General features: G+C 43.0%; 2 protein-coding genes, 1 long non-coding RNA gene and 2 pseudogenes across 3 annotated transcripts; 2 read left to right on the top strand and 3 right to left on the bottom strand.

The window, feature by feature from the left end:
- Positions 1–15618: 15618 nt before the first annotated feature.
- Positions 15619–16581, top strand: LOC115643563 (olfactory receptor 11A1-like). Its single transcript, XM_030547588.1, has one exon. It carries the CDS (start codon positions 15619–15621, stop codon positions 16579–16581), a length of 963 nt encoding a protein of 320 aa, XP_030403448.1.
- Positions 16582–34659: 18078 nt separating this feature from the next.
- LOC115643570 lies at positions 34660–35646 on the bottom strand (annotated as a pseudogene).
- Positions 35647–42253: 6607 nt separating this feature from the next.
- On the bottom strand, positions 42254–43187 carry LOC115643561 (annotated as a pseudogene).
- Positions 43188–67091: 23904 nt separating this feature from the next.
- On the top strand, positions 67092–123448 carry LOC115643560 (cytosolic phospholipase A2 gamma-like). The gene is made up of 15 exons (XM_030547587.1): positions 67092–67206; positions 77041–77147; positions 84885–85001; positions 90045–90187; positions 91352–91550; positions 94909–95026; positions 95900–96040; positions 100651–100704; positions 103003–103068; positions 109397–109435; positions 111004–111132; positions 112964–113059; positions 115609–115763; positions 116801–116969; positions 123282–123448. The coding sequence occupies exons 1-15, from the start codon at positions 67092–67094 to the stop codon at positions 123446–123448; spliced, it is 1815 nt and encodes a 604-aa protein (XP_030403447.1).
- An 8075-nt stretch (positions 123449–131523) lies between these two features.
- Positions 131524–138650, bottom strand: LOC115643571. Its single transcript, XR_003998350.1, has 4 exons — positions 138640–138650; positions 134841–134846; positions 132582–132652; positions 131524–131551 (listed from the first exon to the last, which is right to left on the bottom strand). It is a non-coding gene; the product is annotated as an uncharacterized LOC115643571 (long non-coding RNA).
- Positions 138651–144179: the final 5529 nt, after the last annotated feature.

Genomic DNA, 144179 nt, shown 5'->3' with positions numbered 1-144179 from the left:
TGGTTATTGTGAGATATAGTTGTTTTATTGTGAGGGTCCCAACTATGGGAGAGTTTCTCTCTGCTCCACTTTGGTGTTCTCTTTCTCTAAGACTTTTGTCCTCCTCAACTGTAGAACAGCTATCAGACTGGGAGTGGAATGGCTCTGCTGTGCCCAGGAAAGTCTTATTTATGGACCTATCTATCTCCCTTTGTTCCTGCAGTTCAGCCACTCTGCTCTCCAGAACCCATACGTGGTGTCTGAGAGTCATAAGATCTTTATACCTGTAAGGGTGTTGGGACTCACCACCATAGCACCTCCTGCTGATCATCCTTGGGAATTAGCTCAGTTTAGTGGAGCCCCCTCTCCTGGTGGTGTCCCCCACGTTGTTTTGCCCTTGGTTGGCATCTGAACCCACGTCGCTTCCCACTCAGCACCCTCTTCGAGCCATTGCCCTCTGGCAGTGTCCTTTAGTCCATCCTCACCTCCTTTGCTGGTATAGGGGTGTCAATCAGCTGTCTCTCTGCGCCCCAGCCAATGTGACCAATTGTACCCCTCAAGTCAAACCCCTCTTGGCAGGGGGTTGGTGCCACTCTAGACAGCCGCTCCCATCAACCAGGTGTAAGGCAAGGGGAAAGGGGGTGGACCCAGGCCCACCCACTACTCTGGGTCCCAACCCAGGGACTCTCTAGTGGCAGCCATCCCGGTCTCCTTCTCTCCCTCTGTCTGTCCCCATCTCTGAGCCACTTCCCTTTCAGCCCCTCGCACTGGCTATGTCCTTTCCCTCAGAGCCTGCAGCCTCGCAGACACCGGGCTGGAGTTCCTTTCTGCTCTCCGGGGTCTGCCCAGCACTGCACTGTCCCAGGCACTAGTCTCCCAGCTCTGGAGACAGACTTTCCTCTCTCAAAAGCCTGGGAAAGACTGCCTGCTCCCTTCCTGGGCAGCCTTTTTATAGGGCTGATCCTGGCCCTGATTGGCTGTCTCTGATCTGGGCCATGATTGTCTCCCAATAAGCACTTTTCCTATTTGTTTTTTATCTGTGCAGGCCCACTGGCCTGCTGCAGCTTAAATCCTCCGGGAGTGGGGCATCCACAATACCGAATGCATATCTACTCCACCTGCCCACAAGGCAGGTATTGGTACATGCTGCATTCAGTGCAATGAACTGGATAGCTCCTACTCTGCTGATGGACTTCTACATGCATTATTTTTATTTTTGCAGCTTTTTTGTTGGGCATTGTTTCTCTGTGATTTTCGGACGGATGGGATGGGGAGGGTTTATTGCACTAAGTTTAGAGAATGCTAATCACGTGTATGTAGCTCTCCCACTCCCTTTCTAAACTCCCTCACAAACCTCCCCTCTCAGCTGCTCCTGGTCGCTAGCTCCTCTGATCACTTAGAGCTGGCTTTTTAAACCCCTGTTCCCCCTGAGTAGCTTCACCCCTTGGTTAAGGGTTTATGGATGCTGAAGTATTTAGGATTCAAAGTCTCATAAGGAAGACTGCAGACTGGTCTATCAGGCCCCTATGCTCAGTAAACAGATTCTCCCCCACCCCCCGCCACACACACACACCCAAAAAAAAGAAAAGAAAAGAAAATGAAAAAAAAAACAACAAACCACAGTATAATGTCAGTCAAGTAGCAAGCAAAGAACACATAAAAAACCTCACAGATAACAAACTCACCACTTTAGATTAACAAATATCTCTGTAGGTTTCTTTATTGGTCCAGCTTCAAATATTGGTCAAACCTATTTTCACACATAACATCCTGGACGAGTTCCCTTCTTAACACAGACACTGGATTGTTATGAGTGGATCGCGCCTCTAAATCCCTCCTGCTGCTGAGGCACTTGGATATGGGTAATGGACAGTCAAAGTTCCTAGACATGGATATCTCCGCACTCTCATTGTTTCTCTGGGTGTGAGACATTCAGTCTTGATGACTCCTAATAGCATTTTCACTGCTACTGAGGCATGGCTTCCCCAGGACCCATTCCATATTTCCTACTACAAAAGAGTTGATCCCATCTGGAATGATGGTTCTGAATAGAAATGACATTTATAAAATCAAAATGTAATTATAAAACAGACGAAGACATGTTCCTCAAATATCAGAGGGGTAGCCATGTTAGTCTGGATCTGTAAAAGCAGCAAAACGTCCTGTGACTCCTTATAGACTAACAGACGTTTAGGAGCATGAGTTTTCGTGGGTGAATAGCCGAGGAAGGAATGGCACACCTCCTGAATCTGATTATCCATCCTATGATCTCTCACACAGTATCTCAAAACCAAATATTCAAAGGAACTGAGGGTTCATTCTGCAGATGTAGATGCATGGAAAGTTTTTAAAAAAGTTGGCCTTGGGTACTTTGGAAAATATTACCCACAAATGTTAGGCATTGAATAGCTCTCAGAAAGAAGGTTCCAAATCCTTGCCAATAAAGAAATCTAATCTCTGATTCCCGTTAGGAGACATTCAAGAAATATCTCACTATAATATGGGGTGGAGGGAAAGGAAATGTCTAAAAAATGTTGTGTGTAGTTAAACAAAAAAATGATGCATTTCTGCGGTGATTCAGGTGGAAATATGACATTAAGGCACATTTACACTTCATAGAGTGTATTGAAATGTGTGCAGATTCTCATAACAGTATGTTAACACTGAAAATTTATACAACACTCATTTACATAAATATTAAAATGCTGTACAGTGTCTTCAGTATCATATCTCTGTTTTACACAAGAGCATGTGAGCCCATATAGACAGCTCTTGTTTCCTAAATTTCAAGTCACATTAAGAAAGCAGGAAGTGGTATGATCATCATCGATTACATGAGGGAGGGAAGAGAGGCATAGTGATAGGAAGTGATAAACCCAAGGTCAGGGAGAGGATGATCCAGGTAGAAAACCCACCTCTCTGGAATCAAATTCTAGTGTCTACTCCATTATATTATGGTGGATTCTGCCATGTAAATATGGTTTAAAAAATGTATCAGCCCAGCAACAGGATTTTTCTGAGTTTTCCTTATGAAACCAATGGACTTTTTTAAAAACATTTACCCCGAAGGCCTCCACCATCTGGAGTTTTGGCTCTATCGTTGGGATGACTGCCAGAAGGGAGAAACCAGTATTGAAGATATGACAGTTTTATAATGCACATTAGATTCTCAATTGCATAATTTCTTTTATTTTCCCTAGATGAAGCTGATGACAAACATACACAAGGGAAATTAAACAATCATCATAGAATTCATCCTCCTGGGACTTGGGGCTCTCCCTGAACTTCCTATTCTTCTCTTCCTGCTGTTTCCCATGATTGCGACCATGACTAGGAACATCCTAATTGTTACACGAGTAGTGGCTGATCAGTTCCTTCACACCCCTGTATATTTCTTCCTGGAGAACTTGTCCTGATTGGAGACCTGCTACAGTTCCACCATCCTGCCCAAGGTGCTGGCCAGTATCCTGCATGGAGACAGAACCATTTCTATCACTGGATGAATCACTCAGTTATATGTCTTTGGTTCTCTGACAGGCACAGAATGTTTTCTCTTATCAGTGATGTCTTATGATTGGTATTTAATGATATGCAAACTTCTGTATTATGCAGCACTTAAGAATGGCAGGTTGTGCCTTCAGCTAGTGGTTGGGTTGTGGACAGGTGGATTTATGTCTGTTTACATCTTTATATGTATGTTGTCACAATTAATGTTCTATCAGTCCAATGAAATTGACCATTTCTATTGTGATTTTCATCCCGTAATAAAACTCTCCTGCACTGATATCCACAAGGTAGAAGTTGCTGATTTAATATCTTCCTCCATATTCATCCTACCTCCATTTCTGTTGACATTGACATTCTATGTTTGTATCATCTCCATCATCCTGAGAATCCCTTCCACCACTGGGAGGCAAAAGGCTTTTTCCACCTGCTCCTCTCACCTCATTGTGGTGACAATTTTCTGAGGGACATTGATCCTGCAGTATCTGCTATTGGAATCTGATGCACTGAGGAACCTGAATAAAGTGCTCTCTGTCTTTTATATCCTGACCCATTTGTTGATCCCCATCATCTGCAGCCTGAGAAACAAGGCGGTAAAGGAAGATTTGAGAAAACCTCTCCTTAGATCTTTTGTGTTTTGCAAGAATTGAAATTTTTAAGCTTATATATATATGAGTCAATCATGGGGTCATGATCTTGCAAATTCTGACTTACATGAGTAGTTCATACTCATCTTTGTGTGCCTGCTGAACTCATGACTGTTAGAATCAGAACTTTCTTTATGCAAGTGTCAAGTCTGTGTGTTATTTACCTGTGGGCTTCTGACTTATTTTGGAGGAAAATTAGAAGAGTGAGCTGTACACCTAGACTTTTACTGCATTCTCACACCCAGACTCAAGTCTGAAGAACACTGCATCCTCCTTGAATTGGGATTATTCTCCTTTGAGTGTGAATGAATTTGCAAGTAAATATTTTAATGATTTCAGGAGAATAAAATAATTAAAATAAGATACTTAAGAAATTTAGCTTTTGTCATCTATAGTTTTGTCCCAAGTAATCTTAAAACTGTACTAAAACATACTCTTCACACTTTCTTTAATGTTAGAACTCATTTAAAATATTTGTGTAGGTTACATTTGAAAACATTAGGTGTTAATGAAACTCTAGATTAAGAAAAATGTCAAATAACCAAATTAGGAATACATTTTACTCATGGTCAGGTTAGTAGCTCAGGTTACTTTCTACTGGTACCCTGGTGACATCAGATGAAAATCAACCAATCTCCAGTTGTCATCTCCTGCTCATTTGAATGTTTCAATTCTATTACATGAAATGACTGCACAAAGAAAGTAGATGAACCGGTGTGGCAAGAGATCTCATTGATATTGCCGTACTCATCAGTGTTATTGAATTTTCCATGGCCACAAGCTACCTTCATCACAGGGTTGGTGAGATTCTGCTACTCTATTCCAGGATCAGCCAAGGGAAAGATTTCTGAGTCAGAAAGAAGCAGTTTCCTCCTCTGGGCTCTCTCTTGCTCCCTGGCAGGAGTAATTTTCTTCTGGCAGGTCATGGTACTGGAAACTAAAATTGTACTGCCAAAATTGTCTATTTTTGTCTTTTCAGTTTGGTGTCATCTCCAAATTTTATAACAATTATTATATAAGATGCATGTGTATGGTCCAAGAAAGATATTATATGAAATGGAGGTATCATATTAATTCCAGAATAACCAGTAACAAAAACTCTGGCTGATAAGCTGATTTATAGTAATAACATCTGTACATGTAAATTAGTGGCAGGCTGCTATACATACTTAGTCCAGACCAAGAGATGGAAAAATGATTTTCTGCATGTAAATGGTGTATATTTACACCATGGAAACACATTCACAAAGTTGTCTGATGTGTTACTGATCCTCCAAAGAGGAGAGAAGGAAGCCAGCATGCTCGGAGCATGCATGGAAATTCCAATTGTCCTCAGCTACGAGACAAATTTCTAGAACTGAGAGATGTCAAACCTGTGCTATAAATCTTTTTATACTGAGTTTGAGGGAGAGTGGGTTAGGACATAGGATTAAAATGTAATTTCCTGTGTATTCTTGGGCTTCATTGTAACCCATGTGTGTTGCTCAATTAACTTCACCAGTTGTTTGCCTCAGTAAGAATTCAGTGATTCCCTCAATGTGTGGCACTGACTTTTCCAAGGATTTGGGGGTTGCCACATGGCTGCCATGGAGAGCATGTATTAGAGAGGCTTTTTCCAGGCTGTGATAGAAATAAGGAGGAGTGATGGCTGATAGGTGCAATCCCTATCATTCGATGTGATAGATGGAAAAGTTCAGGGTGTGCTGAAGAAAAAAGAACAGCTCCACTCATATCCCACCCCAGGGTGCTCTTCTTCCTGATGGCCACAACGCTCCACATGCTCTGAACTATTCATGCATTTTGATGGGAGGATCACACTCCAGGAAGGGCTCAGAGATGAAGAGGGAATGAAGATACTCAGCATTCAGAAGGAGGAAGAAAGAGAGTAAACAGTTGCCTTCTCTCCTGCCTGGAGAAAGAGTAAGGGAGATACTGAAATGTTGAAAAGAAAAAAGGAATAGGAAAGAGGCAATGAAGATCTAACTCCATCAAAGAAACTGAAGATACAGAAGGAAGGAATGTGCTCCCAAAGGTGAAATAAGACTGATGAAAGGTCACCTATAACCATCATGCCCAGGCTGGCTCTCTTTTTACAATGTCTACACTCTGATGCTTCATCAGCATGTCCACATCAGATTACTGCATTGGGGCACCACTCTACAGCACAGTAACTGCAAAGCAATGCCTTAGGAACCACTGTGATGGGTTGGATCACAGAACCCCCCTTGGGAACTGCCAACTAATGTGCCAAGACTACTTCTTCCCCTGCTTTCCCTGCCAGCTTGGGACTCCAGCATCCTGTCTTGCTGATCCAGACAAGCCACTCTGCTCCAACACAGAGCCAGAGTCTGAACCACATGCCCCCAAGGCTGCAGACTTAACCTGAAAGCAGCTTACAGAAGTGTTCTTGGTTTTAACATTCAGGTGCCCAACTCCCAGTGGGGTCTTAACCCCAAATAAATCTGTTTGCTGAATGACCTTTTATAAATTGTTCGCTCTCTATAGCACTGATAGAGAGATATGCACACCTGTTTGTTCCCCACCCAGGTATTAATACATACTCTGGGTTAATTAATAAGATAAAAGTGATTTTATTAAACACAGAAAGTGGGATTTAAATGGTTCCAAGTAGTAACAGACAGAACAAAGTGAATTCCCAAGTAAAATAAAATAAATCATACCAGTGTATGTCTAATACTGTATTAAAACTGAATACCGATAAAATCGCACCCTCAGAGATATTCAGTAAGTTTCTTTCACAGACTGGATGCCTTCCTAGTTTAGGCACAGTCCGTTCTCCTGGTACAGCCCTTGTTCCAGCTCAGGTGGTAGCTAGAGAATTTCTCATGATGGCTCCTCTTTCCTCTTTGTTCTGTTCCACCTACTTACATGGCTTTTGCATAAGGCTGGAATCTTTTGTCCCTCCCTGGGATCCCACCCCTCCTTCTAAATGGAAAAGCACCATCTTAAAGATGGATTCTAATTCAAGTGACATGATCACATGTCACTGTAAGACTTCACTACCCACTTGCCAGCATACAGGTAAACAAGAAGATTTACCAGTAAAACAGAGCCATCAACAGACAAGTCTCCTGATTAATGGGAACCATCAACATTCCAAACCAGCATTAGTGGCCCACACTTTGCATAACTACAATAGGCCCATAGAGTTAGGTTTCATATTTCTAGTTTCAGATACCAGAGTGGTACATTTATACAAATAGAATGATCACTCTCAGTAGATTATAAGCTTTGTATTGATACTTTACAAGAGACCTTTTGCATGAAGCATATTTCATTTACATTATATTCACACTCATTAGCATATTTTTTATAAAATCATATAGAGTGTGTCACAGCCACTACCGTATCGAGGCTTTCTGCTGTTTTGTCTGATAACCAGTCAACTCAGTCTCAGCTTTTCTAACTCCCACAGATTGAAGCTGTCCATTCTAAACCCATCCCTCTATTGGATGGAGAAGAAAACCCTGTGTTGTTCCAGAAGACTGACCTCTTCACTGTTTGTTACTAAGGGTGCATAAGGTTGCCTGGCAACACCACTCTAGATTCTCTTTGGGAACAATTCCCATGTGGTCTCCAAAACACAAGACAAGTGAAATGGTGCTGTGAAAGTGATAATCTGTATCTCTCCAGGTGCATTATGCAAGAATTTATATAGGGACATTCAAACAATAGAAGAAGAAGAAGAAGACAACTCTTTTTTGGTGTCATTCTCCTCTCACTTACTCCAGTTTTCGAGCAGTACATCTGTCTTGGATTAAGTTCAGTTATTCCTGATTTATACTGGGGTGAGTGAGAGGGGAATTATTTCTCAATTAATTCCATAAAAAGCTTAAATCTTCATTTTATTTTCCATATTAACTAAGTTATTGTAATTCACTTTTAATTGTGCACATTTCTCTATTCATATTGTATTGATGTTCCCCACAAAATAAAAGTTTAGGGGAAATAGAAAGAAGAAAAAAAGAAGAGAAGAAAGGTAAAGGATCTGAATGGGAGGGAAGCAGAGGGGGGAAGGCGGGCAAGGATGGGAATGGAAAGTGTCATCTCAGTTTCCATCCATTACTGATTAATCAAAACCTTTATTAAGTTAGACCAAATTGTTCAAAATTGGTATGAGATCTTTCTTCTAAATGTTACCTGCTCTTTAGATGCCCTGTCAGCCAGGTTGCTCTGGCAGGGTTCTATCTCTAGAGGCAATCGGCTTAGTCCTTCGCTAGGAACTGAAAAGCTCTGCTGTGAGACAAGAGTAATTTGTGCATATGGGTGTGTGCATCTCTGTGTGTGTATGTGTCACTATTCCTAAGTCTTTGTCTGAATTCTGAAATGTTGGGTTCTAGCTGTATGCTTGATTTTTTTAAGGTGCTGGGTTCTTGAATAGGGGCTGGGCATTAATTGTGTGCCACATTATGTCTGTATTCATGTTGAATCGATGAAGAATATTTTCACATATACCAAGTTTTTACATCATGTTACCAAATTTCACCCCTGTCTGTGCTTTCTGACATCAGCAAGGTGGTTACAAAAAAGGTGAGGTTCACATAACCAACCATGACAGCTGTACTCTTAGCAGCAAATCTTTCCTGGTTATCAGAAGGGTTGTGTCTTGTAGGTGATTTTAGAAATCAGCAAATCTTTCAGTGGGTCTGTTCTCATCCTTAAGAACATTAAAATGGCCATACTGTATTAGACCAATGGACTATCTAGCCCAGGGACATTTTTCCCAACAGTGGCAAGTGGCAGAACTTTCAGAGGAAATTAACAGAAAAGAGAAATCAAAAAATGATCCACCCACTGTTGCTCATTTCCAGCTTCTGGCAAACAGAGGCTATGGACACTATCCCTTCCCACCCTGGCAAATAGCCATTGATGGAGCTGTCCTCCATGAAAATGTCTAATTCGTTTTTGAACCCTGTTATTACAGAATCAGAGACTCATAGAAGATTAGTGCCGGAATAGACCTCAGAAGGTCATCTAGTCCAACCCCTTGCTCAAAGCAGGACCAAGACCAACTAAATCATCCCAGCCGGGGCTGTGTCAAGCCTGGCCTTAAAAACCTCTAAATGCATGAGGGGGGCTACACACTCTTCCCAGTACCCCTCCCTTCGCTAATTCCCTAGTGACAGATGACGTGACCCAGGACAGTCAGTGAGACAGTAGTTCCGCACTACCCCTAGCAGCTCGGTGTGCCAACCGATACAGGTCACAGGTAGACAGAAAGTTGGCTAGATCATAGGGCTCAATGGGTAATGACCAATGGCTCCATGTCTAGCTGGTAGCCAGTATCAAGCGGAGTGCCCCAAGGGCCGGTCCTTGGGCTGGTTTTGTTCAATATATTCATTAATGATCTGGAGGATGACATGGATTGCACCCTCCCCAAGTTTGCAGATGACACTAAACTGGGGAGGAGTGATAGATAAGCAGGAATCAACAGTGTGCTCTTGTTGCCATGAAGGCTAGCAGCATCTTGGACTGTATAAATAGAGGTATTGCCAGCAGATTGAAGGACATGATCATTCCCCTCTATTCGGCACTGGTGAGGCCTCCTCTGGAGTACTTCATCCAGTTTTGGGTCCCACACTTCAAGAAAGATATGGAAAAATTGGAAGTAGTCCAGCGGAGGGCAACAAAAATGATTAAGGGGCTGGAGCACATGATGTATGAGGAGAGGCTGAGGGAACTGGGTTTATTTAATCTGCACAAGAGAAGGATGAGGAGGGATTTGATAGCTGCTTTTAACTACCTGAAAGGGGGTTCCAAAGAGGATGGATCTAGACTGTTCTCAGTGGTAGCAGATGACAAAACAAGGGGTAATGGTCTCAATTTGCAGTGAGGAAGGTCTAGGTTGGATATTAGGAAAAAAAATTTCGCTAGGAGGGTGGTGAGGCACTGGAAAGGGTTACCTAGGCATGTGAGGTCCCTTCCAACCCTGATATTCTATGACTCTATGATGCCTGTTAATTTCACTGAGTAACTCCTGGTTCTTATGTTAAGTGAAAGAATATGTAAGACTTCCTTATTTACTTTCTCCACACCATTCATGATTTTATAGACCTCTATCATATCCCCCCTTAGTGCTTTCTTTTAAAGTTGAAAAGTCCTTTTTAATCTCTCCTTATATGGAAATTCTTTCTAATCATTTTGGTTTCCCTTCACTTTTTTCTTCCTCAATTCTAAAATATCTTTTTTTAAATGGGGTAAGCAGAACTGCATTCAGTATTCAAGATATAGGCATGCCATGGATTTGTATAGAGGCAATATCATATTTTCTGTCTTAGTATCTACCCTTTTCTTAATTATTCTGAACATTCTTTACTCTTTTTTGATTGCAGCTGCACATTGAGTGGATGTTTTCAGAGAACTATCCACAATGACTCCAAGATCTCTTTCTTGAGTGGTAACATGTAATTTAGTCCCCATCATTGGTATGTATATTTGGGATTATATTTTCCAGTGTGCATTACTTTGTATTTATCAACATTCAATTTCTTCTGCCCTTTTGGTGCCCAGTCACCCAGTTTTGTCCTTTTGTAACTCTTCACAGTCTGCTTTGGACTTAACTATCTTGAATAATGTTGTATCATCTGCAAATTTTGCCACCTTAATTTTTACCCCTTTTTTCAGATCATTTATGAATATATTAAACAGCCCTGGTCTCAGTAGAGACCCCAGGAGACATCGCTATTTACCTCTCTCCATTCTGAAAACTGACCATTTATTCTTACCCTTTTTTCTCTATCTTTTAACCAGTAACTGATGTATGAGAGGACCTTCCTGTTTGTCCCAAGGATGCTTTCTTTACTTAAGCTCCTTTGGTGAGGGAACTTGTCAAAGGCTTTCTGAAAGTCTAAGTACACTAAATCCACCGGATCACCCTTGTTCACATGCTTGTTGACCTCCACAAAGAATTCTAGTAGATCGGTGAGATATGATGTCCCTTTAAAAAGCCATATTGACTCTTCCCCAACAAATCATGTTCATATATATGTGTCTGACAATTCTCTTTACCATAATTTCAACCTATTTCCCTGGTTCTGAAGTTTGATTTACCAGTGGGTAATTGACAGGATCTCTTCTGGAGCCTTTTTTAAAAAAAAAATAAGTGTCAGATTATCTGTTTTCTAGTCACCTGGTGAAGGAGCTGATTTAAATGATACCACAGAGAGTCATTTTGTAATTTCATATTGGAATTCCTTCCAAGCTCCCGGATTAATATAATCTAGTTCTGTTGATTTACTAATGTTTAATGTATCAATATCCAAAACCTCTCCTATTGACACCCCAATCTGTAACGGTTCCTCAGATTTGTCACCTAAAAAGGATGGCTTATGCATGAGGAATCTCCCTCACATTCTCTACAGTGAGGACTGAAGAAAACAATTCATTTAATGTCTCCACAATGGCCATATTTTTCTTGAATGCTCCTTTAGCACTTCCATCATCCAGTGGCCCAACTGATTGTTTGGTAAGCTTCCTGACTCTTAGGCATTTAAACATATTTTTGCTCTTATATTTTGGTTAATTTGCTCTTTAGATTCATTTCTTTTCTTTTCTTTTCTTTTCTTTTCTTTTCTTTTCTTTTCTTTTCTTTTCTTTTCTTTTTGGGAGAGACTATGGGAGTGGCTTCCTAATTATATTTTTACACTTGTCTTGCTAGAGTTAGTGCTCCTTTCTATTTTCCTCAGTAGGATTTAACTTCCAAATTTAATAGGTTATCTTTTTGCCTCTAACAATATGTTTCACTTTTTTGTTTAGCCATGGTAGCATGTTTTGATCCTCTCACTATTTTTTTTAATTTGGGGTAAATGTTTAATTTAAGCCTTTATTCTGATGTTTTTAAAAAAGTTTCCGTGAAGTTGTCAGGAATTTCACTTTGAGGACTGTTCCTTTTAATTTTCAATTAACTGGCTTCCTCATTTCCATGCAGTCCCCTTTCTAAACTTAAATGCTACTGTGGTGGGCTTCTTTGACTTTTGCCACCACACAAGGCTGTTAAATTTATTAATGTAGGTCACTATTACCAAGCGCTTCAGCTACAGTTACCTCTTGGACCAGATCCTCTGCTCCACTTAGGAGTGAATCATGAATTGCCTCTCCTCTTGTGGGTTCCAGGACTAACAGATCCAAGAAGCAGTCATTTACGGTATCAAGAAATTTTATCACTTCATCCTGTCCTTAGATGACATGTACCCAGTCAATATGGGGATAGTTGAACTACCTTATTATTATTATTATTAAGGGTTTTTTTTAAATTTTAATCTCCCTGAGCATTTCACAATCACCATCACTATTATCATCCTTGTCAGGCGGTCAGTAATATATCCCTACTGCTATATTCTTATTATTAGAGCATGGAACTACTATCCATAGAGACTCTATGGTACAGTTTGGTTCCTTTAAGATTGTTACTTTATTTGATTCTAGACTTTCTTTCACATATAGTGCCACTCCCCCATCAAAATGCCCTACTCTGTTGTTCCTATATATTTTGAATACTGGTATTATAGTGTCCCACTGATTATCATCATTCCACCAAATTTCTGTGATATACCTGTTGGCTTTCCCAAACCCTTAGTTTAAAAGCTCCTCTACAGCTTTTTAAAATTTTAAATGCCAGCAATCTGGTTCTATTTTGGTTTAGGTGGAGCCCATCCTTCTGTAAAGGTGCCTCCCACAAAATATTCTCCATTTCCTAATAAAACTAACCCCCTCCTTTCTATACTGTTGTTTAATCCATGCATTGAGATCCTGCAGTTCCATTGTGCAATTAGCCCTGAATGTGTAACTGGAAGCATATCAAAGAATGCTCCCATGAAGGTCCCTGATTTTAATCTCTTACCTAGTTGTCTAAAGTTGGTCTCCAGGACCTCTCTCTTATCTTTTCCTATGTCACTGGTACCTACATGTACCATGACCACTAACTCCTCCCCAGCACTACACATAAGTCTATCTAGAGGTCTTCAGAGATCTGCAACCTTCGCACCTAGCAAGCAATTCACCATGCGGGTTCTCCCAGTCATCGCAAACTGTGCTATCTATGTTTTTAACCAAAGAATTCCCCATTACTGTTACCTGACTCTTTCTAGTAACAGTGGATCCTTCCCTAGGACAGGTATTCTCAGTGCAAGAGGATACTACCATGACATCATCTGGAGAGAAGGTCTCAACTATGGAACAGTTTCTTTCTGTTCCACTTTGGTGTTCCCTTTCCCTGGGACTTTCATCCTCCTCAACAGCACAGAAGCTATCAGCCTGGGATTTGGGACTGTTCTACTGTGCCCCGGAAAGTCTTCTCTGTGTCCCTTTTCTGTCTTTCTTAGCCCCTCCAGCTCAGACACTCTGGTCTCCAGAGCCTGTACTTGGTCTCTGAGGGCCAGGAAGTCCTTGCACAAAATGTGCACATATGCCACCTGCCCACAAGGCAGGTAATCACACATGCTGCATTATATGAAATTAACTGGATAGCTCCTACTCTGCTGTTGGACCTCTGCCTACATTCTCTTTTTCCTTTTTCAGCTATTTTTGTTGGATATTGTTTCTTTGTGGATTTTTTGGAAGCAACGAGGCAGGGGAGGTTTATTGCCCTATGTTTAAAGAATGTTAATGAGGTATATCTAGCTCTTCTGCTCCCTCTCTAAACTCCCTCAGAAAACTCTCATTAGCTGCTTCTGGTCGTGAATTTGTCCAGTCACTTAGGAGTTGGCTTTCTAAACCCCTGTTCTGAGTAGCCCTGCCCCCTGCTTATGGCTTAATGGGTGCTAAAGGGCTTAGGGATCAAAGCCTTATTAAAGAGTTCTCAGCCTTGGGTTTGGGAAAGGCCACTAGGCTCAGCACATGGCTTCCCCAAAAAGACCACACTATAACTTCAGTCAAGCAGCAAGCACACAACAAACAAACAGACAAACTCATCACTTTAGATTAATGAATGTCCCTATAGGTTTATTTGTTGGGACAATTTCAATTATTAGTCAAGAGGAAAACCTAGCTTCAAACAGAACATCCTGGACCAGTTCCCTTCTCAAAACAGACACTGGATTATTATGATTGGATCAAAACTCTAATCCCATGTGTTGCTGAGGCACTTGGATATGGGTAATGGATGGTCAATGTTCCTAGATACGGATCTCGACGGTCCCACTGTTCCATGACATTCAGTGTTGATGTCCCTTGATAGCATTGTCACTGCAACTGAGGTATGGCTTCCCGATGACCCATTCCATATTTCCTTTTCTGAAAGAGTTGATCTGATCTAGAATGATAATTTCAATTATTAAGAAAAATTATAAAATATTAAAAAGACAAGGACATGTTCCCCAAAATATCACAACAACCTTAGCCAAGGAAGCACTGGCAGACCTCCTTAATCTAATGATCTATCCTACGTTCTTTCACATGGTAGCTCATGGCCAGATGTTCAAAAGGGACAGAAAGTCCAATGTGCAGTTGTAGGTGCATGGAAAAATTTAAAAAACTGGCCTTGGGCACTTTGGGAAATATTACCCATAAATGTTAGGCGCTGAATAGCTCTCAAAAAGAAGGTGGCAAATCCTTGCAAAGAAAGAAATCTACTATCTGATTACCTTGAGAACAGATTTGGGAGAGAGCTCTCTGTCATGTGGGGCTGGGGGAAAGGAAATATCTAAAAACTTTGTGTTTTTAAACAATAAATTTATGCCAAATCTGCAGAGATTGAGGTGGAAATATGACACTGAGGCATGTTTAGTTTCTTTTCGAAGAATGTATTGAAAGTTATACATGTTTTCACAGCAGTTTGCTAACACTGAGAAATTATAAGGCAAACTCACTGATGAAACTATTAAACTTTGTACAGTGTCTTCAGAATCATATTTCAATTTTACACAAGATCCTGTAGGCATATGTAGACCACTCTTGTTGGCTAAATTTCAGGTCACATTATGAAAACAGTAAGAAGTAACATCAATTATCACATAAAGGAGGGAAGAGAGGCACAGTGAGAGGAAGTGATGAACTGATGGTCAAGGAGTGGTGGAGTCAATTATAAAACCCATGTCTCTGGAGTCAAACTATTTTGTTACTCCATTGGAATATGGTGGACTCTGAAGTGTAAATATGGGTAAATGAATTATCAGCCCAGCAATAGGATTTTTCTAAGGTTTCCATATAAAACCAATGGAGTGACATTTAATTCCTCATAATTTACATTGATAATCTCAGACACTGTGCCTATAGAAATAAACAAACATGGTCAGGCAGCTGAAGGTGAGATGTTTTCAAGAGATTCGAGGAAGTAGTTACATTTCCAATATCAATTAACTTTGGCATTTTTTTCAAATTTGTACCCCAGCTATCTTCACTCTCTGGAATCTTGACTCAACTGTTGGGATGGCTACCAGCAGGGAGAAAATGGAATAGAAAATATGACTGTTTGTAATGGAAGTGATGTTGTCAATTGCATAATTTCTTTTATCTCCCCTAGATAAAGCTGATGACAAACACCCATGAGGGGAATCAATCAACCATCACAAAATTCATCCTCCTGGGATTTGGGGATCTCCCACAACTTCATATTCTTCTCTTCCTGCTGTTCCTAGTGATTTATATTGTGACCGTGGCTGGGAACATCCTCATCATTGTACTTGTTGTGACTGATCAGCACCTTCACACCCCCATGTACTTCTTCCTGGGGAATCTGTCCTGCTTGGAGACCTGCTGCACCTCTACCATACTGCCCAGGGTGCTGGCCAGTCAACTGACTGGGGACAGGTCTATTTCTGTTATGGGCTGCATCACTCAATTTTATTTGTTTGGTTCTCTGGCAGGGACAGAGTGTTTGCTTTTATCTGTGATGTCCTATGATCGGTATTTAGCAATATGCAAACCTCTACATTATGCAACACGTATGAATGGCAGGTTGTGCCTCCAGCTAGTGGTTGGGTTGTGGATAGGTGGATTTATGTCTGTTTCCATCTTTATATTCATGTTGTCACAATTAACATTCTGTGGCCCCAATGAAATTGACCATTTCTTTTGTGATTTTCATCCAATAACAAAACTCTCCTGCACTGACACCCACACAGTAGAAGTTACTGGTTTAATATCTTGTGCTATGTTCACATTGCCTCCATTTGTATTGACAGTGACATCCTATGTTTGTATCATCTCCAACATCATGAGAATCCCTTCCACCGCTGGAAGGCAAAAGGCTTTTTCCACCTGCTCCTCTCACCTCATCGTGGTGACAATTTACTATGGGACATTGATAGTAGTGTATCTGCTATCAGACTCTGATGCACTGAGGGACCTGAACAAAGTGTTCTCTGTCTTCTACAGAGTCCTGTCCCCTTTGGTTAACCCCATCATATATAGCCTGAGAAACAAGGAGGTAAAGAAAGCCTTGAGAAAAGCTCTCCTTAGATCTTTTGTCTTTCTCAGGAATTCAAATTTTTGAGCTAATATATATGTGATATTGCATTCCATATCATTTTATGAAAATATTCTAATGTGTGAATATAATGTAACTTGAGTATGCTGCATGGAAAAGGTCTCTTTTAAGATATAATTACAAAGTTTATAATCCACTGAATGTGCTCATTCTATTGTATGATTGCATCATTCTTGTATCTGACACTAGAATATGAAATATAACACTGAGGGCCTATTGTAATTATGCAAAGTATGGTCCATTAATGGTGGTTTGGAATCTTGATGTCCCATCAACTGCAATTGTTTGTAAATGGCTCTGTTTACATGCAAACCTTCCTGTGAGTCAGGCCTGGAAGAATGGAGGCTTGGGATCTGATAGGACATGTGGCTACGTCACCTGGTATTGGAATTCATCTTAATCCTGGTGCTTTTCCATTTAGAAGGAGGGGTGAGGACCTAGAGACAAAAGATTCCTGCCTTGGGTCAAAGCTATGTAATGGGGAGAAACAGATGAAAGGAGGTTCCAGTCATGAGAAATCCCCTAAGTTACAACCAGAGCTGGAGCTAACAAGAACTGTACAAGGGAAAGGATTGGTTTGAGACTAGGAAGGAGTTCAGTCTGTGAAAGAAGCATATTGGAACATCTCTGAGAGTGGAATTTTATCTGTAATCAGTATCTTAATGCATTGGGCTTAGACTTGCGTGTTTTGTTTTATTTTGTTTGGTAACTTACTTTGTTCTGTCTGTTATTACTTGAAACCAATTAAATCCTACATTTTATTCTTATTAAATTCACTTTTGCTTATTAATTAATCCAGAGTAAATAATTAATACCTGGATGTGCATATCTCTCTGTCAGTGTTATAGAAGGTGGACAATTTTTGTATAAGTTTTACACAGAGTAAAACAGATTTATTTGGGGTTTGAGGTCCCATTGGGATCTGGGTGTATGGGTACTAGACACAAAAGCACATCTTAAGCTGTTTTCAGTTAAGGCTGCAGCTTTCCAGTGCGCGGTTCAGATACTGGGTCTGTGCTGGAGCAGAGTGGTGTGTCTGACTCAACAAAGTAGGGTTCTGGTGGCCCAAACTCGCAAAGAAAATAGGTTCAGATATAGTCTCAGTTCATCAGATGACAGTCCCAATGGGGTCTCTGTGACTGAACATGTCACAATATACATAAGCCAGTCATGGGTTATGATCTTCCATATTCTGACTCATGTAAACTAGGGGTTACAGTGGACGAGAAGCTGGATATGAATCAACAGTGTGCCCTTGTGGCCAAGAAGGCAAATGGCATTTTGGGCTGTATTGCTAGCAGGTCAAAGGACATGATCATTCCCCTCTATTTGGCATGGATGAGGCCTGGTCTGGAGTCCTGTGTCCAGTTTTGGGCCTCACAGTACAAGAAGGATGTGGAAAAGTTGAAAAGAGTCCAGTGGAGGGCAACAAAAATTATTAGGTGGATAGAGCACATAACTTATGAAGAGAGACTGAGGGAACTATGATTGTTTAGTCTACAAAAGAGAAGAATGATGGGGGATTTGATAGCTGCTTTCTGCTACTTGAAAGGCAGTAACAAAGAGGTTGGAGTTTGGCTGTTCTCAGTGGTACCAGATGACAGAACAAGGAGCAATGGTCTCAAGTTACAGAGGAGGAGGTTTAGGTTGGATATTAGGAAAACAAATGTCACTAGGACAGTGGTGAAGCACTGGAATGGGTTACTTAGGGAGGTGGTGGAATCTCCCTCCTTAGAGGTCTTTAAAATCAGGCTTGAGAAAGCCCTGGTTGGGATGATTTATTTGGGTTTGTCCTGCTTTGAGCAAGGGGTTGGACTAGGTGACCTCCAGAGGGCCGTTCCAACCCTGATACATTATGATTCTGTGATTCTACGTCAGTAACCCATACACATTTTTGTGTGATTGCTGAACTCATTACTGTCAGAATCAGAACTTCCTGTATCCAAGTGTTAGAATAATAGAATCATAGAATATCAGGGTTAGAAAGGACCTCAGGAGGCCAACCCCATGCTCAAAGCAGAACCAGTTCCCATCTAAATCATATCAGCCAGGGCTTTGTCAAGCCTGACTGTAAAAACCTCTAAGTAAGGAGATTTCACTACCTCCCTAGGTAACCCATTCCAGTGTTTCACCACCGTCCTAGAGAACAAAGTTTTTTTCTTAATATCCAACCTAAATCTCCACCACTGCAACTTGAGACCTTTATTCCTTGTTCTGTCATCTGGTACCACTGAGAATAGTCTAGATCCATCCTCTTCATGTAGTTGAAAGCAGCTATCAAATCCCCCATCATTCTTCTCTTCTGCAGACTAAACAATCCCAGTTCCCTCAGCCTCTCCTCCCAAGTCATGTGCTCCAGATACCTAATCATTTTTGTTGCCCTCTCCTGGACTTAAAGGAATAATATCTGTACATGTAAATTAGTATCAGGCTGCTATATATGCTTGGTCCAGACTCTAGAGGGAGACAGAATTTTATGCACATCAATGGGGTATATTTACACTGTGGCACCACATTCACGAAGCTGTCTGAAGTCTTCTTGATCCACCAAAAGAGCAGAGATGGGAGCCAGCATGGCTGCAGCATGCATAGACATTCCACTTGCCCTCAGCCGTGGGACAAGTTTCTAGAGCTGAGGGATGTCAAACCTGTGCTATACATCTTTACATGTTAAGTCTCAGGGAGACTGGATTAGGGCATAGAGTCAAATTTCAGTTGTCTGTGAGTCCTTGGGCCTCATTGTGACTCATGGAAGTTGCTCAAATATCTTTCCTGGAAGTTTGCCTCAGTAAGAATTCAGTGTGTCCCTTAATATGTGGCCTTGGCTTTTCCAAGGATTTGGGGGTTGCCGTATGTGGCTGTCACGGAGAGCATGTATTGGAGACGCTCTTTCCAGGCTGTGGTAGAATGAAGGAAGAGTGATGTATGGATGGCAAAGAGGAGAAATCACTATTATTGAATGTGACAGATGGGAAAGTTCAGGGTGTGCTGGAGAAACAGAAAAGCTCCACTTCGATTCCACCCACACCCGTGTTCTTCCTGATGGCAACAGTGCACAACACACTTTGAACTATTCGTGCATTGTGGTAGGCGGATCACACCCCAGGTAGAAGGATCTTGGAGATTAATCCTGGGGATTTGCACTGCTTTGAGCAGGGGGATGGACTAGATCAGGGGTTGGCAACTTTTCAGAAGCAGTGTGTTGAGTCTTCATTTATTGACTGTAATTTAAGGTTTCGCATGCCGGTAATACATTTTAACCTTTTTATAAGGTCTCTTTCTATAAGTCTATATTATATAACTAAACTATTGTATATAAAGTAAACAATGTTTTCAAAATGTTTAAGAAGCGTCATTTAAAATTAAATTAAAATGCTAATCTTATGCTGCCAGCCTGCTCAGCTCGCTGCCAGCCTGGGGTTCTGTTAATCTAGGCCAGCAGCGGGCTGAGCAGGGCCAGCAACCGGGACCCCAGACCTGGATGGGGAGGTTTCAGAGGTCAGGGCAGAAGGCTGGGATGGGAGTTCAGGGATGAGGGCTGGGTGTGTGTGGGGGGTGTAGGACAGAAGGCTGGGTGTGGGGGGGTCAAGGGTCAGGGCAGAGGATTGGGGGGTGCATGGCAGAAGGATGTGGGGGGGTTCAGGGCAGAGGGATGGGGCTGTGGCAATGCAGAGCAGAAGGTTGGGTATGTGCTGGGGTGGGTGGGGTTCAGGGAAGAGGGCTGGGGGGTTTAGGGCAGAAAGCTGAGTGTGGGGGGGGTCAGGGCAGAAGGCTGGGGGTGTGGGGGTGCAGGGCAGAAAGCTGGGTGTGGGGGGGTCAAGGGTCAGCAGAGGGTTGGGGTTATGGGGGCTGCAGGGCAGACTGCTGAGTGTGGGGAGTTGCAGGGCAGAAGGCTGGTTGTGGGGGTCAAGAGTCAGGGCAGAGGGCTGGGGGTTATGGGGGCTGCAGGGCAGAATGCTGAGTGTGTGGGGGGACAGGGCAGAGGGCTGGGGGGCGTGGGAGGTGTAAGACAGAAGACAGTTGGGGGAGGATTAGGGCAGAGGGCTGGGATGCTTGGCTCGTAGGGATGCTCCCAGCCACCTGCCCTGAGCGGCACATGGCAGGGGGCTGGAAGGCATATGCCTGTTCCCCCAAGGCTCCGTCCCTACCTCTCTCTATTTCCTCTAGGGGACTGCTGGCATGCTGTTGCTCTTCCCCCCTCCCCGCTAGGGCCATCAGATGATTGGCACAGGGAAAGAGAGGGGGTGGGGCAGGAAAGAACCTCTCTGGGGGAAGAAGCGGGGGAGGGGAAAGCTTGGCTTTTGGAGAACCAAGCTTCTGCCTCCTGCCCCCCCCAGGGCAGAATGGTGGGCAAGGGGGCTGAGTGGGGCTGAGGCCAGGACTGTGGCAGGCAGTTGGGTGCTGCTCAAAATCGGCTCCCGTGCCATGTTTGGCAGGCTTGCTGCAGGTGCTGACCCCTGGACTAGATGATCTCCTGAGGTCCCTTCCAACCCTGATATTTTATGAAGAGGAAATGAAGATATGCAGCATTCAGGAGGAGGAAGAGAGAGAGGTAATATTTATCTTCTCTCATGCGTACAGAAAAGGTTAAGGAGAGCATGAAATGTTGAAGGAAAGAAGGAATAGGAAAGAGGTAATGAAGGTCTGACTTCATCCGAGACATGGGAGATATAGGAGGAATGAATGTGCTTCCAAGGTGGAAATAGGGCTGATGGAGGGTCACCTATTACTAGGGTTCCCCAGGCTGGCTGACCTTTTACAACATCTGCATTCTACATAAGAACATAAGAATGGCCATAATGGATGAGATCAAAGGTCCATCTAGCCAGTGTCCTGTCTCTGACAGTAGCCAATACCTGGTGCCCCAGCAGGAATGAACAGAACAGGAAATCATCAAGTGATCCATCCCCTGTCACCCAGTCCCAGCTTCTGGCAAAGAGAGGTTAAGGACACTTCAGAGCTTGGTTTTGCATCGCTATCAACCTGGCTAATAGCCATTGATGGACCTGTCCTCCACTAATATATCTAGCTCTTTTTTGAACCCTGTTATATTCTTGGCCTTCACAAAATCCTCTGACAGAGACTTCTTCAGGTTGACTGTGTAGTGTGTGAACAAATACTTCCTTTAATTTTGTTTTAAACCTGCAATCTATTAATTTCATTTGGTGATCCCTAGTTCTTGTGTTATGGGAAGTACTATATAACACTCCCAAAAGAGATTCCAGAAGACTGGAAAAGGGCAAATATAGTGCCCATCTATAAAAAGGGAAATAAAAACAACCCAGGAAACTACAGACCAGTTAGTTTAACTTCTGTGCCAGAGAAGATAATTGCAAAAGTAATTAAGGAAATCATCTGCAAACACTTGGAAGGTGGTAAGGTGATAGGGAATAGCCAGCATGGATTTGTAAAAAAAACATCATGTCAAACCAATCTGAATAGCTTTCTTTGATAGAATAACAAGTCTTGTGGATAAGGGAGAAGCGGTGGATGTGGTATACCTACCTAGACCTTAGTGAGACCCTTGGTATAGTCTCACATGATATTCTTATCAATAAATTAGGCAAATACAACTTAGATGGGGCTACTATAAGATGGGTGCATAAATGCTGGATAACCATACTCAGAGACTAGTTATTAATGGTTTCCAATCCTGCTGGAAAGATATAACAAGTGGGGTTCCACAGGGGTCTGTTTTGGGACTGTCTCTGTTCAATATCTTCATCAACGACTTAGATATTGACATAGAAAGTATACTTACTAAGTTTGCAGATGATGCCAAACTGAGAGGGATTGCAACTGCTTTGGAGGACAGAGTCATAATTCAAAATGATCTGGACAAATTGGAGAAATGGTCTGAGGTAAACAGGATGAAGTTTAACAATGATAAATGCAAAGTGCTCCTCTTAGGAAGGAACAATCAGTTTCACACATACAGAATGGGAAGAGACTGTCTAGGAAGGAGTACAGCAGAAAGGGATCTAGGGGTTATAGTGTACCACAAGCTAAATATGAGTCAAGAGTGTGATGCTGTTGCAAAAAAATGCAAACATGATTCTGGGATGCATTAATATGTGTGTTGTGAGCAAGAGACAAGAAGTCATTCTTCCGCTCTACTCTGCGCTGCTTAGGCCTCAACTGCTGTATTGTCTCCAGTGGTGTAGCCAGGCTTTCGGCTTAGGGGGAGCACAAAACATAAAAAAGGGCCCCCCCCTTGGTTCCCTCTCTGGCCATGTCCCCTTGGCTCCCCCCCCTCTGGCCACGCCCCCAGACCGTACTCCCCTCGGTTCACCTACCCTCCTGCGCTTCCGCGTCAACCGGCTGCCCCGCAGCTCCTCTAGCTGTGTGGTGGGTAGCGCCAGCCGGCAGGCTCAGCTTCTGAGCCAGCCTGCTGCCCAGCAGCACCTCTGGCCATGCGGTGGGTAGTATCGGCCGGCAGGTGCAGTTCCTCTGGCCGTGCAGTGGGCAGCGCGGCCGGCAGATGCTGCTTCTGCGCCGGGCTGCTGCCCTGCAGCTCCTCTGGCCATGCGGCCGGCAGGTGCCACTTCTGCACCAGCCGGCCTGAGCAGAAGCAGCTGCTTCCGCTGAAACCCACCAGCTACGCTACTGATTGTGTCCAATTCTAGGCACAGCATTTCAAGGAAGATGTGGAGAAATTGGAGAGGGTTAAGAGAAGAGCAATAAGAATGATGAAAGGTCTTCAGAACATGTTCTATGAAGGAAGGCTGAAAGAATTGAGTTTGTTTAGTTTGGAAAAGAGAAGACTGAGAGGGGACATGATAGCAGTTTTCAGGTATCTAAAAAGGTGTCATAAGGAGGAGGGAGAAAACTTGTTCACCTTTGCCTCTAAGGATAGAACAAGAAGCAATGGGCTTAAACTGCAGCAAAGGAGGTTTAGGTTGGGCATTAGGAAAAAGTTCCTAATTGTCAGGGTGGTTAAACACTGGAATAAATTGCCTAGGGAAGTTGTGGAATCTCCATCGCTGGAGATATTTAAGAGTAGGTTAGATAAATGTCTATTAAGGATGGTCTGGACATTATTTGGTCCTGCCATGAGGGCAGGGGACTGGACTCAATGACCTCTCAAGAACCCTTCCAGTCCTAGAATCTATTTACATTCTCCACACTAGTCATGATTTTATAGACCTCTATCATATTCCCCCTTTGTTGTCTCTTTTCCAAGCTGAAAAGTCCCAATTTGATTAACTGCTGCTCATTCTGCATGTCCTCATCGCATAACAGCACCATGGCACCACTCTACATCTCAGTCACTGCAAAGCCATGCCTTTGCAAACAGATTCATATCAGGACTCTCTGCTGCTTTGTCTCATGACTAGTCAGTTCAGTCTCAGCTTTTCCAGTCACCACAGATTGAAACTGTCCACTAATTGAAGCTGGGAGGAAGGATAGATCAGTGGTTAGAGCATTGATTTATTAAATCAAGGCTTGTGAGTTCAGTCTTTGAGGGGACCATTTGGGGAACTGGGATAGAAATGTGGGGATCAGTCCTGCTTTGAGCAGTGGTTGGACTAGATGACCTCTTGAGATCCCTTCTGACTCTATGATTCTAAACTCATACCTCTAATGGACACAGCAGACAATTTTGTGTTGTTCTGGAAGGCCAACCTTTTCTTCATTTGTTTCCAAGGTGGCTCAGGTTGCCTGGCAATGTCACAGTAGATTTTATTTGGGAATAATTCCCATGTGGGCACCAAAGCATATAGACATGATTGCATCACAGCACATGGGGAATGATGCTTTTAAAGTGATAATCTGTGTCTGTGCAGCTACAGTAGGTAGGACTTTATATAGGGACATAGTACAACAGAAGAAGAAGACACCTCTCCTTTGATATCATTCTTCTCTCACTTTTCCCACTTTTCAAGCAGGGCATCTCTCTTGGCTTCGGTGCAGCCATTCCTGATTTACACTGGGGTAAATGGGGGAGGAATTGTTTTCCTATCAACTCCTTAAAATGCTTAAATCTTCATTCATTTTCCATGTTAACTCAGTCATTGTAATGCACTTTTAAGTGTGCACATTTCTCTATTGATATTTTATTGATGTTCCCCATGAAACAAAAATATAGGCAAAATGGAAAGAAGAAGAAAGGAAGAAAAGAAAGATAAAGGATCTTGATGGGAGGGAAGCAGAGGGAGGAAGGCAGGCAGGGAGGGGATGGAGAGTGTCATCTCCGTTTCCATCCATTAATGATTAATCAAAGCCTTTAATAAGTTAAGTTTAATTATGGAAAATTTGTGTGAGATCCTTCTTATTCTAAATGTCACCTGTTCTTTAGCTGCCCCGTCAGCCAGGTTGTTTGGGCAGGATTCTATCCCTGGAAGGGATAGTTATTTATTTTCCATGTTAACTCAGTCATAGATCAATAGATGACGGGTGGGGGGGTTGACATTTATTTTCTATGTTAACTCAGTCATTGTAACGTCCTTCTAAATTAGCACATTTCTTTATATTTATTGAATGGTTTATGATGTATTGACTCCCCCCACAAAACAAAACTAGAATGGAAAGAAGACAAAAAAGAGCAGAAAGTTAAAGGATTTGGATGGGAGGCAAAAAGTGGGAGGTAGGTGGACATGGAGGGGAAAGGATGCTGATATCTCAGTTTTCCTCCACTAATCAAAGGCTTTTAAAAGTTAGAACTATTTCTTCCACATTTGTCTGAGGACCTTCTTCTTCCAAATGTTACCTACTCTTTAGCTACCCTTTCAGCCAGGTCACTGTGACAGACTTCTATCACTGCAGGCAGTTGGCTTATTCATTCGCAAGTAGCTGGAAGCCTGTGCTGTCACACCAGGGTAATTTGGAAACTCATGTTTATTAAAGAACTCCCCAAATGGATAAGAACTTAAAAACTGGCCAACAACAGACCATGAATCCCAATGATAATGGAACCTGAAGATCTGATGAAGAGAAAGAGCTCTGAACCATTCTTGTAACTCTTTGCATCATGTGATACAGACTCACTAGACAGTCTGGTGTTCAGAGTGACGTTTGGGGTTATTGTGTGTGCTGGTGAAGCTGTGTATTTGTTTGTGTTGATTTATTTGTAGAATGTGTTGTCCTGGAACATTTGTGTTGATTTTTGTGTGTGGTAAAGAAGGGATTTGTGTTTTGGTAGTGAACTATGTGTGATTACATTTATCTTGTATTCTGGTTGAGTTGCAGTGTGAGTGGTTGTGATGATTTGTGCATAGGTTCTGTTATGCTGGCAGATTTGAGTTGATTTGTGTGGATGTGTGCTGCAGTAAGAGGCTCTGTGTGCTTTGGGTTATTGTGTGAGAAAGTTTTTTTATTGTGAGGATGGTTGTGCAGATTTGTCAGCCTTCTTGATGTCATTCATTATAAGCTCACATCCCCTATTAAGTAGTTGATCTGCTCTTTCATTTCTTTTTATATTGCTGCTAATGTACTTATAATTTCTCTTCCTATTGCCTTTTATGTCCTTGCTAGGTGCAAGTCATTTTGCACCTGAGCCTTTCAGATTGTGCCCCTACATCCTTGTTGTATACTTCTCTAGTCATCCTTATCTATTTGTCCATGTGTCCACCTTTTGTACAGCTCCAGAATGAAACACAGTCACAATACTGGAATCTTTTTACTATGAATTGTCACCAAGTCAATCAGAGAGAAAGGTTAGAATTTCAATGTATTCAACCTGCTTCCCCCATTTTTTTCCATTGGAAATTTCTCTCTATGGCAATTCAGTGAACATGTCCCATTGAAATGACTTTCAGCCTTTCACAATCCTCAGCTTCTGCATTCAGTCAAAATTCTACAATGGGCTAATTATCTTCTGGGTGGCCCTAGGTTTGCATTTCATGTTCCCACTGTATGTGAGTCAAAATTACTGGATTGTCCTGACTAGGGCATGCACTTCTCTATAACTGTGTGCATGGGGTTGTGTTCCTCTGTGTGTGTGCGAGTAGCTATTCCAAAGTCTTGTCTGAATTCTGAAATATTGGGTTCTAGCTGTAGGCTTGATTTTTTAAGGCACTGGGTTCATGAATAGGAAATGAGCACTAACTGGAGTGAGTACTGTGTACTTAGAACTTCTTAGGAATGTGTATTTTTACAATGTCAGCCCTGTTTTTTCTAGATTTTGTAAGCTGGTCCTGCCTTATACCAGGTCTCTCATACAGGGGCTTATGTCTCAGGCTCTCTTCCTACTACATACTTCTACTCTTTGTTTTCTGTTTTTTAACCAGTTAGTGATCCATGAGAGGAACTTCTTTCTTATCCCATTACAGCTTACTTTGTTTAAGAGCCTTTGATGAGGAAACTTGTCAAAGACTTTCTGAAAGTCTAAGAACACTATAACCACTGGATCACTCTTGTTAACATGCTTGATGACCTCCTCAAAGAATTCTTATAAATTGGTGAGGCACGATTTCCTTTTAAAAAAGCCATGTTGACTCTTCCCCAGCAAATCATGTTCATATATGTGTCTGACAATTCTGTTCTTTATCATAATTTCAACCATTTGCTTGGTACTGAAGTTTGGCTTACCAGCCTGTAAATGCCAGGATCTCTTCTGGAGACTTTTTACAAAAAATAGGCATCACATTAGCTATCCTCCAGACATCTGGTGCAGAAGCTGATTTAAATGATACCACATTTAATAATTCTGCAGTTTCACATTGGCATTCCTTCTGACCTCTTGGTGATTTGTTTATGGTGACTTATTACTGTTTACTTTATCAATTTGTTCCAAAACCTCCTCAAATTACACCTCAATCTGGGACAATTCCTTAGATTTGTAACCTAAAAAGAGTGGCTCAGGTGGGCATCTTCCTCCTCCTCTACCATGAAGACCGAAGAAAGGAAGTGATTTAGTTTATCCATATGGCCTTATCTTCCTTCAGCGCAGCTAGCCCAGTATCTTCTGACAGTGGCCAGAGCCAGGTGCCCGAGAGGGAATTAACAGAATGGGTAATCATCAAATTATCCATCCCTCTGTCACCCATTCCTAGCTTCTGGCAAACAGAGACTAGGGACACCATCCCTGTTCATCCTGGCTAGAAGCCATTGATGGACCTATCTTCCATGAATGTATCTAGTTATTTTTTGCACCCATTAGTGGTTAATTAAAAGCTTTTAAAAGTTAGAGCTATTTCTTCCAAATTTGTCTGAGATCCTTCTTCTTCCAAATGTTACCTGCTCTTTAGCTGCCCTGACAGCCAGGTCACTTTGCCAGGCTTCTAGCCTTCGAGGCAATTGGATTAGTCCTTCACTACGAGTTGAAAGCCTGTGCTGCCACACAACAGTAATTTGGAATTAAAAAAAAACACAAAATGGCAGAGAACTTAAAAACTGGCCAACAACAGACCATGAATCTCAGTGTTAATGGAAACTAACAGAGCTCTGAACCATTCTTGTAGCTCTTTGCGTCATGTGATACAGACTCAATAGACAGTCTGGTGTTCAGAGTGATGTTTATGCTTATTGTGTGTTCTGGTGAAGCTCTGTATTTGTTTGTGTTGATTTCTGTGTGGATTGTATTGTACTGGGACATTTGTGTTGATTTGTGTGGGTGGTAAATAAGGGATTTATAGACTCATAGACTGATAGACTTTAAGGTCAGAAGGGACCATTATGATCATTTAGTTTGACTTCCTGCACAATGCAGGCCACACAATCTCACCCATCCATTTCTATTAGAAACCCCTAACCTATGTCTGAGTTATTGAAGTCCTCAAATTGTGGTTTGAAGACCTCAAGCTGCAGAGAATCCTCCAGCAAGTGATCCGTGCCCCATTCTACAGAGTAAGGCAAAAAACCTCCAGGGCCTCTGCCAATCTGCCCTGGAGGAAAATTCTTTTCTGACACCAAATATGGCAATCAGTTAAACTCTGAGCATGTGGGCAAGACTCACCAGCCAGCACCCAGGAAAGAATTCTCTGTAGTAACTCAGATCCCACCCCATCTAACATCCCATCACAGACCACTGGGCATGCTTACCTGCTGATAATCAAAGATCAATTGCAAAATTAATTGCCAAAATTAGGCTATCTCATCATATCATCCCCTCCATAAAGTTATCAAGCTTAATCTTCAAGCCAGATATGTCTTTTGCCCCCACTATTCCTCTTGGAAGGCTGTTCCAGAACTTACTCCTCTAATGGTTAGAAACCTTCGTCAATTTATGTTCTGGTTAGGGATTATGTGTGACTGGATTTACTGGGTTGCTTATAACACTCGATAATACATCCCAGAGTGATGTTCACTTTTTTTGCAATTTATATATTATTTATTGCAAAAAAAAGCGAACATCATTCTGGGATGTATTAGCAGGACTGGTGTAAGCAAGATATAAGAAGTAATTCTTCTCTATTCTTCTCTGATTAGGCATCAGTTGGAGTATTGTGTCCTGTTCTAGGTGCCACATTTCAGGAAAGTTATAGGCACACTGTAGAAAGGTCAGAGAAGAGCAACAAAAATGATTAAAGGTCTAGAAAACATGGCCTATGAAGGAAGACTGAAAAAATGGGTTTGTTTAGTCTGAAAAAGAGAAGACTAAGAGGGGACATGATAATAATTTTCAAGTACATAAAAGGTTGTTACAAGGAGGAGGGAGAAAAATAGTTCTTAACCTCTGATGATAGGACAAGAAGCAATGGATTTAAACAGCAACAAGGGCGGTTTAGATTGGACATTAGGAAAAGCCGCCTAACTGTCAAAGAGGTTAAACACGGGAATAAATTGATTAAGGAGATTGCTTAATCTCCCTTATTGGACATTTTGAAGAGCAAGTTATAGAAACACCTGTCAGGTGTGGTCTAGATAATACTTATTCCTGCCACGAGTGCAGAAGGTTGGGCTAGATGACCTCTCAAGGTCCCTTTCAGTTCTATGATTTCAAGTCACTTTAAGAAAACCGTAAGTGATATCATCATCAGCTATTTTGTAATGGCGGGAACAAAGCCTCAGAGAAAGGAGTTGTAAGCCAAAGGTCAGGGAAAGAAAGAGAAAGGAATAAAACTCAGATTTCTGCAATCAGATTCTACTGTCCACTCCACTGGAATCTGGTGGACTCTGCAGTGGAAATATGGGTAAAAAAGGTATGAGAGCAGCAACAGTGTTTATCTGAGGTTTTCACATGAAGCCAATGGAATGAATAGAATTCCTTCAATTTACAATGATAATATCAGACCTTGTGGCTGATGTAACAAAGAAGCGTGTTCAGGAAGCTGAAGGTGAGATGTATTCAACCACAGAGATACTAGGCAGCAGTATCATTTCCAATGTCAATTAACATAGGCCCTTTTGAAATTTTACCCAGCATACCTCTGCTATATGGAGTCTCGATTCAACCACTGGGACAGTGTGACAGTCCACTCCCCTAGGGTCAAGGCAGTGTGGCCTGTCGGTCACTGTCTGTAAAGCAGCCCTTCGGTGTGGGGCAGCGCGGTCTAGCGGCTGGAGTCTATGGAGCAGCCCTTCGGTGCATGGCATCGGGGCCTAGTGGTCAGAATCTATGGAGCCACCCTTTGGTGCAGGGCAGTGTGGCCTAGTGGCCGGAGCCTATAGAGGCACATGTCAGTGTAGGGTAGTGTGAGCTAGTGGCAAAGACTATAAAGTAGCCCTTCAATGCAGGGCAGAGTGGCCTAGGGGCCAAGGGCTATAGAGCCTCCCTTTGGTGCAGGGCAGAGTGGTCTAGCAGCCAGAGTCTCTACGGAATCCCATATTCTTCTGAGCCCCCAATCTAGGTAATGATTGGTCACTGTTCCTTGATCGCTGTCTCTGAGCAAACTCCCACTGCTTCACCCTGGGGTGAGCCATATTGGTGGCCCTTGATGACTTTGGTTGACAAAAAGGTGTGAGGATATTTAACATCAGTCACTCCATCAGGGGCTCATTCACTGGCACATCTGCCAGAGTGATATATACCATCATGTGCCAGCAATGCCCCTCTACCATGTATATTGGCCAAACCGGGCAGTCTCTATGCAAAGGAATAAATGGACACAAATCTGACATCAGGAATCATAACATTCAAAAACCAGTAGGAGAACACTTCAATCTCTCTGGTCACTCAGTAACAGACTTAAAGGTGGCAATTTTGCAACAGAAAAGCTTCAAAAACAGACTCTGATGAGAAACTGCTGAAATTGAACTAATATGCAAACTAGATACCATTAACTTTGGCTTGAACAGAGACAGGAACTGGCTGGGTCATTACACAAATTGACTCTATTTCTCCATGTTAAGTATCCTCACACCTTTTTGTCAACTGTCTGAAATGGGCCATCTTGATTATCACTCCATTTTCACATTTCCTCCATTTCTGTTGATTCTGGCATCCTGTTTGTATCATCTCCATGATCCTGCAAATCCCTTCCATCACCGGGATGCAAAAGGCCTTTTCCACCTGCTCCTCTCACCTCATTGCGGTGACAATTTTCTATGGGACTATAGTCACTGTGTCTCTGTTATCAGATTCTGATGCACTGAGGGACCTGAACAAAGTGTTCTCTGTCTTTTATGGTGTCCACACCCCATTGGTCAATCCCCTCATATACAGCCTGAGAAACCAGGAGGCGAGGGAAGCCTTAAGAAAAGCTGTTATTAGATTTTTTTCTTTCACAAGAATACAGATATTTTAAACTAATAGCTATTTCTATCCATATCCATAGAAGGACAAGACAAATCCTTAAAAATACCTCTCCCACCCCACTTTAAGGTCTGATGATTGTGGTGTATCAAGAACATGATCTGCCTGACCTTGGATTACTCATTCTTTGAGTGTGAGTGATGTTGAAAGTCAATATCTTAATGCATTAATGAGAATTAGATAATTTAAAAAGTACTCTGCTTGAAATTTAGCATTTGCCTTCTCCTTGTTTTCTCCTGAGTGATTTTAAAACTGGAATAAAACATACCCTTCCCACGATCCATAATATTAATCCTCATTTAACATCAGAGTAGGCTACATGTGAAGATATTAGGTTTTAATGAAGATTTTTTTTTTAGAAAAGTTGTGTCTAATCATTAGATTGAAAATAAATTATACACATGGCCAAGGGAATAGCTCAGGACTCTTTTAAATTGGACCCTGGTGACATCAGAGGTAAATCAACCAATCCCCCCTCCTCATCTCCTGCTAATGTGAATGGTGCAGTTCTGTTACCTGAAGAGACTGATTAAGGGAAGGTAAATGTGCAGGGGGGCCAAGAGCTCTCATTCATGCCTTGACCATTGTGAGTGTTATTCAGGGTTCCATGGCCACCAGCTACCCACTCTCGTGCTTCATCAAAGAGGTGGTGGGTCTCTGCTACATAGCCAAGGGAAAGATTTATGACTCAAGAAGACAGTTCCCTCCTCTCTGCTCCCTCCTTCCTACCTGGCTGCAGTAATTTGCTGCTGACCAGGTCACTGGGACTGGAAACTAACATTCTGCCATTTCTTGATCCTTCCCACCCACAGCATGTCAAATTTGTCCACATCTTTCTTAAAGTGTGGTGCCCGAATCTGGACACAATAGTTGTCATCACGGGGCCCTGGGGACTTAAACTGACTGGTTGGTGTGCCATCAGATAGCTAGCTAGCTAGCTAGATAGATAGATAATTTGCCATCATGTGCCCGCATTGCCCCTCAGCCATGTACATTGGCCAAACCAGACAGTCTCTACATAAAAGAATAAATAGACATAAATCAGACATCAGGAATGGTAATGTACAAAAACCAGTAGGAGAACACTTCAATCTTCCTGGACATTTTATAACAGATTTTAAAGTCATTATTCTTGAACAAAAACCTTCAGAAACAGACTTCAAAGAGAAACTGCAGAACTAAAATTCATTTTCAAATTTAACGCCATTAATTTGGGCTTGAATAGGGATTGGGAGTGGCTGGCTCACTACAAAAGCATCTTTACCTCTTCTGGAATTGATACCTCCTCATCAATTATTGGGAATTGACTACATCCACCATGATCAAATGGGCCCTGTCAACACTGGTTCTCCACTTGTGAACTAACTCCTTTTGCTTCATGTGTCAGTATAATAATGGCTGCAACTGAAATTATCTCTCCATGTATCTGAAGAAATGAAGTTTTTACCCACAAAAGCTTATGCCCAAATAAATCTGTTAATCTTTAAGGTGCCACCGGATTCCTTGTTGATTTTGGTTGGAGTGAGAATCCCTCACTTATGCTGGTGTAAATTATGAGTAAATCCAGTGAAGTCATCATATGTACACTGCTGTAAAACTGCAATAAGTGAGAGGAGAACCAGACTCTGTGATGTCTGGCAGGGAGGGGATGGAAGAATTGCTTCTTCCCGACCTCATGGGCAATTGCCTCGCACCATGAGGGTTCCTTACCTAGATAATGTGTTTATAGGGTATTGTTCTCCTCCTGTTTACACTGCTGTTGATTTGATTCTGTCCACATTAATTCTACTGACTGGAAAGGAAGCCACTCATGTGCTGCCTACTTTAAATTCTTCTCCAGGCACCCTGCTGCTGCCTATCATAATATTTACAGACAGCCTCATACAGTGAGAGCAAATCAAAACTGTCCCGGTGATTTTACACTGATGTAGACCCACTAAAGTCAAAGCCATTAAACAGGAAGCTGTTGTATCATGATCAGTAAACACAAAGTCCAGTCTGAATCTTAATGTATTAACCTTCTCATAGTCACATGAGGGTATAGCTGTTATGATCTTAGTTTTGAAGAACAGGAAGGTTATTCTGATTTTGCATTTCTAGGAACACATCAGAGTGTGAATGCCAATTTCACACAGAGTCAATGAGAGAGATTCTGTGCTCAATAATATACAAATAAAACTCATTATGACAAACAAGCCCATGTTTATTAGTATTTCCAACCCAGCAGAAAGACATTAAAAGGAACAAGAAGTGAAGGAGGAGAAGTGTGAAGTGGAATCACTACAGAAATCTAGAACAAAGATGATCCCAGTGATTATTGGAGCCCTTGGCTAGGAACTAGCTGCTCAAGAACACATTGGGGGTGCAAGACATCATGATCAGTGACCTCCTGAAGACAGACACAGTGAAAATGTTAAGGGGAGTCAAAGGAGAGCAAGAGCTAAAGCACAGGAATTCTGCAGAGGGTTTAACAAAATTCCAGACTACCCAGACCTATGGAGTTGATTTGTGGTCAGCATTTATTGGTGACTCATGGGGATACATTTAGACAGTCTTTCTCCTTTTTAAGCTTAAAGATCTTGTATGTTGTGAAGGCTATTTGTTTAAGGAAAATCCCCATGATTTAATACTGAAGGATAATAAGAATAATAAAAATAAAGTTTAAATTGAAACATTATTATTATTACTACATTTTAACATAACATCTTATAATATTTATATAATTTAAACCACCATTAGTAGCATAAAAAAAACCATTTTATTTCAAAATTAATCTGAGAGAGAGAGAGGTCCTAAATTTTATTGACACATGCTGCTGTTCTAAACCCCAGTGATTCCAAGACTGGAGAGATAAAGAGCAATTAGGGTAACCTAAAAAAAACACCATATATTATTTTTAAATCAACCAGACAAACAGGTCAATATCAGTCTTCAAAAAGTATTAGTGGATGCTGCTGATACAACTCCAGTGAAAGACAACTTCTGAGAGAGGATGAAATCCACCCCTTGGTAAAGGGTCTACATAAAGGCTATAGGCCACTTCTTTTACACTTCACTGCTGAAAACAGGGCCTCGGTGGGGAAATGAATGACACATATGTGTTAGGTAGACCCTCCACACTGTGAGGAAATTCACCATTTCCAACCCCCTGCCACTCCCATAGATGTCAGTGGGTAATAAATGGAGTTGACTGCAGTAGGAACTGGATGGGTTCTGGCCCATTAGCTCACATTTCCCCAGGCAGATCTAGGGTCCATCCATCCCAGAGTGAGGAATTGCTTGGCCCTGCTGCCCTTATTTGTACAGATAGCTCTTCCTGACAGTGGGGGTCCCATTGTATTTAACAGAACTGCCCTACTGGGTAAGAGCTGTCTGTACAAGCTGTGATTTACAGTCTCATACAATGAGATGAGCTCCCATTATCTTGACTTTATTGCAGTGTGCAATAACTATATACAAAATAGTTTGCTATTTGTTATGAAATTCATAGCCTCATTAGCAGCTTTCCTCAGGGTCTCCTTCACTTCTCTATTTCTCAGGCTGTAGATGAGTGGATTGGCCAGGGGAGTCAGGACTGTGTAGAAGAGAGAGAACACTTTGTTCAGGTCTCTCAGTGTGTCGGTGTCTGGTAGCAGACAGACAATGATCAGGGTCCCATAGAAGATGGTCACTACTATGAGGTGAGAGGAGCAGGTGGAAAAGGCCTTTTGCCTCCCGGCAGTGGAAGGGATTCTGTGGATGGTGGTGATGATGCACACATAGGATGCCACGGTTAATAGAAAGGGAGGTAGTGTTAATATGAAGGTGAACAGGAAGATCACAAGAGTCATCAGGCAGGTGTCACTGCAGGACAGTTTTACTAATGGGGCGTAATCACAAAAGAAATGGTCAATTTCATTGGGGCCACAATAAATAATTTGTGATATCCAAGATGTCGTGATAGTGCAAGCCACAAACCCACTTACCCACGACCCAGCTGCCAGGCGGAAGGAGACACTACCATTCATAAGGGCTGCATAATACAGAGGTTTGCATATCGCTAAATACCGATCATAAGACATCGCTTATAAGAGGAAACATTCCACAGATACCATAGAACCAAAAAAATACAGTTGTGTGATGCACTCCATAAATGAAATAGTCCTGTCCCCAGTCAGGAGACCAGCCAGCATCCTGGGCAGGATGGTGGAGCTGTAGCAGGTCTCCAAGCAGGACAAGTTCCCCAGGAAGAAGTACATGGGGGTGTGGAGGTGCTGATCAGCCACAACTAGCGCAATGATAAGGATGTTCCCAGCCATGGTCACAATGTAGATCACCAGGAACAGCAGGAAGAGAGGGATCTGCAGTTCATGGAGATTCCCAAATCCCAGTAGAATGAATTCTGTGATTGATATTTGATTTCTCCAGTCTCCAATCCATTTCTCCAGGTCTTCCATGGGCTCTATCAAGAAATTTAATTAAAAATATATAAGCTGTGGAATATGACATGAAAAGGGCAATTTGAGGATTTGTGGTGTCATTGTAATTTTGTTGATGGTTAAATGCAGTCATGGATGAGTTTTTCAGCATCTCTGCTTTTCTAGGCATCTGACTTTTGACCTGTCAATACCATGAACATAGATACAGTAACCCCAACCCTCTAGCCAGGCTCGTACCTCAATTTTCCACCATTTTGCTATCTCTTTCCATGTAGTCTAATGCCATGGGTGAAATCTAGGAGTCAAAAAAGCTGGGTTCTATTCCTGAAATAATGTGACCTTGAGAAACCATGTAGTTCTGTACCTCAGTTTTCACAGCTATAAAATGAGGACGAAAGTGGTATGTCATCTACTAATAAACATAAGTACTTAACATCTTCATAGTGCTCTGAGATCACTGACAGCTTTCTGTACGTACTCACAGGTAAAGCCCAACACACATGGAACTGATTTTTATACCAAGGTCCAGGTCAGTAAACAACAGTATACAAGTATTTAGTTAAGCATTGAAATATTCATTTTAATGCTTGCTTTTTTCTTGTTCAGATCTGAAAAAAAAATTTGTTGCACTCAGCTCAAACTATAAACTCATGTGCGATATGATTTCTTTTATCTTCTGTAACTGAGAAAGCACTCTGAGAAACAAATTATTGAATATGCAAAGGTAGATAGATATTCAGATAAACCAGAAAAAGTGAGTGTGTGTTGAGGGGTGGGCAGTGAGGAATGTTTGAAAAGATTTGCATCCTAACTTTACCTAACATTAATCTAGAGGACTGTTTATGCAGTGAGCAAATGCGGAGACACAAATCCACATAAATCTTCACAGATACCAGCCACCTCCATTCTGACTAGTCCTGAATAAATCCAGGGTGTTCTACAATCTAAAACTGTCTGGTCAGGGCATGTCTCACAGAAAGACAATGGTTCTGCTATATGTTTTTCACTACAGTGGCTGCTCGAAAACTCCCAACAGAACATTTGCACTATAATTTCTAAAACCAAATGTTTTGGGCTGACAAGGTTCTAAATCCACAAATTTAAAAACAAACTGAAAATTATTCAACCAAAATCTGATTTTAAAATAGTTTTAGGAGTGGTAGTTTTCCAATTAAATTCTGATTTTTTTAAGTGAAATCAGACACATCTTTTGAAAATTATTGTCTTCTTGAAAACCAAATTCTTCATCAAATAAATGCTGATGGATTTTTTTTCTACCAGCTCTAATAGGCACTGTAATGTAAGGGGAAAATCCTTATTAGATGGAAGCGAAATGGCATGAACATACATAATCTTACATTATCTTTTACCTTCTGGAAATCTAATAAGAGAGTTTGTCTTTCCTTCAAAACTGGTATAAGAAAAACTTGAGATCGCTGAGGTGACCTCTTTAAGCAACCTTTCAGAGACCCAGGATACAAGTTCAACAGTCTGTTTCTGATCCCCAAATTCTTTCTACAAGCCACTCCCCAACAAAAATTCTGATCACTGGCATGTCAGAGTTGGCTTGGATCTGCTACCAAAAGGCAAATGTCTGCCCTCGTTCATTATATGAGAGAGAAAAATCTCCCTAGAGAATAATGCTGATGAGAATTTTCAAATGCTGTGAAAGCATAATTAATAATATAATTATTTTTAGTCTTTACATCCAATAGGTATAACAGAGGGGAAAACTGGGAAAATGTTGAAGACAGAAAAGTTTTTATCCTCAAAGGAAGTCTCTCTGTTTACCAATCCTATGGAACACAAGTGTTGCCACACTTGATGTGATCAGTCATCCACCTTCCTCGCTATCATGTCTCTGACAGTGACCAGTACCAATTGCTTTTGATGAAGGTGCAATAAACCTTGTGGAAGAGAGTTGTGCAACAAAATGCCTACATGGAAACCCCTGGTAACCTCTTTTCTTAGGTTTCCCTATCTGTAAGGTGGGGATAATAGCATTTATTAATGACACTATTGGGTGTGGTGAGTTGCAGTGAGGATCGACCAGTTAATATTTGTCCAGGACAGGTAACTGAATCCAATGAATTTTGAACTCTGTGGAGAAAATAATCATATCAGGATATACCCAGAGTAGCACATGAAGTCAAATGCCCAGGTCCCCAGATAGTGATTTCAGTGAACCATCAGAGTTATATCATCTGAGGATTTAGCTCAATGGGATATAAAGCAAGAGTAAATCCACTGAAGTCTAAAGAGCTCAACATTTGAATAGCTTTCTGTATAGATAGATTTTCATATCACTTACCCCTCATGGACAGGTATGGTGGGTCTAGGTCTCCTCTCACTCGCCCCAGTATATAACAGCAGTAATCCCATTACAGTCAAGGGGACTGATTCTTCGGAGGCTCACTTTGGTGTTAATCCAGAGTGACTACACTGAGGTCAATGGGTCATATTCTCCTGTCACTCATCCGGTAGTAAAGGAGGAGTAACACCACCGAAAGCCATGAAGCTTGATGCTCCACCCACACAGCACATTTTGAATTAGAAATAACTAATGAAATCAGTGGGCCCAAATTTTATTCTCACTTATGCTCGTGCAACAAAAGAGAAACTCAAGTGAAGGCATGACAGTTCCATTAATATATGAAAAATGTTCACAGAACAAGATGTTAACTCTCCCCTTTACACACTTACACATACACCAAAAAAACCCTCACAACTGATATGTGAACTTCAAAGGATTTCTACATTCTGGAATCTAAATTATACATTTCCATTTGTTGACCCTAAACTGAATGTTTTGCGTAGACTTGGGTTGGTAGACATTGTCTTCTGTGTCTCTCGGAGTTGCTGCTGTATCCCATGGGAACTGCAGTTCCAAGTCCCACATGTTTTCATTCTCCTCCATGGGCCTTCCTATCTGGCCACACTACATCTCCCATGGTGCACAGCAGTCTCTCCCTGTGGCGGAACTGCTGCAGTGTATAATGGACATGTGTGGAGAGGGAAATCCATAACTTAACCCTTTGTTCAATGCTTAACAGACATGTGGCCTGGTTCTTTGCTCACTCATCACCTTTTAGGAAGGGCTGAGCATCAGAGCCGGTAGAGGGAAAAAAAAACTTCCATCAAAACATTTTTCTGTGAATAAGAGGAAACATTTTCCCCCGCAGGACATTTTGTCCGAATGTTACTTTGTTTTTCCAGGCAGCTCCAGTTAGCACCTGGCATGACTGGATCATCTACTCAGTGTTGCTTTTCAGTTAGATCAAATTTTGCTTTTTTTTTTTTAATTGTAATGAGGAAACTATCTCCATCTGTCTGTTTGCAGTAGTTTAGTAGCCGTGTTTGTCCCAGAGTATGAGAGATACAAGATGGATGAGGCAATATATTTTTTGGACCAACTTCTGCCGGTGGAAGGGACAAGCTTTTGAGCTTCACAGGGCTCTTCTTCAGGTCTGAGGAAGGAAAGAAGAGTGTCTGAACTAAATACAAGTTAGGACAGATTTTTAAGCATAACAGGTTTACACATGCTGTGGGAGGCCATTTAATATTAAGTGGGAAACTAAGGATTAGCAGGCAGAGAGATGTGTTGCAAATTGTTGCAATGAGCCATAAAACCAGTGTCTCTGTGGAGTCCATGATTTACAGATTTATGAATATTGATCATTGTAGCAGTGGAGATATGGCTGCCAGGTTTGCATCTGCTCTTCTCGAGGAATCTGATGCTGCATTGAGTTGGTGAGTCCTGGTCTGTGGTGAACATGCTTCTGATGATGATTTGGAGAGGCTGGGGGGTTGTTTGAAGGCCATAACAATTGCTCACTTTGTTTTAAGTGGTCTCCCAAAAATATGTTTACCCCTTATGCTTAACAGTCTGTCCCAACTCATATCAGGCACCAGAAATGACATCAGGGAACCTGTCTCTCCTGTGCTTTCATAGACGCCCCCCTCCTCACTCCACTAAGCCAAGAAAACATTGGAGGAGGACATCATCTCAGTCAAATGCATAGGGAAGAAGATCAAGGCCATGGATGAGGGAATGCAGTAGGCAGGAACATGGAGACTGGGACTGTGGTGTCTGGGAATAGAAACTGGTCCTGGGAGTTGTGGCAAAGTTGGGCCCGGAATGTTGGAGGTGGTGAAGAGAGACTGAAATGATTTTGGAAAGAAGACTGGATCTGAGAGCTGAAGGGAGAGACTGGGGTTGTTAGCTGGGTAAGGAAGACTGGTTGAAAATAGGAACTGGGATTGGGACCTGATGAAGGGCAGGAAACAGGTAGATCAGATGACATGAATGAGGATGTAGGGGCGTGGGACTGACTAGACAAGGAGTCTGGGACTAGGAGCCAGTGGGGAAGAGGGATAGTGTTCAGTGAGGAGGGAAAACACATCTGATGAGCCTCTGGGATTCAGGGAGAAAACGTGGACTGACTGGCCTAAGAGACTGGGACAAGAGGCCAGAAAGTGAGGAGCCTAGAACATGAAGCCTGGTGGTGGTGGATGATATCAGAGGAGAAGCCCAGAAGGGAGAAGATCTATTTGTAGTAGTAATAGCAGTCACGTACAAATTAAAGAAATATTCACATATGTTACGTACAAACTCGTTTACTGTGTACACAGGGATCGTTCATCTGGGAATTTATAACAAGGGGCAAACACACTGCTCTACATACACTCATGGAAGTTTCACTGATGCTATGAAATGCAGAAGCATGTTATAAATTAATTTAATTTGCAGCACTGGCTCCCTCACCTGCAGACTGGACCCTTGTCCATCTCTTCTAGAGGGTTTTATGTGCAGAAGTTGGGATTTGTAATGGAGTCAAAGAGCAAACAGCATTACCTTAAAGCATCCTAGAGGAGCTCCAGAGATTAATGAATGCACAGCATGTTAATGTGCTTTAGAATTCCCACCTGCCATACTGCAACACCACCACCCAGCCCACGTAGACAAGCCTTCAGTGAGCCTACTCAATTTCCTTAGGCTCCATGGAAAATCCCGTGCATAATCTTTATTCACATGCAGAGTCTGGTGACTTCACTGGGGCACATGCATAAATAAGGAAGAACCACAGACCAATCTCCTTGTATTTTATTTTACCGTAAACATGTTAGCTTGAATATCTGGATTCTGAGAAACCCATGATATTACTGATAGCTTTCTTCAGGGCATCCTTGACCTCTCTGTGTCCCAGGTTGTAGATAAGTGGGTTGACCAGAGCAGTCAAGACAATGTAAAAGACAGAGAACACTGTGTATAGGGCTCTTGGTGCATTGGTATCTGTTAGCATATAGACACTTATTAAGGTCCCACAGTAAATTGTAATCACAGTGAGGTGAGAGGAGCAGGTGGAAAAGGCCATTTGTTTCCCGGTACTGGACAGGATTCTCAGGATGTTCTTGATGATGCAAACATAGGATGTCAGGGTTAATACAAACGGAACCAGGGAAAAAGCTAAGGAGCATATGAAAGCCACCACCTTCAACCCACTGAGTTCAGTGCAGCTGACCACAAAAGAATCGTAAAAGAAACTGTTGATTTCATTTTCGCTGAGGAAAGTCAATTCTGACAGCAATATTATCACTATGGTGCTAGCCAGAAACTCACTCATCCAAGACCCAGCTGCTAAATGTAGACATAACCTACTATTCATGATGGCTGCATAAAATAACGATTTACATATGGCTAAATACGAATCGTAAACCATCATGGATAAGAGATAACATTCCGTACACACCAGAGAAGCAATAATATAGAACTGAGTGATGCAGCTGTTAACAGAAATAGTTCTATCCCCAGTAAAGAGACTAGCCAGCACCCTGGGCAGGATGGTGGAGGTGTAGCAGGTCTCCAAGAAGGTCAAGTTCCCCAGGAAGAAGTACATGGGGATGTGAAGGTGCTGATCAGCCACAACTAGTGCCATGATGAGGATGTTCCCCTCCATGGTAACAATGTAGATCACTAGAAACAGCAGGAAGAGAAATATCTGCAGCTTTGGGAGATCCCCAAATCCCAGGAGAATGAATTCTGTCACTGTTTGATTTCTCACTCTGCAAAGTCCATGAACAGTGCATAGAAAAAAATAAACAAAACCTCTGCACTATAAATTTGATGAAGTTAGAATTTTAATAGAGAGTCAATAATTAAACCCATAAATATTCACAGCCTCCCCTTTCCCTGCTGATCAGTAACATATTTGAGTGTTTCATATATCCTCTGGAGGGGAGGGGGGTTGCAATTATTTTTGTGATATAAATATTTATTGAAATAGTTTATTATTTTTATATTTACCTAAGCAGTTTCAGTAAATGAAAAATTGTGCTAACCATTTTGAGAATTATTTTGAACACAATTTCACTTAAATATTGTAAATAAAAACCCTGTTATTAGTAATACATTACAAAGTTTAATCAAAAAAGACAAAAATCAGACTATTTAAATGTTCCAAATTAAAATAATGTCTAGGTTTTTATTGTATATTAATGTAAATTTTATTTTTGTGTGTTTTCAGCAATTCTACTGAACATAGATAGGAAAGCACAAAGGAGAGAACTTTAGAACTCAGATAATATCGAGCAGCCCCCTAGACCAATGGGTGGAAATTTGCTACTTTCATTGCAAACACAATTTCCCCATGAAAACTTTTCTCAGAGCCCCCTTCACATCTTTGTTCCTCAGCGTGTAGATCATTGGGTTCAACGTGGGGGTTACTATGCTGTAAAGCACTGAGATCAGTCTGTCACTGTCCAGCGATTAGCTGGATATGGGCCTGACAAATAGGTGAAGATGGAGCTCCCATAATACAGCAGGACAATGGTCAGGTGGGACCCTCAGCTGGAGAAAGTTTTGAGCCTCCCCTCTGTGGAGCGTATCTTCAACATGGTGGAGATGATGTAGACGTAAGACAGGACGATGCACAGGAATGGGATCCACCCAATGAAGACTCCGACGGCAAGCAGGATAATCTCATTGAGGGAGGTGTCTCCACAGAAGAGCTTGAGGAGGGGCGGGATGTCGCAGAAGAAGTAGTTCATCTCGTTGGCCCCACAGAAGGGCAGCCAAAAGGTGAAAAATGTGTGCACTGCAGAGTTGAGGAAGCCACTGGCCCAAGCAGCACCAGCCAGTTGGAAGCAGAGGGATTTTCTCATGATGACCAAGTAGTGCAAGGGGTTGCATATTGCCACATAGTGGTCATAAGCCATCTCCACCAGGAGGATACACTCCGTGCCCACACAGGCCAGGAAAAAATAGAGCTAGGTAATGCATCCTGCATAGCTGATCCTCTTCCTGTCCACCAGCAGGTGAACCAACATCTGGGGGACATTGGTGGTGGTGTAGCATAAGTCCAGGAAAGAGAGGTTCCCCAGGAAAAAGTATATGGAGGTGCAGAGCTGGGCATCCTTGCAGACTATGGTGCTGATGGAGATGTTCCCCACCAGGGTGCACAGGTAGGTGACCAAGAAGACACCAAAGACAAAAACTGCAGCTGATGGAGGCTGGAGAACCCCATGATGATGAACTCAGTTGGGGCAGTTTCATTTGCCATTTTCTTCACAGTTGAGAGGGATGACTTGAAAGGCAATACATTTAAAGAATGAGGCTGAGGTTTCAAAGCAATGTAGAGGATTTGGATGCCCTGACCTTATTACAGTTTATGGGGACTGGGCATCTAAATCCCTTAGGTAGTTTTTGAAAAACTCAGATTTAGGTTGTTTATGAAGTAAGACAGAACACTTTAGGGGATAATTTCAGCTTAAATTGTGCAATATAAAGGCAGAAAAGTGAATCCGTGTGTCTCTTCATGTGTGTATTTGTGTTTGATTGCATAATTGTGTTTGTTAGTGTATCTGGTTGTGTGTGTTTGTGTGTGAGAGAGTTTTATTGTGCATATATGTGATTGTGTGTGTTCTGAAAACATCCATTCAATATGCACCAGCAGTCATCTGAAAACATCCACTCACTGTGCAGCGGCAGTCAAAGAAGAGAACAGAATGTTGGTACTCAGTAAGAAAGGGATAATAAGACAAAAATATCATATTGCCTCTGTATAAGTCCATTATATGCCAGTTCTTGAATACTTCATGCAGATGTGGTCACCCCGTCTCAAAAAAGATATATTGGAATTGGAAACGGTTCAGAAAAGGGCAACAAACATGATGGAATGGCTGCGGTATGAGGAGAGACTAAGACTGGGACTTCTCAACTTGGAAAAGAGACAACTAAGGGGTGATATGACAGAGGTCTACAAAATCATGACTAGTGTGCAGAAAGTAAAAAAAGGAAGTATTATTTACTCCTCATAATACAAGAACTAGGGGTCACCAAATGAAATTAATAGGCAGCAGGCTTAAAACAAACAAAAGGAAGTATTTGTTTACACAAAGCACAGTCAACCTGTGGAGCTCTTTGCCAGAGGATGTTGTGATGGTCAAGACTATCACAGGGTTCAGACAAGAACTAGATAAATTCACGTAGGATAGGTCCATCAATGACTATTAGCCACGATGGGCAGGGATGGTGTCCCTAGCCTCTGTTTGCCAGAAGCTGGGAATGAGCAATGGGAATGGATCACTTGATGATTACTGTTCTGTTCATTCCCTCTGTGGCACCTGGCATTGGACACTGTTCAAAGACAAGATACTTGGCTAGATGGACCTTTTGTCTGACCCAGCATGGTCGTTCTTATGTTCTTAGGTGTATGCTTGTTTTTGTGTGTGTGATTGCAGTAGTGCCTGTTTTCTATTGTATATGGATATGGTTGTGCTGTGTGTGGTGTTGTTCACATATGTGACTGTATATGTGATTCTGTGTGATTGTGGTAGTGCTTACTGGTGTTCAATTGTGTTTGCAAACAGGTATGAATTTTTGCTACTTTGTATGTAGATGTTTGATCAGTTGTGTGTGCTTTTGTGTGTGATTCTGGTAGTATCTGCATACGTGTATTTCAATGTGCATGTATTTGTGTGTGTTATGTGTGTATTTGTTGTAATGTCAGCGTGTGTTTAATTGTGTTTGCATGTGTGTAAGTGCAGTAGCATATTTGCGTGGATTCTGTGTCTGTATATGTTTGTGCATGTCTGTGGTTTTGTGTGCTTAGCTATTTCTACTCAATACAATTTTGAGTTGCAGACAAATTCCTCATTGATCTAGGCGAGACTAACCCCTATCTATAGGACTGTGGGACACTATTGCATTTCAGGGCTGGGCAAACAGGAGGAATCCTGTCTCAGGACAGTCCTTCTGTACAGATCTGGTACCAAATTCATAAAAGCTCTGCAACATTCTCCCATGGCTGGTGTGTGGAACATTTTCATACCAATCTTTCCCACTGCCGCCTCTGTGCATTTTCCATGCCACCTCCCAGACAGTCAGTGCACACCATTTCCTCGTCTACATCCCACCTGGGTTCATACCCAGGTACATCACTGAATATGACATAGATAAACTGAATAATACTATTAAGCAGTAGAAGAATGAATGAACTCGTTCCCCACATCTCTTCTTAATTGCTCACTCACTCACTCACTCACTCACTATCTATCTATCTACCATCTTTATCAGGATTGTATTAGCCTTCTTTCTTTCTTTCTTTCTTTCTTTCTTTCTTTCTTTCTTTCTTTCTTTCTTTCTTTCTTTCTTTCTCCCACTTGCTATTTCCTTCCTCTCTAGGGCCACTCCCTACTCTCACTTCCTTACCTAATTAATATCCCTCTCTCACCTGTGCTATAAAGCACGCAAACCACAAGACTTTCAGACCACCACTGAGGGAGCAGCTATGTGGACACTAAGTGATGGGGTGTAAACCTACTCCACACTAGCCTGCTGTGTACCCAGAGTACGTCTGGACATTGCTGCCACATGCTAACAGTTCCCCTAATGTGCTTTGAGCTAGTCTGCTTTGCAGCTCAAAGTGTACTTGGGAGCTATTATTGCACAGCAGCAGCATCCACTTAGATATTTTATGCATGGTAGAACACCCCAGCTTGTGGCAAACTAAGTGTTTATTTAGAGAAGACCTGACTCACATGGTTAGTTAAGTTATACTGAGTTCCCAAAAACTATAGATTTGCCTTGGGATGCAGAGGCCTGGCAGACATAAGGGAGGGATGGGAACTGTAAAATATGGGGCTGCCCAGATGAGCAGAAGCCCAGATAACATATTTAATATGGCATTCAGAGTTGGCACTGGTGGACGAGGAGGATTTTTAAAGACATGGGCTGCTTTTGAAATGGGAGCTGGATACCTAGCTATCTCTTGTGCCTTTGAAAAATCTTCCCCTCTGAGTAAGATTTTTCAAAGCTGCCTAAAAGATTAGAGTCGCCCAATTTAAGTCATAGTAAACGGACATGATTTTTCAGCGGGTGGGTGCTCAGTAGTTTCTGAAAATCTTCCCCATTTAAGGCATCACAGATTAGACAACTGAAAATGGAGACATCCAAAATCACTAAGGTTCAAATGATTTCAATGTGTGTTAGACACGTAGATGTTTGAAAATCCCACTAGGTTTCTAAATAGCTTTAAAAATCTGGCCAATCATTGCCTTTGAAAATTGTGGGCTTAGTCATAAACATACAAGCCCAATAGTCTGACACAAACAAATCCACAAATATAAATAGACACAGAATTGCATAAATGTACGGCTGGATGAGATCTCAGGAGGTCATCTAGTCTAGCTCCTTGTGCTGAGGCAAGACCAACTAAACTTAGATCAAGTCTAGCAGGTTTGTCCAACCTGTTTTTTAAAAATCTCGAGTGACGAGGATCTCACAACCTCCCTGGCTGACCTGTTCCAGTGCTTAACTATCCTTTTAGTTAGAAAGTTTTTCTTAATATCTAACCTGAAACTGTCTAGCGGGAAATAAAAACAATGTCTCTTTGTCCTGTCCTCAGTGGACATGGAGAACAATGGATCCTGTCCTCTTTAAAACTACATAAAAACATAAGAACTGCCATACTGAGTCAGACAAAAGGTCCATCTAGCCAAGTATCTTGTCTTCTGACAGAGACCAGTGCCAGGTGCCACAGAGGGAATGAACAGAACAGGCAATCATCAAGTGATCCCTTCCCTGTTGACCATTTCCAGCTTCTGGCAAACTGGACACTATCCCTGTCCATCCTAGCTAATAGTCATTGATGGACCTATCCTACATGAATTTATCTAGTTCTTGTCTGAACCCTGTGATAGTCTTGACCATCACAACATCCTCTGGCAAAGAGCTCCACAGGTTGACTGTGCTTTGTGTAAACAAATACTTCCTTTTGTTTGTTTTAAGCCTGCTGCCTATTAATTTCATTTGGTGACCCCTAGTTCCTGTGTTATGAGAAGGAGTAAATAACACTTCCGTATTTACTTTTTCCACACCAGTCATGATTTTATAGACCTCTATCATATCCCCCTTAGTTGTCTCTTTCCAAACTGAAAATTTATTAATCTTACCTCATATGGCAGCCATTCCATACCCCTAATCATGTTTGTTGCCCTTTTCTGAACCTTTTCCAATTCCAATACCCTTCACATATTGCACAACATACAGATACAAACACAATAACCTCATGAAATAATTACCTGAAGAAGAGCTCTGTGTCAGCTTGAAAGCTTGTCTCTCTCACCAGCAGAAGGTGGTCCAATAAAAGATACTACCTCACCCACCATGTCTCTATCATTAAATCAGGGAATAGGCTTCCAAGGGAGGTTGTGCAATCCTCATCACTAGAAATGTATAAGAAGAGAGTGGAAAAACACTTGTCAGGGACGGTCCAGGTTTTCTTGCGCCTAGGTCAGTGCAGGGTGCTGGATTTGATGACTTCTCAAGGTCCTAGCCAATACTATCATTCTTTGACACACAAACAGACACAAACACAAAGACACAATCTGCCAACTCACATCCTCAGACTTTGGGTGGGGTTTGCTTGGAGAGACAGAGGTACACGTCTCTGGTGGTTCCGTGGGACTTGTGCTCCTTGTTCATTTAGTTTCTTCGGAAAATCCCTTTCAAAAACCAATTAAACACACATAGATGAACATACATTCACAAATCTTGCACAGAAACCCACAGTCAATCACAATGGCACAGCTGAACAGACAAATGCAGTCAGACACATATTTATGAACATACGGGTGTGATTGACACAAGGATATCATCATAAAAACCCAATGACACATAGAAAGCTGCAAACAGAATCATGCACACAAACATATGAACAAAAAAAACCTACAAAAATATGATCTCACTCACACATATCTACAAACTCATCCATACAAATTCCTGACAATACAGGTCTAGCCACACACAAGCACATGAAAATACATGTGAAAGGAAACAATGATATGTGTTAGATGCACTGCCCCCAACTCAAACAAACGCACCCTATCATATTGAACCAGGTCCCCAGATGGTGTCAATCATCCATAGCTACGTTGGATTCAATGGGCCAGACCTACAGCTTGCATAAATCTGTGTAGCTCCATTGAGTTCTGCATTTTCTGTACTGCTTTATACGTGCTTAGGATCTGGCCAGCTGGCTTTGATTTGATTCAGACATGTTCCATTAATTAATCTACTAAAAATGGCAGTGGAAACAAGAAACAGAGAATTTTTTCCTCCAATCTCCCCCTTACAAATCTCTGCCTAACTCACCTGGATAGAAGCAAATGGCACAATCTAAGCAGGATTCCCAAAGTGCCATACTGCAATTACTTATATATGTTTTAGTGACCCCAAGGGAATTATCTCCAAAGATATTCTGTCATGGTGTTGCCAAGCAACCCCAACCACCATTAGTAACAAGAGAGGAAAGAAGTAAAACATCTAGAATCCTGCAAAGCGTGTCTAGGTCCATCTCACACAGCAGTGGATTTGCAGATGTACATCTTAGATTACGAAATCGAGAGTCACTTTCGGCCAAATTTTTAAAGGTATTTAGGTACCTAGCCAGACTTTCAATGGGTTTTAGGTGCCCAGGGGCTTTTGAAACTCCCACTAGGTGTCAAATATCTTTAAAAATCTGGCCCTTTGTGTCTGAACAAAGCTGCAAAGAAAAGCTTTACCATCCTGGTCTCTTTTGTTGCTTTGCAGTGATTGTGCCATGGAATAATGCTAACTTGAGGTAATATTATGACACGTAAATGCAACATCAGGATGCAGACATTGACAGAAAGGTGCACAAGAGACACTTTTGACTCTATGTGACAACATTGGATATATTGGGTCAACTATCAACTATGATTTAATACATCTCTTTCTCTCTCTGTCTTTGCAAATTCTGCACCCTTTCTGCATGCTGAAGCAGAGGGAAGATGTTTGTTCTGTCTCTTCTTCTTCTTGAATGGTGAGTGCTTTCTCCTTCCTCTCAGTTTTCCAGCCCTTCCTCGAACCTTTTCCCTTCAATATGGAATTGATCCAATGACCATGGAATGAATTGGTAAAGGTTCCCACTGAGTTCTGTGGCCATTGGAGTAGGTCCCATATGAGAATCTCTTGCTTAGTTCAACAGGATCTGCTTGTGTCCTGGTGAGTAGATACCAGGGACGAAGGGATGGTTCATAGCTGATTGAATCTCTTCCCTTGAAATCTCAAAATATAACATGTTAAGTTTAATGGTTTGACATTGACTGCACATCCCCACTTCTGTTTCTGGATTTTCAGAGCAGTTCACAGGAGTGAGGTATTCAAGTCTATGGAATTTGGGAACCTACCACACTTAAATCCACTTTAAAATCCCAGCTTCAATCCAGACAGTTCCAGATAATATCAGCCATTAAAACACAAAAGTTGAAGTTAGAATTCAGATCACTTCCAGGTAAATCTTTTTTTTTCTGACCTAATTAAAGAATTCACAATGTGGAGTCAATCGTTCTGTTCTTAAGGTTAAGGGCCAGTTTTTCAGCTGGTGAAAACTGACATACCTCCAGTGACTTCAGTGGATTTATAACAGCTGAGGATCTGAAACATTTTAAGGAGAGATTATAGGTGTTTCAGGCTATGGTCATAGTTTTCCTGCGGATTGCCTTGTGCAGGAGGCTGTGTTTCAAACTGAGGACTTGTCAGTTAAGAATTGTCTAGGAATCACTGAAGGTGGCCTCAATGTCTGTATAGAAGTCTTTCTGGAGTTTCTGCTACTTACCATGAAGGAGTAATTAGAACTGTGCATCCATTCCCTGGGTGGCTTTGAAAATCTCAGCTATTGTTCTGTGCTGAATTTTTGTTACTAAGATTTTTATTATTTTTATTTTAGCATATATCCTTTAGAATTAATTCGGGCTGTGCCAATTGGCTTAATCAGTGCTGGTGTCACAGGCACGTGTCTAAATATTTTTACATGTTGGAGTAGGCTATATTTATTTTTATTATTGTACCCGATCCAAATTTACAATATCATCTCTTTCAATTCATGTTTGTATACCACAGGATTATGTGTTCATTGAAGTTTCTCTCCTAAGAATAATATGGAATCATTCACACATGATGACAGTCCAGCCCGGACTGTGTCTTCTTTTCTTGATACTCTGTATAATACTGCAAAATGCTTAACTTCATGATATCTCCACTCTTTTACTGGAGATTGCTGTGTGTTGCTGTGTCTTGCCATATCTTCGGCATCTTTTTTTTCTTCCTTCTTATAAAGCTTCCTTGATATCCCACTCTCTGGATCTGTTCAAAACCTGGTGAACATCATTCACTTAAAATTTCTTATGAGAAAATTCAAGTTTTAACCAGGGCTGGGTTTTACAAGAGTTGTGTACCTAGGCTCCTTGGAAAATCCCAGCTCAGGTTAATTGTGTACTTTTATTATACTATGAGATTTGTCCCTTTTCTTCTCTCAGATTTGTCTTAGTCATCTTTTTCCACTTTGCACTAGTCTCATGTATACTGCTAAAGTCACAACTGAGAATCCTGCTGGAACTCAAATCTGTGTTGCCAGTTGAGGAGAAAGATTGGGATAGGAGGTGGCCCTACTTTTTTCCCATTATGGTGGTTTAGCCAGGAGCCAATTGGAATGGAGACAAAAAATGCACAAAATATTTATTTCTGTGACAGAAAAAGCCATTTTACATCAAAATAAATATTTGGGCAAAAAATGACTCTCTCTAGGTTCAATATATGTGTGCATGTAACCACGGGAAATCTTCGACATCTGAACTAATGCTATTTTCATCCCCATCATATGGGCCTTGTAAACTAACTGCTGTTCACTATACTCCCATGAGCCAGATGCAAGCTGCCAGGCCCTAGCAGTGATCTCTGGACACATCACCAGGCAGATCTTTACTGCTGTTATCTGGGCCAAGCCCTGCTATGACCAGCTCTTGTAAGGAAATTGCAGACATCTCACAAGGCCCTTGGAAGCCCAGAGGTTTGGCAAAGACAAGGAATCATACTCAGAGCCCAGGTCAACAGGGACAGTCCTGACCCAGCTAAGGTGTTGCAAGGGCAATAGGAGATGCGGTTAGATAGAACTGAGACCATTTCTGGGGCTGGCCTGTGAAAAGGTCACTGAGAAGGGACTTGCACGTGACACTGCAGGGCAGAATACACTTTGCATCCACCAGCTGCACAGAGCAGTTCAAAGGCAGGGAACTGCGAAAATGAGTGTCCCCAAAACTGACTGCAACAAGCGCAAGGCCCTCCTCTTTTCCAAGATGAAAAGTCCTAGCTTCTTTTATCTCTTCTCATATGGGACCCGTTCCAAATCCTAATCATTTTAGTTGCCCTTTTCTCAACCTTTTCTAATGCCAGTATATCTTTCTTGAGATGAGAAGACCACATCTGTACACAGTATTCAAAATATGGACATACCATGGATTTATATATGAGCAATAATATATTCTTCATCTTATTCTCTGTCCCTTTTTTAGTGATTCCTAAAATCCTATTTGCTTTTTTGACTGCCACTGTACACTGTGTGGATGTATTCAGAGAACTATCCACGATGACTCCAAGATCTCTTTCCTGATCAGCTGTAGATAAATTAGCCCCCATCATATTGTATGTATAGTTGGGGTTATTTTTTCCAATGTGCATTACTTTACATTTATCCACATTAAATTTCATTTGTCATTTTGTTGCCCAATCACTTAGTTTTGTGAGATCTTGTTGAAGTTCTTCACAGTCTGCTTTGGTCTTAACTATCTTGCGCAATTTGGTATCGTCTGCAAACTTTGCCACCTCATTGTTTACCCATTTCTTCAGATTATTTATGAATAAATTAAATAGGATTGGTCCTAGGACTGACCCTTGGGGAACACCACTCTCTGTTCTGAAAATTTACCATTTATTCCTACCCTTTGTTCCCTGTCTTTTAACCAGTTCTCAGTCCATGAAAGGATCTTCCCTCTTATTCCATAACAATATAATTTACATAAGAACCTTTGGTGAGGGACCTTGTCAAGGGCTTTTTGGAAATCTAAGTACACTATGTCCACTGGATCCCCCTCGTCCATGTGTTTGTTGACCCCTTCAAAGAACTTTATTAGATTAGTAAAACATGATTTCTCTTTACAGAAGACATGTTGACTTTTGCCCAGCAATTTATGTTCAACCATGTGTCTGACAATTTTATTCTTTACTATTGTTTCAACTAATTTACCTGGTACTGATGTTAGATTTACCAGTCTGTAATTGCCAGGATCACCTCTTTAAATATTGGCGTTACATTAGCTATCTTCCAGTCATTGGGTACAGAACCTGATTTAAAAGACAGGTTCCAACCATAGTTAATAGTTCCACAATTTCACATTTGAGTTCTTTCAGAATTCTTGGGTGAATTCCAATCAGGTCCCGGTGACTTGTTAGTGTTAACTTTATCAATTAATTCCAAAACCTCCTCTAATGAAACTTCAATCTGTGACAATTCTTCAGATTTGTCACTTACAAAGGATGGCTTAGGTTTGGGAATCTCCCTAACATCCTCAGCCGTGAAAACTGAAGCAAAGATTTCATTTAGTTTCTCTGCAATGACTTGATCATCTTTAAGTGCTTTTTTTAATCTCGATCGCCCAGGAGCCCCACTGGTTGTTTAGCAGGCTTTCTGCTTCTGATGGACTTAAAAAACATTTTGTTATTACCTTTTGAGTTTTTGGCTAGCCACTCTTCAAATTCCTCTTTGGCTTTTCTTATTACTTTTTTACACTTAATTTGGCAGTGTTATGCTCCTTTCTATTTACCTCACTGGGATTTGACTTCCACTTTTTAAAAGATGCCTTTTTATCTCGCACTGCTTCTTTTACATGGTTATTAAGCCACAATGGCTCTTTTTTAGTTCTTTTACATAGACAGCTGCAGCGGCACAGGAGCCAGAAAACAGAGCTGTAAACAGGGGAATTTGCAGGGGGAGTTTGCGGAGGAGACTTGGAGACCTAGGCAGAGGAACTGACAGGCTAGTGAAGGGAGTGCGTGGTGTTCTACCAGTGTTCTGGTGCCTGTTGAGAGTTTGTTTTGGTTTGTGTTTCCTGGACTGACAGGGTTTAGGTGGGAAGGCCATGACCGATACAGAGGCAGCAGTGAAAGACACAATGAGGATGATTGGATGTGGAAGCTGTGGAATGTACATCATCCTGGAGCGGGTATCTGAAAAGAGTTTCATTTGCATGAAGTGCCACCTAATAGAGCTGATGGAAGAAAAGATCCAAGAAGATGATGGAGCAAAGATATGAGGAGGCTGAAGGGATAAGCTCAGACTTGCAGATGGAAGCAGGACCAAAGAACTCTGAGGGGAGACTGCTGGGTGAGGAAAGTGGATGGTGGAAGCATGTGACTAAGAGAACCAGGCAGAGGAAAAGACGGGCCAGTGAAAGAGAAATAGAACTCAGGAACAGGTTTGTGGAGTTGGAAAATGAAGAAGGAGACAGCAGGTGGTTGCTGAAGGTCAGAGGGCAAGGAAGAAGAGAAGAGCAGCTAGTCCTATAGGAAGAGGGGAAATGTCAATGGAGACAACACCAAATATGAGCCCCAGGAGGATACAGAATGGGTTGCAGAGGATAGCAAGGGGCAACATAAATGGAGAGGACTTGCAGCCAGTGGGAGCAGGGGATAGACTGGAGAATCACGTTAGGAAAAGGCAGGTCTATGTGATTGGGGATTCCTTACTGAGAAGAATAGACAGGCCTGCCTATAACTAGAGCTGATCCAGAGAATAGAAGAGTGTGCTGTCTGATGGGTACTAAAATACAAGATGTGGACCTGAGGCTGAAAAGGATCCTAACGGAAACGGGAAAGAATCCACTGATTGTCCTTCATGTGGGAACGAATGATACAGCTGGAATCTCGCTGGAACATATCAAGGGAGACTATGCCAGACTGGGGAAGATGCTTTAGGAAATCGAGGCTCAGGTGATCTTCAGTGGGATTCTGCCTGTTCCAACAGAAGGGCACAAAGGTGTGACAAGATTATGGCAATCAACAGATGGCTCAGGCAGTGGTGCTATAAGGAGGGCTTTGGGATGTATGGCCACTGGGAAGCTTTCATGGACAGAGGACTGTTCTCTTGGGATGGACTTCACCTGAGTAAGGAGGGAAATAGACTTCTAGGATGGAGGCTGGCACAATTGATTAAGAGAGCTTTAAACTAGGAATTTGGGGGAGATGGTTGGGAGATGAAAGGAAAAAAACAAAGTAAGAGAGGATACAACCATGGGCAGAAGAATGGACATAAGGAGGAAGGATAGTGTAGATATAAGTCTAATTGGTGATACTGGTGGTAGAATCTCTGTGCCTAACCGGGTAAAGAATGTGAGTGAAGCCAAATGGCAAAAATTAAGATGTTTGTACACTAATGCAAGGAACCTGGGTAGCAAAATGGAGGAACTAGAGCTACTGGTGCAGGAAGTGAAACTAGATATTATAGGGATAACAGAAACATGGTGGAATAGTAGTCATGACTGGAGTACAGGTATTGAAGCCTATGTGCTGTTTAGGAAAGACAGAAATAAAGGCAAAGGTGGTGGAGTAGCATTGTATATCAATGATGAGGTTAACTGTAAAGAAATAAGAAGTGATTGAATGGATAAGACAGAGTCTGTCTAAGCAAAAATCACATTGGGAAAGAAAGCTACTAGAGCCTCCCCTGAGATAGTGCTTGGGGTGTGCTACAGACAGCCAGGATCTGATCTGGATATGGTTAGAGACCTCTTTAATGTTTTTAATGAAGTAAACACTAATGAGAATTGTGTGATTATGGGAGACTTTAACTTCTCAGATATAGACTGGAGGACAAGTGCTAGTAATAATAATAATAAGGCTCAGATTTTTCTGGATGTGATAGCTGATAGATTTCATCGCCAAATAGTTGAAGAATCAACAAGAGGGGATGCCATTTTACATTTGATTTTGGTGACTAGAGAGGACCTCATAGAAGAAATCATTGTAGGGGACAACCTTGGTTCGAGTGATCATGAGCTAATTCAGTTCAAACTAGACGGAAGGATAAACAAAAATAGATCTGGGACTAGGTTTTTTTATTTCAAAGAATTAAGGAAATTAGTTAGGGAAGTGGATTGGACTGAAAAACTTGTGGATCTAAAGGTGGAGGAGGCCTGGAATTACTTCAAGTCAAAGCCGCATAAACTATCAGAAGCCTGCATCCCAAGAAAGGGGAAAACATTCACAGGCAGGAGTTGTAGACCAAGCTGGATGAGCAAGCATCTCAGACAGGTGATTAAGAAAAAGTAGGAAGCTTACAAGGAGTGGAAGATAGGAGGGATTAGCAAGGAAAGCTACCTTATTGAGGTCAGAACATGTAAGGATAAAGTGAGAAAGGCTAAAAGCCATGTAGAGTTGGACCTTGCAAAGGGAATTAAAATCAGTAGTAAAAGGTTCTATAGCCATATACATAAGAAAAAAAACAAAGAAAGAAGAAGTGGGACCACTAAACACTGAGGATGGAATGGAGGTTAAGGATAATCTAGGCATGGCCCAATATCTGAGGCATGCATGCAGGGAAGTAACGGCTTGCCAGAAGAGTCTACAAATTGCTGACTCTGGTTAGCCTCCCATGAAACCAGCGTTGTTGGTGGCTTGACAGTAGTTGGCATTCGTGTGAAGGGAGGACTGACAACTCGGGATTGTCTCTAGGCGTAACTGAATCTTGGGAGGGGGCTGGATGTGTTTGTCCTCTGAAGAAAGAAGAAACCTCAAAGACTCTCTGGGCCAGTCCAATCAAGCGAGGCTGACTCAGTCTAGCTGAGCCTCTGGCTCTATTTCCTAGCCTCATGGATCTCATCCAGGGGTACGCAGAGGTCTTCCAGGGCGGTACATCAACTCATCTAGATATTTGCCTAGGTTTACAACAGGCTACATTAAAAAGCAGTAGCTAAGTCAATACAAACTAAAATTTTATACAGACAATGACTTGTTTATGGTGCTCTGTGTATTATACACTGAAATGTAAGTACAATATTTATATTCTAATTTAACTATGGTAAAATAGAAAGTGAGCAATTTTTTTAGTAATAGTGTGCTGCGACACATCTATATATTTGATATTGCAAGCAGGTAGTTTTTAAGCGAGGTGAAACTTGGAGTATGCAAGGCAAATCAGGCTCCTGAAAGAGGTACAGTAATCTGGAAAGGTTGAGAGCCACTGTCCTAGCCTATTCGAGGGCTTTATTCTACACCCTAAGGAAGAAGGATGCAGCGATCTTGTTTTTCAGCCTGGGTGAGGCCTCTGATCTCTGGCCTGAGGGATGAAAGAAACATGGCTTGTTTGTCTGGGGATCATAACTGGGGCCAAGGGGAATGGGTGTCAGAGAGAAAAGAGCCTCTTGGAGTGACAGAGGAATCTGGGGAGTGGGGAGATATTCCCATTTTCCCATTGCTAAGGCCAGTGACTGGTGTTCCAAAGGGTGGGTGAACCTCCTCCCCATTCAGTGCTCAGCAGGTTCCACCCTCACCCCATCGGCAAAGGCAGAACCACTCCAGAAGTTTGCTCATCTCAGAAGTTGGGGTGGGGGACAGCCCCACAGCCCGGCAGTTCTCTTTCCCTGGCAGGCGGGGAGCCGTGGCTTGTCTTGAAGGAGGAGAGAAGCCTTGGCCCCATGCCTGCCAGGAACAGAGAGCACTGGCCTCCGCACCCCCTGTGCTCTCTGTCCCTGGCAAGTGGGGAGCCGCGGCTCCTCTTGAAACTGGAGAGAAGCCGCAGCCCTGGCCCTGCCAGGGACAGAGAGCACTGGAGCCGGCAGCCCCGGAGAAGCCGGAGAGAAGCTGTGGCCCCGCGCCTGCTGGGAACAGAGAGCACCGGTGCCCGCAGCCTCAGAGTTCTCTGTCCCCAGCAGGTACGGGGCTGCAGCTTCTCTCCTCTATCATGGTGTTGGGGACCATTGGTACAGAACCGTACTGTATTATGCCTTAAAGGGGAGCCAACCTGTGATTGTGTTATATGCGATTTCACGTTATGGTGGGTTGCGTTATTGCGAGGTTTGACTGTACCAAGAGAAATGATGGCTTCTCCATTTCTTGATATCGTCTAATAGAGGCTAGATACCAGCTCTTCTGACATTCAGGAGGCCTTAGGATAAGCAGGGGATCAGATTAAATGCTCTAATGGTTCCTTCTGGCCATAAAGTCTTCTAACTTATGAAAACCTGATTGCAGTCTGGGGAACAGCATTTTGTGTTCTACTGTGTAGTCAGTTTTATCCCACAATGAAGAGTTATTGAGTGGGGTGATCCAGGGGAAGCAGCTCAAACATCTAATGTGGCTGGACAGGGGCAGGACATCAGCACTGCAGGGGAGGGGTGAGTGTGGCAGTGACATCACAAGGACCTTTGGCAGGACCTCAGCCTATTGGACAAAGGTGGTGGGGAGGCAATGATCTCCTGACATCAGCTAGAAAGCGCTTGACATCAGTCAGGCAGAACAGGGGTGCAGGACAGGGGCAACCTTGGACATCCCTGTGGCTTTGCTTCAGCACATCTCCTTCTGGAGATCTCTCCTTGAGGACCGAGAGAATTCACTTTCACGTACATGAGCGCAAGGAGGACCCACTTCAGTTGTCTCCTTTTCGTTTATTGATTTTGCTAGAAAACAGACGTCCCTGTATAGAAGGTAAGAGCCTCTGAGAGGTTTGGAACCTGTTCAGTCTGATCCATCAAGTGCTGGCTGAATTCTAGGAATGGAAAACACTAGATTGAAGTGGCAACATTGTATTCCCAACGTAGGACTTGTCCCTTAGAATCACTGGGGACACTGGGGTTTCTCCTTTCTGTTTTCGCTTTGCCTCTGTCCCCGCTACCTTTCTTTTCTTGCCTCCTTTGTCCTTTTCCTCTGCTCTCCTCCCACCACCAGGAGCTCTGTGTGTGCAGCGGGGGCCAGGGGGTGACCTATGCCATTCTTTGGACTATTTGATGAGAACTCTTAGCCTCCCACCCCTCAAAGTCTCAACCTTGATTGGCTGAGGAGGGGGCTATTGATAGGGAGGAAACTCTGGTCTTCGTTGTTCTCTTTTATGACCAAGCAAATACGTCACAACCAGTTATACGTTTGACCAGTGTTGATACTGCTCTCCATTAATTGTCTCGGAGCAGTTCACGATCCTCTCTAACATTCCAACTCTTCTAAAATACTTGCTGAATAATTCCTATGAACAATTGTTGGTCTGTAGCTCATTTGAGAGCAACTCTGCTACTGACTGTCTGCATCAGCTAAGACAAGTCACTGCTCCTTTCTCAGCCTTAGTTTCTCCTTCTGTCAAGTACGAATAACAATCATCTCCCACCTACCTCGGGTGAGTGATGGGGATCCACTGAAGAGTGTCACTAATGGCAGTGCAGAATAAGAGGTGTCCTGTCACATTGAGCCATATCAGATTATGACATACAGTGAAACCCCGCTATAATGCAATGTTTGGGGTCCAAAAACTTCCATCGTGCTAAATGCGGGGTCGCGGTATAGCAAGGTTTGTCAGTGGTCCCCAACGTGGTGCATTGATGTATGTTACCTAGTGCCCCTAGTGCCCAGCAGGGGAGCGGAACCGTGGCTCTCGCCTTCCGGGGACAGAGAACTCTGGGGCTGTGGACATCGGTGCTCTCTATCCTTGGCAGGTGGGGAGCCGCGTCTCCTTTTGAAACCAGAGAGAAGCCGTGGCCTCGCACCTGCCGGGGACAGAAAGCACCGGCGCCCGCAGCCTCGGAGTTCTTAGTCCCTGGCAGGTGCGGAGCTGCAGCTTCTCTCCCCTGCCATGGTGGAGGGGACCATTGGTACAGAACCGTACTGTATTATGCCTTAAAGAGGAGCCAACCTGTGATCGCGTTATATGCGTTTTCACGTTATGGTGGGGAGTATTATTGCCAGGATTGATTGTAATATTCTATTTTATTAGTATTTTATTCTTTTGAAATTGTTAAGAGCAGCAACTACTTAGCTCAGACTGAAGCATCTTATCTAATTTTCTAGATCACGGTGTCTCCTCTTTGTGTACGATGAGACAGTTTAATGCACTGTGACAAGCAGGAGATGCTCGTTTTGCAAACAGAGATTTGTTTGCAAAGATTTTTCATGCTATGTGTTATGATTTCAAGAAACAAAGTGGTTTAGTCTGAATGGATTTTCTGACAGAAAATGGTTTCCATGAAAATTTTCACCCCTTATTTCCTGGGCTCTATCCCTGCCTCTCTGGGGATTGTTGTTTGTTAGTTAGAACAGGAGTCAGGACTGTTGGCTTCTCTTTCTGGCTCTGTCACTGCTTTGCTGTGTGATTCCTTGGGTAGGTCCAATGGGAATAGAGTCGATTCTCTAATTCCAGGCAGCAGAGAGCCTGGATGAGGAGGGATGCTCAAGCTGTCTGTGGAGGAGAAAGGCATGTTTCCAGGTGCTGGACATCAAGAATTCTAAACTTTGCTAAAATGGCTAGTGTAGAGAGAAAAGAAATAGTTGGGGCGAAACTTTAACCATTGTCTCTTTTAAAGCCCATTTGGGGATGTGAGTCCCAGAGAGCCATAGAGAGGGTGAGCAACTTACCCAGTCCCAAAGATCAATAGGCACCAATGGAACCAGGAGTGGACATTAGGGCCTGGTTGCAATTGCCAGCTGTGGGAGGGAGTGTGCAGCAGTGGTTAGTGAAGGGGTCCATCCATGGCTCTGACACTCGGTGTGACCCTGAGCAGGTAGCTGAAGCCCGTTTGCCATCAGTAGGGTTAAGGTCCCATCACTATGGTCCATGGGGGTTGGGAGGCTCCAGGAAGGTGTGTAAAGTGCTGGGATGTTAGGATCCTGGTGCTGCTGTCACCTCCGCACTAGGGCAGTGTTCTGCACCCCACTGCTGCTGGCTGACTTTCTCCATCCTCTGGCAATAAGACAGACTCTTGTTTTCGCAGCCAGTCAACCGCCCTAGAGTCATCACCCTGCCTGCTGGCTGGGCAGGGTAACTCCTCAGGTCACCACCCTCTCCAGCCTGCCTTGGGCTTGGAGAGTGAGGAGGAGGGCGAGGGACATCTGCTGACCCTGAACATCTGCCATCCACTGCACCATCACCTAGAGCAAGTGAGTGGCATTAGGGTTCCTTGGTGACTTCCTCTGTCTGTCTGGAGAGAGGCAGAAAGAGGAGGAGAGAACATCTCCAAAGGAGGATTTAATTTGCAAACAGGCCCCAAGAGCCCCTCACTCTCAGTCTGGGCAGAGGCTTCTCCAGAGCCATCTCCAGTGTGTTTGGAAAGGTCCCAGCAATGGGGCTCCCAGCCCTTCCCTTGTGGGACACTGTTCCCCAGGCTGGGAGTCTCTAAGCGGGGCCAGACCCTGTGAGCTGCTGAGCATGGAAATCAATGGGGAATGAGGAGGTCCCTGGGCTTCCTGTGCCTAGGGTCTTTGTGACTTTGATGTGGGGAATGGTTTCCCAGGAGAAGTCCAGACTCCTGGGTTCTGTTCCTTCTCTAGCCTTGGCGGGGCCTGGGATGAAAGGAGGAGGCTGCTTGTCCAGAGTAACCAATGCTCTTTGGGACTGACCCCATAGCTCTAAAAGGATGAGATTTCCTGGATATTGCTGCAGCAGCAGGGGTGAGGAGGGGGAGCAGATCATGCAATGAACTCCAGCCAGTGTGTGTAGCTTGCGCTCCTATGGGAGGAGAAGGGGCTGCTCTGGTTGGAGCAGGGCTGAGGAGGGACCGAAAAGGCCCATGAGTGACCCCAGACTCACACCTGTTCCCCGCTCGATTCCAAGATGGCCAGGCTCCTGAGGATGTTCAGGAAGAAGGCTCTGCAGGTGGCCCCAGAGCCTGTGGGAAGCAGCGACCATCATCCCAAGGGACCGAGCCACCTCTCAGTCCCCGCTGGCGGGGAAGCAGCTCCCATCCAGGCCAGAAGGTGGAAGTGCCCAGCCTTCTGGAGAACAAAACCAGCTCCCGGCAGAGGCGCTGAGCTGGGAGAGACCCCGACCAAGCCCAGATGGAACTGGCTCAGGATGCGGTTTCACAGCCAGGACCCAGCCCAGGAGGGGCTCTGGGCAGGGAGGCTCTGTGGCTTGTTAGGTGAGCAGCAGCGGCCCCAGAAGCCCAGCCCTCATTCCCAGCAGGGGGCATCGCCCTGCCCGGTCACTGAGGATCTTCCAGCCCCCTCAGGCCAGGAAGTAGAAGATCCCAATCCCAGCACCAGCAGCTCAGCACGGGACAGCAGCAGTGCCTGGGGGTCTAGCAGCAGCAACGCCAATGGATGCTGCCGCTTTGTTCCAGGCGAGGAGCCATGTTGGGCTCAGGGAGGGGTGAGGATGGAGATGTGAACACTTTGGGCCCAGACACTCTCCCGGTGATATGGCAGGGGGTGGTCCCCAGCCCAGTTGTCTGGTCTGAGCCACGTGAACCCCACTGACATCAGCAGCAGTCACACATCTGCCCCTGTAGCAAGAGGAACTGGGGGTGGGGGCATCAAGAGCTGCTGCCACTTTGTCCCTTGATGCTCCAGGGCTGAGGGAGTCGGCACCTCCCATGGAGTCCTGGACAGTGGAGGGTGGAGGGGTCTCTGCAATGGGCTTCTGTAGCTGTTGGGGGCTGAAGGCATCCCTGAGAGGGAGGTGTGGGGCCCAATCTTCCCTGGGTGCCTGAGGTGGGAAGGGGGTCTTTAATCCTGCTCTCCCCATCATGCCCCTGTCCTTCCCCAAGTGGCAGCAGACATCACACTGTTCCCTTCTTTCCCTGGTGCAGGGACCCCCAGGGATTCAGAGGAGGAGGAATGGCTGGACATGTCCGCAGAGGAAGCTGCTCTCAAGGTCATCAGAGAGCAGCTCCATCACAGAGAAAAGGTACAAATGTTCCCCACCTTGGCTGGAACCAAGATTGTCCTGTCCCTTCCCAGCATCCCCACCCCCTGCCGAAGGACTTGTCCTTGATGATCCACCACCCCTAATGGGGCCCTTTTACATCCCTGATGTGGGACCCCCAGGATGGGGGTAGCAAGGAGTCCTGTGGCACCTTATAGACTAACAGACATTTTGGAGCATGAGCTTTTGTGGGTGAATACTCACTTCGTCGGATGCAAGATGGGGGTGTTTGTCCCACAACAGCCGAGGTCTCCTGCCCCAAGAGGCACTGTCCCAGTTCCCAATCCTGCTTGTGTAGGAGTTGTGGGAGATTTGGACACTAGGCGGGTCCCCACAATCCCCCATTGAGGCCTGAGCCCTGGAGCTGGTGTGGGTGGGGCAGGAAGGTCCCTAGCTAACAGGTTCTCTCCCATTATACCCCACTCCTGGTGGGTACAGGATGAGGGGCAGCAGCTCAGGTTTCTGCAGGCCTTCTACCCCGCGTCTTGTAGCACAGGACAGAGGGCAGGACATGCTGGAGCCGCACTGCTGCAAGGCGGCTGTGTTGGAGAGGATTGTGGTGAGAGAGACACGTCATACGACAGCTGAAGGGAGGAGAGAAACATGGGATTGGCAGGAGTATCACCGGGCTAATGGGTGGGGGCTGGGTGGTGTTGGAGGGGGCAGCAGAAAGCAGGGATTGCTGGGGCTGAAGGCTGGGGAGAAGAGAAGGGACAAATTGTGAGATTGGGCAGTGGGGGAATTGTGGGGCTGGAGGGCAGCTGTGACTGAGGGACAAGGAATCACATGGTCCCAGCTTGGTAGTCGAGATGGTGCTGAATGGGGGCAGTTTTGACAAGGAGGAGGAAAGAAGGGGATTGGGACTGAGCTAGGGAGGAATCCTGGAAGGCGGACAAGTTTGATGGGCAGGAAGAAATGGGAGGAGCAGGAGGTAGTGAGGGATTCTGCTGGCCATGTGGGGCACTGGCTGTGTAATCTTCTCATTGGGAGGTGTCAGTAGAGCCCGAATCTCTCATGCTCCTTTGTCTCCTTCATGTCTCACAGGGGCTCATTGAGGAGCTTCCTAAAGACTCTCCACCCAGCGCCATCCTCGCCAGCTGCCTGGCTGCTGTGGGCAACCTCAGGTACCGAGACAGCCCCCTTCCCCCCCCCCCCCGCTGGCTCCCCTAACCCCAGTGCTGCTCAGGCCCAAGGTTGGGAGTCACTGTCCCTCCCACTCCCAGGTCGGTCACCTCCCAGGAGTGGCACCTCTGGCAGAGATAGTGGGGTGCGAAGGTTCACTCTGTTCTGGCTGGGCTCTTCTTTTCACTCCAATAGTATTCCAAGGGCCTTGAGGAGGGGCTCACTCCCGGGCTTAGATACAGGAGGGGCAGCAGGCTCCAGGGAACAGACGCTATTCCTGTCCTGCCACTGTCTGTCTGTGACGCCTTGGCCTTGTCATTCCCTAGCTCAGTGCCTCAGTTTCCATTCTCGCCAGCCTTTGCCTATATCCCTGTGATTTCGTGTCCATGTTGGTGACAGTCCCACCCCGGAACTGCGCGGTCTAATACCAGCTCCTCTCTCTTGCCAGCACCATGAAACCAGCCCTTGAGCCTGACCTAGAGTCCCACCTCTTGCGAGCTGCCCTTCACTCTGTCTTCACCCTGGGCACGGAGATGGACACCATCAACATCCAGGTACTTCCTCCTCCTCTTCCAGAGCGGTCCTTGTCCCTGCTCCCTTGATTCACTGGAGCTCCAGATTTAGGGGTGGGGTAGGCAGAGATGGAACAAGCTGTAGGGTTTACCTCTCTTCCCTCCAGAGGATTACCCTTCCTTTCTTTCTTTCTTTCTTATGCCATATTTTTCCCAGCAGCCTAGCTTCCATCCATAGCAACTTGGCTGTTTCCTACTCTTCTGCCTACAAGGCCCTCTGCAGAGACCTGCTAAGCTCATGAATCAAAGATCCAGGTGTCATCAATCCTTGCTAATTGCCTGCAGTGGGATGTGAATGAGAAAGGCCAGGATATGTGTTTGGGAGTTTCACCAGTGCTTTCCAGAGACCCCTCTTCCCATCCTGTGGCAGGTATAGGCCCAGTTTCCCTAACTCTGACCCATGCTTTGCAGGCTCTGCACAAAGTCATGCCAGAGCTCCTGGATGCCATGCTGGGGAACCTGCTGGCAGAGTCCCCAGATGCAGACAGGCTCCACTACATCTTGGAGGTGAGCCCCATAAAGAGGGGTGGGAACCAATTTCACCTTAACTCTTTGGGGGACTGGTAAGGAGAGACTGGGAGATTCATTTTCTATTCTGTCCTCCTAACTGGGTCCCCAGTGGGGCGTCCATGGCTGGGGAGGTCAGTGCAATGCAGTGTCAGGTCCTGCTTTCTTGAGGGACAGAGGAAGGAGCTGGGACTTCAACCCAGAGCTCTGCCTGGTTCTGTTGAGCACTAACCACAGGACCCCTGGTTGTCTTGGGGAGTGAGAGTCTGAAAACCCACCCTTCCCCTGCCCCCCCAACACACACACCTCATGAGATTCTGGAGCTGGTTCTCAGAGAAGAGGCACATGCTCCTTCCCAGAGAAACAGGAAGACCTCAGGGAATCAGCCCTTCTCTGATATGCTCTGAAATTCCTGGAGGGATTGTGCTCTCAGTGACTCCCTACATCCACCAAGGATTTTAGTGGCAGGGAAGGGCAAGGGTTCAGTCTCCTTTCTGGTGAACTGTTCAGGAATCAGGAGTTCTGGGAGGATGGGACCAGCCCCAACACCAAACATTGTCCCAATCTAGAGAGACCCTGACAACTTGTGACCTGCAGGATACAAGCTGCGTCCTGGGGGAAAGAATCCCCTTCTAAAGCTCTGTGATCAATGACTCAGCTTTTCCCCCCTGCGCATAATGTCTTGGGCCCCTGGGCTGCAGGGGTGGGGCTCATTTGCAAAGCACCACCTGCCCATTGATCCTGACCTGCCTCCTTTCCCTACAGCATGTCAACCTCTGGATCGTGTCCAGGGTGTCCCAGGAGAGAGCCAGGGCCATTAGGAGCAGCACGGCCCTGCTCAGATATGCAGTCATCCTCCTCAAGTTTGATGTAAGTGACCTCTGACCCCAGCTTCCTGACTCGAGGTGTAGGCGGGCTGGCTCCAACGGGCTGTGGGATCTGCTGCTGCAGGGGCTGTGAGTTCGGAGTGTTCCTCTTGGGGAGGCAGAATCAGAGCAAGGAATGAGATAGGCTTGAGTCAAGTTATTCTTGTCCTGGTCAAGGGGGTTGTCATAACAATAAAGGAAAGAGAACAGCCCTCCTGTGTACTACAAAATCCCTCCTGGCCAGAGACACCAAAATCCTTTTACCTGTAAAGGGTTAAGAAGCTCAGGTAACCTGACCCAAAGGACCAATAAGGGGAGAGGATACTTTCAAATCTTGGTGAGGGGGGGAAGGCTTTTGTTTGTGTGCTCTTTGTTTTGGGGGTTGTTCGCTCTTGGGACTAAGAGGGACCAGATATCAATCCAGGCTCTCCAAATCTTTCTGAACCAGTCTCTCATATTTCAAATTTGTAAGTAATAGCCAGGCAAGGTGTGTTAGATTTATCTTTGTTTTCTCAACTTGTAAATGTTCCTTTTTGCTAAGAGGATTTTACTTCTGTTTGCTGTAACTTTGAACCTAAGGCTAGAAGGGGTTCCTCTGGGCTCTTTGAATCTGATTACCATGTAAAGTTATTTTCCATCCTGATTTTACAGAGAAGATTTTTACCTTTCTTTTTTTAATTAACAGCCTTCTTTTTGAGAACCTGATTGATTTTTCTTTGTTTTAAGATCCAAAGGTGTTGTGTCAAGGTTTTTTCCCCCCACTTTGAACTTTAGCATCCAAAAAGTGGGGACCTGCATGGAACCTTCTAAGCTTAATTCCTAGCTTAGATCTGATAACACTGCCACCAGCCAAAAGATAGTGTTTGGCACACTTTCTGTTCCCCTAAAACCTTCCCTGGGGAACCCAAGACCCAAACCCTTTGAGTCTTAAAACAAGGAGAAATAAACCTTTCCCCCTCCTTTCCCCCTCCCTGGCTTACCCTGAGAGGCTACACTGATCCAAACTCCTTGGATCTTAAAACAAAGAGGAATTAACCTTCCCCTTCCTCCTTTCCCCCCACCAATCCCTGGTGAGTTCAGACCCAATCCCCTTGTGTCTTAAACAAGGAAGAAAAAAACATCAATCAGGTTCTTAAAAAGGAAAGCTTTTAATTTTTATTTTTTCTTTTATTATCTCTGTAAAATCAGGGTGTAAAATGCTTATAGGGTATTCAGATTCATAGAGACTAGAGGGACTCCCCCTCCCCCGCCTGAGATTCAAAGTTACAGCAAACAGAGGTAAAAATCCTTCCAGCAAAATACACATTTACAAGTTTAGAAAACAAACATAAGACTAATCTGCCTTTTCTAGCTAGTACTTACTATTTTGAAACATGAGAGACTGATTTAGAAGGATTGGAGAAAAACCTGAGTGCACGTCTGCTCCCTCTTAGCCCCAAGAGAGAACAACGAACAACACAAACAGCACAAACAAAGACTTCCCTCCACCAAGATTTGAAAGTATCTTGTCCCCTGATTGGTCCTTTGGTCAGATGTCAGCCAGGTTCACTGAGCTTCCTAACCCTTTACAGGTAAAAGAGACATTAACCCTTAACTATCTGTTTATGATAGGTTGGATCTTCACTCACCAGGAATTAGTGGGGGGAAAGGAGGGGGAATGGTTAATTTCTCCTTGTTTTAAGATCCAAGGGTTTGGATCAGTGTTCACCAGGAAATTGGTGGAGGAGTCTCCAAAGGCTACCCAGGGAAGGGTTATAGTATTTGGGAGGGAGATATTCTAGGGAGGAGGTAGACAGAGTTTCCCAAATAACTTGAGTGGTGGCAGAAAAACCAGATCTAAGCTGGTAATTAAGCATAGAGGTTCTCATGCAGGTCCCCACATCTGTACCCTAGAGTTCAGAGTGGGGAAGGAACCTTGGCAGGGACCATGCTCCAGCCCCTGCTTGGCATCCCAAAGCAGATCCTGGTTCCCTTGGCAGCAGAGCAAATGAAGGGTCTATCTCAGGCTTTTCTCCCCCCGCATCTCCTGCAGAGGGGCTAAGGGAAGTAGCCTTCTGGCCCAGGGGGACAAGGAGCTGACAGGAAAATTCTGATGGCGTCTCCTCTCCTCTCCCTTCCATTAGATCTCAGCAGGGTTCCCGAGGATGGGTCACCACGTGGCACAGCTGGCTCTGTTTGTGAGTGACTCAGACAAAGACATCAGCCAGCAGGCCAGGAAGGGGACTTACCGGCTGAACCAGCTGCTGCTTGAAAAGAGGGGTAAGGAACCCACTGGGACATGGAACCCAACAGGGGACTGAGAGTGACCACAGATGGATAATGGGACCCCAGACAATTTCTCTCCACCTGACCCCAGCTGGAGAACAAGTCTCTCTCTGCATCTCTTCTTCTCCACTCCACTGTGCAGCCACCAATGGGATTTGAAGGACACAGAAACTGCAACCAGAATGATCAAAGTGTCTCTCTCTCTCTCTCTCTTCCAGGGCAGAAGATCTGTGGTGCCACGACTGGCACTGGGACAGCAGACTCCTGGGCTATAAAAACACAGCCAGCGTGGGGGAGGTAAGGACACTGTGGCAGGGTATGACACAGCTCAGGGAGTGGGGCTGGCTGGGGTCCCTGCAGTGGATGCATCCTGGACACAGGAAAAGCACCCGCTCCTTATTTCCAGCTCAGAGTTCCTCATCCAGCACCCAGTGGGACAGGCTGATGCTAAAGGTCCCACGTTGGAACCTCGCTAGTTGCCCTGATTTGAGTGTCTTACATGAAGCCATTGCTAGGTGGCATAAGGAGACTCCCCAGGTGGGTGAGTTAATATAGGATTATGGCTCTAGGTGTCTCTCTGCTCCTTGTCCCCCTGGCTGATCCCCAAGTGTCTGAGAGGAAAGCACTGGGTCAGTCAGTCACTATTGCTTGATCAGACCCTTGTTTACTTCCCTTCACCCTGTAGAAGCAGAGAAAGAAGGTGTGGTTTGCCCAATTCCATTGCCAGTCAGGAAGCAGAATGCCCCAACCTGGGAACTGGGTAGGGAACACAGTGAGCTCCAGAGCCAATATGGACCACATGCGCCCTCCTCATGTCTCCAGACCTGGCCAGGGAATGGCAGAGTATCTGGACCTCAGCCACTGTGCCAAAGAAGCACATTGTCACTGACCCAAGTTACGCCTACTTGCTGCACAAGTAGAAAATCAAAGACCTCCCCACCTCGTCTCACAGCTATGGTGAGAACATCCAAACCTTGGAACACACCATAACCCAGTGCCCCCAGATTGGAGTCAAAGGTGAAATGGGTGATTTCCACAACATCACAGAGGGGGCCTTGGAATGGCTCCTGGATCTACAAGTGCATCTACAGAATGCTGCTTTATAGACACCATGTGAGAGAGACTGTGTGAGCTTGTCCTGCCTCCCACAAGCTGAATTGCTGCAGCGGAAGAAAAGTTTCCTAGGAGTGTCTGTGACTGGGACATGAGTCTCCTTATCCTGGTCAGGTTGCAGATTGGATTCCTTTTGGCAGAAACCAAGGAGCTCCCTAGGCCATACCCAGGTACTAGAGAAATCACTAATTTGGGGGAAATAGAACTTTGGTCTGTCAGCTCCAACCCCCTTCCCCACCACCCACGCACACTCCTCTAGCCACTGAGGTGCAAGAGATCACTCTGCTGGAAGCAATACAGAGTCCCCTATCGTCTCTGTGCGCTGCACAGCAGAGTGGGCCCTGCTCACCCACATTAGAGATCTATTTCCTGCCCATCATGGCTGGAAAATTGCCCTCCAGAAAGAGCCACTGGAGGCTTTGGTCCCTAAGTTTCTGCCATATTTTAATAAAGGGGCTTCCCTGAGCCATGGAACCCTGAAAGCCTCCTGGGGAATGAACTGCCTTGGCTACAGCAGCTCTCTTACTCTCCCTTTGGGGCACCAGACGCTGAGGCCATTCTATCTCTAGGATTTGGAGGCTGGCTCTGAGCAATCTGCTACAGCCTTGTGTCCTGTTGGTTTTAGGTCTTTGGAAAATTCTTCTCTGAGGGGCAGAGAAAATACTTCCTCCAGACAGCAATGCTGGCAATCCATGACCCCCTGTTGTGTATTAGCCAGGCTGGGCTACTACTCACATACTCCATCCTGAGGGAAGCCCAGCAACTGATGAGGGACAAAGTAAGCAGCTGCATTAGACTCAGGAGATTGGGGTGGGGCCCAGGCCTCATTCCCATCCTATCACCATTCGCTGGCCTGGGAGCAAGGAGCCTAGTGGGGACTTCTGGACTTCATGGACTTGTGTTATTAGGATGTGATGCTCCGCTATCACTCCTGGGAAGGGCAGGACAGTCACCTAATTGCCCTCTGTGAACCTTTCCTGACCCACAGAGCTGCACCCATTTCCCCATGGCCTAGTGTCCATGTCACCTGAGCCACCACCCAGAGTTGCCTCCATCACTGGCAGCCTGGGAAGCCAAGGACTGATGGGTGATGGCAACTGGCCAGGCAGTTCTGAGGCACGAGTGGGGGAAGCTTGTCCTGCTGCTGACAGGGCTGGACCCACTCTAGAGAGAATGAGAGGATTCAGTCAGCAGAGGCTGCTGACCTGCCCCATTCACCAGGGCTGCCATAATGTGGCTTCAGCATTTGTCACTGGGGTGACATGGGAAAAGGTCTCAACCTTCCCGCATGCCACTTCACTGCTGTCAGAATCCCTCCTGCCCTACCTGGGTGGGGCTGGAGGTCGGGGTGGAGGAGAGGGTTCTACAAACTTGAGCGGTGTCCCCGGGTGGGTTGGAGATGGAACAGCTGTCAGGGGCACTGACGGGGAGGTGGCAGGAGTTAACCCTACAAAGAGGATGGTTGGCACTGGAGGTCACTAGAGAGGACAACAAGCATCCACCCTGGGGATCAGGAGTGTGAATCGACCACTCAGACATGAGCAACTGTGGAAATGGTGCTGGTTCCAGGTGCCCTTAATCCTCCCTGATTCCAGGGCAGTGTCTCAGTCTCTGCCATGTTCTCCTTGCCCTGCAGCTGGAGGATGTCACAGACAAGGTGATGTGTCAGCTCCGCATCATCCAGCAGTTGCATCAGGTGCCTGAGGCTCTGCAAGGGCTGAGCCTCATCTGATGCCCTTAAAGGTTCTCCTCCCATGTTCAGCAATTCCCGTTCCCTGCCGCAGGTACTGCTCTGTCTTACTGTAAATGAGGGGCTAGTGGAAAGGGAAATGGAGGCCCCTATCACTGACAGAACTCTCTCCTCTCTCTGTGGATCAGGGTCCTTCCCTCTGACCCCAAACTTCCTTTATCTGGGGCATGAGCTCTTCCCCACACTCCCATACCCCTCCCCTCTTTCCTTGCTCTGACCCCCATCCCATTCCCCGTGCTCCCAGGCAGAGGTCCCCCTGCCCCACATGGCGCAGAAGGACCTTTGTGCCAGAGCTACAGACTGTCTGCCCAAATGAAGCTCAGGAAGCTCCACATTTGAGGAGGTGAGGATGGGACAGAGGCTCAGGGCCTGCTTCACCTCTTGCCCTTTATTCTTCCTTTGGCTCTTCTATTGGCTTTCAGAGGGTGATATGAATAGGAACCTCCTCCCCACCTGTCTTCTAGGCCCTGGGGTGTGTGACAACAGTCAGAAGCTGAGCCACCTCAGGGAGCGGTGGGGACAGGTCACCTTGTCCTATGAAACCAAGCAGTGCTAGTTCTCAAATTTGCTGAGAGGGAAGACCCCGCTCCTTCATGGAGGTAAGAACCAGTTACTTCTTTGGACAGAGGCTCTATTATGGTGTCTTTGAAAAGTGTCCATGCACCTTGCAGGGATTTCACTCTAGTCACTGTATCTTTTAATTTTTGTTTAACTAACCTCCTCATTTTTGCATAGTTCCCCTTTCTGAAATTAAATGCCACAGTGTTGCGCTGCTGAGGTGTTCTTCCCACCACAGGAATGTTAAATGTTATTATATTATGGTCACTATTTCCAAGCAGTCCTGTTATAGTTACCTCTTGGACCAGATCCTGCGCTCCTCTCAGGACTAAATCAAGAGTTACCTCTCCCCCGTGGGTTCCTGTACTAGCTGCTCCAAGAAGCAGTCATTTAAACTATCAAGAAATTTTGTCTCTGCATTTCATCCTGAGGTGACATGTACCCAGTCAATATGGGGATAATTGAAATCTCCCACTATTACTGGGTTCTTTATTTTGATAGCTTCTCTAATGTCCCTTAGCATTTCATAGTCACTATCACTGTCCTGGTCAGGTGGTCGATAATAGATCCCTACTATTATATTCTTATTAGAGCTTGGAATTACTATCCATAGAGATTCTATGGAACATCTGGATTCACTTAAGATCTTTACTTCATTTGGTTCTACATTTTCTTTCACATATAGTGCCATTCCCCTCCCCCCCGCACAATCTGTTCTGTCCTTCCAATATATTTTGTATCCCGGAATGATTGTGTCCCATTGTTTGTCCTCACTCCACCAGATTTCTGTGATGCCTATTAAATCAATATCCTCCTTTACGAGGCACTCTAGTTCACCCATCTTATTATTTAGACTTCTAGCATTTGTGTACACCCACTTTAAAAACTTGTCACTTTTTATTTGTCTGCCCTTTTCTGATGTGTCAGATTATTTTTTATGTGAATGTTTCTCATCTGATCTGGCCCTTGGACTATCCTCTTCCATCCTTTCCTCCTAACTAAAACCTTGAGAATCTCTATCAATAGACTCTTCTCTAAGAGAAGTTCCTGTCCGATCCATGTGCTCCTCTGCAGCAATCAGATTTCCCCTATCTCTTAGTTTAAAAACTGATCTGTAACCTTTTTAATGTTAAGCACAAGAAAACCCCAGCCTAGCACATGATAAAATGGTTTGACAATAGTGTTTAGTGGTGATATTTTGTCTGAAACATCAGGAGAAAAGTAGAAGGGGAGGAAACAAACATGTCATGAAACGCGTAAAGCGACACGTAAGTTGTTTAACCCATATGGTTTGGCTCGGTCAATAAATGTTGGGATAACTTGCCTTAATCTTTTGTCTCACCTAGGGGAAAATGGAAAGTCCCACTATTCACTGAGCAGGTCCATTGTAATGGACATACATGTGTTAGTGATCCTGTATGGGATACTAAGACCGTGCTTCGTTAACTATAAACCTAGTCGAGCGCCTTCACGGCTGAACTGGAGTCTGGTCTGCTTGGGCATTTCAGTTGAGGTCTGCTGTGTCGGTTATTTGCGCAGAGCCAGCACAGCACAGGGAGCGAACTCACACAGAGCCAAATGATGAACAATAACCTTCACCCCTTGCTCAAGCGGATGTGTGGCTATTACTTCCATGTTCCTTGCAGTAGCACTTACTGGAGCATTCTAACTCCTACTATTGAGGAAACGTTCCTTAGTTCCTAAAAATCTAAAGGTAACCATTAACCTGTGCCCTGGCTTACAGCCTACTTAACACACCTATGCTAGTTCATGCCTCAGCTAATATCTTACACAATATAGGACACTGTAGGTTTCTGGGGTACAGCTGAATATAATGAAAGAAGCTAAATATAATGATAATGAAGGCAAGCTCGTTGAGAGAAACATTAGTAAGCACGAGGTAGAGAGAGAGAAGAGGAGAAATGATAAGGACAGCATGGCAGAGGGAGAAGCAAGGAGGGTCTTACAAGTTTAGAAAAAAAAGATTATTTTGAAATAAAGTCTAGAACTGAGAAATTAAAGAAAGGAAGGATTTTTTAAAAAAGCAAAGAATAGATAGAAAGCCTGGCTCAGGGAACACAAGGCAAAGAGATTTTAATGAAGAGAAAAGACAGCACAGAGCAGGGAGGAGAAAACACAGCACATGGCAAAAAGATTTTAAAGGAGGGGGGAGGCAGTGAGTGTACCCAAGCAGCTGCCCCAAGTGAAATGATAACTTTTCAGGGGCAGCGACCCTTAGTGGCAAGCCATGCTGGACCGATCAGAACCTGTTCTACAGCTGTGTGTTAGAATGCACTCTTCCTGAGCCAATCATATCATTCAAAGATTTTTTAAAACAAGGGCCACCACCTCTTCCCTCCCTCCCTTCCCCTCTGTTTGAAAATGTAAGATAAACTCTTTTCTTAATTCTTTTGCCAACAGTGAAATCAAGATGTTCTATTTCTCACACAAAATGAAGTACACCAGATTGATTTTTAAAGTTTTGCCTAAAGGAAAACTTCTGTAAAGAAATGATACAAAACGTCAACTAATTAAAAAGAAAAAGCAGCTTATGTGAAATAACTAACTTTTTTTTCCCTTTACCAGAGATAAGGAACCTGCTTTTCCACACGACACATCCCTTTTTTCCCCCAACCCTTGTTTAATTTCCTGGAAATTAACTTTAGCTGTAAACTTTATAAAGAGAGAATGTCATATGCCCATTTTAATTCTTTTGCTAACATGAAATAACATACCTGCATTATAGGACTAAAGCTATATTAGCAGATCTTTGTACTGGATAACACTAAGAAAATAGCTTATACAAAAAGAGGCTACATTTTTTTTAATTTAAAAGGAAAAGCTGATATTTTACAACAAGACCCTGCTTTTCCCCACCACTCAGAATTTTTCTTTCTTAACCCTTATTTTATTTACTGGAAATTGACCCTACCTGTAAGCTGCATAAAGGAGAATGTCATATTCCCAGGATTTACAATAACATTTTAAAGGAGAGAAATTACGTAGCAGCAGGTTCCTCCATCCTTTTTTTTTTTCTAGAGGAAAACTGTGCAAAGGAGGTACATAAAAACTGACCTCTCACTCTTGTTATTCGAAGAAATGACCCTCCCCGCCAGCTTTCCCTCCCTCCATTAACACTTTTGCTAAACATGCAGTGTTTAATTATATCAAATAAAGTATGCTGCTAAAGTTTTCACAAATGCACCAGTCTTTAAAGTTTTCCCTAAGGGCTTTAGATTTATACAACAGACAAATTAGCTCATGTAAAAGAGTTAATACTTTTTACCACAGATAAAGAGTCTGTTTTTCCCCACCACATACATTTTTTTCTTTGTGAATGTTTTTTTAATATAAACCAAGGACAAACATATGTTTAAAACATTAATTAAAGGAACAGGCAGGTAGATTTCTTTGTTTTAGTTTTGTTAAACATACTTGTGAAAGGGAAACCAAACTTCCTTATTTCATTTACTGGAAACCGACTTTAGCTTTGTAAGGCATGAATGTCATTTACAGTAAAAGTTTAAAAGGAATAAATAACTGCATGAAGGAGTAAGAAGAACATCCCCCTTCCTTGTTATTTGAAGCTGATAACTACTGCAACAGAGATGATACTTAATTTTCATAATTAAATAATTAAGCTTAGCATCTCCTTAGGCTTTCATTATTTAACTTTAAGCCTACACTATCGCTATAGCTATTTTAAAAAGTTTACTGCTTCAAATAGGCCTCACTGCATATGAAACATTCCTAAAAGAGGCCTTGTTATGTTACAGCTCATTCCATGCTGTATTTTCATGTTAAACTTCTAAAGAACTTTATTTGATATGATTAAACACTGCATGTTTAGCAAAAGTGTTAAATGGAACAGAAAAAGTCAGGAAGATGGATGCGAATAGGCTATATCTGAACTTCGTATAGTCACAGGACCTTCGCTTTTGTCTTTTTAAAAATTTCATAAAGTTTTCTTCCTAATAAACATTATTTTGTTTCAGTAGTTATCATCTTCAAATAACAAGAGAGGGGGATATTTATCCTTCGCACAGTTATTCATTCCTCTTACACTTTTATTGTAAATGACACTCACCCTTTACAAAGTTAAAGTCAGTTTCCAGTAAATGAAATAAGGAAGTTTGATTTCACTTTCACAAGTGTCTTTAACAAAACTGAAACAAAGAAATCTATATGCCTGTTCCCTTTAATTAATGTTTTAAACATTTATTTGTCCTTGGTTTCGACTTTAAAAAACATTCTCAAAGAAGAAAGTGTGTGTGGTGGGGCAGGGAATCTTTGGTAAAAAGTGTTAATTCTTTTACATGAGCTAATTTGTCTGTTGTATAAATCTAAAGCCATTAGGTGAAACATTAACAACTGGTGCATTTGTGAAAACTTTAACAGCAAACTTTATTTGATATAATTAAACACTGCATGTTTAGCAAAAGTGTTAAATGGAGTGGGGGAAAGTGAGGGGTCATTTCTTGAATAGCAAGGATGAGGGGGCCGGTTTTTATGTACCTCCTTTGCACAGTTTTCTTCTAGGAAAAACAAGAGGGGGGATCCATTGCTATATAATTCTCTCCTTTAAAATTTTATTATAAAATAGTTAAAAAGAATGTGTTAAATACATTGTAAATGGTTATGTCACTATTTCTTTACAATTGACATTCTTGTACACAGGATTTTATTTCTAGATTAAAATCTTTGTGTTGCAGAGTTGGTAATTATTTAGTGATGAAAATTAAATAAACTTAGCATCTCTTCAGGTTTTCATTATTTAATTTTAAACCTGTGCTTTTGCTGAAAAAAGAAACACCTTTAAAAAAAACATGCTACTTCAAATAGGGCTCGCTGCATGCTATTTTTTTATTGAAACACATATATAAACACATATGTCATTTCACTAGAGGCAGCTGCTTGGGTAAGCTCACTGCTTTGCTCTCTCTTTCTCTCTCTCTCTCTCTGTCCTCTTTAAAATCTCTTTGTCATGTGTTCAGAGACACAGGCTCTCTATTTATTCTTTAATTTCTTTGAAATCCTCTCTTTCTTGAATTTCTCAATCTATGCTTTATTTGAAAGTACTCTTGTTTCTAAACTTTTAAACCCCTCTTTGCTCTCATACTCTGCCATCTGCTCTGCTTTAAAAATCATTCTTAATTTTTTAAAAACTTTTTTCTTTCAGAAACCTTTTAAAACAAGCACCTCTTTTCTTTAATTTCTCTCTATTCTCTATTTCAGAATAACCCTTCCCCCCCAAATGTTAGAAGTCTCTTGCCCTGTGTTCAGTGACACAGGCTCTCTATCTATTCTTTAACTTCTTTGAAATCTTCTCTTTCCTGAATTTCTCAACTCTATGCTTTATTTCAAAATAAACCTTTTTTAAATAAACTTTTAAAACCCTCTTTTCTCCTCTCTCTCCCACGTGTTCCCTGTCTTTCTTCCTCCTCTTTTTGTCTACCAGGTGCTTACTAAACTTTCTCTCAACCTAACAAAGAAATCTCGTTTCTTTAATTTGCCTTTTTTCTTTATTTCAAAATAAACATTTTTAATTGTTCTCTATTTTTAATTTACCTCTTTTTAATGTACCTTTATATTTTTCTCTTATTTCATAAATCTTTTGTGTTTCTTTAATTTCTTCCAAAATAACCCTTTTTAATTTCTCACTCTCTATTCTTTATATTTTTAAAACTCTTTTCTTTCATAACCTTTTGAAACAACTTCATCTCTATTCTTTAATTTCTTTAAACCCTTTTTCTTTATTTTCTTCTTTCTTTATGAAACTTAATTTTTTCTTTTCTTTAATAAAACTTTTGCTTTTCTTTTTCAAAATGACCCCCTTTTTTTTTCTCTAAAGCACTTTTTAAAACTCTCTTTGCTTCTCTTACTGCCACGTGCTCAGTGAGACAGGTTCTCTTGCTTGTCTCAACTCTATTATTTTTAGAAAGCCTTTTAAATTTCTTTTTAGTTTATTTTTACCTCTCCCAAAAGTCAGCCTAACACATCAAAACACCAGCACAAGGTCAAAGCAACCAATCGGAAGGGGTGAGGAGGATGCAGGGTGGGGAAGGTATAAGAAACGCTAAAAGCCACTGGAAGCCAAAGATAATCCTGGCCTTAGCCAGTGCACAACCTCACTCCCTACCCCTCCCATGGAGTACAAAAGAGGTGGTACCGAAGCCCCCAGACTCACAACCCTCCAAACCAAAACATGTCCATAAATTGTAAGGGGAGGGACCAGGGGCCTGCATCACTAGTATAATCAAGCCTTCTAAGAAAGACACGGAGGGAATGGGACAGGAAAAGCTCTGATGGGCTACATAGCTGTGAATTATGCTTACTTGGAAAGCCCAATAAACTTCATATTGCTTGCACTTTTGATTCTGGTGTTCTGCTTTCTGTCTGCCTAACAGGAACAGGGAGAGGAAGCCTTAACAATAAGTATGTGGTCAAAAATGACACTATGCCACAAGATTATGGGGAAAAATGTACCAATGGGAGTTCTTGCAAAAAAATAACAGTAAGAGTAATTTTTTTGCTTACAAGTCACATTTTTCTAACACATGCCCTAACCTCAGGTTGCACTATGTGCATAAATGCTAATGAGGTATAATTAGAATCACATGATAAAAAAAGGATGCCCAGATGAGGAAAATTGAGCTCCCTGTGGGAAACTCCAGCTTGACTATCTCTCTACTGAGGATTAATCTGTGAAAGACCCATCAGACCCTAACATTGCCTAGGAGATGTAAGTATGATTATTTTTGTAACTTGTGCATAGGTCTGTGTAGAATTTCTATAAGCTCAGGTAATCATAACTTTAATTGTAACTTTAATAAAACTTTTAAAACAGACTAGACCTTTTACTTGTAAATGTCTGTATGGTCAATAGCCTTGGTCTTTATGTGTTGCTAGAGACTCTAAATCTGAAGCAAGTAGCAGAGGTGACTTTCACTCTGTTAAGCTTGAAATTATAGCCTCTGTAGAGCCAAAGCCACAGTGGTCTAATATCACATAACAAAATTCACTTTAAATAAAATAAAAGCTACAAATTGGCACCTAGTGCATGGCTCCGGAGAACACAGAAAGTATGATGGAGAGAAAGGTCACTTTAGATCTACAGGTGTAATTAATTGAAAACAAATGATTTTATGTAGGTAAAAAGGATTGTGTTCTGCTTACAATGAGATGGGGCAGCAAATCCAAGATATCCCAAAGTTAGAAAGTGAGAAAGATGTATGTACAGAGATGCAGTTTCCACCTGTATATGTTATTAATGTAATACCAGCTAATCCCATTTCCCGTATCCCGGTAGCCATGGTGGAACCTGGGAAAGAACAGCCAACATTAGGACATAGCTTTCCATTGGGTAAGGAGGGGGTTGAGGGTCTAAGAGCAGACAGGAATAACAGAATAAACACTCCGGCAAGATAGAAAAAGAGGAAGTGTCAGATACAGACGCTGAGACAAGCACTTTGGGGGTAGTGAAAAGGGGATTTGAAGAAGCTGTCAGCAGTGAAGAAAGAGAAGGTCTGTTACAAAAAGTTTACCAAATAAGAAAAAGTCAGGAGGTACTTCGGTCTCATTCACAACTTTGCCGCTTATTACAAGAAACTCAGGGAACTATAGAACTTGCTGGCTACATGACAGGAAGCAAACTTAGATAGAAATGCCTCCCATGAAAGATGAAAGTCTTTGCAATTTGTGACCCTAACAAATGAGTCTAATACCTTTAAGTCAGTTGAGCAAGAAGCAATAAGGAAGAGAACAGGTGGCACACTTCATTCTGATTCCCACCTGCTCTCTTTACACCAAAAGGCTTGGTCAAAAGCAGAATCCCCACAGGACAATCTGCCAATGCCAGACCTTCACAAGGTGCAGGCACTTACCCCAACCAAAACAAAGTATAAAAGGTTAGAACCAAACTTCCCATCTACATTTTACACAGTAGAAGGTGCCCAAACTTGGGAGATACCAGTTCCTTTGAAAAACAGAGGAAAAGGAAATCCCCAATGTAACTATAAAGGAGGAACAAGAATCAACTTCTAAACTGGAACCTTCAGGGTTGAATAGCCATGTCTTCCCACTAGCAGTAGTAACAAATACAAAAACACCAAATGCCATTGAAAAGATGATAGTGCCAATGAGAAAAGGAGATAGAGTTGCAAACATGCAGCACTTTGTGGAATACATTGCCATCAAAATTTCAAGAAGGGGAAAAATCATTTACAGACACTGTATATCTGTTAGAACAGAATATGGACCCAGGACAGGCAGGGGTCACCTTGGTAGCTAATCTGAGACAACAGGAGTGAGAATCCCCATATGTGTTTCATAATAGATTATGTGCAGCTTGAAAATCTAATGAAGTGTCTGGAAAGGAAAGGGACCCTCAATATATTGATTTATTATTTAACAATGTTTCACCAGCATTTTGAAGGAAGGTTATGATCAATGGTTTAGATTATAAGCGTATTCTCTATGCCATTAATTTTGTGGACAATATCAAGCTGGAAGGAGTTGTGAGTGCTTTGGAGGATAGGATATAAAATTTAAAATGATCCGGACAAACTGGAGAAGTGGTCTAAAGTAAATATGATGAAATTCAATAAGGACAAATGCAAAGTACTCCACTTAGGAAGGAATAAATAGTTGCACATATACAAAATGGGAAATGACTGCCTAGGAAGGAGCACCGTGGAAAGGGATCTGGAAGTCATAGAGTATCACAAGTTAAATATGAGTCAACAGTGTACACTGTTGCAAAAAAAGCAAACATCATTCTGGGATGCATTAGCAGGAATATTGTAAGCAAGACACGAGAAGTAATTCTTCCACTTTACTCTGCACTTATTAGGCCTCAGCTGAAGTATTGTGTCCAGTTCTGGGTGCCAAATTTCAGGAAAGATGTGGATAAAATGGAGAAAGTCCGGAGAAGAGCAACAAAAAGTATTAAAGGTCTAGAAAATATGAGCTATGAGGGAAGATTGAAAAAAAGTATTTATATAATCTGGAGAGGAGAAGGCTGAGAGGGGACGTGATAACAGTTTTCAAGTACATAAAATGTTGTTACAAGGAGGAGGGAGAAAAACTGTTCTTCTTAACCTCTGAGGATAGGACAAGAAGCAGTGGGCTTAAAATACAGCAAGGGCAGTTTAGGGTGGACATTAGGAAAAACTTCTTAACTGTCAGAGTGGTTAAGCACTGGAATAAATTGCCTAGGGAGGTTGTGGAATCTCCATCATTGGGGATTTTTAAGATCAGGTTGGACAAACACCTGTCAGGGATGGTCTAGATCAGTGGTCCCCAATGCAGTGCCCATGGGCCCAGTGGTGCGTGCCGGGGCATCTATGTGCACCTGTGTACTGGCCAACGGACAAGCATCCACCAAAATGCCCCATCACCAAGAGGCTCTGCCACCAAAATGCCGCTGATTTTTGGCAGCATTTTGGCAGTGATGCCTCTTGATGATGCTACTTCAGCGGCATTTCGGTGGCGATGCCTCTTGAGGTTATTGCTTCTTGTTGGCATTTTGGCAGATGCTTGTCCGCCAGCCACAGTCCTCGGTAGCTCGTCGTCCGGCACCTGCCACCCGGAAAAGGTTGGGGACCACTGGTCTATAGATAATACTTAGTCCTGCTTTGGGTGCAGAGAACTGGACTAGATGACCTTTCAAGGTCCCTTCCAGTTTTATGATTCTATAATGCACGTACACACTAAGAGTACTCTTCCAGATATTTTGGATGAATTGTCTAAGCTTATAGTTATATTCAGATCCAACTGAAAAGTTCCAAGAGAATTCATCCTCCTATAGCAACTGTTCAAGGAGCCACAGGTAGAACAAAACATAAAGTGGAAGGCCTACAATATGTGGCAGAATGCCAACAAGCTCACACAAGAGGGTTGGGTAAGAATATTAGAAACTGATTATATCTAAGAGGTGCCATACCATGCTGCCCACAAACTCAAAATCCACAATATAATAATCACAGGCACCTAAATAAAGGAGAGCCACTTCATGCTCATTACTATCTTCATCAGCTACAGTATGAGACAATTCATACCTGACAATAATCACTACCATCTCCTCCCAAAAATCCCAGCCTATCAGCCTCCTACTCCTAAACTGGACATAATTAGCACTTCGCCAGACTGGAACAACATTAGAACCTCAGAAGTATGAAATGCAGGAAATGCACCAGCAGATGAACTCCATGATTTTGAATTGCTAGCCCACCCCACCTCAACCCATTGCAGTAGCTACTGCAACATTATAGATTCATAGACTCTAGGACTGGAAGGGACCTCGAGAGGTCATCGAGTCCAGTCCCCTGCCCTCATGGCAGGACCAAATATTGTCTAGACAATCCCTAATAGACATTTATCTAACCTACTCTTAAATATCTCCAGAGATGGAGATTCCACAACTTCCCTAGGCAATCTATTCCAGTGTTTAACTACCCTGACAGTTAGAAACTTTTTCCTAATGTCCAACCTAAATCTCCCTTGCTGCAGTTTAAGCCCATTGCTTCTTGTTCTATCATTGGAGGCTAAGGTGAACAAGTTTTCCCTCTCCTCCTGATGACACCCTTTTAGATACCTGAAAACTGCTATCATGTCCCCTCTCAGTCTTCTCTTTTCCAAACTAAACAAACCCAATTCCTTCAGCCTTCCTTCATAGGTCATGTTCTCAAGACCTTTAATCATTCTTGTTGCTCTTCTCTGGACCCTCTCCAATTTTGGATTTCAACTCTACTTATGCAGTATGAAAGCCAGGAAGGGGAAAGAGTGAATGAGGATCCACAATAACAGATAGAATGAAGCCAACAGGCCTTGTGCAGTTTTTCCCTCCAAAGGCAAACATTGCAAAAATAAGGCAAATGTGCATGAATAAGTGACTTAATATATAGATGCTTTTGCTAAACATTGGTATGTGTGTGAAAGAATTTCAGTGACTATTATAATCATAGGAGGAAATTTTCCTCCACAAAAGTTTTTTCAGGTATTACCTTGTCTCAGGGAGATGGAACAAGAGCTCAACAGAAGGTGAACTCAATTCAAAAATTGCCTATGCACACTGATATAATTTCTTTATGATCTTTTCTAGGATTGGTGGGATACTGTCGAGACTTCATTCCTAACTTTTCTTCCATTGCAGGTCCACTGTACAAACTTCTGAAAAAAGGGATTGCTTGGGCCTGAATAGACCAGCATATGAATAGATTTTTAAAATTGAAGCAAGCAGTAATAAAAGCATCTGTGCTGACCACTCTCTCTCAGTGCAACTGAACTTGCAACAGTAGCTTCTAACGAGAAGCATGGAAATTTAAGCCAATAGTCTATGACCCTAGAAGAATGAGCGTAGTAGAACTTAATTATTCCATTTGTGAAAAATATGTATTGGTTTCCGGCTAGGCTACCAAACAGTTTGTGTTTTTAATTGGTTTAAACCCAATAGCTCTACCTTCCACGCACACCCTTCTCCAGCTCTTGTTTTATAATTGAATCAAGGATGGAAATCTGTCCAAGGCTAAACTGACAAACTGGACTTTGTTGTTGCAGGGAAAAGATATAACAGTGATCAGAGTACAGACCTTATATCCTTTGCCTCATGCCCTGTTGTATTCTGGGCACTCTGATATGTGCCCATATGTTGATCAAGGGAAAACCTTGACCCAGTTTTTCAAAGTAATATCTCCCAGAATAAAAATCACAGAAACATATTGCTTTTCCATAAATGAGTTCATCTGTTGTGATCAGAAGAAACCAGTACCTTCTTGTTGTTATTGACCCATGCTCCAAATGGATGGAAAAAGTTCCTCTTAAGGCAAATGTTGCTTTAGCCACAACCAAAATATTTGGAACAATGCTTCTCTCATTGGAAACTCTCCACAAGGATAGAGTCAGATAGAGGGGCACATTTTACTGGGTGAACGTTACAAGGTGTTTACAGTTGCTTGGAGTGCAACAAAAATTGCATAATCTATATAGACCGCAATCATCAGAGATGGTGGAGTGAACAAATAGCATCATCAAACTAATGCTGTGGAAACTGGTAGATGCCAATGGATGCAATTGGGATATGCTGACTCCAATCATTTAAATGACACTCAGGGCAACTCCAGATGCCTCCACAGATCATACATACATTGAGATGACAACTGGGTGAAGAATGTGAATGTCAGAGCACCTTTTGTAGCATTCCAATGGCACACAGCTAGAGGGAATCAAACTGGAAATCTACCTGCAAGCATTGACAAAAACATCTTAATCTGATTCACTTGCAGGTGGCTGTTAAACTGGGAAAATCCAAACAGAAGGCAAAAAAGTCTATCTTGATAAAAGTCAAAAAGAGAATACTTGCAAAATTGGAGATCAGGTGATGCTCCTGTCATATTCTCTATCAGAACATAATTTATTTAAATTAATTAACTGGACCATGAAGGTACTTATATACTGTCACGTCTTAATCTCCCTACAGGGGTATATCAGTGATGAGCAGGAAGGTGGTATTACTGATGTGTACAAGGCTTAATTCCTACTCTGTCACTCTGAGTGCAGAAGTTGGGAGCCCACAAGTATTCTAAAAATTAATACTGGCCACTCCAGACTTGTATTAAACTCCCAAGGTTACAGCTTTTCTCTGACCTTGGCTTGGTAAACACTGCCACCACCTAAATGCAAAAAAAAAAAAAAGACTTGCAAATTGAGTGTGTTCCTGGGGGCCTTCTGTATGGGGTTCATGGAGCATTGTCAGCCAAGCTGTGTCGTCTCCAGCAGGAGACAGTAATCCCATCCCTTTCTCTCTCTCTCTCTCTCTCTCTCTCTCTCTCTCTCTCTCTCTCTCTCTCACACACACACACACACACACACACACACACACACTGTTTAAAAGCAGAAAATCACCAGTGCAGATCCAGAGTTCACATTCTTCAGGATCTAGACACTCACACTCACATACCTACCCACAGACACAATAACATATGTTCAGAAATGTAAGCTGAGCAAACCGCAGGTGTGGGGACAGAGCTTCGCAGAATGCAATTAAGGGCTGGAGTTATAAAAGGAGCAGAGGGAATTCCAATGAGGTTTGTTGCCTTAACTTCTAGAGTGCTTCCTAGAGCCTGCAAGGGCCCTAAATTGATTTCCATATAAACTGACTGCTGTCAGTCTACCAGTTACAATGCCCTCTGCCAAATTTTCACAGGGAAGTAACTTTAAAATTAAAAGTCAAGTTGACACCTTTGCACTTGGGCTGAATGGAACCAGAATAAACAAGGCCCCAAATGGGGAATGGGGGCTGTGTCTATTTTCTCAGCTCTTTCTCTCGCCTAAAGGTTTCCAACCAGTGATTTACTGTTTCCTGCTCTCCCAGGCACACACCAAGATCAGAGATGTCTATCTGGCTATCTCCACACACCCCTCTCCCTCTCTCTCCCCCATATATACACTTTATTGGAAAGGGAGGCTTGGGAACATGAACCATCATCAATTTCTGTTGTAGCAGGAGAGAAATGTTATTACTAGGGTCAGTGGGTTTTTGTTGTTGTTTGTTTTTTTGTTTTAAATCTGAACCTCATCACCACCACCCATTTTTTCTCTCTTATTTGTATTTGGAAAGTGGAACCTCTAAACCAACCACACTCCATGTTAGCTTATTTTCTTTTACATTTCAGGTGGAGATAGGATTTCAACTCCTAACTCCCTTAGACTCTTAAATTCCACTCAATATCCCTATGGGACGATACAAATGTTCCTTTTCTCTGAACCAGCCACAGAAACTAACAGTTAGAGGTTGACTTGGTCCTCCCATCGAGGCACTCCCTGAAGAGTACATTTGTCACTGAAAAAAGAATTCACATCAACCAGGAGCTCTACGGGGAAATATGGGAAGAAACTATGAAAAGGTTTCAATGGAGAAAGGTAAATAATTTGTCCTACAGAAACTTGTTGTGTTCTACCCAGAGTAGATTTCTTTCAATCTGATAAAACTTTCACAATTTTTGAATTTCATTCAACCAAAGCCAACTTTATTTCCCAATTTCTGAGAACTTCAGTGAAGGGAAAAATCAGTCATTTGCCCACCTCCACCTGTAACCTTGGCTGAGGTTTCCAGTTATAGTCATAATACAGATGCAAAGAGTAAATCCTGGGAAAATGCCAGGGACTGGTGTTATTTGTGCACAGTCCCCATGTCTCCGCACTATGCAGCCGTAGGAGAAATGAGATATTTTTATTTGTATTTTATTTTTGGCAGGATGGTGGATGTGTCCGACTTTCCCATGAGCTCTCGGCAGGTGAGAAAAAAGCCACTGAGAACAGAAAGGAAAAAGTCCTGGAGTGCCTCAAGAGCCTTGGCATTGCCCGTGATGAGGTAAGTGTTACCCGGGGTTCTTTCAACCCAAAGCTCTTGGTAACTTTAGTCTATGCGAGGAGGTGTCAGGAAATAACTCAGGGGAGGCACGGCCATCCAACCAATAGATGGCTGGCACAAACAGGACAACACAAGAGTGCTTTCACTTAAAGCTAAACTTTACTTAGTCTCAAGCACTTACACACGGCCACAACAAGTGAATAAAACACCCCCATCCCTTGATAATTACCAAAGCTGAGTGTGGCTTTCAAGTGATACAGCGGCAGCCCGTCTGCTGCTGGGGAACAGAAGATGCATCTAGAGGGAGAGGCCAGTCCCGAAACGAGTCCCACCTGTCTCAAGCTTTTCCCCCTTATTTATACATTAGTAATTAAAGAAACCTTGTTAAGTAAGCAGTTTCAAGCAAGAGGTTCCTTCTGATTATTGATTAACCAGGTGTGGGTCTTTCCAGAACTTTCAGCCTTGAGACCTCAATAGACATTCCTGAGACATTTCCTACTCTTTGAAAATGCATGTATCAGCAATTTTAACTCAATTCTTATCAGGAAGGAAGTGGGGTCAAGCTGCCCTTTCAGTGATATCCTAAATCCCCCCTCCCGTTCTGCCTTGGTCAAGCTGAGACTTGCTTTTAACAGCTTGCTGACTAGGCTGTCTTTAACAATAAGCCATAGTGGTTTCAGGCACTTTACTGGTTTGCCAAAGTCTCCCCGTAATATAGGGGCCCATCATGCCTCTTGGCACTAAGGAGAACAATATAGGATGTTAGTCATGTGGATGGTGATTGAGGTGCCTGGTACGGTGGGAGGAAATGCCTTAAAAATCCTGCCCCATGGAGATGTTCCCCTTGAAATACAACATTCCCAAAGCACCAAGAAGGCAACCCATGGCTACAGACATACAAACCTTATGTCCTTTGGCAGGCTCAAACTTGGGGGCCTTCAGTGCTAAAAGCACAAGCCCCTACCCCTTCAGCTGAAGGATCAGTAAGGGGCTTGCTGAGACTAACCTCTAGAGAGCTGCATGCTCACATGAAGTCAGGTCAGTGCTTCCTAATTCAGTCAGTGCTTCCTAAAAACCCTTTGCAGTGTGTGTGTATATAGCGCTGTGATTTTCAGGCCAGACAGAGCCTGCAGCAGAGAACAGATGAGAAGGGGGGATTAGAGCCATCACTGTAGTGCACAGAGAGCGTTAGAGGGACAGAGTTGGTTGAGCTACTAATACTTATCTGACTTATTACTAATATGAGTAATGAACAGTGACTATGTAACATACTTTCTGCATATATCACAGCCCCCTCTGCTGGTTGAACCTTACAGAGGGCAAAATCCAGCTGCTGCTGCCCACCCCCCATGGTTACTCTGTTAGCTGGCATGATGGAGAAATTTGAGGAACATCACAGGATTGTTACCCATCATTGAAAAATGGCAGTCCTTAGAGGGATGCGAACTCCTGTGGACCTAACATATATGGGAACATCTGCCCACTGACAGCTTTGCAAATCTCAGCCTAAGAGTCTTCCACTGCTTCTTCTTCACAGTATTCTTCCTTCATCTGAAGGGAAAGTGACCTGGGTGTTTTTTTGGTGCTCAGGGTTTAGTAACCATTTGTAATGATGCTGTCTCTGGCAGGACACAACTAAGAGTATCAGTTCAGGACAAATTGCTTAGAGCAGGGCAGTTACAGCTCAAGGCTGGGTTTCCTTTATTATTAAGGCAAACCAAACCAGCCAAACAGAGAGGACTTTGGTGTCACTCCACTGGCTAACCATAAGTCGTACAAGCTATTCCCTTAGATGCTCCAGTTTCCCAGTATCACCACCAATGCCACTCGTTATGAGGATGAATGGTTATTAAAACCAATACCTCAGTAAAAGATAAAAGGTTCTTTTGATCCCAAAGGATGAAGCCCCAGATCCAGGTCAATGTACAAATCAGATCTTACCCACAAAACACACTGTTGCCAATCCTTTAGAATCTAAAAACTAAACGTTTATTAATAAAAGAACGAAATATAGCTGAGAGTTAAAATTGGTTAAATGGAATCAACTACATACAGTAACGACAAAGTTCTTGGTTCAAGCTTGTGGCAGTGATGGAATATGCTGCAGGCTTAAATCAAGTCTCTGGAGCACATCCCCAGCTTGTTCAGTCCTTTGTTCAGAGTTTTAGTTTATAGCAAGGTTCCTCCAGAGGTCAGAAACAGAATTGAAGACAAAATGGAGATGCTGCTTCTGACTTCTATAGTCCTTTTGCCATGTGACTTGTGCTTTCTTTGTTCCAAACACAAGTCACCAAGCACATGGCATGGAAAAGCCTCAGAGTTTGGTCAATAGGCATGTCCCTGCATGCCTTGCTGAGTCAAAAGGTAATCTGACTTCTCTCAATGGGTCAAGTGTATAGCTGATCCTCCATAATGGGCAATCAAGCAGGTTAGGCAGTGCTGAGGCCATGTTGTCTGGGTGTCACCCAGAAATATAGCACAAATTTGAAATACAGACAGTATAGAGCCAACACTTATAACTCTAAACACAAAAATGATACATGCATACAGATAGCACACTAATAACCAGCAAATCATAACCTCCTCATAGACACTTCACATGACAAACTTTGTATAATATATGTTCCAAATATATAATAGTGGTTGCAATTTATGTCAATAATATCACAACTCAACTCAAAGTTGATGCAGGAAGGGATGATACAAACATCGCTGACTGCATCCCAAGAGGTCCCCATCCTTGGTTCTGTCTTACTACAGCTAGTATTGCTGTATAACAGAAATGGTTTAATCAAATCATGTTCAATAACATGATTGAAATTCTTTACAAACTCAAGGTAAAACTTGGTTAGAAAAATTAATCATTAATTAATATTAACCATTAATTAATAATTAATGGTCTGGAGGATGGTGTGGATTGCACCATCAGCAAGGTTGCAGATGACACTAAACTGAGAGGAGTGGTAGATATGCTGGAGGGTAGGGGTATGATATAGAGGGACCTAGACAAATTAGAGGATTGGGCCAAAAGAAATCTGATGAGATTCTAGAAGGACAAATGCAGAGTCCTGCATTTAGGATTGAAGAATCCCATGCACTGCTACAGACTAGGGACCAAATGACTAGGCAGCAGTTCTGCAGAAAAGGACCTATGGGTTATAGTGGATGAGAAGCTGGATATGAGTCAACAGTGTGCCCTTGTTGCCAAGAAGGCTAACAGCATTTTGGACTGTATAAGTAGGAGCACTGACAGCAGATTGAGAGGTGTGATCATTTCCATCTATTCAGCATTGGTGAGGCCTCATCTGGAGTACTGTGTCCAGTTTTGGGCCCCATACTACAGGAAGGATGTGGAAAAATTGGAAAGAGTCCAGCAGAGGGCAACAAAAATGATTAGGGGGCTGGAGCACATGACTTGTGAGGAGAGGCTGGAGGAACTGGAATTGTTTAGTCTGCAGAAGAGAAGAATGGGGGGAGGATTTGATAGCTGCTTTCAACTACCTGAAAGGGGGTTCCAAAGAGAATGGATCTAGACTGTTCTCAGTGGTACCTGATGACAGAACAAGTAGTAATGGTCTCAAGTTGCAGAGGGGAGGTTTATGTTGGATATTAGGAAAAACTTTTTCACTCACAGAGTTGTGAATCATTGGAATGGGTTACCTAGGGAGGTGGTGGAATCGCCTTCCTTAGAGGTTTTTAAGGTCAGGCTTGACAAAGCCCTGGCTGGGATGATTTAGTTGGGAATTGGTCCTGCTTTGAGCAGGGAGTTGGAGTTGATGACCTCCTGCGGTCCCTTCCAACTCTGATATTCTATGATTCTATGAAAAGCTTTGCTAAAGTCGAGATATATCACATTCACTGCTTTCCCCATCTCCACAGAGCCAGTTATCTCATCATTCAAGGCAATCAGGTTAGTCAGGCATGATTTGCCCTTGGTGAATCCGTGCTGATTGTTCCTGATCACCTTCCTCTTCTCCAAGTGCTTCAAAATGGGGAAAAAAAATCAGTCCTATATTACAAGTTTGTCCAAACAAACAAATAAACAAACAAACAGTTACTCCCATGAATTATTGAGAGCAAGGGATGTCAACATGGAGGACAGTAAAATTAGGAACCTAAATTGCTTAGTTGCTTTTGAAATGCCTTGTAGGCACTAATTTGCATCCCTGAAAATTCTGGTCTGTTGGTTGGAGCATAAGACGTTAAACACAAAGGAAAAGTTTCAGAAAAGAGTAACAGACATGATATAGGGATATGGAATAGCTTCAGTATGAGGAGAGATTAATAGGATTGTGACATTTCAGCTTTGAAAAGAGATGACTAAGGGGGATATGATAGAGGTCTATAAAATCATGACTAGTGTGGAGAAAGTAAATAACTAAATGTTATTTACTCCTCATAACACAAGAACTAGAGGTCATAAAAGGAAATTAATAGGCAGAAGTTTTAAAACAAACAAAAAGAAGTATTTCTTCACACAGAGCACTGTCAAACCTGTGGAACTCTTTGCCAGAGGATGTTGTGAAGGCCAAAACTATAACAGGGTTCAAAAAAGAAGTAGATGAATTCATGGAGGAAAAGTCCATCAATAGCTATTAGCCAGGATGGGTAGCGATGGGTGTCCCTAGCCTCTGTTTGCCAGAAGTTGGGAATGGGCGACCGGGGATGGATGACTTGATGATTACCTCTTTTTTTTAATTTTCTTTTGGACACCTGGCATTGGCCACTGTTGGAAGACAGGATACTGGGCTAGATGGACCTTTAGTCTGACCCAATATGGCTATTTTTGTCTTCTTATGAGTTTCAAAGGGCCCTGAATGATACGGGAATATGCAGGGTAAAATGCATTTGCTCTTGAGTCATCATGGGACACAGGTCATTGGGCACCTGATAAGGAATGCTTCCCAACATAAGCAAACAAGTCTTGGAACTTGAGATTCTGTGTGAAATTCTTGAAAGGATACCAAGAGCTGAATAGCAGAGATGCCTCAGCATTGATAGTTCATTTGTCTTTCACTCTTTTCCCTCACCCAGGATACAAAGGATAACATGCCCAATATCACCATCTTAGGATCAGGTGGAGGTCTGCGGGCCATGATAGCCCTTCAAGGAACCTTGGTGGAGATGAAGAAGCAGGGCCTGTTGGATGCTGTCCTGTATCTGTGTGGGGTATCGGGTTCTACCTGGTAGGTGCATGTCAGCAGAAGTGAGAATGAGCAAGTTTTCCTGAACAGAGTTGGTGCCCACTGGAGCATTCTTATTATTATTTATCTCTGTAAATTTTCAATTCCTTATGGGTGAGATTTTATCTAAGGGTATGTGTACACTGCAAACAGGGGGTATGATGTAACCGGCATAGGCATATCTGAGCTAGCTTTAACCTTGCTAGCTCAGACATCAATAGCAGTGAAGCTCTGGGGCTACAGCATGGGCTGTACAAGGCTGCCTAGGACCCTCAGCAACTCCTCACAGAGATCCATGCTTCTTCAGCTTCACTGCAATTGGCACTCATGCTAGCTTGATCAAAACTAGTGCATTTGCGTCTACTCATGCTGCGGTTACACCTCTGATTGCAGGGCAGACATACCCTGTGACTGACCCTTTGACTTGCATTCCTAAGTCACTTTTGGAAATCCCACTTTTAAGCAGAGAAGACTGGAAAAGCTTGCAAAGTGAAACAGAGCTGAAGTGACGTGTAAACAGGTCCCCAGTATTGAGGCTTGGGAGGAAGCAAAAAGAGTGGAGTTGTCAACGAAGAAAGAGATGAGGAAAGGAAAATCTTCAGAAACCTCTCTGTTTCTCGTGCTTGCTGAGTAGAACTTTACTCTGAAAGTCACCCCATTGAAGTGAACTAGGGTGGCAGAAAATGCGAAGGGTGTTCAAGGGTGACGTATTGAAATGGGTTCTGTGTGTGTATGTGTGTATGTTACCACTGCCTGCTGCTGGGAGGGATCAATTGCTCCTCCTCATGTCATATACCTTGTACTCCAATGTATTTTGCCCAGTAGCTCAAGAAGGGCCCGAGCCCTGGGCTCTGGGTCACACTCAGAATGGCCTGATTAGTATGTTCACCACTGCCTTCTGTTGGGTAGAGTCACAATGATGTATGGGGTCTTGGCATTCAACAGAGGGTCTTACTCTATCCCTGTTATGGCCATACATTTCCCAGCGGCCGTGATGACAGACAGCCGTGAATAAAGTCTTTGTTAAATCACAGATTTGTTACAATGCCAGGATGATAATTAGAATTCCCTATATGAAAAATAAAAGGTATAAAGATTAAAAGGAGGAAGGGAATTCCCTATCCTATTCCCTTAGTCTCAGCCATATCCCTTTTGGTTCATTAAAAGGTGCATGTCCACCCTCTACAAAGATAAGAACTGGACAGAGAAAGTACAGGACTTGGAAGAATGTCTGTGTGATACACTTTCCAAATCTTCATGGGATCTTCATAAGGCATACTCTCTTGTGTGCCAGGCAGCTAAAGATGAACTCTTCTCTCTGACTGATGTCTGGGCCTCTTTTGTTGTCTATAAAATATTGAAGCAGGTGGGTTGCTGTGTAAATCCAGAGTTCCACTGAAAAGTCAATGCATTTACTTAATGTATCCCTCCCCCCCTTTCTTAAAAGTACTTGGTTACAAGAACAAAATCGTGGAAGTATAATAATAACTCCTGATGATATTTTCAAAGCTATTTGAACCCTCGGGCAACTTTGTAAATGTCAGCCTCTTCCCATAAGCTCTAAGAGATCACTGAGGCATTTGAGCATTTCTAAAGAGAGGACTTCAAGGCTGTGTAAGGTATTTGGATACCCATTTCCCATTAAAACTAGTGGGAATTTGGCCTCTAAATCCCTTAGGTGGTTTTGGAAATCTCACTCTAGCATATGATCCCAAAATCCTTGACTTTCCAGAATATGAAGAGAGCTAGAAGGCATAAAAGTCTCCATCACAGTCTTGATTTTGGCTTTTCAATCTAGCAGAGAAAATGTCTAATACAAATCAATGGCTGGAAGCTGAAACTAGAGAGATTCTGACTGGAGAAAAACTGTAAACATTTTAGATAATGAGAATAATAACTACTGGAACAGTTTACCAAGGATTGTGGTGGATTCTCCATCATTGACAATTTTAAAACAGCATTGGATGGTTTTCTAAAAAATTATTCAGCTGCAAATTTTGATTGTTTGTTTGTTTTTTGGTTGGTTTCTGGTCATTGTTGGAGGGTATGATAAATGAAGGGTGGAGAGTAGCTCCCTTTTATGGACACCCACTCAGCCAGTTAGCTATAAAATCCCTCTTAGTAGCTGTTCTCTACTTGCTTTACCTGTAAAGGGTTAAAAAGTCTCACTGTGATGCATAGGTAAAAGGAAGTGAGTGGGCACCTGACCAAAAGAACCAATGGGAAAGCTAGAACTTTTTAAAATTGAGAAAAAAAATCCCCCTTTATCTGTCTGTTGTTGTTCTCTCGGGGGCAGAGGTGGACAGAGCAGCAACTATGCTGTAAGAAGCTTGGGGACAGGTATGAAAAATCATCTAGGAAGATGCTATTAGGTTTATCTCTTTTTATTTCTTTATGGCTTTTGGATTCCTCTGTGCTAATCTCTTTTGTTTTGCTTGTAACCTTTAAACTGGATCTCAAGAAAGCTATTGTTGGTGCTTAATCCTTGTAATTGCTCTTTTAAAACCTAGAAATAGCCTCAATGTCCAGATGTCTCTTTCTTTCTTTCTTTCTTTCTTTCTTTCTTTCTTTCTTTCTTTCTTTCTTTCTTTCTTTCTTTCTTTAAAATTTACATTTTTTTTTAAGAACAAAATGGATTTCTGTGTCTTAAGAGGTTTGTGCACATGTTGTAGTTAGCTGGTGGCAACAGATTATCTCTTTTTTTTTTCTTTTCCTTTCTCAGATTTTCCCCAGAGTGGGGTTATGAAAGGGCTTGAGGGTACCCCACAGGAAGGAATTCCCATGTGCACCTTCCTGGGCTCCCAAAAGTGTTTTGCACTTGGGTGGTGGCAGCATCTACCAATCCAAGGTCAGCGAAAAGCTGTAACTTTGGGAGTTTAACACAAGCCTGGAGTGGCCAGTATTAATTTTTAGAGTCCTTGCAGGCCCCACCCTCTGCACTCGAAGTGCCAGAGTGGGGAATCAGCCTTGACAGAGGGTTTTCTTATAAACTTTTATTTTCAATTTACCTAATTTTTCAAGCGAAATAACATTCCAAAAGAAAATTTTAAAATGTTTAATTTCAAAACAGCCAAAATAAAGCATTTAAACTTTTTTACCATTTTTTCTCAGATGGAAGAATTCAACAAATTTGACCTGACTTCAAAAATAATTTCAGTGCTATGAAAATGAATTTTAATTGAATTTACTATTAACTGAAAACCATTTTCTGCCACTGCTGCTCCCTAATTACTATTAATTTTGATGGAACTCAGGCTATGTTTACACTGGTGCTGGAAATTTAATTCCTAGTTCAAGGAGACATACACACTTGAGCTGTGATTTAGAACTTAGGTACATTCTCAAGGTGGTTATTCCCTCCCTCTGCTTCTGCTGCTTCAGCTACACTGATATTTTTATCATGTTAGTGCTGGTGTATCTCCACCTGGTAATCAGACCTTCCTTCTCCAGGATAGACATATCCCAAGGCATCTACTTGCTTAGGTGCTTTTGGAAAGTCCACTACGTGTCTAATTGCATCTTCAGGTGCCTAAATATTTTTTTTTAAATCTGGGTCGAATTGCCTTAGGTCTATTTGAAAGTCACGACCATGGACTGTAAATACCCTGTTGTTTGTCCATACAGTGCTGTGATGTTCCCCTCTGGTGTTATCTGGACTGGTGATCTGCTAGGTCACTCCAATCCTTGACTCTGGGAGTCAGCCTTACACTGCTCTACTGTGAGAACCCCCACTCCTGGGTTGTTTACACACCGCCTCTGGCATGTAAGCTGCTCCTGGGATTGTGCAACCGAATGACACTAGCCAATATCTCTGGTCCCAGAGATAACCCTAGGAACTTTAGTCTTGCAGTGTCCAGTTATGCCCGCTGTACTCTGCACGCTTATATGAGTTTGTCAATTTATCAATGACATTGATATGTACCAGGCTTGTTATCCCAAGGGGAGTCTCTGACACGCTCCAGAACAAATGCACTGCTTCAAGTAAAATTAACAAGCAGTTATTATTAACTACTTTATTAACTACAAAGATAGATTTAAACTAAAGATTTTAAGTCAATTTGAAGTCAGATTTGATCAAATGAAATAAAAGCAAAACACATTCTAACTGATCTTAAAGACTAACAGATTTATTTGGGCATAAGCTTTCGTGGGTAAAAAACCCACTTCTACGGAGGCATCAGATGCATCTGAAGAAGTGGGTTTAAGGAAGGGGGGTGACTCACTTGAGACTCCAACAGATCCTTTTGTTGTTGCCTAGGCCATCGTCCTTTGTTCCTGCAAGGCTGGGCTGGGTTCGTCCCATACAAGTCCTGATGAGGTGTGAACTGCCTCTCCGCTCTTGGAGAGTTTTTGCCTGGGCTTATTTTAAGCCATAAAAACACATTTTCAGCCTCATAACTATATACATGCAATTATAAACTATAACATTACTGCAACAACAATGCTCAGTGCATCATGGGCCTTCCAAAGACACCCAACATGACAAAGTTTGCATTAGATACCACACAATCATATTATAAGGATGAACATGGGGATGTAGGGTATTTCCACAAGGTACAGAACAAATGCACACTAGAATGAGAGAACAATGATGAAGATGATGATGGTCTCAGAAAAAAGGGTCTTTCTAATTCCTAGCCTGAACTAATTAGCCAGGAACAGAATTACTGGGAACATCACCAACATTTGTGTATTTCTGTGCTCATCAATTCTTAACTTTCCAGTATGATCAGACCATGTTATCTGAACAAGATGATGCCTCCACAAGTGGGACAAATCCTTATCCCATCTATGCGGCAGTGGAAGCAAAGATATCACATAAAGCAGATGAAAACAGCCCAGGTAAAACCATAACACACTGGTGATAGTGAGAGAAACCATGTCTGAAATGTCAAGTACTTGATGGAAAAATAAATATTGATGTTGCTTCTTGCCGTTTCTGCTACTGTAAACACTGCTAGGTGGAGTCACTATTTAATAGAACTGAATGCAATCTAACAATGTGTTTTTTTAGTCTAAAAATGGCCTTTTTAGAAAATGTGGTGGTTTTTTGCATAAACCTCTCACGTCTATCTGTCTATCTCATTTTTTATCAAGGATTTTACCAAAATGGTTATTGATGTTCCTCATTGTAAAAAAGCAAAAAACAAACAAACCAACAAAAACAAACAGGTTTTTCAGTAAATGAAAAATTCCCATAATTGTTTCAGTTGTGACTTTGAAAAACATTTTCAATATAAATGTCTATCAGATAAGTTTGTGGTAAATTGCCCAATAAGGAACAGTTTCAGAAATGAAAAGAACTTGGAAAACTTCAGAAATGTTTGCTTTTTTTGATTAGCTCTACAGTTAAATATATCACTTTTAGATTTGACTCATTATGAGTAATTTTTTCTTGATACTTTTGGGTCAGAGTTAGAGATAGGTGGTTGGAGGGAGGGTGGAGGAAGGCTGTGCTGGCTCCACAGGCTTCTGGGATATCCAAGGACAGCACATGCTGGCCTAAAGAGGAAACATTAGATGGAGAAGGTAATCATAGCAAATGACTTGAAAATGATCACGGGGTGAAGAAACAGAGTGAAAAGAGAGGTAGGATTCCCTGTTAGAGCAGAGTGGCCAGGGAATTGAGAAATTATTACAATCATCCAAGAAGGGGACAACAAGAAGCTGGCACTTGAAAGGGCCTTTTTAATAAACCCTATCTATGTTTCACAGGCACCTGGTTTGAATTCACTCCTCATGAGTCTGGCTTTCCTGGCCTAGGGGCATTTGTGTGCACAAAAGACTTGGGAAGCAAATTCGAGAATGGGAAGTTGAAAGATAACAGCAAAGAGAAAAGTATTTGCTACCTGCAAGGTAAGCATTCAAGTCCCTGATTCTCAGCCAATAGATAGATATGTATTGCAGATGTGTTACCCAGGGTTTTCAGAACCCAAAGGAGTGGTAACTTAACTGTTTCACACCAGGCATTATCAGAAATAAATCAATGGGAACACATCCATTTTCATCTGAGAAATGATTGATACAAGTAAGCGTGCTCTTAACTAAAATGACAATTTATTAGATTTAAACACATCCAAACATAAGCAATAGGTTTAGAACATCCCAAATCATTATCTAGAATCTGAGATGGTATTGAGTACTTTGCAGCAGAGTGGTGATGGCAAGGTGCTTCCCTTCAGGGTAGTATGGTGTCATGAAAAACATCTCTCTGGATAGCTGCAGAGAATTTCCCCAAAGTAAACTCTATTATCTAGCCCTCTTTATAACTAACTTTTACAAAATACATGTATCATAGTGACCCCTCCTGGGTCATCGCTTCTCCCAACATCAATAAACCAGTTGTCAACTAACTTTCCTAACAAACTTAGTCATAATAAACTCCTATATTAAAGGCAGAAGCTGCAAACCTACAGCTGGTATATGATCTTGCCTCAAGAAGCCCTGTCTGTTCAAATTAACCCTTAACTATGTGGTGTTCTAGGTTGTTTTTTTTTTTTAATTCCTGATGGCTAAATGTACATAATATGATTGCAATTGCTTTAATCAAATTCTGGGGTACACGCACCCCTCAAATCTGGGACAACAAATCAACCACGTTATTCTAATGCAGCATGAGATCTATCTCATATTATAGACCTGTTAGGAATGCTTCCAGACACCCAGTCCCGTAGGTCTCATCCCGATTTCAGAGCACCCTTGCCAGTTGCTTGTACCTACTCAGCTTTCCTTCCCCCCCATTCAATCTTCCTTCTGTACCCACACCATAATTTCCACCTCACTCATGACATTCACTCACGTGTAATCCCCTTTGCTCACCCTTCTGCCACCATCTCATCCGTTTGTCAACCCACTTAGATCCTGCTGAAATGTTAGCATTTATATAGATTGCACATCCCATCCATGATCAAGATACCCATTTTACAGAGAAGGGAACTGAGCCACTGAGAGGGGAAGTGGCTTCTCCAAGGTCATGAAGGTCAGAAATGGGGGGTGAAGGAATAGAAGTCAGGTCTCCTAATGCCTAAGCTACTACTTTGTCACTACAGCTGGGATTTTCTAAGGAGCCTATGGAACTTAGGAAGCCCAACTTGCATTGAATGTGAGTGGAATTTGTTCACTGAACTCCCATGGTCTCCTTTGAAAATCCCTGCCAGGAACATTAATCTTCCTATTAATTAATATAACAGTGTAAGCATATCTTCCTCTTTATATTTATTTATTTAGATAGGGAATTTCCAAAAGGTCTAAAAGGATTGTGTAAGTGTGTGTATGTATGTGTATGTAGGGAGGAGATTTTCAAAGGGATGAAGGACAATTAGGCACTTAACTCCCATACAAATTCAATGGGCTTTGAGGTTGTGATTTAGAAGCTTAATCATAGAATCACAGAATATCAGGGTTGGAAGGGACCTCAGGTGGTCATCTAGTCCAGTTCCTTGCTCAAAGTAGGACCAATCCTCAACTAAATCATCTCAGCCAGGGCTTTGTCAAGTCTGAGAGTATGTCTACACTATGGGATTATTCCAATTTTACATAAACCAGTTTTGTAAAACAGATTGTATAAAGTCAAGTGCACGCAGCCACACTAAGCACATTCATTCGGCCATGTGCGTCCATGTACCGAGGCTAGCGTCGATTTCTGGAGTGTTGCACTGTGGGTAGCTATCTTGTAGCTATCCCATAGTTCCCGCAGTCTCCTCTGCCCATTGGAATTCTGGGTTGAGATCCCAGTGCATGATGGTGCAAAAAACAGTGTCGTGGGTGATTCTGGGTAAATGTCGTCACTCATTCCTTCCTCCGTGAAAGCAATGGCAGACAATCATTTCACGCCCTTTTTCCCTGGATTGCCCTAGCAGACGCCATAGCATTGAAATAAATCAAGAAACAATTTTTTTCCCTTTTCTTTCACTGTGGGGTGTGGTAAATTGATGAGATATACCCTGAACCACCCAGGACAATGTGTTTGACCCTACAGGCATTGAGAGCTCAGCCAAGAATGCAAATGCTTTTCGGAGACTGCGGGAACTGTGGGATAGCTGGAGTCCTCAGTACCCGCTCCCTCCCTCCATGAGCGTCCATTTGAATCTTTGGCTTTCCGTTACGCTTGTCACGCAGCACTGTGCTGTGGACTCTGTATTTTTTTCAAATGCTTTGGCATTTCGTTTTCTGTAACGGAGCTCTGATAGAACAGATTTGTCTCCCCACACAGTGATCAGATCCAGTATCTCCCGTACGGTCCATGCTGGAGCTCTTTTTGGATTTGGGACTGCATGGCCACCCGTGTTGATCAGAGCTCCACGCTGGGCAAACAGGAAATGAAATTCAAAAATTTGAAGAGCTTTTCCTGTCTACCTGGCCAGTGCATCCGAGTTCAGACTGCTGTCCAGAGCGGTCACAATGGTGCACTGAAGGATACCTCCTGGAGGCCAATACTGTCAATTTGCGGCCACACTAACCCTAATCTGATATGGTAATACTGATTTCAGCGCTACTCCTCTTGTCGGGGAGGAGTACAGAAACCGGTTTAAAGAGCCTTTATATCGATATAAAGGGCCTTGTTGTATGGACGGGTGCAGCATTAAATCGGTTTAACGCTGATAAATTCAGCGTAGTGTAGACCAGGCCTGACCTTAAAAACCTCCAAAGAATGAGATTCCACCACCTCCCTCAGTAACCCATTACAATGCTTCACCACCCTCCTAGTGAAAAAGATTTCCTAATATCCAACCTAAACCTCCCCTCTACAACTTGAGACCATTACTCCTTGTTCTGTCATCTGGTACCACTGAAAACAGTCTAGATCTATTGTCTTTGGAACCCCCTTTCAGGTAGTTGAAAGCAGCTATCAAATCCCCCCTCATTCTTCTCTTCTGCAGAATAAATAAGCCCAGTTCCCTCAGCCTCTCCTCATAAGTCATGTGCTCCAGCCCCCTAATCATTTTTGTTGCCCTCTGCTGGACTCTTTCCAATTTTTCCACATCCTTCTTGTAGTGTGGGGCCCAAAACTGGACACAGAACTCCACATGAGGCCTCACCAATGCCGAATAGAGGAGAATGATCACGTCCTTCAATCTGCTGGCAATGCTCCTACTTATAAGCCCAAAATGCCATATAAGGATTATATGGGACATTATGTGTGCACATTAGGAGCACACATTAATGACATGTGTGCTCCTAAGCCAGTTAGTTGCTTTTGAAAATCTCATTCTGGATATCAAACTGGCTTACTTCCTTTGAATATTCCAGCTTCAGTCATTCATTCAAATTTGGACTATACCAATCAAACATAGTCCATCCTAGCTCTGGGTGCCTCTGACAGTACTTCAAAATATATCTCCTAATGTATCATATCTCCAGCAATTATTTATCCTAAAGGGGGAAAATAAACTTTCCAACTGTAAGGATAGGTAAACTCTGGATTAGGTTTCCAAGGGAGGATGTGGAATCCCCATCACTGGAGGTTATTAAGAACAGGTTGGACAAACATCTGTCAGGGTTGATCTAGATTTATTTGGTCCTGCCTCACTGTGGGGGGATACACAAAAAGACAGCTCAAGGTCCCTTCTAGACCTATATTTCCATGATCCTGAGATCAAAGTAATCCCATTAAGATTATAAACCTAATAAATACATTTATCACACCCATCTCTCAACTCACTGTAGGGCAGAGATGTTCCAAAAGTTATCAAACTCTGGGCAGGTAATATTTTCCTTTCTTTCTTTCTTTCTTTCTTTCTTTCTTTCTTTCTTTCTTTCTTTCTTTCTTTCTTTCTTTCTTTCTTTCTTTCTTTCTTTAGATTGTTTGTAAGGCACCTAATGCAATGGGGTCATTCTTCATTGCTGGGTCACATTGGCACTGTGATACTACAAATACTAATATTGATTATTAGGGCTGTTCAAAAGTTAGTATTTACATTTATATGAAATGTGGCAATTTGTTTATACACCAAATCAGGACTAAAACACAAAATTTCGACCTTTCCCATAAAATGATTTCTGTTTTGGGTCAATTGAAATGTTCTGTTTTTATAAAAGTGAAACGTTGCCTTCCTATTTCTGTAATAGTTTCATTTACACTGAATTGTAAAAGCCAATACATTTGGGAATGAAAGGTAGTTTAAAAATGAAAAAAATGAAAGGTTCTGTTCCAATGTGTCAGCATGCCTCCTTTCACATTGGAAAGTTTAAATTTTGACAAAAGAGTATTTTCTGATGCAAAAATATTACACTGGAAATTTGTTGACCGCCTCAATTTACAATAAGTTTTTTCAGTTATGGATGAATGTGTAAATCAAATTGCAAAAACACATAACCCATCAGAGACTGGCCTGCCAGTGCCCTCTTGACTTTTCTACCGGTGGGGCTTTTCTCCAGGCAACTCTTTATGTAGTATTAAAGGGAAAGGTCTTGATGAACTCTTACTTGTGCCATTGTAAATAAAGTCTTTTCCTTCTTGTTTTCAGGTTTATGGGGAAGTGTCTTTGGAAGCAGGGAGGAAAACATGAAATATTTAAAAGGTACTGACGTTTCTGCCTATTGAAGTTATGGACAGGTCATCAGTGGAATCAGCACAGGTCTCCAGTGGAGAAGCTACTGCACCATTCTGTAGCAATGATCCCAATACCCTACTGGTTATCATAGTGGCACTGTCATGTGTCCAACAATCTCTGTATTAGCAGTAGCCTAAAGTAGCCCATGGATGTCTTCCAATTGTGGATGCGTTGGATTTTCAAGGGTGCCAAAAGGAGACAGAGCACCTAACTCTCATTTTTGCCTTTCAAAATGTCCAGCATGCCAGATAATTTCCATATTATTATATCTAAAGATGAGATTTTCAAAGTTTACTTGGGTGTTTGGATCCTAATTTCCACTAATTTTAAAGAAGAGTTGGGCATAATCTAATCTCATGCTTCAGGTCTCAGCCAGTCACCTGCGGGAATCAGGAAGGAATTTGTTCCCTGGTGAACATTTGTAAACTGTTTCTTAATCAGCCACCTCTAGAGATGGGAGTCCAGCTAGGGTACGCTGATGCTCTGAGGTTGTACTGAGAATTTTGTTTCTAGATTCCTGGTTGGTGAGTTATGCTACAGGTCCAACAGATTAGAGATCAGGAAGGAATTTTCTCCCAGGTCACATTGACAGGAGCAGTGGAGATTTATTCACCTTTCTTAGCAGCACTGTGTGCAGGCCACCTGCTGAGATTGTATAGGCATGTCTCACCTAATCATTCCCTGCCATTGCAGGACCTCTGCCTCGTGTGCAGCTCAGTATCTCCTGTTCTCAGGCTGTGGCACACAACAGTTCAGCACTGCCTCAGCTTAAACGAGGTCAATGGGTTCCACCAGGGATATCTGTGTGAAATGTAATGGCCTTCTCATCTCAAACTCTACAAGTGCATGGAGCAATGAAATTCAGTTCCTTTAGGTGGCTTTGAAATTCTCAGTTTAGATGAAATCCTGATCTGAAACTTCATACTAATTTTGGAACTATCTACACTTCGGCAAATGCTGGCCTCACTTACACCTGTATAAATCAGGAACAAATGTTTAGCAATCAGTGGAATTCCCCTTACTTCATACCAGTGTTACTGACATCAGGCCCACTGTACAGAGGAGTCAGGGAAATCCGAAACTAGCTGATTAGTTACTGATGATTTTAAAGGGAAGCAAATGCTCAATACTGGCCTTAATATTTGTGGTGGTATTTACAAAAAAAAAAATAATGGTCAGATAATGCCTAGATTATAAAACATAGATAATGATCAAATCTAAGATATGATTCTGGTTTCAGGCTGATTTTACACAGTGACAAATTGTGTCTTCATTTACAGTATCATGAATCAGGAATAATTCCAGTGAAAAGAGCAGAGTTACTTTTGAATAGTCAGTTCAAACATTTTGACTAAACCATTTTCCACCAGAAAATCCTGCTTTGTGATAATCAATAGTTTTGTGGAAATGTGTTGATTCTGATAAAATTTTTGATAGAAAATTTTCAAAATGCTACAAATCAAAATGGAGTATTTTGTTTTGACTTCATCATTTTGTTTCAATTTTATTATTTCATTTGGTTTCAACTTTTATTTATTTTTAACTAGCTAGCTAAAAATATCTTATATTAACTTATATTTTATATTATATATTTATAGGTCATATTTTTGTTACCTTATAATGCTTCACTAGTTGTTCAAAGGAAACTTTTAGTGCGGTCATTTTGATAATTTTGAATTGAAATATTTCACAATTTCAATCCTTCAAGATATTTGGAAGTTTTTAGTTTTTGAATGAATTTGAGATGAAAACAAATTTCAGAATCTCCAAAGTTTCCCACAGGATAGAAGTTCTGTTCCTTACCAACTATCCTTCTGAGTTACACTAATGCAGATCAGATCAAAACCATGTCCCTGATGTCCAGAGTTAAGAAAACCTCAAACCTTAAAGAAAAAAAAATGACTCCTCTTTAAAAACCCTGGGTGACAGATCTTCAATACCTTGTAACTGAATTTTGATTTCCTAGCTCAGTGGTTATCAATCCCGGGTTGTTGTTTTTTTAATCTGCAGAGGTCTAAAAATTATCAAATAGAGGAGCTTTGGAAATCTTAGACATAATCTGCAGACTCCAAGGGGTCCACAGACCATAGGTTGAAAACCACTATTTTATGGTAATGACAACATTTTGCGGACCCCTTAGACATGGTCTGAATCCCTAGGGGTCCATGGACCACAGGCTAAAACCCACAGTCCTAGATGATATGGTTAGTGTCCTTAACTTTGTGAAATGACTCATAATGCGCATGTTTTCTTTTCTGTTTTCAGAGCTTGTTCTCCAAGTATTTTCTGGAGGACTGGGAGGGGAACATCAGTATGCAGTAGGAGAAGCAGGTGAGTCATTCTATTTCTGGAACCATGGGCCAGTTTTTCTTATAATTCACATTGGGTTTATCCTTTCATGACTTCACTGATATGAAAGGAGCTAGTTCTGATCTGCACCACTATGAGCAGCTATGGCTGCACTGCAGCCCCCCTATCATGGATGAGGAAAGCAGCAACAGTTCTTATGCCAATATATTCTCACTCCTTCCCCCAATAACATTAGCTTCATTGACAGAAGTATTCTTCCATCTTCATAGCTGTGTCTACACTCAGTTGACGGTGGAGGGATTGTCATAGTGATGTGTCAAGAATCAGAGGGGTAGCCGTGTTAGTCTGGATCTGTAAAAGCAGCAAAGAGTCCTGTGGTACCTTATAGACTAACAGACATTTTGGAGCATGAGCTTTCGTGGGTGAATACGCACTTCATTGGATGCATGTAGTGGAAATCTCCAGGGGCAGGTATATATATGCAAGCAAGAAGCAGGCTAGAGATAACGAGGTTAGTTCAATCAGGGAGGATGAGGCCCTCTTCTAGCAGCTGAGGTGTGAAAACCAAGGGAGGAGAAACTGCTTTTGTAGTTGGCAAGCCATTCACAGTCTTTGTTTAATCCTGAGCTGATGGTGTCAAATTTGCAGATGAATTGAAGCTCAGCAGTTTCTCTTTGAAGTCTGGTCCTGAACTTTTTTTGCTGCAGGATGGCCACCTTAAGATCTGCTATGGTGTGGCCAGGGAGGTCGAAGTGTTCTCCTACAGGTTTTAGTATATTGCCATTCCTAATATCTGATTTATGTCCATTTATCCTTTTTGGTAGAGACTGTCCAGTTTGGCCGATGTACATAGCAGAGAGACGTTGCTGGCATATGATGGTGTATATTACATTGGTGGACGTGCAGGTGAATGAACCGGTGATGGTGTGGCTGATCTGGTTAGGTCCTGTGATGGTGTCACTTGTGTAGATATGTGGGCAGAGTTTGCATCGAGGCTTGTTGCATGGATTGGTTCTTGAGTTAGAGTTACTATGGTTCAGTGTGCAGTTACTGGTGAAAATATGCTTCAGGTTTGCAGGTTGTCTGTGGGCGAGGACTGGCCTGCCACCCAAGGCCTGTGAAAGTGTGGGATCATTGTCCGGGATGGGTTGTAGATCCCTGATGATGTGTTGGAGGGGTTGTCATGGCGTAAATCCCCAGTCCGAATCTTAGAGTCCAAAAGATGGGGTACCAGCATGAATTCCTCTAAGCTTAATTACCAGCTTAGATGTAATAGGCTGCCACCAACCAGGACTTACAGTGCCTGGTACACTCTGGTCCCCCAAAAACCTTCTCTGGAGACCCCAAGACTCAGATCCCCTGGATCTTGACACAAGGAAAGTAAACCCTTTCCCCCACCATTGCCTCTCCAAGGCTTCCCCTCCCTGGGTTACCCTGGAAGATCACTGTGATTCAAACTCCTAGAATTTTAAAACACAGAGGAATTCCACCTCCACCCCTCCTCTCTCCCACCAATTCCCTGGTGAGTACTGACTCAGTTTCCTTTGAGCCTTAACAAGGGGGAAAATCAATCAGGTCTTTTAAAAAGAAAACTTTTAATAAAAGAAAGAAAGAGTAAAGATCATCTCTGTAAATTCAAGATGGTATATTACAGGGTCTTTCAGCTTATAGACACTAGAGAGAAGCCTCCCCCCAGCAAAAATACAATTTAAAATACTTCCAGCAAAATACATATTTGCAAATACAGAAAACAATTAAAAGACTAAACTCACCTTTTTCCTGGTACTTACTAAAATTAGAACAGAAGAGATTTTTTCAGAAAGATTGGAGGAATCTGCTTGCATGTCTGGTCCCTCTCAGAACCCAGAGAGAACATGGATAAAGAACACATAAACAAAGACTTCCCTCCACCGAGATTTGAAAGTATCTTGTCTCCTGATTGGTCCTCTGGTCAAGTGTTCCAGGTTCACTGTTTGTTAACCCTTTACAGGTGAAAGAGACATTAACCCTTAACTATCTGTTTATGACAGGGGTCTTATCTGGGGACTGTATGTGATGGCCAGTGGAGTCCTGTTGGTTTCTTTCTTGGGTTTGTCTTGCAGTAGGAGGCTTCTGGGTACACGTCTGGCTCTGTTGATCTGTTTCCTTATTTCCTCGTGGGCACTGTAGTTTTGAGAATGCTTGTTGGAGATTTTGTAGGTGTTGGTCTCTGTCTGAGGGATTAGAGCAGATGCAGTTGTACCTCAGTGCTTGGCTGTAGGCAACGGATCATGTGGTGTGCCTGGGATGGAAGCTGAAGGCATAAAGGTAGGCACAGCAGTTGGTAGGTTTTCGGTATAGGGTGGTGTTAATGTGACCATCGCTTATTTGCACCATGGTGTCTAGGAAGTGGACCTCCTGTGTAGATTGGTCCAGGCTGAGGTTGATGGTGGAGTGGAAGCTGTTGAAATAGTAATGGAATTTTTCCAGAGTCTGGAAAAATCTGTATTATGTCATACTCTATCAAAGAAACTGAGGAACCACCTGATCAGCATCCTATACAGCAAACAGGAAAACATCAAAAAAGAGCTCTCCAACCTGGAGACTCTCATTAATAACCAAACTTCCATACAAACGGACTTCACTAAAATAAGACAGGAGATCTACATTACTCACTTCGTCTCTCTACAAAGGAAAAAGGACTGTAAGCTGTCTAAACTCCTACCAGACACATGGGGCCACAACCGTGCTACCCCCAGCAATATCGTCAATCTATCCAACTACACACTCAGCCCAGAAGAGATTAAACAAAGACTGTGAATGGCTTGCCAACTATAAAACCAGTTTCTCCTTCCTTGGTTTTCACACCTCAGCTGCTAGAAGAGGGCCTCACATTCCCTGATTGAACTAACCTCCTTATTTCTAGCTTGCTTCTTGCTTGCATATATATACCTGCCCCTGGAGATTTCCACTACATGTATCCGACGAAGTGGGTATTCACCCACGAAAGCTCATGCTCCAAAACATCTGTTAGTCTATACAGTGATGTGTGTGTTTTTTTCACTCCTGTTCTAACCTACATATGCCTTACAAGTGTAGACCAAGTTAGAGCTAAATCAAGCCATTTGCATTAATGATATATGTGAGTTTCATGAGTCTCATTCACCCTTTCTAATGAGTGTTAACACACATAGTATCTTTCTGATAAATGCTTGCCCAGAACAAAATCACACTGAAAGCAAATATGTGACTTCTCTACATGGGAAATGTTACCAGTTATCCAAGTATAATTATACTAGAATAACTCTCATGTGGATGCTCTTGTTCTGGTATAAGAGCGGCTTTCTTGTATTACCTTAAACCACTTTCAATGAGATATAAACTAAACCTAAAAAGGCAGAAATGATTATCGACAAGAGAATCATAGATTCCAAGGCCAGAAGGGACCAGTGTGACCATCTAGCCCAAACTGCTGTATAACACAGGCCAGAGAACTACTCCAAAATAATTTATAGAGCAGTTGCTTTTAATTAAAACACCCAATTTGGATGTAAAAATTGCCTATGATGGAGAATCTACCATGACCTTTGGTAAGATTTTCCAGTGGTAAATCACTCTCAGAGTTAAAAAAATTACATATTATTTCCAGTCTGAATTTGTCTAGATTCTATGTCTGGCTCTTGGATCTTGTTGTATCATTACAAGTACAAGCAGTGGACGTGCTATTCCGTGACTTTAGCAAAGATTTTGATATCATCTCCCACAATATTCCTACCAGCAAGTTAAATAAGTATGGGTTGGATGAATGGACTATAAAGTAGATAAAAAGCTGGCTAGATCATCAGGCTCAGCGAGTAGTGATCAATGGCTCCGTGTCTCGTTGGCATCCAGTATCAAGTGGAGTGCCCCAAGGATCAGTCCTGGGGTCAGTTTTGTTCAATATCTTCATTAGTGATCTGGAGGATGGCATAGACTGCACTCTCAGCAAGTTTTCAGATGATACTAAACTGGGAGGAGTGGTAGATACTCTGGAGAATAGGAATAGGGTACAGAGGGGCCTGGACAAATTAGAGGATTGGGCCAAAAGAAATGTGATGAGGTTCAACAAGGACAAGTGCAGAGTCCTGCACTTAGGACAGAAGAATCCCATGCACTGCTACAGACTAGGGGCCGAGTGGCTAGGCAGCAGTTCTGCAGAAAAGGACTGAGGGGTTACAGTGGACGAGAAGATGGATATGACTCAACAGTGTGCCCTTGTTGCCAAGAAGGTTGACAGCATTTTGGGCTGTATGAGTAGAAACCTTGCCAGCAGATCAAGGGACGTGATCATTCCCCTCTATTAGACATTAGTGAGGCCTCATCTGGAGTGTTCTGTCCAGTTTTGGACCCCACACTACAGGAAGGATGTGGAAAAATTTAAAAGAGTCCAGCAGAGGGCAACAAAAATGATTAGGGGGCTGGGGAACGTGACTGAGGAGAGACTGAGGGAACTGGGCTTATTTATTTTGCAGAAGAGAAGAATGAGGGGGGATTTGATAGCTGCCTTTAACTACCTGAAAGGGGGTTCCAAAGAGGATGGATCTAGACTGTTTTCAGTGACAGCAGATGACAGAACCAGGAGTAATGGTCTCAAGTTGCAGCGTGGGAGGTTTAGGTTGGATATTAGGGGAAAAAAATCACTAGGAGGGTGGTGAAGCTCTGGAATGGGTTACCTAAGAATGTGGTAGAATCCCCTTCCTTGGAGGTTTTTAAGGTCAGTCTTGGCAAAGCCTTGGCTGGGATGATTTAGTTGGGGATTGGTCCTGTTTTGAGCAGGGAGTTGGACTAGATGACCTCCTGAGGTCCCTTCCAACCCTAATATTCTGTGATTCTATGATTACCAGTTCTGTTCATTCCATCTGGGGCACCTGACATTGACCAGTGTCGGGCAGAATAGTGGCCTAGATGGTTTGGTCTATTATGGCCGTTCTTATGCTTTTATGCTGAACTAATCAGGTGGATGGGGAGGATGACTGATTTTTTTGACTGGCTAGAGGTTGTGTGAGTTAGGTGTCATGGAGGTGATAATTATAGAATACTAATGGGGTGTTGGTTTGCTTCTCGTGGGAGGTCTACAAGAACCAGTATATTTTAAGCTTTTCAGTGGTAGGTGGACTTATCCCAGTGGGCCCAAATGACCTTCTCAGAGCAAAGTCAGCATGAGGTGGCTCACATCTCAAATTCATTGTCATTTGAGCCTGAGTGGGAAATGTCCCCTACCCTTATCTGATTGTACCTGTGGAAAATTCAGTGACTTCAGGTTCGGCAGTGCTTTCTGAAGAGGCATTTCTGTTGGTGTCCTTATGCCATTACAATCCCTTGCCATATGGGGATATCATCCATTATAACCCTAAATCTCTGCTAAGAATTGGCTGGGTGGAGTTGTTCCAGGCACAGAGGGTGTTAGAAGTTGATGCAAGAAGGACATTTAGAGAGGGATGAAAGTGTGCATTGTGGGGGTCAGGCTGGCAAGTGAGGAAGATAATTTTAGTGCTTGAATTTGGAGCAGACTGGACAGAGCCAGCTGCAGGTGGTTGGAAGCCAGAGAGGAGCTAACTATATAGTCCTAATGAGTTTTTGTATTATTTGTTCTAAGACAGCTGCCAGAAATGGACATGCCTACACATGGAAGATGTGGGTATTGTATTCCTCAGATCACTGGGCCTGATTCACCTTTCCCATATGGGGCTTAACCCAGTTCAACTAAATTAAATTAGATAAACCCCCTGCAAAGAACAGAGTTTCTTGTAGTTACTTCTCTGTCTCAACTGCCTGATCAGATAGAGGTGAACTTTCCTTTACCTCTGTAGGTCCAGGACCAGCTAGGTGATGCCAAGCAGTGGTGGTTGCATTTATCTTAGAATGCTCAAAAGGCCTCCTCAGAGTTTAGTCAGCAAGAATCAGCTCAAAGCTGAAATTGGTTGACATTTCAGTATGTGTGGGGAATATCCCCCTGTCCTTCTCTGTTTGCACCTCTGGAGAAACCCATGATTCTGGGTTTGGCAGCATGGCTGAAAGGAGTTTCTTGTGGTCTCCTTGTTCCATTGCAATCCTGCACCACATGGGAATGTCAACCATTGTGACCCCAACATTCTGTTAAGAGTTGGCCTGGGTGGAGTTGTGCTAGGTACTAAGGATGTTTCATATTGATGCAAGAAGGTGCTGCAGGGTGGGACCAAAGAGGGGGCTGATGGAGTCAGGTTGACAGGTGAGGAAAATGCTGCTAATGTTTGAATTTTGGACAGGCTATCGGGGGCCGGCTCTGGGTGTTAGGAGGCCAGAGAATCGGTAACTACATAATTCTAACTGGTGGTTTGTTTGTTTCTTGCAGAAAACACATCAGAAATGTCCGTGTCTCCACTTGGAGGAGGTAAGACATTATATATATGGATATACAGATTGTCATTCACAGCCTTTATTAACTACCACCCTTCCCCCCGAGCTCTGCCATGCCACATGACAGTCTATTCTTTAATGATGGGATTTTCAAAAGAATATAAATTGTAATGGAAGTTGAGTTCCTACCTTCCTGAGGTTTGCTTGATAATCTTAGCCCCAGTTCTTCAAGATGCTGATGAAGAATATCAGCATCAATGGTGGGATTTTTTTAAATGAGCCTAATGGAATTAGATGCCTGACTTCCGTTCAATTTCAATAGAAGTTGGATACCTAAATCCTAGATCTATAGGGAGAAATCCATAGGGAATACACTTCTACCTGGCATGTGCATTTATCTCTACAGGGCTCAAGTTGTTTTCACATCAGCACTAGAACACATTGAAAAGTGTTTTCTGCAAGAAGCTGGGGAAGGTTCAGACAATAAAACAAAACTGAGACTGATTTTTTCTTTAGTTTTCAAAAGCTGGATATGGTAAAACATTTCAGTTTCTAGTAAAATGTATGAGAGAAAAAATGCTCATTTTCAGTAAAAAAAAATAAAATAAAACAAATAATTTATGTGAAACCAAACCAGTGAATACAGTTTATTGTGTTACACAAGATGTCAGACTAGTTGACTGCCATGGTCTCTTCTGGCCTTGGAATATATCAATGGATTATTTTAATCAAAATTTGTGTTTTCAGTTTTTCATCTGAAAACCATTTCTTTTTAACCAAAATTCCAATTTGGTTGAACAGTCATTTTCAATAAAATAAATAAATACATACATAAAATTTGAGGAGTCCTGGTCAGCCCCAGGTAGCTCACACCGTAAGCTAGGTGCCAGTGGGAAGTGAATTCTAACCATTGCACTCCTTCTACTGAAGTGTGGCCTGATGTTCTAGGACACCAGGTACAAACAGATTCAGCAGCCAGGTGTCTGACTGTACACTGGCCATTGCATCCCTGCTGTTAAGAGACTTTGGGCACTGAGGACATGAGTCTTTCCTCTCTCCACATCTGGGGGCTCACAGGATAAACAGCTGCCTGCTGGCCACATTATGTTCTCTTTCCTCCCAGGTACTCATTGCGCTTGTGCACACTGTCGGAGTGCCCTCCTCCTCCTGCAGTTTCACAGTCATGCCTCAGCTGGGGAAGACTGCAAGGGAGTCTCTGAGAAACTGAAGGAAGTCCTGAAAGGCAAGTGGACCAGTGGGACTAGACTTACCACCTGTCCCTGTGTCTAATCATTTAAAATGGGATTTTCAAATGTGTCTAGAGTTGACTTCCTTAGGCACCTTAGGTAATCCCAGTTATCAGGTGAATGAATTGCTGCCTGCTTGGTTCCATGACAACATAGCAATATTTTCACAAATGCCCAGGGCTGTTCCAGTACACACAGGCTGAGGTTTTCAAAAGAGCCTAAGGGAGTTAACATCCCAAATCCTTCATGGAAGCTGGGCACTGAAACTGCCTTTGCCCCCCTTTGAGAATCCCTGGGCCCCTGAACACATCAAAAGCTTGTCCCAAATCTAACTTAATTTCACCCATTATTTAAGCAGAACATGAGGGCAAAAATTCCTACCAGAAGTGCTGTGAAATGAGCGACACCTGGGGTTCAAAGACCTTGGCAGCAAGAATGGAGGAGTGTGCTGAATTCGGCAGGATTTTTGAAACAGAACATGGAGGCAAGTTTTATAGAAATCTTTTGTCACTTAGATGGGGCTTTTCAAAGAAAGCCAGCCTCTTGACTTTCCGAATTATTGCTCCAGAGGTGGGAGCAAAGAACCAGATGTGTCCTAAAAGGAAGAACATTCATAATTTAACAATTTCTCCGCATAATTCATCATTCCGGGTGTTTCAACTCTTTGTTCTACTGTTCCCCCCACTCCCCATCACTTTAAGGGGAAAACCGAGAGAGTTTTGACAAATCTTCTCATAAAAAGAACAAGAGTACTTGTGGCACCTGAGAGGCTAGCAAATGTATTTGCGCATAAGCTTTCGTGGGCTACAGCCCACTTCATTGGATGCATGCAGTGGAAAATACAGTAGGAAGATATATATCTACACAGAAAACATGAAAAAATGGGTGTTGCCATGCCAACTATAATGAGTGTAATCAGTTAAGGTGGGCTATTGTCAGCAGGAGAAAAAAAAACTTTTGTAGTGATAATCAGGATGGCCCATTTCCAACAATAGACAAGAAGGTGTGAGTAACAGTAAGGGGAATAGTTCTACTTTGTGTAATGACCCATCCACTCCCAGTCTTTTTTCAAGCCTAATTTAATGGTGTCTATTCCCAGTGATTTAGATTTTTGAATTTTGCTTGGTACAATCTGGTTTTTAATTTTTTTGATTTTTAATTGCTTTAAATTTTCACAGCTGTGGAAAATTATGGGGAAAGAGATGATAATTTAATGGCAGCAGATGCAGAGAGTCAGCAAGTTAAAGCTTTATAAATAGTTAAAATACAAACTGTCAAAATCACATTCAAAATATACAAAGTTAATATCCTCAAATCAACAAATCTCACCTGTTTTTACCATTCATTTGCTACTCCTAACTTTCCTAGTCACTTTTGAAAATCCCACTAGGCACCTATCTGCATCTTTAGGTGCCTAAATACTTCCAAAACTCTTACCCTTAGATTTCACATAAGAACATAAGAACTGCCTAATGGTCAGAACAATGGTTCATCTGGCCCATTATTCTGTCTCCGACAGTGGCCAGTCCCAGACCTTAGAACAGGACAATTTTGGAGAGATCCAACTCTGATTTTCCCTCCAGGCTTCCAGTAGGTAGAGGTTTAGGGTTACACCAAGCACGGTCTTACACCCCTGATATTTAGCCTATCTTCCATGAACTTATCTAGTTGGGTTTTTTTAAACCATTTGTATTTTGACCATCACAACATTCCATGGCAATGAGTTCCACAGGTTAATTGTGCATTGTGTGCAAAAACTATTTCCTTTTGTTTGTATTAAACCTGCTGCCTACTAATTTCAGCCACTTTTCACCCCTGCCCACTCATTCCATAACCCCCTTGTTCCATGCACATTTGCTGCTCTCTGCTCACACTCTATCCTCATTCCATGTCCTGTTATACTAGAGGTGCTCCTGAGTTATGTCTGTGTAAATGCAAAGAAACTTCCATTTTCAGTGGGGGCTACAACCACTCCTAATGGCTCAGCACGTAGGAGAACTTGCATCATGATGTTCTGGCAGTTGGTCTGAGAGCTAGAATACCAGACAGGCACAACCTGTTCTTCTGAGTCCAGCAGCCCCAGGGGAAGATCCCCTCTGTGTTTACTGAAATTATTCTACAAGGGGCACTACGCTACCTCAGTGCCTTTGAATCAACAAATACTCATCTCTGTCCCTACTCACATCTACTAACAACTGAGAGGGGGAAGAAAAGGAAGAACATGTCTACAGATTTCCTCTAGTTATTTGTTTTTACTTATTTTCAGCTTCGATTTTTATTTATTTATTTATTTATTTATTTATTTTCCCTAACAGGAAGTGTATCGAGTGCATGTAAATTGTTTTGGAAAATCTGTATCTGTATCTTCCACTGGAGATGGGGGAGCACCCATAACTTTCTGTACAAATGTCGTAAGCAAAATGCAATTGAATTGTCCTTCCCACATGTATGTACATCCATAGGGTAAATTGCTCTCTTTTTCAAGGTTCTGTTTTGGCAGCGAATAGATTAAACAGAAAGGAATGAGAAAAGGGCAGTTGTGTTGTATAATAAGCAGCAGGGAGCAGCAGCAGGTGAGAACATAAGAACGGCCATACTGGCTCAGACCAATGGCCTTCAAGTATAATGGGCACTAAGGACAGCAGAGGATATGGGTAGGGAAGAGGCAGCTATACTGTATAATGGGCACTAGAGGTGGCAGAGGGTGAGGGTGGGGAAGGGGCACTATACTGTATAATGGGCAGTAGGGATGGCAGAGGGCGGGTGGAGAAGTGGCGGCTATATTGTATAGTAGGCTTTAAGGGCTGCGGAGGGTGGGGGTAGGGAAAGGGCACTATACTGTATAATGGTTACTAGGGGCAGCAGAGGGTGAGGGTGGGGAAGGGGCACTATACTGTATAATGGGCAGTAGGGATGGCAGAGGTTGGGTATCGGGAAGGGAAGGTGATACAGTATAATGGGCATAGGGGCAGCAGAGGGTTGGGCATGAGAGGGGATGACTATACCATAGCCAATAAAGAGCTTTGAAGATAGTATCATGAAAATTATCACAAATTCTTTATTTAGTAATCCCTATTGCCATATTACCTTAGTACCCCATGACAGCTAAAAAATTCCTTCTAGACAGAGACCTCTTATTATTCCCTTTGAAGCAACGGCCAACAGAGATACAAAAATGAGAAATGACTTTCTCAAGGTCACAGAGGGAGAATGTTGAGGACTATGACAATTATCACAGACCTACAAACATTCTTGCGCACGAGGGAGCATAAAAGTAACAGTAAAAAGGGAATTTCTGTTTTTTGTTCCAACAAACTTTTTTGAAACATTTTTAATTTGCATTATCCACTCATGGCTATTTGAGAACCAGTGTGGAAACATACTTTACAAGGCTTTATTAGAAGGATATTACAAGGAGTCCACAATTATCTGTAAGGCATGAGATGCTCTCTGGAGCTGGTCAACATTTCTCAATTGATATTTTGATTGTGAGCACAAAATGGCCATTTTCTAAACTTAACTTTTCACGGAAAAAAATGTATCAAAATTTCCTGGGAAATTATTGGATTGAAATCTCTGTCATTGTTCTTCATGACAAACAGAAAATGAATCAGCTTCCATCCGTGTAGAATGAAACAACTTTGAAATTTCAACAGTTTTTGGGAGGTGGAAGGAATTTTTTTTTCAGTTTTTGACCAGCTCTAATTGACTTTTTGAGTGTTCATGAGAAGTAAATAAAAGGGACTAAGTGCAACTGAAGGGAATGTGGGGCTTTTTTTGAATACATGATTGTTAATGCGTTATTGCTGTGGTTGGCCGACTCTGTTGTGAGCTAGTGTCAAAGCAAATGCAGAACTTCTTAATAAGTTATCCAGGATTCTCCTAAAATGGATACTTATAAAATGATGGGTTGAATATGTGTTAATGGATGATGCCCCTGTGATACTGAGACAGTTTAGAGGCTAATTTCTCAAAATTAAAACTGAGATTTTCAAAGTGGCTAAGGGCAAGATTTTGGTTCCTAAAGATATGGACAGACATCTGAGGTTAATTGGAGTTAGACACCCAGGCCCAGATTGTTAAATGTATTTAGATGTTGCTTTATTCAACATTACAACATGTGACTGGTTTAGGACTGTGGACTGTCAATGGGATTTTGGCTTCTCAGTGCCTAAATCCCTTTTTAAAATTGAGATTTAGTCTCCTAAATCTGTTAGGCACCAAGCACAACAGCACCTAAATAGCTTTAATATTCTGGGACCTGGGCACTTTTGAAAACCTCACTGGACATCTCTGTTTCCTTCGGCACTGACCCACCTTTGCAAGTCTGCCCCGTAGTGGTAATTACAGACGCACCCAGCAGGTTAGGCACTTAATTCCCACTAATTTCAATTGGAATTAGGGGCCTGTCAGTGACGAGGATGGGGGTAGTATGCATAACAGTTAGAACAGGAGTCATGCCTAGTGGTTACAGCAGGCATCAGTAGCTGGAATCAGAGCTGAGGTTCAGAGCCAGAGTCAGAGGCCAGGAATCAGAGCCAGTTACCTGCAGCAAGGCAAAGTGGGTGCAAGGCTGAGGACAGGGTAGGAGCAGGAGCTCTCATAGCCAGGGGTGAATGCTTTGAGCAGCCAGTGCCCTGCCACTGGTCATAAGAACAGGTCTGCAGATCCCCACAGCCAGTCGGGTGTTTGGGCTAATCAGGTGGGTCAGTGAGTGCCCAGATGTGCTCATTAGACTGCCAAGAGCTTAAGTTAGCATGTAAGCAGGCTAGCTGCAGGTCCATACTCCTGACAGTACCTAACCTGGTTAGGTGCCTTTGGAAATCCCACTAGGAGTTTATCGGCCAGCTTAGGCACCTTTGAAAATTCATATGGAATTCAGGAGTATTTGGGCACCTACGTCACTGTGACCCATTAGAAAAATCACAGCCTAAAATAATACTTGGATGCACTTTCACAGGGGATACTAAATCCACTGGCTTGGATAAGGATGAAGTCATCAACTTGATTGATGCCGGCATTGGCATAAATTCCGCCTACCCCCTTGTTCTGCGTCCGGAAAGGAAAGTGAAACTGATCCTTTCCTTTGACTTCAGCAATAAGGATCCTTTCGAGGTAACTATTATTGTTTATTGTGATGTCACCCAAAGCCCCATTCAGGATTAAGAATCCATTGCCCAGGGCACTGCACAAATATTCAGGACTTGACCCATGATGCAATGAGGTTACACTGTAGTTAGCAGCAGTAACTTAGATTCCCTGAAGGTGCTCTGCGGATCACAATTTGAAATGTGTGGATGGATAGGATATACTGGGAATATCTACATTATTCTCTGCCAAGGTCACTTGTGTTTGGGATAAGGGAGTGTGATCAATCATGAGTCAACTCAATGTGACCTCTCTTTCCCTTTGGATGTCATGGAAGAAGAGGAAATTCCTTAAAGTTCAGTATTACTCAGTGTACAAAATGGAAACTGCTTACTCCAAAAGGTGTGCTTTTGTGTGTATCTCAATCCTATCTGATGACCAGAATGGTAATCAATAGGTTTGAGCACTTCTTATTTCTGTTAATACCTACAGAAACAAGAGTGCTCTAGCAGGAGCAGATGGGGTCAGCAGAAATGTGAACTGAGTTCCAGTAAGTCAGTTAGAACTTTGCAAGCTCACTAAACTCAGCCTCATATATCGCCAATGTTTCATATGTAATATTGTCTCCCTCTAGTGGCCACAGATAGAGATTTTTTTGAATTTGTAAAAACAAAAATATAACACCACTGTTGCTTTTGAAGCTGAATATCTGGGTTGAATTCCTGCTTGTTACCTTGGGCTGAGGTTTTCAAGACCACTTAAGGGGCTAATGTCAATGTACATCTATAGCTCTTAGGAGGTTTTGAAAAGCTCAGCCACAGACTATGCATTGTTACACAAAGATTTTGGCTACACAGACATAGGAACAGGGTCATGTGTGGTTTCCATTGAAGGCCCTCTATTTGTCCGTTCCTTAAAGGCTCTTTGGAATGTTTCCATCCCATAGGTTAGGCATATTTTTAACTCTCTGGTCTGGACATATTAGTGGCATCACATTTATTAGTGGAGATGGTTATTTATTTATTTATTTATTTATTTTAAAATCACTTTTCCCTCCTTCCCAGACCATCAAGAAAACTGCCGAGTACTGTGAGGCAAATCACATCCCATTTCCCAAGATAGACCCAGAAAAGCTGAAAGACACAGATAGCCCTTCCAGTTGCTACGTCTTCAAAGGGAAGCACGTTCCCACCGTCATGCACTTCCCACTCTTCAACAAGGAAAACTCTCCAGGTAACTTAATTGTACACCTCTTCTAAAACTCTATAGGCTAGATTCATAAAGAGACTTAAGCGCCTCATTGCCAGTTTACCCAATGAAATGTTAGGATAGGGCCTCACTGGGAATCACAAAACCCCTGCTCCACTGCCACCAGACACCTTAGGTGCCTAAATTTGCTCAATGCTTAAGTTTTTTGCAGGAAAGTTCTCTCAGTGCCTGTTTCAGTCTCTGGACATATTCACTGCAGCCCAGTCCCAGGCCTCCAGAAGCCTCTGGTGCCTGCTGGATCGGGCCCTACACGTGTGCTCCAATAAATGCAGGGGAGGGAGGCGCTCTCTCATGACTATTAGCGCGGGGGTTACAGCAGTCACTGAGGATGTGGATGGCCGTGGTTCAAGTCCCCGCTTTGCCTGAGGGGAAGAAGGAATTTCATCTGCTACTTGTTAGCTGAGCTGCTCAAAAGAATCTCCCATCAACCTTACAGCTCCCCCAGCAAACAAAGGCAGCTGACAGATTACTCTGCATTTCCCCTAGTTTTCAAAGGGAAGGGAAATAAAATAGATAAACTGAAAGAGTTGGAAAGGAGAACTCCCCAGTAGAGCACCTCCTTGTGGCCAAGGGTGACATAGCAGCTCTCTCCCCATCAACAGCCCCCAGCTGATGGCCGCTCTGGTGGACATAGGCACTGACTTCTCCTCTGCCTGGTGGGTGCTCGACCCTGTACCCGCCTCGCCCCCCAATTCCACCCCCTTCTCCCAAGTCCCCGTCCCTCCCCTACCTGTTCTACATCTCCTCCTCTGAGTGTGCCACATCCCTGCTCTTCTCCCTCCCTCCCAGAAAGTCCTAAGTGCCGCCAAACAGCTGTTAGGTTGGGGGGAAGCGCTGAGATGGGGGAGCGGAAACGCAGCATGCTTGGTGCGGGAGGAGAAGGAGGCAAGGACGGGGGAGCTTGGCTGCCGGTGGCTGTGGAGCACCCTGTACATTTTTCCTCATGAGTGCTCCAGACCCGGAGTACCAACGGAGTTGGCGCCTATGCTGGTGGACCATCTTTTCCCAGGACTTGTCCCTCCAGCCAGGTCACAATGTAAATCCACTCCTTTCAGGTACAAGGGTCCCACAAATAAAATGCAATTGTTCTTATATCACATCTCTGGCACCAAATCTGAGTCCTAGGGACCTTGGTCAACTTTTCCCCCGGCTTCCAGTCATCCTTGTCCCCTTCTCAATGACTTTAAGCCACTTTCTCCAGTGTCTGGTAGGGGAACCCTGGCCCTCTCATGCCACTTGCCCTATAGCCAATAGACAAGTTCTGTTCAGGGTTGCTAGGTGTCCGGTTTTCCACTGGAATGCTCAGTTGAAGTGGGACCCTGGCAGCTCTAGTTGGCAGCACAGCAGGGGGCCCAGGGCTAAGGCAGGCTCCCTGTCTGCCCTAGCTCCGTGTGGCTCCCAGAAGCGGCTGCCAGGTCACTGCAGCCCCTAGACGCAAGGTGGCCAGGGAGGCTCCACATGCTGCCCCTGTTTCGAGGGCCAGCTCCACATGCTATCCCTGTTTTGAGGGCCAGGTCTGGGAACCATGACCAGTGGGAGCTGCGAGGGCAGCGCCTGCATGTGCGAGGGCAGTGCCTGCATGTGCAAGGGCAGCGCATGGAGCCGCCCTGGCTGCCTGTGCATCTAGAAGAGGCAGGGACCTGGCGGCCAATTCCCGGGAGCCCAGGTAAGTGCCTATGGGACCCCACACCCTGAAGCCTCTCCTGCATCCCAACCACCTGGCCCAGCCCAGAGTCTCCTCCAGCACCCAAACTCCATCCCAGAGCTCACATCTTTCCCAACACCCTGCCCCAGTCCCCTCCTGTACCCCAAACTCCTTATCCCTGGCCCTACCCTGAAGCCCATACCCCCAGCCAGAGCCCTCACACCCTCCTGCTCTCTGAACCCCTCAGCCCCAGCCCAGAATCCCTTCCTCCACACCAGACTCTTCATCCCCAGCCCCACCCCGGAGCCTCCACCCCCCACCTGGAGTCCTCACCCCCCTCATGCCCCAATTCTCTGCCCCATCCCCGTGCTCTCTCCCACACCCCGAGCCCCTCATTTCTGGCCCCACCCGGAGTCTGCACACCCAGACCAGAGGTGGTACCCACCCCTGCACCCCAACACCCTTCCCCAGGCTAGAATCCCTGCCCACACCCCAAATCCCTCAGTCTTGACCCCACCTCAGAGCTTATACCCAAAGCTCTCACCCACAGCCCTCGTTCCTCTCCAACCACCCAACCCCCTGCCCCAGCCTGGTGAATGTGAGTGAGGGTGGAGGAGAGGAAGTGACAGAGGGAGGGAGGATGGAGCAAGTGGGGGCAGGGTTTCAGTGAAGGGCTGGGGCCCCAGGGAAGGGGAGGGGCAGAAATGTTCAGTTTTGTGCGATTAGAAAGTTGGCAACTCTAGGTCTGATTCTTCAGGCTTCTGCTGCTGTTGCCTCCCTGGGTTTCTTTTTACGGTGGCCTTTCACCGGCCTTCTCCCTCCACAACCTCTCTAGGTTCAGCCTTCTTTCAGGGCCTGGGCTCTCCCTTGGAATCCTCTCACAAAAATCCCAAGATAAAAGGATAAACTCAAACCAATTTCCACCCTCCTCAGGCTTGGCCTCTTATCTGTCCCTGTTGCTTTGTTCCTCTGCTGAGCAACTTCCAGGGCTCTCTCCCTGGTTCTCCAAATCCTGCCCTTTGATCAGGGCTTAGTACTGGAGCCTGCTCTGTTCCAGTGGCTGCTTTCTCTCACAACTCTTGCCAGATTTCCACACTTGGGACAGTCCCATGGGCCAACTCTCTTCCGTGTCTCTCCACTGCCTATCACAGAGAGAGGTCCTCCTTGCAGCCCCCTTCTTCTCTGAATCTCCTGCCTCCCAGCTCTCTGCCCAGCTGGGACTCACCTTCAGTTAAGTTTGACTCTGCCTCCAGGTGCAGCCAAATAACATCATTGGTCCACATTAAATTTTTCAGGGCCTGTGAGGTCTACACACCGCATCATACCAGTGTATAGGGATAGATAGATCGATAGATAGATCGACAGATAGACTGACTGCATTAGAGGCATGAGATGGGCTTAAAATCATGAATTTTTTAACAAAACAATGAGTGTTTTGTCATTTCGATTTGTTTGCTGGTTTCTGAGTCTTCACAGGGCATTAGTGTCACAATGTCAGGTTTTACTCTGAAACCTACAGCCTGGAAACTTACTTTTAAAAATATAAATATAAGCTGAGATCCTCATATAACCCCTTGTCTGCAGGAGCTGAAGCTTCAAGAAAAAGAAAAAGAAATATTGTGAGACTCACAATCAGACTGAAGGAGGACCTGATAACAGTCTTAAAATATGTTAAGGGCTCTTATAAATAGGAAGGTGATCAATATTTCTCCATGTCCACTGAAGATAGGACAAGAAGTCATGGGCTTAATCTGCAGCAAAGGAGATTTAGCTTTGCTATTAGAATAATAGAATCATAGGGTTAGAAGGGACCACAATGGTCATCTATATGAGTCAAGAGTGTGCCCTGTTACCAAGAAGGCTAACAGCATTTTGGGATGTATAAGTAGGGGCATTGCCAGCAGATCGAGGAACATGATCATTCCCCTCTATTTGGTATTGGTGATACCTCATCTGGAGTACTGCGTCCAGTTTTGGGCACCTCACTACAAGAAGGATGTGAAAAAATTGGAAAGAGTCCAGCAGAGAGCAGCAAAAATGATTATGGAGCACATGACTTATGAGGAGAGGCTGAGAGAACTGGGATTGTTTAGTCTGCAGAAGAGAAGAAAGAGAGGGGATTTGATAGCTGCTTTCAACTACCTGAAAGGGGGTTCCAAAAAGAATGGATCTAGACTATTGTCAGCGGTACCAGATGACAGAACAAGGAGTAATGGTCTCAAGTTGCAGTGGGGGAGGTTTAGGTTGGATATTAAGAAAAACTTTTTTACTAGGAGGGTGGTGAAGCACTGGAATGGATTACCTAGGGAGGTGGCAGAATCACCTTCCTTAGAGGTTTTTAAGGTCAGGCTTGACAAAGCCCTGGCTGAGATGATTTAGTTGGGAATTAGTCCTGGTTTGAGCAGGGGGTTGGACTAGATGACCTCTTGAGATCCCTTCCAACCATGATATTCTATGATTTTAGTCTAAGCCCCTGCCAAAATGCAGGAGTTGATGTGTCTAAACCAACCCAGGTAGATGTCTATCTGCCTCCTTTTGAGAACCTCCAGGGAAGGAGCTTCCATGACCTCATTAAGCAGTCTGTTCCATTGTCCTTCTCTTCGTACTGTTAGAAAGATTTTCCTGAGATTTAATCTAAAAATGCTCTACTGTAATTTGAACTCATTGCCTCTTGTCATGTCCCATCTTGTCTCCCCTTAATCTCCTCTTTTCCAAACTAAACATACCGAGCTCCTTCAGCCTTTGCTCGTACGGCATGCATTCCATCCCTTTGATCATCTTTGTCAGTCACCTATGGATCATTTCCAGTTTCTCTATATCCCTTCTATACATTGGTGACCAAAACTGGACACAATGCTCCAGCTGAGACCTACCCAGCACCAAGCAGAGCGGCACTATCACCTCTGATTTGCATGCTGTGCCTCTGTTAATGCAAACTAAAATTGCATTTGCTTATTTTGCAACAGCATCACATTACTGACTCATGTTGAGGTTGTGATCCACCACAACTCCCATATTTGCCCCTCATTCTGTACTTGTTCTTTTAGTTTTTCCTCCCTACGTGTAGCACCTTACAACTGTCTATGTTTAATTTATTTTTGTTGCCTATAATCCAGTGCTCCAATTTGTCTAGATCCCTCTAAATTTTATCTCTATCCTTCAGTGTTTTGGCAACCTCCCTAGCTTTGCGTCATCTGCAAACTTCATCAGTATGCTCTTTCTTCCTACATCCTGGTCATTAATAAAGATGTTAAACAACATCAGACCTAGAACAGACCACTGTGGAACCCCACTGAAGGTCTCCCTCCGATCCAACACTATTCCATTAATAGTTACTCCTTATTTCTCGTTGTTTAACCAATTATGTATCCACTTAATGGTAGTTCTGTCAAGCCTGCATGTCTTCTGCTTACTTATCAGAATGTTATGTGGGACGGTGTCAAAAGTCTTGCTGAAATCCAGGTATATTATGTCCACCGCATTTCCCCATCCACCAAATCAGTTACCCTGTCAAAGAAGGAAATCAAACTAGTTTGGCATTATTTGTTCTTGATAAGCCAAGGCTGTCTGCTAGTGCTCTTTGTCCTCCAGGTATACATTGCTCTAGTAGCTTCCCAAGCATCAAAGTCAGGCTGACTGGTCTATAGTTGCCTGGCTCTTCCTTTTTTCTCCTCTTAAAGATGGTCACTAGGTTAGCCCTCCTGCAGTCTTCTGGGACCTCTCCTGTTATCCATTAGTTCAGAGTTTCTCAAACAGGAGTCACCGTTTGTGTAGGGAAAGCCCCTGGTGGCTGGACCAGTATGTTTACCTGCCCCATCTGCAAGTCCAGCCGATTGCAGCTCCCACTGGCCGCGGATCGCTGCTCCAGGCCAATGGGAGCTGCTGGAAGCGACGAACAGTAAGTCCCTCAGCCTGCGCTGCTTCCAGCAGCTCCCATTGGCCCATAGCAGCGATCCGCAGCCATTGGGAGCTGCAATTGGCTGGACCTGCGGGCGGGGCAGGTAAACGCACTGTTCTGGCCCGCCAGGGACTTTCCCGACAAAAGCAGTGACCCCTGTTTAAGAAACCCTGCATTAGTTTGTAAGTATTGTTGCTAGTGGCTCAAAGTTTTCTTCAGCTAATTCCTTCAGTGCCCTTGGGTGAATAGCAATAGGCCCTGCTGATTTTAATACATTCAAATTTGCCAGAAAATCTGTGACTTTTCTTTACTTATCCAGATCTGAATCCCTTCCCCTTTATTGTCTATGATAACTTCGCTAGTTATCTGGTCACATGGTATTTTTGAAGAAAAAAAAACCTTTCTAAGGCTAAAGGTAGTTACACTCTGGAATAGCTTCCAAGGGATGTAGTGGGACCACCATCATAAGATTTTAGGAGCAGCTTGGACAAACACCTGTCAAGGATGATGTAGGTTCACTTGGTCCTGCCTCAGCACAGGAAGCTGGACTTAGTGACCTCTCGAGGTCCTTTCAGCATGACATTCCTATGATTCTATGAAAATCTCAGGAGTTGGCCATGTTGTTCCCCTACCTCTTTAGATACCTGGATTCTATGCTTCTGGAATCTGTAAAAGTTTAAAACAGTACCTCTGTTTTTCTCTCTTTGGCACTTCTCACCCCTTTTATTTCTAGATAAAATACATGACTTCAGAGAGAGATATTCCACCTTTCATTTTTCCTACAAAGAGGATGATGTCAAAGAACTCCTCAAAAGAGCAAAGATGAACATATTCAACAACAAGGAGAGGATTCGGGAAGAGATCCAGCAGATTGTTTCCTCCTCCACCAAGAAGTTTTAAAACCATTTCTCTGTTTTGCTCGTGTTCAAGAAGGACAGAAAATCTGAGCCTGGACCTGAGCGGCACTGTGACTATTTCAAACCTAAATGCAGTAGAAGGAGTTAATTTCCCTGGCTTGGATTCACGAAGGGATTTAGGGACCTATCTGCCACTTGAGGTGCCTCAGTCCCACATTTAGGCACCCCTGGGAATCACAAAACTCTGGTTTAGCTGCTGTGAAACTCTGTAGCACCCTAAACTCCCTTGGAACCTAAGTTGTTGCAATGAAATATCCTCAGGTGCCTATGTTTCAGGCTCGGGGCATGTGCACTGCAGCCACCATCTTGGTGTCCGACTTCTTAAACCCCAGAGTGATTCCTGACCTGTGAAAGATAGCTGTTCCTCTGCCTACCTCACCAATGGAGCCTGAGCCGTGATGCGAGAAGGAGGAAGATGGCCTCCCTCATAACTGTTAGCCCAGTAGGTAGCGTACTCACCTGGGATAGAGAAGACCACAGGTCAATTTCCCTCTTTGCCTCATGGGGAGAAAGGATTTGAAGCATATCTGCTATTTATGTGGCGGGTGCCCTCATCACTGGGCAGCGGGATAGTCTGAAGGCAAGGTAGTCTTAAATCCCTCTGTTCGAGATATTCCACTGCGGATTAAAGACAATTTTGGCCAGACAGAGAGAAAGCAAGCTTGAGAAGGAAAGATCCTTTCATGGATTAGTAATTGGTTAAAAGATAGGAAACAAAGGGTCGGAATAAATGATCATTTTTCAGAATGCAGAGAGGTAAATAGTGGTGTCCCTCAGGGGTCTGTACTGAGCCCAGTCCTGGTCATCATATTCATAAATGATCTGGATAAAGGAGTAAACAGTGAGGTGCCAAAATTTGAAGATGATACAAAACTACTCAAAATAGTTAATTTCAGGCAGACTGCGAAGAGTTACAAAAAGGATCTCTTAAAATGCATTGACAGGGAAACAAAATGGCAGAGGAAATTTAATTTTGATAAATGCAAAGTAATGCACGTTGGAAAACCTAATCCCAACTATATATATAAAATGATGGCATCAAAATGATCTGTTACTATTCAAGAAAGAGATCTTGGAGTCGTTGTTGATAGTTCTCTGAAAGCATCCACTCAATGTGCAGAGTTAAGTCCAAAAAGTAAACAATATGCTGGGAATCATTAAGAAAGGGATAGATAATAAAACCAGAGAATAACATACTGCCTCTATATAAAACCATGGTACGCCCACACCTTGAATACTGCATGGAGATGAGGTAGCCGCATCTTAAAAAAAGATATATTGGAATTGGAAAAGGTTCAAAAAAGGGCAACAAGGGGTTCAATAAAGAACTAGCTAAATTTTTGGAGGATAGGTTCATTAATAGCTACTAGCCAGGAAGACTGGAAAGATGTCCCTAACCTCTCTTTGCCAGACACTGGGAATGGGCAATAAGGAATGGATCATTCAGTGATGACCTTATCTGTTCATTCCCTCTGGGGAACCTGGCATTCAACACTATCAGAAGACAGGATACTGGGCTAGATGGAATTGTGGTCTGACATAGTATGGCTGGTCTTACCGTCTTATCTTCTTATGAGAAGCCTGATTGCTCTCAGTTCAGAGACCCAGGCTCCAGTTCCCCAGGTCTACAGCCTACAACAGTGGGCCCGCAGGTGAGCTATGTGGAAGAATGCCTGTTTTCCCCCGGTTCCCACACTGCTGTGGGACTTAGGCATCAGTATGCCTAGAGCAGGGCAGTCGTGCCTACGCCCAGAGCACCTTGGGAACTTTTACTGCCAAAACTTAGGTGTCAACTGAGAAAAAATGTCTACAGGGTCCAGTGACAACTGAGTGGAGGTTTGGTGAATCCCAGTGAGGCCTGATCCTGTGCTTCAGGTGCATAATATGGTAGCTGGGAGCCAAGTCTTTTTTAGATAGATAGCTAGATAGCTAGATAGATAGATTTTGTAAGACACACAAACATGCATGTTGGTTTGTCAGTGATCACATGGCACCACACTAAGACAGAAATTTACACTGTTAGGAATCATAATATTACAGCTGCCCAGCAAACCAATGTGTTTGCAAGATTTCACTGTGAGATTTCCTAGTTTACAAAGGGAAAGAAAGAAAGGAGGTTTGAGCCCAGCTGTGAGAAATCTTTCAATTTTATATACACACCTGGTAAATGATGAGTAACTTTAATGAAGCTTTAGAGTGGTAGCCATATTAGTCTGTATCAGCAAAAATAATGAGGAGTCCTTGTGGCACCTTAGGCTACGTCTTCACTACCCGCCATATCGGCGGGTAGCAATCGATTGCTCGGGGATCGATATATCGCGACTCATCTAGATGGGATAAATCTATCCCCAAATGCACTTATATCGATTCCAGAACTCCACCAACCCGAACGGAGTTGCGGAGTCGACATGGGAAGGCGTGGACATCGATCCCGCGCCATGAGGACGGTGAGTAATTTGATCTTAGATACGTCGACTTCAGCTACGTTATTCATGTAGCTGAAGTTGCATATCTGAGATCTATTTTTCCCCGTAGTGTAGACTAGCTCTAAGAGACTGACACATTTATTTGGGATTAGACCTGAATAAAGACTATGAGTGGTTGGGTCATTACAAAACCTAAGCCTAATTTCCACAATACTAATTTCCCGTTACCATTACTCACACCTCTTGTCAACTGTCTGGAGTGGGCCACTCTCATTACCACTTCAGAAGTTTTTTTTTTCCTTTGGTATCCTGCTGTCAATTGAATTGTCTCCTTAGATTGACCTGACCCTTGGTAAGGCAAATCACATATTTTCATGTATTTATACCTTCTCCTGTATTTTCCACTCCATGCATCTGATGAAGTGGGTTCTATTCCATGAAAGCTTATGCCAAAATAAATTTGTTAGTCTCTAAGGTGCCACAAGGAGTCCTCATTGTTTTTACTGAAGCTGATGATGTTACTTCACAGTTACTCTGTTAGAATCTTGCCTGTTATTTATAATGGTAAGATTTATTTCTTAATTTCCAAATAGTTTTCATTGTGCTGTATGCAACAATAACACTATACAACCCTCTTTCCTTCTGCATGATGAATATTAAACAAATAAACTAGAATGGCTTATCATTTTTCACCCTGTGTGCCTCAGTGCTAGTAATAGCCTCACTTTGTTCCACCACCAGCGGATTCTTCCATAGTAAGTGGGAGCACAAAGGACTAAATTCACAAAGGGACGTAGGCTATGCCTAGGCTTAAAATGTTACAGTGGCCCAGCTGTAGTGCTTCAGTGTAGACGCTCACTACAGCAATGAGAGGGGTTCTGTAGGTCATTTACCTCCTCTAGAGGCAGAAGCTAGGAAGAATTCTTCCATCAACCTAGTGCTGTCTACACCAGGTTTTAGGTCAGCATAGCTACATGTCTGTTGATGTGCCTTTTCAGTGTAGTATCAGAGGGGTAGCCATGTTAGTCTGGATCTGTAAAAGCAGCAAAGAGTGTAGACCAGCCATTAGACATTGCAATGCTGAGATATATATTGCAGGTGCCTAGAAAATCACTGGGATCCACAAATCCTGAATGAGGTGCCTAGGCCCCTATGCAATGAAAGGGCAGGAATAGACACCTAAGAATGGGCTCCATAGAAGAGACCCCATCCTGGGAGTTGGCCAAGCTAGACCATGGGAGATGCCAAGAAGAGGACTGTGACCTAAGCGCTACCCCTCTCAGGGAGCTCAGCACCTACCTTAGCTTGGGATGCTCAGCTCTGAACCCTCTCTTTGATTTCGGAGCTTAACGTGTTTTTTAGAAGAAGATGGAGTGCGGGGGAAGAGGAATGAACCCATGACTTTTAGCTCAGTGATTAGAGCACTACCTTAGGATACAAGAAACCCCCCTCTTGAAGTCCCCCCTGAGGGGAAGAAAGTATTTCAGCAGAAATCTGCACCCTCTCGGGGAGTGTTGAAATCACTGGATTATGGAATATTCAGACATGTAGCACCCTCAGGGACTACTACTGAAGCTATACCACTGGGGCTGAATAACAAAAGATCAAGGGGACAGGATTTTGGGCCACTCCCTGTGGCATTCTCTACCATGGGGGAGCACCCTTTAATCCCCCATATTCCTCATTTTTATATGTTATTTAACATATAAAGCAGGGCTTGTGAAGTATCAGGGAAAAGGTTATGATCTGTTGAAAACCATTTCTCTGTCCATATATGTCTATCATTAATGCATATTAAGTTATAAGAATTGTGTTACATGGTTGTCACTAAAACATGTGTAAGCTGGGGAATCAGCCAGATATTAGCTCCCCAGAACCAACAGCAAGGAAAGTGACCAACTCCTGGTCAGGGTGACAACAACCCATCAACAACCATTGTCCAGCCAAGGAGCTAAATTCAATGACCCACTTGAATGAGGCCAAACCAGGGGAATTGCTCAACCTTGCCTGGAGACTCAGCAATGCCCCCAGACATGCCTGGACTTGTGTTCCCCAAGTACATGGGACTGAGGCTATAAAACAGAACACAGTGGCCACAGGCTGAGCCTTTCTCCTTCACTCACCTATGCTGCAAGCAACAAAGACATGGAACAAGACTTGAGACTCCAACAGAGGCCCATATTTAAGGTACAAATCTTTACATCAAAGACTGCAATATCCAGTACCATAAGAAAAACTGCTTAATCTGACTGTTGCCCAGTCTGATAGGGTTGAGACTGTAGAGTGCATGCTTATATTTTCTTTTCTTTTGGTAACTAACTCTGACTTTTTGCCTATCATTTAATATCACTTAAAATCTATCTTTTATAGTAAATACGTTTGTTTAATTGTCTTTCTTTACTAGAGAGTTAGTATGAAGTGTTGGACAAATCGACTCAGGTTTGACAAAGGGTGGTGTATGTCCACTTTCCATTGTTGAAGTGGTGAACCAATTAATAAATGTGTACTGACCATCTTGAGAAGTGCAAGATGGTATATTCCTGAGGTACAGTACTGCGGGGATTTGGCTCTGGTGCCTTTCTCTGTGTGATTCATGAGCGGCTCTGGGAGCATTCATGTAATCTAGCTGGGTGTGGGGTTCACATGCTGTTGTGCTGAGTGATCACAGTGCCTGGAGGGGTTTGCTGCATTGTGATAGACAGCCCAGGCTGGAGAGAATTAAGTGGTCCCACAGTCCCCAGCTGAACCCTGTGGGGGGATCCCATGACACTCCCTTCCTAGGTAAGTGCTCTAACCACCAGGCTATAGAATCATTCTCATGCTCTCTGTCTCTTGGACCCATTGTCTCTATTATCCACAGTGGAACAGCTTCAACAAGAAAGAGTGAGGCAGCTCCTATATCAAAACATCTCATCGCCCAGTGGTTAGACCACAAACTTGAGAAGTCCCTTCCAGTCCCACACTTGTATGATTTTATATTGAGCATTTATAACACTAATAAAATAGGTTGCTATTGCACTCATAGAAAGTTTCATTGCTCACTTAACTCTCTTAAGCTCCTTTGAAAATCCTAGTAAAATGCTTAAGAGGCATCTGACTCCTTTTTACTGAAGGTATTTTCTTTCTCTCTATGTACTCCACCTCCTAAGAGGCTAAAATCCAAGGTTATTTTTAGATGTACTCAGGCAAATATCTCCTTGGAGTCTATAGGAGTTTTGCCTGTATAAAGATCAAGTAAAAAATTAGTGAAGCCTATAGGATCAAATCCTATCTGAGGGTATGTCTACATTACGGGGCTATTCCGATTTTACAGAAACCTGGATTTGGAAACAGATTTTATAAAGTCGAGTGCATGCTGCCACACTAAGCACATTAATTCGGCAGTGTGCGTCCATGTACCGAGGCAAGTATCAATTTCCGGAGCGTTGCACTGTGGGTAGCTATCCCATAGCTATCCCATAGTTCCCGCAGTCTCCCTTGCCCATTGAAATTCTGGGTTGAGATCCCAGTGCCTGATAGGGCAAAAAACATTGTCGCTGGTGGTTCTGGGTACAGCCTCACCCCTCCCTCTGTGAAAGCAGAAGACCACCGTTTCATGCCATTTTTCCTGGGTGAAATGTGCAGAGCCCTTCCATGGCAAGCATGGAGCCTGTTCAGCTCAAGACAGCAGTCATGGAAGTTGTAAACACCTCGCGCATTCTCGTGCAGTCTATGCTGAACCAGGAACTGCAAAACCAGGTGAGGAGGAGGCGGCTACGGCATGCGGCGATGAGCGTGATGAGGACATGAACACAGAATTCTCTTGAACCGCGGGCCCCTGCACTTTAGAGATCCTGCTGGTAATGGGGCAGGTTCTAGCCATTGAACGCCAATTTTGGGCCCAGGAAACAAGCAGAATCTGGTGGAACCGCATAGTGTTGCAGGTGTGGGATGATTCCCAGTGGCTGCGAAACTTTCGCATGAATAAGGGCATTTTCATAGAATTTTGTGACTTGCTTTCCCCTGCCCTGAAATGCCAGAATACCAAAATGAGAGCAGCCCTCACAGTTGAGAAGCAAGTGGCGATAGCTCTCTGGAAGCTTGCAACGCCAGACAGCTACCAGTCAGTTGGGAATTAATTTGGAGTGGGCAAATCTACTGTGGGGGCTGCTGTAATGCAAGTAGACAAAGCAATCACTAAGCTGCTGCTACGAAAAGTAGTGACTCTGGGAAATGTGCAGGTCATAGTGGATGGCTTTGCTGCAATGGGATTCCCTAACTGTGGTGGAGTGATAGATGGAACCCATATCCCTATCTTGGGACCGGAGCACCAGGGCACCCAGTACTTAAATCACAAGGGGTACTTTTCCATGGTGCTGCAAGCACTGGTGGATCACAAGGGATGTTTCACCAACATGAACGTGGGATGGACGGTAAGGGTTCATGATGCTCACATCTTCAGGAACTCTACTCTGTTTAAATGGCTGCAGCAAGGGAATTACTTCCCAGACCAGAAAATAACAGTTGGGGATGTTGAAATGCAGGTAGTTATCCTTGGGGACTCAGCCTACCCCTTAATTCCATGGCTCATGAAGTCATACACAGGCAGCCTGGACAGTAGTCAGGAGCTGTTCAACTACACGCTGAGCAAGTGCAGAATGGTGGTAGAATGTGCATTTGGCCGTTTAAAGGGATGCTGGTGCACATTACTGACTTGCTCAAACCTCAGCCAAACCAATATCCCCATTGTTATTGATGCTTGCTGTGTGGTCCACAATCTCCGTGAGAGTAAAGAGGAAGACCTTTATGGCGGGGTGGGAGGCTGAGGCAAATCACCTGGCCGCTGATTATGCGCAGTCAGACACCAGGGTGATTAGAAGACCACATCAGGAAGCAGTGTGCATCAGAGAAGCTTTCAAAACCAGTTTCATCACGGTCCAGGGTACGGTGTGACTGTTGTGTTTGTTTCTCCTTGATGAAAACCCGCCCCCTTGATTGACTCATTCCCTATAAACAACCCACCCTCCCCTTCGATTACAGCTTGCTTAAGGAAATAAAGTCACTATCATTTAAGAATCATGTATTCTTTATTAATTCATTATAAAAAGAGGAGAGAGAACTGACAAGGTATCCCGGGTGGGGTTTGGGAGGATGATAGGAGGGAAGGAAAAGGCCACTCATTTTTTTTCAAAATAATGACAGCCTTTTGGTTGGGCTGTCCAGGGGGGTGGAATGGGCGGATGCACGGAGCCTCCCCCCTACGCCTTCTTATATGTCTGGGTGAGGAGCTATGGAACATGGTGAGGGGGGAGGGTGGTTATACAGGGGCTGCAGCGGCACTCTGGGATCCTGCTGCCATTCCTGAAGCTCCACCAGATGCCGGAGCATGTCAGTTTGATCACGCAGCAGCTCCAGCGTTGCATCCAGACACCGCTGATCTTCCTGCCTACACCTCTGATCTTCCTGACACCACCTCTCATCTCGAGCGACCCTCCTGTCCTCACGTTCACTGGCATCTTTCCTGTAATTTGATACCATGTCCTTCCACTCATTCAGATGAATTCTTTCATTACTGGTCACCTTTAAGATTTCTGAGAACATTTCATCTCTCTTCTTTTTTTTCTGCCGCTTCATCTGAGATAGCCTTCAGAACGGAGTAAGGAGGCTTGAAAAATTTGCAGCTGCAGGATGGAGGGAAAAAAGGGAGAGAAGTATTTAAAAAGATACATTTTACAGAACAATGGTTATACTCTCCCACAGTGAACAACACTATTCACATTACATTGCACATGTAATTACAGTAAAAGGTCGCATTTTGTATCTTAATATTGAGTGCTTGTGGCTTTGGTGTTAGAGATCACAGATGCAGGTCCGGGCAACAGAATTCGGCTTGCATGCTGCCATGGTAAGCCACTGTCTTTCGGCTTCTGCAGCCTTCATATACCCAGTGCCCTCCTTTCCCAAATAGCAAGCAAAGCCCGTTGAGTGCTGCATCTTTCCTGTTAACGTGCAGCAGCAGAAACCAACCCCTCCCATCCAATTCTCTGGGATGATCACATTACCCCTCCCCCCACTGCGCGGCTGGTATCAGGGAAGATCCCTGCTAGCCACCCCCCCAAGCCCTCTACCACGTGGCTGATCTCAGGGAAGATCCCTGATAGCCAAACGAGAAAAAGCTCAGGGCCAATCGTCCCTCCTCTTCCTCCCACCACTTGGCTAACTGCAGGGAAGGATTTTTTTTCAGCCACAGGCAAACAGTCCAGTAGGAAAGGCCACCTCTGTCCCCTTAATTAAATTCCTGTATTTCAACCAGGTTACCATGAACGATCTCACTCTCCTGAGGATAACATAGCGAGATACAGAATGTATGTTGCTTGAATGCCAGCAAACACCGGGACGATACGCTGCCAGGCTTTGTCATGCAATGATACCAGATTACTTGCTACATGCATGGCGTGGTCAAGTGTCCTACGACGGAGGACGGAATAAAGCTGCGTTGCCCAGAAAACTTCTGCAAAGGCTTTTGGAGTACCTCCAGGACAGCTTCATGGAGATGTCCCTGGAGGATTTCCCGCTCCATCCCCAGACACGTTAACAGACTTTTCCAGTAGCTGTGCTGGCCACGAATGCATCCCATGTCCTCAGGGTAAATTAATCATTAAAAAGCTCTTGCTTTTAAACAATGTTTTATATTTACAAAGGTACACTCACCAGAGATCCCTTTCATGGCTTCATTGTCTGGGATAATGGCTTGGGAAGTCTGGGAGGATAATTCCATCAGGCTCAGAAAAAGATCCTGGCTGTTGGGGAGAACCGAGTGCTGTGTGCTTTCTGCAAGCTCGTCCTCCTCCTCCTCATCTTTCCTGTCCACAGAATCCTCAGGCATGGCTAAGATTGCCCCCGCCTCAGAATCCACAGTCAGGGGTGGGGTAGTGCTGGCAGACCCCCCTAGAATTGCATGCAGCTCAGCGTAGAAGTGGCATGTCTGTGGCCCTGCCCTGGACCTTCTGTTTGCTTCTTTGGTTTTCTGGCAGGTTTGTCTAAGCTCCTTAACTTTCACACAGCACTGTACTAGGTCCCTGGTGTGGTCTCTCTCCATCATAGCCTTGGAGATTTTTTCAAATGTTTTTTCATTTCGTCTTTTGGAACAGAGTTTTGTTAGCATGCAATCATCTCCCCATATAGAGATCAGGTCCAGTATCTCCTGTATGGTCCATGCTGGAGCTCTTTTTCTATTCTCAGACTGCATGTTTACCTGCGATGATGAGCACTGTGTGGTCACCTGTGCTGATCAGCTCTCCACGCTGGGCAAACAGGAAATGAAATTCAAAAGTTTGAGGGGCTTTTCCTGTCTACCTGGCCAGTGCATCCAAGTTCAGATTGCTGTCCCGAGCAGTCACAATGGTGCACTGTGGGATAGCACCCGGAGGCCAATACCATGGAATTGCAGCCACACTGACCCTAATCCGACATGGCAATACTGATTTCAGTGCTACTCCCCTCATTGGGGAGGATTACAGATATTGGTATCAAGAACCCTTTATATCGATATTAAGGGCTTCGTTGTGTGGATGGGTGAAGGGTTAATTTGGTTTAACGCTGCTAAAATCAGGATAAATGCGTAGTGTAGACCAGGCCTCCATTAGAGATGGAACTGAGCTAGGAAAATTGCATCCAGATTTTGAAATCTAAAAAAAAATTGGCGTGGGTTTCCAGTGTGGGTTTTCAGATCCAGAAGACCCATACTTTCATAATTCACTGGCTGAAAATTGAAGTTAGTCAAATTCAGACTGGAAATTTGGTGTAATTTTTTAACAATGAGGCTAATTAGCCATTGGAACAATTTACCAAGGGTTGTGATGGATTCTCCATCACTATCAATTTTTAAATCAATATGGGATATTTCTATAAATGATCTGCTCTCATTCAATCAACAGTTTTTGGAGGAAGTTCTGTTATACAGATAGACAGACTGGATGATCCCAGTGATCTCTCCTGGCCTAAGCATCTGTGAAAATAAATACAGAGATTTTTCAAAGTGCCTAATGTGACTAGTTGTCTAACTCCCTTGGATTTCAGTAGGGTTTAGCCAATTTACTTCCTTGCACCCTTTTGTGAATCCCAACCTCTATTTTTAAAGTTAAGATGTGCAGGACCCAGTCAGGGTCAGCTCCAGATTTTCTGCTGCCCCAAGCAGCACAAAAAAAAAAAAAAGCCACAGCAGCACGATCGCACCGCTCCACTCTTCAGCAGCAGTTTGGTGGCTGGTCCTTCGCTCCAAGAGAGAGTAATGGACCCTCCTCTGAATTGCCACCGAAGACCAGCACCTGCCAACCCAACAGCGGCTGGAGGGCCTCCCCTTAGTATTGGCTTCTTTAGCTGATGCCTGGAGCCGGCCCTGGACCCAGTTAAAGTCAGAGATACATCTTTCAAGATAACACCTTTATTGTGGTTAGAAATTCACGCCTTGGTACGTCTACATTGCAAACCACTTGCAGTGACAGGTAGGGTATGTGTAGCTACACACCACAGTGAAAAACAAGTCTGTTTCCACAGTGTGGTGGCAAAAATGCAAGTGAAAGGCTCGGCAGCAGTGAAAGACTCTGGCAGCAGGGAGGCAGTGGGACACGATCTGGCTAAAAGAAGCCCTGCAGATGAGAGAGGCACTGCTTGGGTGAGTAGAGGACCATGTAGTGCCTGACCATCTACGCTGCTATGTGTAACCATGCTGGGGAACAAGCCATGTATCTACTCTACATACTGCTGAAAGAAGTGCGCAGTGTCAACGTACCTCCAAAGAGAGAGAGAGAGACATACTAATGCCAGGTTGAGGGACTAATTGAAATGTTTTGCTTATAATTTTCTTCACAAATGCTTTTTGTTTCTCAGGTTATACCTGGATTCAGCACTGGAGTCACCGCTCAATAGAACACAGCAGCCAGAAGGCCCTGAGATGATGCAGATGCAGACCTGGGTCTCCTTAAATATAATATTCAATTTAGAATGAAATAGCATGAGAAAGTTGAATAAAATACTCCATTTTGATTCCAAATCATGTCAAAATTTTCCCATCAAAAATCTAGACACATACCTATGAAACACTGAGATTTAAAAAAACATAATTTTCCAATAGGAAAATGTTACATCAAAAATTTTTGAATTAGCTCTATTAGTTACAAAACATTCTAGTACCTCTCCAATGGGAATGCTCCCAGATTAGATCCTCTTCACTGGCATACTCTATCTTCCTTCTTTAAAGTTAGCATCAGGAGGCAAGAGTTAAATCACTTTTGAAGTAGGAAGGAGTTATTGCTATCTTTGGGATGTACAGTGTTTAATTTAATTTCATTTATTTTAAAAGTAAAATAAATAAAATATGATTACATAAATTAATCTACCTGGGGTGGAGTTTGTAGATGATCCCTGATTTATAATGTATTTCCTAACCCAACTTCAAAGTTCTGCTGGTCAATAAGGGGAATAGATTGTTCAGCGTTATCTATTGGTCAAACCCTCTGTTGCTGTCTTCAGATGAGCTGTGTATAGCTAATTGTGGTCTTAAGTTGCAGCAAAGGGGTATAGCTTTGAGGAAGAGATCTATACATGTCCATTCTTTAAGTGCTTTGGGGGATTAATTCCCTGGAACCCTGCATGACTCAGAAGTGGAGGACCAGAGACAACACTTAACTTCATTATGCTGTGTGCTTCTAAAATTTCATCAAACTAATGTGAAAACAGAGACATAAGGCAGAATGGAAAGCCAAGGACTCCTGACTTCTAACCATGGTCATGTTGGAATGGTGCCTGTGGTTCCTATCCACTGATATGTGTTCTTATCATTTCTCTATCCAGGCATTGTAGATATGCAGTCCATGTCCTATGCTTGCCCATGATGTCTGGTGAGGCCAGTGCACAGGACATCTTAGACCTCGTGCAGGCCCACGTCTTTACGGATAAGTGCTTAGCATGAAAGTAGGGCTGGGAGGGAGTGAAGAACAGTATGATGATTTAAATGTGACCTTCCTCATGGTAATAAGACAATTAGCTTCACCAGAAATGATTTTAAAAAATCCTTTGACTGGAACACTTTTCCATCAGGAAATGCAGTGCTATCGAAACACAGATGCTTGTTGGAAACTGTCAATCTCAAAAATACTTTTGAGGAATCTTTTTTACTCTCTTGTTTTGTCTTGATTATGGCAGAACATTTTGTTTCAACTATATCTTTTGTTTTGTTTTGTTTTGAATTTTATATTATATAAAAATAAAAAAAACTGAAATATACATAACAGGTCACGGTTTGGAGACTACCCTGAGCTTTGGTATCATGTGATATAACAATGCCAAGGAAGATACAAATTATGACAGTGATGAGCAGATGGCAAAAGGTTTATATTGGCCTTACATGGAAGCAACTCTGAGCAGCAAATGCAGAACACAAATATTAAAAAGAAGGAGATGAATCAGAGAAAAGCCCCAAGGGAATCATAATCATACAAATCATGTATATGAAAGCAGAAGAGATTTAGTAACTTTGGGATATTGAAAAAATATTACCATAAGAACATAAGAGCGGACATACTGAGTCAGACCAAAGATCCATCTAGCCCAGTATCTTGGTTTCTGAAAGTGGCCAATGCCTGGTGCCCAAGAGAGAATGAACAGAACAGGTAATAATCAAGTGATCCACACCATGTTACCCATTCCCAGCTTCTGACAAACAGAGGCTAGAGACATCATCTCTGCCCATCCTGGCTAATAGCCATTGATGGACCTATCCTTCATGAACTTATCTAGTTCTTTTTTTAACTCTGTTATAGTCTTCGCCTTCACAACATCCCCTGGCAAGGAGTTCCACAGATTGAAAAAAATACTTCCTTTTGTTTGTTTTAAAGCTGATGCCTATTAATTTCATGTGGTGACCCCTAGTTCTTGTTTTAGGCAAGGGAGTAAATAACACATGTGTTGTCAGAAGTGTGTTGTCAGATGCTACCAGTGTGGTGCTCTGCTCTCTCTCTGTTGGTATCACTCGGCTGCGTGTGTGCGTTCCCTCTGTGTGCCGTCCCAGCTTTGCGCAAATAGCTGACACAGCAGACTCGAAGAGAACCCCCAATGACCACAGAGTCTAGTAAGGTATGAAGGCACGTCGGCCAGGTTTATTGCGCTCGGTCACACTTGCAGGGTCCCCGTAGAGTACTTAGTCTACCAGGCATACTGCGACAGAGTGCCTCTTGACAATGGACTCGGCTCAGTCAGTGGCGGGACTTTCCACTGCCCCCTAGGCCGGGCAAAGACATCGCCCCAGGGATACATTTTTATACACAGGTACAAACAAGTTACACATCACTCCTGACGTATTGAGGTGCAGCCCCTCTACGTAGTAAGGTACAACCCCTCCACGTAGCAAAGTGCCATCTCTCACCTTGTACATGTTGGTTCGATCAAAACAACTCTATCCATCATATTACCCTTTTGCCCCTGTCATTGGGATGGGTCGGCCTGTTCCTTGTTATCTGTGTGGAATGTGCAAGTATGTGAATGTTCTGATCTCTAGTGTTCAGTACCTTTTAGGTACGTATCTTCTTGCAGCATCAGCCCTTTCCTTGCCAGCTTCTGCGAGCAGGGCCTGCCTCTGGCTCACAGATTCACTCTGCTTTATGTTAGCAAAGTCTTGATCATTACTTTAGTTCAGGCCTCAGGCCTCATACTGGGCCTTTATCAGGGCCTTCACTTACTACAACTTGCTTATTCATTTTCTCCACACCAGTCATGCATGATATTATAAACCTCTATCATATCCCCCTTAGTTATCTCTTTTCCAAGCCTAAAGTTCCAGTTTTATTAATCTCTCTTCATTCCGATGCTGCATCGACATGTCCTCACCACATAACAGCACCATGGCACCACTCAACAGCTCAGTCACTGGAAAGCAATGCCTTGGGAACCACAATCATATTGGGCCTCTCCGCTGCTTTGTCTGATGACCTGTCAGCTCAGTCTTAGCTTTTCCAGCCCCTACAGATTGAAACTGTCCATTCTAAACCGATCCCTCTATCAGATGTAGGAGAAAACCTTGTATTGTTCCAGAACGCTGACCTCTTCTCTGTTTGTTACAAAGGTGGCTCCGGTTGTCTGGCACTGCCACAGTAGATTCTCTTTGGGAACAATTTCCATATGGGCACCAAAGCATATAAAGGTGATTGTAATGCAGCACATGGGGAATGGTGCTGTGAAACTGATAATCTGTGTCTGTGCAGGTTCATTAGGTAGGACTTTATAGAGGGACATTAAACAATAGAAGGAGAAGAAGACACCTCTCTTTCAATGTCCTTCTCCTCTCACTTACCCCAGTTTTCAAGCAGTGCATCTCTCTTGGTTTCAGTGCAGCTATTCCTAATCTATACTGGGGTAAGTGGAAGAGGAATTGTTTCCCAATTAACTCCTTAATATGCTTAAATCTTCATTTATTTTCCATGTTAACCCAGGCATTGTAATGAACTATTAAGTGAGCACATTTCTTTATATTTCTTGATGTATTTATATTTTATTGATTTCCCACAGAAAATGAAACTGTTGAGAAAACAGAAAGAAGACAAAAAAAAAAGAACAGAAAGTTAAAGGATTTTGATGGTAGGCAAAACGAGGGAGGTAGGCTGGCACAGAGGGGAAAGAATGGTGATACCTCAGTTTTCATCCATTAGTGATTAATTAGTGATTAATCAAAGCCTTTTAAAAGTTAGAGCTATTTCTTCCAAATTTGTCTGAGGACCTTCTTCTTCCAAATGTTACCTCCTCTTTAGCTGCCCTCTCAGCCAGGTTACTGTGGCAGGCTTCTATGATTGCAGGCAGTTGGCTTATTCATTTGCTAGTAGATGGAAGCCTGTGCTGTCACACCAGGGTAATTTGTATTAAAGAATCACCAAATGGATGAGAACTTAAAAACTGGCCAACAACAGACCATGAATCCCACTGAAAATGGAACCTGAAGATATGCTGAAGAAAAAGAGTTCTGAACCATTCTTATAACTCTTTGTGTCATGTGATACAGACTCAATAGACAGTCTGGTGTTCAGAGTGATGTTTGGGGTTATTGTGTGTGCTGGTGAAGTTGCGTATTTGTTTGTATTGATTTATGTGTAGAATGTGTTGAACTGAAACATTTATGTTGATTTTTGCGTGTGGTAAAGAAGGGATTTGTGTTTTGGTTGTGAGCTATGTGTGATTACATTTATTTTGTATTCTGGCTGAGTTGCAGTCTGAGTGGTTGTGATGATTTCTGTGAGTGTTCTGTTATGCTGGCAGATTTGGGTTGATTTGTGTGGGTGTGTGCTGCATTGAGAGGCTATATGTGTTTCGGGTTATTGTATGAGAAAGTTGTTTTATTGGGATGGTGGTTGTGCAGATTTGTCAGCCTTCTTGATGTCATTCTTTATAAGCTCATGTCCCCTACTACATAGTTGACCTGCTCTTTCATTTTTTTCTTCTTGCTGCTAATGTGCTTATAATTCCACTTCTTATTGCCTTTTATGTCCATTGCTAGGTGCAAGTCATCTTGTACCTTAGCCTTTTAGAATGTGCTCCTACATCCTTGTTGTATACTTTTCTGGTCATCCTTATCTATTTGTCCATGTGTCCACCTTTTGTACAGCTCCATTTTGATTTTCAGTCTTAATATGATACAGAATGAAACACAGTCACAATACTGGAATCTTCTCTGTATGGACTGTCACCAAGTCAGTCACAGAGAAAGGTTAGAATTTCAACCTATTTGCCTCATTTTTTTCCATTGAAAATTTCTCTCTATGGCAATTCGATGAATATGTCCCATTGAAATGACTTTCAGCCTTTCACAATCCCCAGCTTCTGCATTCTGCATTTGATCAAAATTCTAAGATGGGCTAATTATCTTCTGGGTGGCCCCAGGCTCTGCATTTCATGTTCCCTCTGTATATGAGTCATGCTCCTGTACACCCTGGAAAATTACTAGATTCTCCTGACTAGGACATGCACATCTCTATAACTGCTTTGGGTTGTGTGCCTCTTTGTGTGTGTTTAGCTATTCCAAAGTCTTTGTTTGAATTCTGAAATATTGGGTTCTAGCTGTAGGCTAGATTTTTTAAGGTTCTGGATTCATGAATAGAGGATGAGTGCTAATTGGCATGAATACTCTATAATTAGCACTTTTTAGGAATGTGTGCTTTTGTAATATCAGTCTTGTTTTTGCCTCATTTTGTAAGCAGGTCTCTCATACAACGACATATGTCTCAGAGTCTATTCCTGATCCTTAAGAGGACCTTCTCCCTTATCCCATGACCACTTACATTGGTTACGGAACTTTTCAAAGTCTTTCTGAAAGTCTAAGTACAGTATATCTACTGTATCACCTTTCTCCACATGCTTGCTGACCTCCTCAAAGAATTCTAATAAATCTAATAGATTGTTGAGGCATGATTTCCCTTTAAAAAGGCATACTGACATTCCTCCAATAAATCATGTTCATCTATGTGTCTGATCATTCTGTTCTTTACCACAATTTCAACCAAGCTTCCTGATATTGAAGTTTGGCTTACCAGCCTGTAATTACCAGGATCTCTTCTGGAGCCTTTTTAAAAGTATATACGTTATATTAGCTATCCTCTGACTTATTATTGTTTAATTTATCACTTTGTTCCAAAACCTCCTCAAGTTACACCTCAATCTGGGACAGTTCCTCAGATTTGTCACCTAAAAATAATGGCTCAGGTGTGGAAATATCCTCCACATCCTCTACCATGAAGACTGAAGAAAGGAATTAATTTAGTTTATCCACAATGGCCTTATCTTCCTTGAGTGCTTTTTTAGCACTTGATTGTCCAGTTATTCCACTAATTGTTTAGCAGACTTCCTGCTTCTAATGTACTTAGAAACAATTTGCTGCTATTTTTTTTTGAGCTTTTGGATAGCTGCTCTTCAAATTCTTTGTTGGCCTGCCTAATTACACTTCCACACTTGAGTTCATGCTCCTGTCTCTTTTGCCCAGTAGAATTTAACTTCCAGTTTTTATAGAACATAAGCACATAAGAACAGCCATATTGGGTCAGATCAAAGGTTCATATAGTCCAGTATCCTGTCTTCTGCCAGTGTCAAATGCACCAGAGGGACTGAACAGAACAGGTAATCATCAAGAGATCCTTACCTGCCGCCCATTCCCAACTTCTGGCAAACAAAGGCTAGGGACATCATCCCTGCCCATCCTGGTTAATAGCCACTGATGCACCTATCCTCCATGAACTTATCTAGTTCTTCTTTGAACCCTGTTGTAGTCTTGGCCTTCACAATATCCTCTGGCAAAGAGTTGCAGAGGCTGACTGTGTGTTGTCTGAAAAAAATACTTCCTTTCATTTGTTTTAAATCTGGTGTCTATTAATTTCCTTTGCTGTTGTTATGAGAAGGAGTAAATGACACTTCCTTATTTATTTTCTCCACAGCACTCATGATTTTATAGACCTCTATCATATCCCATCTCAGTTGTCTCTTTTCCAATATGAAACGTCCCAGCCTTATTAATCTCGGCTCATACTGCAGCTGTTCCATACCCCTAATCATTTTTTTTGCCCTTTTCTGAACCTTTTCCAGTCCCAATGTATCTTTTTTGAGATGGGGTGACCACATCTGCATGCCTATTCAAGATGTGGGAGTACAATGGATTTATACAGAGGCTATATGATATTTACTGTCTTATTATCCATCCCTTTCTTAATGATTTCCAAGATTTTGCTACCTTTTTTGATTGGCACTGCACATTGAATGGATGTTTTCAGAGAACTATCCACAGTGAGTCCAAGATATCTTTTTTTGAGTAAGTTAGAGGCCATCATTTTGTATGTATATCTGGGATGATATTATCCAATGTGCATTAGTTTGTATTTATCAACATTCAATTTCAGCTGACATTTTGTTGCCCAGTCCCCCAGTTTTGTGAGATCCCTTTCAAATTCAAAAAAGAGCAAGATAAATTCATGGATAAAATCAATGGCTATTAGCCAGGATGGACAGGGATGGTGTTCCTAGCCTCTGTTTGCCAGAAGCTGGGAATGGGTGACAGGGGATGGATCACTTGATGATTACCTGTTCTGTTCATTCCCTCTGGGGTACCTCACATTGGCTACTGTAAGAAGACAGGATACAAGACAAGCTACAAGGGGAGAGGGATAGCTCAGTGGTTTGAGCATTGGTCTACTAAACTCAGGGTTGTAAGTTCAATCTTTGAGGGGGCCACTTAGAGATCTGAGCCAAAAAATTGGTTTGACTAGTAAAGGGAGGGGGCTGGACTCAATGACCTTTCAAGGTCCTTTCCAGTTTTGGGAAATAGGTATAAGGCTACATGGAATTCTGGTCTGACCCAGTATGGCCATTGCTTATGATCTCTGTAGCTCTTCACAGTCTGCTTTGGATTTGAGTATCTTAAGTAGCTTTGTATCATCTGCAAATTTTGCCACCTCACTGTTTACCTCTTTTCTATATCATTTATGAATATGTTGAATAGTACTGGTCCCAGTGCACACTGCTGGAGAACACCATTGTTTACCTCTCTCAATTCTGAAAATTGGCCATTTTTTCCTACGATTTGTTTTGAATCTTTTAAACAGTATCTGACCCATAAGAAGACCTCCCCTTTCACCCCATGACAGCTTACTTTGTTTAAGATCCTTTCATGAGGGAGCTTGTCAAAGGCTTTCTGAAAATCTAAGTTCACTATATCCACTGGATCCCCCTTGTCCATATGCTTATTGACCCCCTCAAATAATTCTAGTAGATTACTGAGGCATGATTTCCCTTTACAAAAAACGTGTTGTCTTCCCCAACAAATTACCTTTGCCTCTATTGCTTCTTTTACCTTATTGTTTAGCAATGATGACACTTTTTTGTATAAAGTCCTCTTACTATGTTTTTATTTTTTTATTATTTTTTTTTAATTTGGGGTATGTATTTAATTCAAGCCTCTATTTTGGTGTTTTGAAAAAGTTTCCATGCAGCTTAAAGGTGTTTCACTTTGGAGACTGTTCATTTTAATTTACTTTTAACCAGCATCCACATTTTTGTTCAGTTCCCCCATTATTATTGAGTTTTCTATTTTGATAGCTTCTCTAATCTCCCTGAGCATTTCACATTCACCATCTTGGTTAGGCTGTCATTAGTATATCCCTACTGTTATACTCTTATTATTCAAGTATAGTGTTTCTATCCATACAGATTCTACGGTACAGTTTGATTCATTTAAGATTTTTGACTACATTTCACTCTACTACACTTTCTTTCACAGATAGTGCCATTCCCCCAATTGCATGACCTACTCTGCCATTCCTATACTATAAAATTCCATCAAGTTTCTGTAATGCACCTGTTTATTTTCTCAAACCCATAGTTTAAAAACTCTTTTATGACATTTTAATTTTACATGCAAGCAATACAGTACCATTTTGATTGAGATGGACACCATCCTTCCTCTACAGTCTCCTTCTTCCCCAAACAGCTCCCCAGTTCCTAATAAATCTAACCCACTCCTCTCTATACTATCATCTCATCCACTCATCGAGACCCTGAAGTTCTGCGTGTCTAACTGGCCCTGCGGGAAGAAATGGAAATGTTTCAGAGAATGCTACCATGAAGGTTCTGGCCTTTAATCTCTTAAATTATCTACCTCAGTTTGGCCCACAGTAACTCTCTTCTACCTTTTCCTTTGTCATTGGCACCTATGTGTTACCTGTCCCTGCCTGCAGGTATATGGGATCTTGGGGAGCAATTACCACACAGGTGGGGTGCAAAATAAACTTTATTAAGGAAATGCAAAAACAGAGAAAATGTAATAGTGAGGGGTATGGGGTTTGTTAAGGTAGGCAATTGGGGAGGGAGTTCTTTTAGTATAGTATAGGGGGTTTCAATAGTGGGGTACAATACAGTGGGGTACAATACAGTTGGTAACCAACTAACACTGAAGTATAAATGTAACAGGTAGCTAACAATTTCTAGGTAAAGGGTGTGTCACAGCAGCATATAACCAACTAACAGTTATGGGTAAAATGTGTTAAATAACCAACAACTTTAGGTAAAAATGTGTCACAGTGGTGTAAATATAAATGTGAGGTGTGTGAGAGAGAAAAAGGGTAACCAATGGGGTTTTATGCTAGACTTCAGTAATACAATTGAGGTTTGGCAGCAGTAGGAGCGGGGTGAACACGTGGGGGAAGGGATTAAAAGAGAGAGAGAGAGAGAGAGAGAGAGAGGCAGTGGTAGAGGAATGAGGTTAGGGGATGGGGGAAGAGGAGCACG

This window comes from Gopherus evgoodei, unplaced genomic scaffold (assembly GCF_007399415.2).
Source record: "Gopherus evgoodei ecotype Sinaloan lineage unplaced genomic scaffold, rGopEvg1_v1.p scaffold_62_arrow_ctg1, whole genome shotgun sequence".
NCBI lineage: Eukaryota > Metazoa > Chordata > Testudines > Testudinidae > Gopherus > Gopherus evgoodei.
The sequence above is the reverse complement of the archived record's forward strand: the minus strand, read 5'-3'. Positions and strand labels throughout refer to the sequence as shown.

Coding starts and splice junctions, on each gene's coding strand:
- LOC115643563 (XM_030547588.1), top strand. CDS start 15,619: ATGACAAACACCCATGAGGGGAATCAATCAACCATCACAAAATTCATC.
- LOC115643560 (XM_030547587.1), top strand. CDS start 67,092: ATGGGTCACCACGTGGCACAGCTGGCTCTGTTTGTGAGTGACTCAGAC. Junction 90,188..91,351: donor GGGGTATCGGGTTCTACCTG/GTAGGTGCATGT, acceptor GTTCATTAAAAG/GTGCATGTCCACCCTCTACA. Junction 103,069..109,396: donor GTATGCAGTAGGAGAAGCAG/GTGAGTCATTCT, acceptor TGTTTCTTGCAG/AAAACACATCAGAAATGTCC.